The sequence below is a fragment of the Periplaneta americana genome, chromosome 1, assembly GCF_040183065.1.
Source record: "Periplaneta americana isolate PAMFEO1 chromosome 1, P.americana_PAMFEO1_priV1, whole genome shotgun sequence".
In the NCBI taxonomy this organism is placed as follows: domain Eukaryota; kingdom Metazoa; phylum Arthropoda; class Insecta; order Blattodea; family Blattidae; genus Periplaneta; species Periplaneta americana.
The window spans coordinates 18,376,811-18,520,989 of NC_091117.1; the positions used below are offsets into that span (position 1 = coordinate 18,376,811).

Consider the following 144,179-nt stretch of genomic DNA (forward strand, 5'->3'; position numbering starts at 1 on the left):
TTTCTTTCATGGTGGTAATGATCACAGCTGGAAAGAAGGCGTACAAACAATGTTATAGTGAGAGACGCACATCGAGGGGGAGGGGAACATGCTGATACACTCTTCTAGTTACTAGTTCTGCGACAAGCAACCTGAAGCTGGCTCTTCGGAAAACGAACTTCATTTACTGGAATTTGCAGTTTGTTTCTTTTGATTACGGTACACAGCATTGGGTCCTACTACCCTATATGGATAGAAACAAATTAACAAGGGAATCTCACAGCTTACAGCTGATTTAGTTTCTTGCATTCTGTAATTAAGCCTTCCTTGCTGCATTATCAATCTAAAGAATTATGGACTTCATTTGAACCAATGCATTGTGCGTGGAAGATTTAAAATAAAATCCTGATTAATATTATGCAATTAATGGTGAAGTAATTTACATCTCTTGTTCAGAATTTTAACTCATAAAAGAGTCTGCAAGTATTTTTTGCATGTTTAACACTATAGTCGCGACGCTGTTATTCCCGGCGTGACTCCTCCTCTTTGCTTACGTCTTAGGAAGTCTATAAAGTCTAGGTAGGTAGTATCGTTCGCCATTTTTGTTCTTTCGTTACCGAGCTACCAGATGAGGGATCTATTTGCCACACCGTTAAACATTATCATGTCGTACCTCCTATGATAATAAATCAAACGCACTGTAATTCAGCAAATAATTGAGCAGCAAATAACGTCCTCGTGTGCTTTCTGCGAACGCCAACGAAAGAGCCAAAATGGCGGAGGATTTTTTTTTTAAGTATTTATCCAGCCTTAGGAAATGCTTTACATCTTCATCAGCGAATCACAAGACGCACATGTTTAAATGTAGCCAACCTGCAATGTGATTGGCTGCCGGAAATTAGAGCGACGGGACTGTAGTGTTTCTAATTTTATATAATTTTGTTTTATTTAAACACAAATTAAGAAAACTATAACAGTAAGCTAAACTAAACTAATTAATGAATGGAAAGGATACTCTTGACAGAACATGCAAATCTTAATCTCAAGCATTTATAATAATGAAATCTATTTTAAGCTCCGTGAATGGTTTGACATTTGAAGGCGTATAATGTCCCACATTTCTCACTTTCTTTCCTGCTTTGTCTGCCAGTCTCTCTCAATCATAATTGAATATTGTAATTAAATTATTATCGAGGAATTCTAACGAGACGCTGTACAGATATATCTGAACTCCAGACAGAAAAAAAAAAACAAGAGAACTTTGTAAAATAGGAACAATGACCATGACCGGCCAGCACTTTTGCGCATGTGGCCCAGTTTTTTTAATTTTATAGAAATTATGAAACGCGATCTTAAAGGTAGGTGCTCACTTCACTGGAACGGATCCATACTGCATGTACATATTTTTATTCTTTGCATTATTTTAAATGGAGCATCGCTCACTTGGCCATATTGCCTCTGTTCACATGACCGGATTCCATCCAGAATTCTAGTCAGAGAATTCTAAACGGATTTCCATACGTCGCCTGAATGCAAGAACTAGGTAACTTGATTTTTTATAATTTGTGACATTGCCTATTTACTTATTTATTGCGCTAAGGAATATGTCTCGTTTTCTTTTACCTATTTGTTATATTGGAAAATAGATGTCACTGGTATCGTTCGATCAGTTACCTAGATCCTGGATTACATTTTGTGCGATTTTTGGTATGCTATAAAAGAGGTACAGTAACTAAAAAACGCAAATTTCGAGTTACCTAGTTCTTGCATTCAGGCGAAGATATGGTCCAAGATCGAAATATCATGGCTATATCGATTTCAAGGCCTCCAATCGCAGTAATATTGAAGGTATAATGAAATGGATGACACGAAGCTTATTTTATCAAGTCCAACAGTATGAAGAGCTTTATAATTTATGAAATTAGAATTATAGCAATGTAAATTGGAAAAAGAACTTACCGGATGAGATTAGGAAAATACTAAATTAACCAAGTATGTATGTCCTTCATAGTTTATTTAGGTTACAGGGTTATTCATCTTATTTCCAGGCTCAGTTCAAACCACTATAATGAAATAATACACTCTAGCGGTAAATTACAACATTATTTGATGAACAATTTGGAAATGCGGACGAGTGATACCATGATACTATAATAAAAATCTGAACGCAACGAACGAATTTTTTCTGGAAAATGAGTGCCCACCTTAAATGTATTTCCAATGAAATTGTGTTGATTTTTATTGCCTCTCAAAAAAACTCGTTACCCTCATGAATAAGAGCATGAAACAAATAAAGAAACAGAAGAATAATAAAAAATAATTGCACTTTTATATAAAAAATTAATACTAAACAAATGATAGAGCACAGACCAAACAGCAGACTATCAAAATTACTTGGATATTAACATCAATAAGCAAAGAAAAACAAGGAAGACCAATCAAGAAACTTTGGTACTGGACCTTTGACTTGAAATCTGAACGGGTTAACAAAATGTGATGATGACGACAGTGAGGATAATGATAAATGAATAGCGAATATCCATATTTTGTAACTGACTAGCTTCTGCAACAAACAATTGCTTTCGTACCATTTTCTCTGTATAAAAGGTTCATTATGTTTTAAAAAATAAAGATATACAAGTTGACGAAAAGTGTTATTTTTCTCAATAAATTTGTGCTCCATGTGATCCTGGTCAGGTTGCTTATCACTTCACCAGTTTCATAGACTAAACTTAATTTTACTTTATTGTGACACTAATCTTGTTCTATTATCTGATTCCTTTGATATAGGTTTTTAATTAAAATTAATAATAAAGCTTGCAAGATTTGACGGAATATCCTGAGAAAAACCCATTAGAGACACCGGCAATTGAAACTGGTTAGCAGGCAGTTTCTATATTATTGAGTTTAATAAGCTGAAATTTATATTTTCAGTGCTATATACTCAGTAGTTGCTTCCTGAATAGTATGAAAGGGAACAATATATTTTTCAAATTCGCAGAACATTGTAAGATTTGTAACAATACCTGAATTCTATGCTGCAATTCTTACAATCTTTCAGATGGATGAAATGTAGCTAATTTCAAGTTTAATCCGAATATACATTGCTGCACATTAAAAAAAAAAAATTATCTGAGCTAAACGAATGCAGAGAAACTAGAAATCGATACAATTTGTGGACGAAATATTCTTCTCAGTAGCACATATTCTAATGCCTCAACGAGCATTTTATTAGGTGAGGAGTTAAATAGTCTTATAAAAATATTACATGTCTATAGGCCTACCAGCTTCAAGTTGGAGATAATCCTATAGAAGTTACATTATAGTCTTGTTTCATGTATACATTATACTACAGTACATGTATTTATTATGTTTGTTATGTGTTCTAAACTCTTACCCATTGAAAGTTTAATGGGAAAGTTAGAGTGATGTTACAAACGAAAGTACTACACGACTCATATTGTTTCCAATAAAAGCTCAATAATAATAAAAAAAATATGGCTCACAGACTGGTATGAAGTCCAGGAATTTCCAGCCTATTATTAATTCACTAGTGAAATCTGTATATTACATAAACATTTCATATCCCCATGTATTCCACAACTGCAGGTTAAGTTCAGATAAAATTCATTTAAAAAGTGGACCATAGGAAATGTATTCAAAATTATAGAGGCACACATTACTAACATTTTAGGCTGTTTTTATGTGTACTAGCAGTAATCGAACCTTTGAGTCAAATTTCTAAGATTATAAAACAGAATTCATTCATAAGGAAAAATTTACAGTACGGTACAGTACCGGTATCTAATATTCTAAATTGACATGAATAAATTATGTCTCTTTTTAATGAGTTATTAATTGCAACAACTTAATAAAGTTCCTTTTGATTATGATATATTGCATGAACAATATATTTTTCGACATTATATTCCCATACTCTTATTAATAAAGTTTTTCTCGTCACAATGGAGGAGCATTATCACCTCTTTCATTGTAATTACATTACCTAAAATTCCATCAATTTTCTGTATAAAACTTTGATGTTCGAAACAATTTGTATAACAGACAGTTTTATTAGATATGTAGCTAGAGTTTCGATTGCTTCTTGTTCGCTATCTCCGAATGCAGGCTAATGTTTAATTTCTTAACATCATTAAGTCAATCCTGGATTATATACCTAAGTTCTATACCTAGATGACAAATTATGCTTTTTATGAAAAGCTAAACCTTTGTGTACACTTTCGTTTCAGGGATTCTTCATAGTAACAACCAATTACCGGTATTGTATTATTAAAAATGCTTTAAGATTGACTTTTTATATGATACATAATGATACAGAGTTGTCAAGAGGCAAAACTCGGCCTACGATGTACTGTGTAAGTTACAGGCCGAGGAGAACATCAGATTTATCAGCTATTTATGAGAACACCACCAGGAAACCATTAGAAGATGGTGAGAATAACTTGTGTGATAAAAGTGTGTCCTCCCTAACCACGGTCATAGCGATAACTTGTGTGGTAGCTTCCAAGACGTTAAGTCCATTGAAACCATGTTCATATGACTTATGTCCTCTAATATTTTTGTCCACTTTCATTTATGTCGACATTTCATATGCGTCCATTTTTTTGGACCCATGCCACTTTCATGTCAATTCCTTTTGTACCACTGGAAGATGTTCAGGCTGTTTTTGATAGCCTTATAGATAATATTGAGCCTGACGTAATGGATTTAGCATTATACATGGAAAGAACTTACATCCGAGGAATGTCTGCTCGAGGAAGAAGAAGAGCAATGCCACCTAGATTCGCACCTGACATATGGAACACTGATAATCAGGTTCTGGCAGGACAACATCGAACAACTAACATAGTCGAGGGCTGGAACAACTGCTTTCAAAAACATATCGTCACACATCACACGTCGGTCTGGAAATTCATGAAATTTATCAAGAAAAACCAAAGGAATAATGAAATTATAATGATCCAATTGCTTGGCGGGCATTTGAATGTGCGACACCCTAGTAAAAGGTCGTACCTACAAAATTTAAGTCGAGTAGAAGAAATTATTCAGAATTACAACCACTATAATAGTATTAAGTTTTTTGACTTGTTCCATATTCTAGCTGTAAGCATGTATGAATACCATGGAATGTTAATAAATATAATACAATACAATACAATACTACAACGAAGAAGGACACATCAGAACTTAACTCAAAGCTATTAGTTATCATCTGAAGCTGTATGAAGATGAACAGGCAGAAGAGATTGAGTAGGGAATTGAAGTAAATTTGCAGATGGACGTAATGTATTGTACAATCATGTAGTGGACATAAAATTTGTGCAATTGGACTAAAATAAAGTGGACATATACTTCATCGGACATATATTTATGGACGTAGTGTAATGGATTTTAATGTAATGGACATAATAAAGTGGACATTAAATTTGTGGACATTATAAAAAGGACCTAACGTCTGTGTTTCGTGTGGTAGTCTTGACAATGGAAGCACGTTTCCTTCCTTCACAAGCATAATCAATCCTGAAGTACTTTTAATAATACAATAGACAAAACTTACAGTGTACTATACTATTTACCAGGCATGACAATTCAATCTCCGTAGTGTATCCAGCCATTTGCTGACAACACGTGTTCCACTATGTTCCACTATGCATTTCCTCTTCTTACAAATGATGGGTAATGAGACTAAGAGGTAGATATAACCTCAAACGCATTGAAATATGGTGCAAGGACAGAGAAGAAGCAAGCTCCATCTTTCATAAAATACAAGAGCAAGCTAAATTGAATAAATTTCATATATCTGTGGGTAATACATATAAGGATCGAGCAATAAAAAGAAATTTTAGTAAAGATGATAATAATAATTCAAAGGGACAAGAAGGCATGACAATTAAAACATAATAAATTCAATTATAAAATAAAATATTATCTCTTCTTATGTATTCATGTAGTGTTTAACTATCGAATTATTATCGGTAAATGGACAAGATCTAATTTCATCCTGTCTATGGTACAGAAACTTTTCTCCTACCAAAGTCAATTTACAAATACTATAAATAGGACAGATTTTCTGTTAAATATGAGTCTTTCTCTCTGTTTTATCAAACATACTTTGACCAATTATATTTTAGTTGATGCTTATTACATTTTATAATGCATATTAAGTTAAGTGCATATTTCGAAAATATTTATTTCTTACTTTTAACAGAAAATAGACATTTTTAATGCTATACATATGCCCACTTCGAACCTCAAATTTATTAAGAAAGCAATATATTACTTTGCAGTAATTTTTATTAGAAATAAAGCCATAATCAAATTGTCTTCTTGCTTGAATAAATATGGAAACACTATTACTTATGATGTACATAACATTCTTCAGTAACTAGCATAGAAGTTTCTTAAAGGAAAATCTCATAGTGGCTTCGATTAGATACTGCAGCAGTAAGGAATATGGTACAGGTATATTTTAATATGCCTATGCTAATGTAATTGCATTCAATTATAATTGCATATTTATGTTGTGTATTTTAGTAATTTCTTGTCCACAATTAAATATTTATTTTTATATTTATATTAGGGCTCTTTTTCATATTTTCCCATTGTTCTTAATCTGAAATGAAATATAACATAATCTTCTTGATTAACTTACTGTTGTCCCTTTCCCACCCCGCCCAATTTTTCTAATTTCATTGTGTAGATTTTGGTATTTTTATACTGGTAATCAATTCATATTTGTTCGTAACAACGTACTATTTTCCGTTTGGTTCTCCTTTAGTGTCCATTAATTCAATTCCTCAAAATATTAGTCATAATATAATGTGAACTATATTTAAATTAAGCAGACAATAAATGGGCAATCTTTGCATATTAAGAGGAGTCTGTACTTCCATATCTTACAATGTTAAATTCCTCAATTTTGGGTACACTTTTCTCAGAAGTTATGGAAGATACAAATGTAGAAAAGAAATAGGACATATGTAACATATCTTCATGTGTACAACTGGTTAAATAAATTTGAAATTCCACTGAGCGGTTGGCAAAAAAAATGCATTACTGTAGAACATTTTTTGTATTAAGAATGACTGCAAATTACTTTTTATTATTGCTGAAGATAGAAATAAATTTAATTTTTAACCTACTGTGTAAAATACCATCACATTGATATTGTTTATTAATTTCAGCCTTCTGGGTACAACACTTTCTGAGAAAAGTGTACTAATGTCACAAAAAATAAGAAAGTGCAGAAAAATGTTCTCAAAGTTTCCATATATTACAATGTTAAATTCATCAATTTTGAGTACACTTTTCTCATAAGGTATAAAAGATACAAATATAGAAAAAAATAGGGCATATGTAACATACTTTTATGCATACAACCGGCTAAATAAATTTAAAATTCCACTGAGCGGTTCGCAAAAACAATTTTTTTATTGATAACATTTTTTGCATTAAGAATTACTACAATATTTTTGCTGAAGATAGGGCTAAAAGCTGACAATTATAAGAAATAAAATTATAGTATAATTTTACACATAACTACCGAAAAATGATAAAAACCAAAATTTCATTTTTTTTTTGTCAAAATTCGGTGTACAGACTCCCCTTAATGTTGGTAATTAATATACCGTCATTAATCTCGTATTTTTTTGTACTTACCAACATCTATAGGCCAAAATACATATAATTATTTCTTTTATGTGTTAATATCTTAAGAAGAGTTCTATGACTAAAACTGAAAATGTATTACCAGTGTAAAGAATTGTGTACCAGACAAACAGGGTGGAAGTGAAATAGTCCTGCAGATTGAAAGGGATATGGCATACATAAATTAATAGAAAAACTATATTAAGTTTTGTGATTAAATGTACCGATATGGTTAATTAGAAAATTGAGTTGGAAATTTCAGCAGTTTGGCAACATTGCTGCCTCTTTCTTCTCATAATACAGATATAAGAGGTCAACGAACTCAGGACTGTCTACCTTAGTGAACTACCTCTCATCTCTCTTTCTGGCTACAATGTTGCAAGCTGGTCGCATCTGTCAATGGCTTCAAATTAGTGGTTTTTAAATTAAATTTACACGAAAACCGTTCATGCTATTGAAATACCGTACTCCAAATGGATACAATGTTCTTTATTAGATTTTCTATCGATATGGACAAAAATCACGATCCTACTCGCAATAGGTAATGAATAAGATGGTGTTAAAAATTGGGGGGGGGGGGGATTTCCACCAATATAGTATTACACATTTTTTGTTCCATACAATATGAGCTATTTGCTCTGAAATCTGCAGGGTTATTTCACTTCCACCCTGTATATATTTAATTCAATACACGCACATAACAGTAGGCCTACATGTTAATAATAACAATAATAATAATAATAATAATAATAATAATAATAATAATAATAATACAATATTTTTTACATAAAATTTCCTAAGTATAAATGCATGAACAACAAATGAATTTACAATATATCGGTAAGACTAACCTTCAAACAAGGATGTTCTATTTATAATATTGAAAAAGAATTTGTGACCCTTTTGGCAAATTGGTGCTGTCCTCAACTCAGCTTGAATTCTTTCTTAGCCGACATAAGACATATGAAGGTAAGATGAAAGCCAACAATGCTAATTTATCGGTTACAGATAAAGATATATCTGCACTAGCCAATTACAATATGACTAACAGGGCTCATTCATTTGGAGCGTTCAGAGCTGAGTCTCGGATAACAGAAGCGAAATACAAGAGCCTTGAAATTAATTACAGCTTTCGCCTATGATTTTATCTTAATTCATAGGTTAACTTATATTACATGTTTAAGATTTAAATTGTTATGCTTACTACTCATATTATGGTCCACATTACATTAAGCTCTTCTGTAGTCTGAAATTACATCATTCTTTAAAAAATAATATTGCATTAAATCTCATTATCTCTGTAATTTTTCCCTCAAACAATTTCTTAACTTACAAGTTCTAAAAACAAATATGAAAATACAATTTATTTAGAAAAGTCATACTCTAGTCATTCATTATTTATTGTGGCAATTCTTAGCTTTCTAATTACACTACCATGACCCTGATATGACAGATTTATGATAAAAGAGATCCATCAAGAAATTTATGAAAGGTATTATTTGAATTATGTAGCAGTACAATTTCTGTACTTCAGCTACATTTTGTGCAAAGATATTAATGATATCACTGTGATTTCATTGTTCATTTTAGTTGTGTCTAACATAATTAATCAAAAAATACATATAGTAATGAAATCTGTCTTCAATTGTTTCAGGCTATGTATACATATATTCAGTGGCGGATTTACAGTTCTGCAGGCCGTAGGCATCCAAAAAATTTGTCACCTCCTTTTCTCTACCATAATTTTTACTTCCTCTTTTTTTGATACGATTTAAAAATTATTTTTATTAGATATTAATGTTGGGTTAAAAATTGAAGAATTTATAAAACTGGTTCTGTTGATTAATAATGATGGAGGGTACTACTCTTTGTTTTAATTGAATTTGAAACTTATAACATACCGGTATTCGTTTTTAAACATTTTTCATTTTTTTAAATTTAGAAGTCATGTTGAAGGTAAAGTTCAGATATGTTGAATAATATATGAGGAGGAAAATTATATTACAATTTCAGTCAACTTATCAGATTGGTACAAAAACAAGTTTTGTTACAATAATCACATTATAATTCTTGGTGGTATCCACGAATATTTTCAATTTTACAAGAAATCATCAGGTGGAAAAGCAATAAATTAGACAAATTGAACGCAAGTGAAATATAAAATGTAAAATGCATACATTATGAATAAAACAGTATAGGAACATTATCATATGTCAAAATATTAAAACAACTTATAAAATTAAATGATAACGTGCATTCTTGTGCAAGCCATGAAATGTGTCGATGAGTTGACTTCAGCATCTGACTCCGCTTCATCTTCAATATCATGTCTTAATCACCTCATCGACCCAGTGACAAAATATTCCATAGAACTTCTGTTTTCAACTACCGTCAAAATATGGCATCATTAAATTTTAATTTTCAACATACACATATCTTACATTTATATTCTTGTCATCATTAACAATCCAAAAGATAGATATATATATATATATATATATATGCATATGCATCATCTCTTGAATGCACGTTATATGATTATTGTGCAAGTGTAATAATGACACAAGCATTTTTATGATACAAAATTAAACAGAAGTTAAAAAATTGGATGGCTGTAAAAAATTATTTTTCAAAGATTTTATAAGGATATTCATGAATTTGTTCTATTAGAACATAGTATAATATTAATAAATTAATATACCGTAACATAATAATAATAATAATAATAATAATAATAATAATAATAATAATAATAATAATAATAATAATAATAATAATAATAATCAGTGAGGGAAGTGGGGAAAAAACCAGAGGAGATATGCTACCCCAAAATTTTCTCTGGCATACCTCGATTTATAAAAGGCATACCCCCTCCCTTATAATATAATAAATTGTTTCGTGCAGTCAATAACGCGAATCTTTTAAGCTTACGCAATACTTTAAATTTCTTAATAAAATAATTTCAAGTTACTTCAGTTATTTTCCAATGTCCATTGAGACATAATTTAATATAATGTTAAAGATTCAAAGTGCCTTACTTAATAATAAATAAAAAGTGCAACAACAACAAAAATGACAGTCACTAAATTGGCAACAATGGCCACCACAAGCTACAGACCACAGCCTTCTATACTTGAAATACTACGGTTGTAAGCATTCCAGGGGTTGACTTGGGCCTATCAAATAAACGTGTCTAAATACATATTGAATACAATTCCTGAAGGCTGTGGTTTAGATTTACGTAGCAAACAGATAGTACTTTTTGTTGTGAAGAAATGTATAAACAAATTTTTACAGATCACATTTTTTCATGACGGTATGTCATTTTTCACTAACGTTATGTCTTCTGGTCATAGAAACCAGTGGTGGTATTCCATACCAGCGTATACAGTCTCACTTCCCTCACTGATAATAATAATAATAATAATAATAATAATAATAATAATAATAATAATAATAATACAAAAAATTTAAAATACCGATAATGTAAATTGTAAACAGTTTTAATAATAACCCCCCCCCCCTCCCTCTTGACAGGAGCATACGCCACTGGGGTGTACAATGGGCCAAAGCGTGCTTAAATGTCCGGATCTGTCCCTCATAGCTGAGTCGAATTTTGATTTTGTAAGAAATAACCAGTAAATTTTGCCTGGTGGCTTCTGATAGAGTTTTCTTATACATCATGTCCATTTGAAATGAAATAATAGTAACAGTAGGTTTTTTTAACTTGGTCAGTTTGTCGGACTTGAACCCATGAACCTCTGATCTAATGGAAAGGATGTTACTGTCTAGAGTAGCGTTTCTTTCAACATGTGGTACACTAAAGGTGTAATTTAAAATATCACAGCACATTCCTGTAATCTAAACCAGTGGTTCACAATCAGAATTTTGAGAGTTTTAGGAGGGAATGTGTTTACTGAATATTGACTTGGGCCGCGTTTTCTGAATGTTAATAGTTTTGGGCTCACTTTTTTACTACTCTTTCCACTTTTATTTTTCCAATTTTTGCTACAACCTTCACTATTTCCAGTTCCTCGTGGCACACCAACAGATCATTCGTGGCACACCAGTTGAAAATGGCTGCTGTAGAGCATTGAAAGTTTTATTGTATCTACTGCAGTCCTGTAATGCTTCAGCTACTGTGTGGTGTATCATCAAGTGGTCAGTCAGAGTTGGAAATGGGTTTTAGGTGGTGTTTTGGAACTAATCGAGAATTGCGTAGTTACATTGAATGTACCTTATCACATTTTGCACAAGTATACCAATTAAACTGACAATCATGGAATTCCTACAGCCAGTGCCACCGTTTCTGGCATGTGAAATAAGTAATGGGAACGTTGAGATCGAGTATCTTATCTTTGCCACAAAATTTGGGCGAGAAAGCTGACAACTATGATTGGCAGATTGCTGACTTCACATCTGTTTAGGAAGTGGTACCACTCTCAGCAGGTGGCAACAGATGCCACTGACTGGACAGTGTACTCAAGGACACGCGCCAAAAACGCTGGCACTGGCTATACCTTATCACCTCATTCCCAGCACTGAGCTTTGGGAATCAAATATTAGCTGTTGTTTACAATAAAACTAATACAACATCATCACTTGGAAATAATATTACATAAAATACAATTCAGAGCATTCTACTAGATCCACAGTAATTTTTAGTACCTTAATATTGTAATTTACATCGTGTTTTCAGCCTTTGTATTTCTAAACCAAATTTATCTGTTGTAATATTTTTGTAATGAAATTTAAGTTTGGGTTTCTGATGCTTCATGTGCTTGAGTGATGACTATATGGACGGCTGGGCAGAAGTTGTTGCGTCAAATAACGGTTCCTGCAGAAGTATCAGAAGTTCCCCCTCCCCTTCCACATTGTTCCTTGCATTTCAATGTTTGCACAGTAATAAACAGCATGCACTGGCCTATTGTCTTCCAGCAGAAGAAAAAGCCAAGAAACACATCACCAAAAATTCAAGAAAATACGTACATTTAACCTTGAATTTGTCAGCTAGGTATGTTGCATCATATTCATGGCAGTGTTAGAAAAAGGATTTAGATTTTTTTTTGTTTTGTTCGCTTCATATAAGTAATGTGTTGAAAATTAACACTATTGTGATTTGATTATAGTGAATAAATAATTGTTTTATCAATGAATGGAGCTTCGTATTTTTTTCTGAACCCTTTTGTTTTGGAATAACTTCTCCTAAATGAGATGAAATTATCCCGCAAGGAAATATGATTTATAAAAAATCATCTCCAATTAATGAAAGTCTTGTACAGAATAAAAAAACGTTTTTTTTGCAGGTTATTCAGTTTCTGTTCCCGTCTGTCACTGTTAAAGATATATAAAACTCTAACCCATTTCTCACATTACCATCTCATTTCTAAATTCCGTAATTATTCTGATATAAAAATAAAGATCCTGCCACTTTTCACAATATAGTATTTTATTCATGTTGTTACTAACAATAATTGTGCGTAATATTTTGATCGGCCCATGTTTTTTCTTATGAAGGCAGTTGGAGTCGTGTGATTTAGATGCAGTGTGCGAGTTCATATAAAGACGAACGAAAAATTTATGGATTATGTATAAAGAATTCGAAGATTACAAAAATAATAATTCTACAATTCTTTGGAAAATTGAACGATTTGAGTATATACAAAAAAATTGATTTGAAGTGAAAGATATAAACGAGAAATATCATTGTTGGATTAACTGGTATATTGGAAATAACTGACAACATTTCAAGGGAAAGAAATAATGCATCCTTCTTCATCAATTACATGATCATCATCTATTAGAGATTAGATCTGTTCCTGCTCCAAATTATAGTTTAACTGGAGCTTTTTAGTAAATATTTTTTACGTGAGTAGGGTACCAACCTACTGCACAACCCCCAGCCTGGAGGACCATTCAATTCCATATGGTTTATATTAACAGTTACACGTTCGTAGTTATGATATTTTTGTGCGAGAAGAAAGGCCTCATCTTTCGTTTTTTTGTTAGATCCAAAATGAATAATAAATGCTGTAACGAAAACTATACAAATTGTATATACGATTTTATTTTCGAGTAAATTATTTTGTATGACCTTGATTAATTTTGTTATGAATTTGATGTAGTACCTTCATGGACGCCCGCAGGAGGGAGTGAGGGGAGGACCAATGGGGATTATTTGGCATCCTCTGCAATTTTTTATAAACTTAACAAATAGAGAGAATTTATAATTTAAGAAATATGAAAGAGCTGATAATGGAGTAACTGCTTTCACTGAAAAACAATTTTTAATTTTAAACACTGCTTACATTGTTTAATTAATATTTCCATTACTTCATCTCTATCCCAAAGATACGCGAGAACTCAATTAAGATATATATATATATATATATATATATATAGGCATATGGACTTAATCTTGATTAAACCGAAACTTGGTTTCAAATGTGGAAAAATAAACAATACTGCTACCAGAGGAAGAAATAACGAATCTTTTTTTTTTCTCTTGGACGGAAGAGGGACCCGAAGGCTTGCACTGCAGCCTGAGGCTTATTGTGCTTACCACTCCTATTCTGTGAATCATTGGGTAGCTGAACGGCCGCACTCTTGTACAAGTACAGCACACTGCACTGTGAACTGAACCGGAGCTATTGTATGGATGATGCCGAAATGAGTCCGAGGTCCAACGCCGAAAGTTACCCAGCAATTCTGCTTCAATTGGTTGAGGGAAAACCCCAGAAAAACTCCAACCAGGTAACTTGTTCCAACCAGGATTTGAACCCGGGCCCGCTCTTTTCATGGCCAGATGTACTGATCATTACTCCACAGCAGTGGACATAACGAGTGTTACTGATGTTGACGTGCTTGAAGCTTTTATTTGAACTCTGATAAACTATTGTTATATGTCAGAAATTTAGAAATCTCACTATTCGTGAGCTGCCACAAGGGACAAAGAGTACTTAACCATATAAATGTTTACAAGTTCAGTGAACCATTAATTTAGTTTTGACAGTAAAACTCCTACAAGTACATAGCTGCAAATACATTTTGTGATTGGTGGAAATATGATCGCAGATGCACTTCGATCCAAAAATCTAGACGTTCACGAGGAAGTTCATTGTATTGCTGATGGTGGAAGCAATCGTAGGATCGATATCATAGCTATAAATAAAAATAAACAGACAGCGGAAATGATTGATCCTACAATCAGATTTGAAATCGCAGCCACTCAACCATCTGAAGTGAACGAAGAGGAAAAGAAAATCTACAAGCCCACGATTCAGTACCTATCGGCGAAATACAACATTGAAAAAATCACAGTTACCGGTCTCTTCTTTGGAGCGAGAGGCACCATTCCGAAAGCCTTTGTAAAGTGGAGAGAAAAATACAAGCTGACGAGAGATCTTCAAGATGCCATCGTCACCACCATAATAAAATTTTCTGTAGCGATATTTCGTCAGCATCTTTATGGTGTACATTCAATTTAAATTCTATTTGGTTCTATTTTTTTTCTTATGTCTTAATCAATTTTGTCTGAAACCTGTTTATATAATTTTTGATTTTAAATTTCATTGTGAGCTATTCTGTGTCGCAGGGCAAACCCAAAATATTGGGTCAGACCAATAAATTAAATAGAGAGGGAAGTGTTACAAAAAAGTAAAGAATGCTAATGAACTTGGTTTCATTTCGAATATAGGTGATGCTTCAGGAGAGCAATTGATCCTTTCAATGCAGCTAAAGTAACAATACAGTTACAGTAGTTTGTTGCATAAGTGAATAATATGTTCGGTTGACTTCTAACGAATATCATGATTTTACCAATCGAAATATCTCTCTTTTTATATAAATTAATAAAAAGGGACTTTCGAGCAGTCAGTGGACGCAAGCCATTAAGATGAACTGTAATATAATACCTGTACGTACTCTCCCTGGTAGAACTCTTGACTCAACCCGTTGCAGAAGATGCGACGAGCAAGAAACGCTTCCTCACGTCTTGGGTTTCTGCTGTCATGGAGAATTGCTCCGAATCAACAGACATAATACGGTTCGTTCTCTCATCGCAGCTTCAATCCGTCAGAATGCTTCCTATGAGGTTTATGAGGAGGTTGGTTGCGTCTCTTCTGATGGCTCTACTAGACGGGCTGATATCATCATAATTGATCGGCAGAAGGATAAGGGTGTCATTCTTGATCCCACAATCCGTTTTGAGATGCATGAGCAACAGCCACAAGAGGTGTGTCGTGAAAAACAAGTCATATATGAGCCTTGTTGTCAGCATCTTGGAGCACAATACCACTTCACACATTGGACAGTTTTTGGGCTCATGTTCGGTGCCCGTGGCACGATCCCACGTGAAACTTTAAATCAACTTAAACAATATAAAATTTCTGATGCAACGATTGATGCCATAGGATCTCACGTGTTAAAATCATCCTTAGCTATAATTAGTAATCATTTGTACCCAACAAAATTTTTATTGTAAATGATTTCCTACGTTTTCTTAACTTAATGTTTTTTCTTTTTCTTTCCAAGTGTCACAAAATTGTTTTGTTTACTTATTATTCTTTATGAATTGATTAGTAGGCCGATCTATCGAACCCTTATTTAGGGCGGCTTTTGTTTCTACAAATTATCTTCAGTAAATTCATTGTTACTGTTACAGTCTCTAATGTTGCAATAATTGTTATTCCTTGTTGCAAAATAAAGCGATCCTCTTATATCACAGGTCACAAATGTATAATTCATCTATTGAATTGTGGTTTGACTCCTCCTTCCACCCCCTGGGAAAGTCCTGCGGGTGTCCGTAACTTCAGATATATAGAGCCTGTATGTTTTCTACTGTATATTAGCAGGGATGAGTGTCACTGCAGTAACACAAAATCTAGTCATCCTTTTAGATACTCTGTGAGATTTAGTAAATTTAGTACGTTATTTTGTATTCATTTAATTGTAAACTTATTAATATAGTAAGAATCTATGTTTTTGAGTTAATATTCTTACAATTAGGCACCGTGTGTCTCAGTATTTTTTAAACTAAAAAATTAAAAACATCATTCAGCATTGTGCTCCTGGATAATTATTTCATGCTTTTCCATTTATCCCCCTTTTTACCACGGAGATCCAGGATGGGACGGACAGATGGACAGATGAACTTCAGTCTATTTTATGTAAAAATAATATATACTTTTAAAATTTCTGTATTAGTAGACTAATGATCTTTCTAAGGGTTACTATTTAGAAATTGAATAATCTAGTTTTAGTTTTTATAGAAAAATTAGGAAGCCAAAATTCTTTTGTTTCTATAAGTCATACTATTGTCAGTTTTTTTTATTAATGTCATCTCATTTTCTTCTCAACTATAGTCTTCTGCTGATATAACATTGCAATTATCAAAATACATTTTATCTTTAATATTTTACAGTACATAAATATATTCTCCTGCCAGTGACAGGTAATGTATCTCTTCTATTTTAAAGCTCAGTCAAAGTAAAATAAAAATCGAGAGTCTACATTTCAAAAATATGCTACTGCGTGGCCTATATGTTACAGTGATTTAGATCTTTTCTATCACTGTAGAAAAATTGAAGCCTTAAGACTGATTTCCTACTTTATATGTTATCTTTAATTGTATGATTGGTTAGTGTATTATTCAATTTTTGGATGAACCACATCTATATTGTGTTAAAATAAAATAAAATAAAATAAAATGAGCTCTACTTTCTACAACATTGGGTCCCTGGTTTTGTCTCTGCAGAATGGTCATGATTCATATACAGCATGTTCAAAGAAATTACGTACATCTTAGAGCAGTGGCGTGTTCGAGGGGAGAAAGAGAAGGTGTAAAGAGGGCACATATCCATCCCCATAACAAAAAAGTCGACATTTAAGATAATACGGAAAGCATTTTGCTTCTCCTATATTATCCCTAAAAGGATCAGTCCATGATAGGGTTGCCAGATTTTAAGTTTTTCCCGTATTTTTACTTTAAAATACGTCTTCCGTAATTTGAGGGCTATCTACGTTCCCCAAAGAATGTTGGTCACTTAGAGCGTATTCCGAATCTCAGCACTGAGCAATCTGATGGCATCACGGTGTTCCGAATTTAAACGATGACGTCACTGATGCTCCACCGGTGTCGCACCGGTTCCATTAGCTTGCAGAGGTGGTGGCATTCTCCATCAGTGAATCTGATTGAGTCTTGTATAGGGCGGGAATTAGGAGACAAATGACATCGTGCACTGTTGTGTCATGGCGGTGTGTTCTGCTGTATTGTTTGTAATGAGCACAACGTAAAAAAATATGTTAATGGCTTGTGAGCGAACATGTCAACGGACAAGTTATTACTGCCAGTTCAAGAAATAAATTGTTTATGCTCTCTTTTCTTTGAACGAGATGACAGTATGGAAATTTCGCAAAATCTTGCTAGCATAGCACAGACAACAACTTGTACAGCCGCCATGACAGCCATTGAACCTTCCAGCAGTTTTGTTCCTATTTTGCTGCAGTGTGACGTCATTGTTGTCCACCGGTCCGGTGAGATTCGGAATACGCTGTTAGCGATTTACCCTGGTAAATCACAATAGTTACATCTCAATTTGTCAGAACTCATCAGTCATATTTAGATGTAACCAGGCAATCCTAGATGTGCCCACATTTCGGAATTTTCCCGAAACATGGTATTGATAACCAAATGGATTTTGTCTAACTTGATAAAAATAATTTGACAAGGATATTACAAATCAAAATACGATTTTGTATAACTTGATAAAAATAATTTGACAAGGGTATTACATATCAAAGTGTCTTGGTTGGTAAACCATCGTACACTTGGTTACATCTCAATTTGTTAGAACTCATCAGTCATATTTAGATGTAACCAGGCAATCCTAGATGTTTCCACATTTAAGAATTTTTCCATAACATGGTGTTGATAACCAAATGGATTTTGTCTAACTTGATAAAAATAAATTTATAAGGGCATTACAAATCAAAGTGTTTTGGACTGGTAAACCACTGTACACTCGGTTACGTCTCAATTTGTCAGAACTCATCAGTCATATTTTGATGTAACCAGGCAATCCTGAATGTGCCCATATTTCGTATTTTTCCTGTAATATGATATTGATAACCAAATGGATTTCGTCTAACTTGATAAAAATAATTTGGTAAGGGCATTACAAATCAAAGCATCTTGGACTGGTAAACCACTGTACACTCGGTTACATCTCAATTCGTCAGAACTCATCAATCATATTTAGATGTAACCAGGCAATCCTGAATGTGCCCACATTTCGTATTTTTCTTGTAATATGACATTGATAACCAAAATGGATTTTGTTTAAGTTGATAAAAAATAATTTGACAAGGGTATTACATATCAAAGTGTCTTGGCTGGTAAACCATCGTATACTCGGTTACATCTCAATTTGTCAGAACTGATCAGTTATATTTAGATGTAACCAGACAATCCTAGATGTGCCCACATTTAAGAATTTTTCGATAACATGGTATTGTTAACTAAATGGATTTTGTCTAACTTGATAAAAATAGTTTTACAAGGGCATTACAAATCAAAGCATCTTGGACTGGTAAACCACTGTACACTCGGTTACATCTCAATTCGTCAGAACTCATCAATCATATTTAGATGTAACCAGGAAATCCTGAATGTGCCCACATTTCGTATTTTTCCTATAATATGATATTGATAACCAAAATGGATTTTGTCTAACTTATAAAAATAATTTGGTAAGGGCATTACAAATCAAAGTGTCTTGGGCTCTGAGTATTGCATAAAGCACTAAGACTCGACAGCAATGGATGCACAGACCTAGCTGACACGTTCGCGTGTTCAGACTCACAACTCATACACGTCGCGGCCGTTCGGACGGCTGGTGCTGGGGCGGCAGGATCCCGCCGAACGCTTGAGGGTGGCCGTCTTGCACACCTCGCGCGCTCGCTGGGGGCTCGTGTACGAGTACATGTTGTATCCCGGGATGATGTGCACGCGCACGTCCCCGGTGGGGCGCGTCCCGGGGCCCGACGCCTCGGGGCAGCCCCTGGTGCGCCGCGAGAAGGACACCGTCGTCTTGCAGCAGCAGTAGTGGAACAGGTTGACGTAGGCGTTGCGGAAGTGGCGGTTGGTGATGCAGTACAGGAAGTTGTTGAGGCAGGACTTGCTGAGGGCCAGCCACTCCAGGTTGTAGAGCAGGTGCGACGGCACGAGGCGCGCGTACACGGAGCGCACGCCCAGGGCCACGCCGAAGGGCAGCCAGAACACCACGAACAGCACGAAGCTGTACATGTTGGTCTGCATGAGCGCGTAGTCCCAGCCGAAGGACATGGGCGGCTTGAAGCTGGGGCGCGCCTTGGCCCCGCGCACGCGCAGCACGATGCACACGTAGCACGCGCAGGTGAGCGAGGTGGGGAGGAGCGCGCACAGCGCCCCCGCGAGCGCGTAGTAAGGCGGCACGTCGTGGTCCGGGGGTCGCTGCCGGCGGCAGTAGCTGGTCCCCACGTTGTGCACGAACTGCAGCGTGACGGCCAGGCCGCTCAGCAGCCAGATGCCGAGCACGGCCGCCGTGATGCGCGCCGACGTCAGCGCGGCGTAGCAGTCCGCGGAAAGGCACAGGCGCGCGTAGTTCTCGACCGCCGTGGCCGCCAGCGTGAGCGTGGTCACCAGGCAGCACAGGATGGCGAGGAACCAGTGGAAGCTGCACACGCCGGGCGCGTCCTTGAGGCCGGCCAGCAGCACCACGGTGGACGCGGGGAACACCAGCCCCGTGATCAGGAGGTCGGCGAGCGCCACGTTCACGATGAAGGCGTTCCCTGCAACAATGCACGTAGCAGTACACTATGTCCACATCGAAAAATCGAAAGAGAATTGGAAGGACAAATTTAAATGGTACGCAAAACGCGTCCTTGCAAGGGGTTGGGGGCTGTACAAAACTAAATATGTGAGCTCCAAGCCTGTTGGCCACTAGTCTCACTCCGGGTTACGCTGCTCCACTGAAGGAGCTCTAGAAGATTTTGAAGGGCAAGCCGAAATTGGACGTAACCTCTTAGGTACCACATACGCGAGGGGGACTGAGATTTGATCAAGTGATCACGGAACGGGGCGAGGAGGAGATGGCTGGTGTTTGCCGTTAGGATGGCAAGACGCTGTCATCTGTTGTTCGATGACAAGACATGTTAAGGCCGTCGGAAGAAGCGAAACATTCCGTGATTATATAGTCCGGGTCAGCTTACTTCATACCGTAAGGGTGAAACCTAACTACTTTTCCACCATTACTACATATGCTAGTGTATTGTGGTGATTTTCTAGTTTGCAGGTTGAATTTTCTTTTGCCAACTTCGTTTCGAATTTCGATACTGACAAATACTACAAATGGTAGTGATTTAGTAACTGGTATGTTGGCAGCTGAGACAAATATCGACAATATTTATCGGTACTGGAGTTCCTTGAAATTAAAATTGTACTAGAATTCTGAGGCGGTTACTGGAAGCTAATGAAATATGAACATACTAATAATTAATTAATATCAGTATTAATATTAATACATAATAGCTATTTTATGTGTTGCATTGTGGTTATAATTCAAGACTATAGTCAGGTAAGTTTTCGGAGTTAGTAATAATAATTTCATGTGGTCAAAATACATTTTTAGGTTAGGTTTCTTGAGTCATTGTTTAGTCAAACCAATGAATTTCGTATTTGCCAGACAAAATACTTGACAAGTTGATCCCTTTCTCATATAGTTTGTCTACGAAAATATGTTATAAATTATTGAATTATTTAGAATAACCTTCCAACAAAGTACGGTAAGTAAATAAGTCATTTAGTACGTAGGATCGTGTGATATCTGGTAACAATTGGTAACACTGACAAGACGGCAATATTTGCTGTTTAGGAACTGTTCCTATGTGACCCTCACTATAAACTGCTGTAATTTTGTAACTATGCGTGTTACGAAATTCATACCGGTGCCATTAGAGAAGAACGGCTCAAAGAATTTCAGGGGATCTGTAATTATAATTGTTGGCGGAAGACAATAGGTGGCACCATAAGAGAAAAGAAAGAAAAGCCGCTGTTCCCGCTCTTTCGCTTGTCATTGTGGCATTGTTGGAAAGAAGTAAATTGTGTTAAATGGTGTGAATGCTTACATTTCAACTCAGTGTGAATTCTGCAGCATTTAGACAGTTATGGCGAACACACAGGAATGTAGTTGGTGTGTATTGCACCACCCATAGTGCGAATTAACAGGGGAGGATGGGGGGGCTCCCCCACCGTTGGAAAGTTATCCCCCTCTCATAAATTCATATTAACATCCCTGCCAGGGATAACTTCTATCCCCCTTCACAAAATATAATTGTTTTAGTACGAGTATATGTACTTTATAAAGTAAGCAAAGAAAATAATATTGCTGTATTATCACAGTCTATATACAGTCACGAAGCTCAATACGTAGTAAATATGCATCCATAGATAGTTGCTAACCACTAGGATCGCTACTATCGCCTCATTACAGACAATGCGAAATAGTACCTGCACAGTCTATTGTTCCTAGTACCCTCATAAACTCGAGCTTCGTGACTGTATATACTCTGTAACATAGTTCTAGTATGCTTATATTAAATTAATTTTCATCATTTTGCTAGCTATCTCAAATCTCAAATTAATTATAATTGATTGAATTAAATTAGCTCATAAATTAAGTTACTACTTTACCTTATAGGTTTATCTAAATTTAAATAAATATGTAGTCTACTAGTCGTTAAAACTTAACTGAAGAATATTGCTGGAGAACCTTTTAAGTGTAGTGTAAATATTCGTAATTTAAATATGTATTGTATTGATTAAGGCTGGTTGAGTGGAAGAGAAGATCTTATGGCCTTAACTCTGCCAGCGAAAATAAATTATTATTATTATTATTATTATTATTATTATTATTATTATTATTATTATTATTATTATTATTATTATATACTAGACGGTGATATTATCATCACCAGCAAGCTGACAACAATCAATAACTTAGGAATTACACATCTTATCTTAAGCCTGCTCATGGATATAATTATTATTATGACCAAGATGCAAGACAAGCAACTCAGTGCGACCAAGCGTTGAGCCGTATCGAATGAGGATAATAATAATTTTATGTATGGTATTCTCTATCCAGGATTCTATCCCCCCCCCCCTCTCATCAGAAATCTTAATTCGCATCCTGTACATATCTATATTAAATAGGCCTACATTTGCTACGTTATTTGATAATATATTAAGTTATTTTATGATATAATTTATTATATATAATAAATAAAAACTATTATTACAGCTAGTTTATCACTGAGGAATAAGGAAAACCTGTTAACTTGTATTTACTAGAATCAAAGCAGTTGTAAGTGCTTACTGGATTATGTAACAAGGTAGGTGATGTTTGGATCCTGCGTATCAACTCTTATATTCCATTATTATCGAGGAACTCTATGCTATACGCACCGACAGCGCCAAGGTAACGACGAAAGCAGTCTCATTGTCGACTTACAAGAGATAGTGTCAAATGCCAAATTGCAAAACCTTATTTTTTACATGGAGAAGCTTTACATCAGAAACATTACCGTCTAAAATAGGCTACTTTTTAAAATCTGGCATTAGTGTGGTAAATTTTATCAACAGTAATCTCACTAGACGTTTTGATTTTATCCATAAATCAAAACTCGAGTGGGATTTAATTGACTATTACACGATTAGAAGAAAGTATATAAAGATTAGAAGTAACGAAGTACTCCAATACAATAAACTATTAATTGACTTACGAAAATACAACTGTCTTCAAATGTATTATTGTACCATCTCAACATTACAAATATTACGCTAGATGCATGCTAGATGGCAGTAGTGTCTTTATACAGACACTGTAATGATTACTATTCAATAAATCTTAATATTAAACAATCTCTGATACGTGACTATCCATAATATCATACAGCAGAAGTTCTTTTTATCCTCTCAGAGCAGAAGCTATAACATAACCTAACTAATATACACAAGTGTTAGAAAAGTTTGAATTAACGACGATGACATAAAATAAACATGAATAATTTTAAAAGGAATAATTATTGAATGTACAATTTTCAAATTTGAATGTGGTTGGTGGTTCAATTGATGTTATATTGGACGTGTGCGTAATAGAAGTGGAACCCGTTGATTTAGGCCTACATGGTGTATTCAATTTATTCAGAATTTCCGAATGAATAATTTTAAAAGGAATAATTATTGAATGTACAATTTTCAAATTTGAATGTGGTTGGTGGTTCAATTGATGTTATATTGGACGTGTGCGTAATAGAAGTGGAACTCGTTGATTTAGGCCTACATGGTGTATTCAACTTATTCAGGATTTCCGAATGGTGCTCTTCATTTATTTGTAAATCGGATTTCAGAAGATGCATAGGTATGATCAGTGATTTTTATTAATTCTTGTTCTTGAATGCCAATGCGAGTCATATTTGAAACTGCTGTGCATCGACTGGAGTGGTTTGTAATTATATATTTTTGATGTCCAGACCAGCGCAGTTTCAAATGTTGGCAAACAAAGAAACAAAATAAAATAAATAAATAAAAAAAAATTAAATATTAAAATTAAACAAATGCTAGGGAGGCGATAAAATTGTGCGATAAGCAGCCATGATTGGTTGAAATACGTCCTTTCGTACCGTTTTATTGGTCAAAAGTAGTATGACGTAGTAAGAGTGTAATAGTCAAAGGAAAATCGTTGCAAACTCTTAGATCCTATATTCAGCAAAATCTGCTAAGTCATGAGTTCATTATGTGAAAATATTCTTTATGCTCGAACATGCCGAAATGTAGTAATTATACACCTGGTAGTAGCCTTTTAATGCACCTCATTAAAGTACACCTATTCATTAAAGTTCAGATGTTCCACCAATCACGGAATACCATTGTAGCAATATGAAAGCGCAAGTATCGATTATTCTCGGATATGCAATCGAAAGACAACAATAAATCAATAAATCACCTATATTTGAAATAAAGTCAGTTCTGTTGCTATAATAATTAGCGTTAATTGTAAATAATATTCAAATAAATTCAATTTGTCATCTCGTTTTTCAATGTCAAGGTCAATGTCGACATCTATTTCTCGGAAAAAATCAATACTTTCGCGTCTGCGAACATCTCACAATTTACGAGGTATTGCACAGGGTCAGTTCCACTCCTCAGTCAGATAAGAATAACATGAATACTTATGAATAATTTCAATTTAAAAATTTGGTCGAGCATAAAAAGTCATATGAAATTTGACTATAATGGTAATTAAGACGCTCGTATGAAAATTATGAAACTCGCTTGAGCTCGTTTCATAAACATACTCGCGTCTTAATTACTACCATTATAGGCTCGTTGCATAATGTACTATTATCACACGGAAGTAAGATAGCTTTCGTAGGGTAATGTGGTGAAAAGAGTTTTCCAATTAAAGACAGAATTTTTAATATAGTGGTAATTTCAAGACGAGAAATTAGAATATGCAAATGTATTTCCCAATTCTACATAAAAAATAAATATATTTTAATAAGTTTTTTTTTTGTTTATTTTATTAATCATATCGTGACTATCCTGAAGGGGTCGCGACCTACACTTTGGGAACCAGTGATGTAAAGGAAATGATTTTTAAATTTTCGGGATATTTCGATAAGTTAGTTTTGAGCCATCGCTTTCTGCAGAGAATTTCATCACATTCTCTTTTCCCCTTTCACACCCCCCATACACACACGCCCACACTTACAACAGCATTTAGAAAACCTAATAGCACACCTACCGGTACTGTATTTAAGTACACTCATGCCACCCACTCGGATAAACTCACTCCCACGTGCATCCACATTCTCAGCTGCCCACACACATAAATGACTGTCATAAAGGCCGTTTTTTGGAAACGAGTCTGAAACTAATGAAAATGAGAGAATGTGTGCCGTCCTTCACTTCATAAAACCGTTGTAACACAACTAGTAGGGGTTATTGAAATGTAACAGAACAGATAAAATATACAAAAGAAATGTATAGACACAACAAATCTGTAGTGTAAAATAGGAAGGTGAAGTTTCTGTTACCAATACAGCACATTTCCTTATTACAAATTGTACGCGCTTCTCAACAATTAACTTCTTTTATGCTCGACCATGCCGAAATGTAGTAATTATACACCTGGTAGCAGCCCTTTAATGGACCGCATTAAAGTACATCTATTCATTAAAGTTCAGGTGTTCCACCAATCACAAAATACCATTGTAGCAATATGAAAGCGCAAGTATCGATTATTCTCGGATGTGCAATCGAAAGACAACAATAAATCACCTATATTTGAAATAAAGTCAGTTCTGCTACTATAATAATTAGCGTTAATTGTAAATAATATTCAAATAAATTCAATTTGTCATCTCGTTTTTCAATGTCTAATTCAATTTCAAGGTTATATCAAGATTAATGTTTATTTTACTATCTAGATTATATCAAGGTCAATGTCGACATTTGTTTCTCGGAAAAAATCAATACTTTCGCGTCTGCGCACATCTCACAATTTACGAGGTATTGCACAAGGTCAGTTCCGCTCCCCAGTCAGATAAGGATAACATGAATACTTATGAATAATTTCAAGTTAGAAATATGGTCGAGCATAAAAAGTCGTATGAAACTTGACTATAATGGTAATTAAGACGCTCGTATGAAAATTATGAAACTCGCTTGCGCTCGTTTCATAAACATATTTGCGTCTTAATTACTACCATTATAGGCTCGTTGCATAATGTACTATTACCGTATTGCTAATGATATCGTTTATACAGAGTGTCCCATAAGTCTAGAATCATAGGCGAATTACAGAAAATATTTTTTTTTTTTTTTGTCCACAGGACAACTGATGTCTTTAAGCAAAGAAGAACGTATTCAACTGATCCTGCTTGTTGGCGACCGCAGTCACAGGGAGGTTGCCCATGAATTTAATGCTTTGCGCCCAGAACGAGCCCCAATTACACACAGTTGTGTGGGAAAAATCATGAAAAAATTCATTGAGACGGATCCATCGCAGACAAACCGAGTAGTGGACCACAGACGGATCCCGTTCCAATGAATTTTTTAATTATTCCCTCCCCCACAAATATGTGTAATTGGCGCTCGTCCTGGGTGCAGGATCAGTTGAATACCTTCCTCTTTACTTAAAGACATCACTAAAAAGAATATTTTCAGTAATTCGCCTATGATTTCAGACTTATGGGTCACCCTGTAGTTTATGTCTAAATGATGCTCAAACAAACAGACAAACAGATTTGTGACTGTAAGGTGCTACCCACAACTCTTTGTATATTGTAGGTTACAGGTGCATTGAAATAATTTTTTACTTGGTTATTTAACGACGCTGTATCAACTACTAGGCTATTTAGCGTCGATGGGATTGGTGATAGCGAAATGAGGCCGAGTATTCATTCTTGATAGTAGTACTATACCACATATAATATTGAATGGGATTATTGTTAAATACAGTGAAACAGTTAAAAATCTTGGCATTTTTATGGATGGCGATCTAAATTGGAACACTCAAGTAACACACATTTGCAAAAAAATATTTTCTCAACTTCACTCCTTGTTCCATATGAAAGAATTTCTACCACTTACGTAGTCTAAAAAAGAATCTTATTCAGACGCTTGTAATGCTCCATTTTGATTATTGCGATTCTTTGCTAACTAATGTAAGTTCACTCTTAGCTGAGAGACTACAACTTGTTCATAATGTGTGCATACGATTCATCTGCAATACTCGTAAATTTGATCATATAACACCTTCCCTCCAGTTACTTTCATGAGTGCGTCTGAAGGAACGAAGAACAGTACATGCACTGTCTCTTCTATTTAGAATCATGCATATTTCTACTCCGAATTATCTGCTATCGCGCTTTCAATTTCTTACAACTCTTCGAAACCGACATCAAGCACTTTTTTCTATCCCTCATCATAGAACGTCTTTATACTTATCTTCCTATACTGCAGAAATACCTCGCCTCTGGAATTCGTTACGTAATGACGTCAGGGACTGCCGGACTTTATCACAATTCAAAATTAAATTGGAAAATTTTGTCTTGGTTAAAGTTTTTAGGTATTGCTAAACGTATTGATTTGTGTTTTTTTTTTCTTTTTCCTTTTTAATCTAGATTAAAATTGCAAGTTTCTTGTTTATGTTAGTTAGGACACAATTAATTATGATACTTAATGATACTTGGATCGGTGTCGGTTAGAGTTCCCTAGTAGCTCAGTGGTAGAGCGTTGGTACGTTAAACCAAAGGTCCCGGGTTCGATACCCGGCTCCGGAACAATTTTTCCTTCGAAATTATTCAAATCAACTTTACAGGGAGTTATACCTGAAATCTTGATTTGCATAATACACGTCACTGTTCGTTAACAGAAAACCACAATTTAAGTCACACGGAGTTAGTGTGCACTCGTAGTTGGTTGCTTCACGGTTGTCAGCCCACTTTGAGGTCTGTGGATATAGAGGGAAAAATTGGATCGGTGTCGGTTAGAGTTCCCGAGTAGCTCAGTGGTAGAGCGTTGGTACGTTAAACCAAAGGTCCCGGGTTCGATACCCGGCTCCGGAACAATTTTTCCCTCGAAATTATTCATGATACTTAATCACTCATTTAAAGTTTGTGTGACTGCAACCTGTGTATATTTTTATGTGGCTTTACTTTGTTTATAGTGTTTTTTTCTCTTTCTTTATTTCTTTTGTAGCTTTACTTTGTATATAGTGTATTTTTTGTCTGTTTATTTCTATTGTTGTATTTGTATTCCTGGTGTTGTGGAAGAGAAGGCCTGATGGCCTTACCTACACCAGAATAAATAAATAAATAAATAAATAAATAAATAAATAAATAAATAAATAAATAAATAAATAAATAAATAAATAGTTTACCTGTCATTTGACTACGGTTGATGAACATCTCGGAAAAACCCTAACCAGGTAATCAACCCAAGCGGGAATCGAACCTACGCCTGAGCGCAACTCCGGATCGACAGGCAAGCGTCTCGGCCGACTGAGCTACGCCTGTGGCTCGAAATATTAATTTATTACGGTAATAAATACGTAAGAAACTAAGTGAATGAAAGAATAAATAAACACAAAATAACAACACTTAAGAATAATGCCACCAATTAGATCTCAAATGCATTGGAATAGATGCAGAATGCATGAAGATTGTAAAGTTGACTGAGAATGGAGTAAATGCTAGTGGGCGTAACTGGATTTGATCAGCAGATATGCCAATAGTTGGGACACACAACGCATGCGTTTAAGATCTCGAACAGCTTCAAGACTGTATTATGAGTCACGCAATGTATCGACAGCTCAGAATCACTACAAAGCACTTCCATAAAGCAAAGTGCGACATTTCGGAAACAATTAGATCCTTGCCAATATTTCGAATTCTACACATTGTGAACTTCTGTACTAATGGAAATAATCCATTCGTATTAGCATGGACTAGGCGGTATTGGAAGTTTCTCAGTATAACATGGAAGAAGTTACTGATCTCAAACAAATTGTTATTTATTCAACATAATCGCCTTTTTATGTTACACACTTAGCGCAACGGTCAAAAAGCAATTCTTTTTAAAAATTGGCTGGTATGCAAAACGTTGTAGTAAACGTTATTCCTAAGATTTTGGTATTATATAATTGCTACAACTTTTTTTATGTATAAAATCCGTCGCATCGAGCGAGTTGGCTCAGACGATAACCTTCGGAAGGTCACGGGTTCAAACCTCGTGGCTGACCAATTTGACTGGGGTATTTCATAGTTTTGCTCAGTCACAAAGGCAAATGTCGGATTGAAAATTTACAAACCATCATTCATAACCGCCTCAATCACCAATATCATAAAGATTAATAAAAAATCTAAAATCAATTACATAAACAAAAGCAATCTATGACACAAAATAGAAACTGGAACCACATACAGTCACGAAGGTTGAGGTGAATTTTTCCATTTCTCGCGATACAATGCTCCAAGCGGTTAGCAACAGAGCGTTGCGATCGGAAAAACAACTGAATGTCACATAGCGTGATAGGCCTGTTGCTATGGTAACGGTTGAGTTGCCAAACTTACAGTTCGCACGTGGCGAGTGCTTAATAGCTCTCTTGGCGACATTTATTGTGCACACAATGTTGGCATTGGTACGTTTCGTCTTTGATTCTCTGTCGATTTTTGTATTGTTTTCTTACCCTCGCGTCAATTGTCAATGAATGTTTTAACGTCAGCCATCTTAACGACAATTGCTAGCTTCCATCAGCTGGCAGCGTGGTAGTCCATATTGGCAACATGGCACTGTAGTTCAAAGTTCGGCCGCTTTATAGGAACAATATAGATTGTGCGGTAGTAGCGATCCTAGTGGCTAGCAATTAAAGTTCAACTGCCATTGGATGCATATTCCCTACGTATAGAGCTTCGTGACTGTATGGACTAGGGTGAAAGAGTAATGGAAAGGAGAAAAATTCTGTCCGGTGCCGGGATTTGAACCCGGGTTTTCAGCTCTACGTGCTGATGCTTTATCCACTAAGCCACACCGGATTTCCACCCCGGCGCCGAACAGAATCGTCTCAGTTTAAGTTCCAACTCTTGGGTTTCCTCTAGTGGCCGCCCTCTGCACTACGTCATAGATGTCTATGAACGTAGGACTGAAGTCCACACATGTGCTGAGGTGCACTCGTTATGAGTGACTAGTTGGCCGGGAGAGAATTTTTCTCCGTTCCATTACTCTTTCATCGTATGATGACGCAGAATATCTGCATGGAAATATCATATGTACTTCGGTACATTAAAATAATATAAAATAATATGTATGTACTAGACTGTGCTGGAATTCAACAATAGTAAAAACGGCCTACTGATATACCCATAGATCCTAAACAGGTGATATGATCACAGATGTTAAAGCGTGTATAAATAAACTTAACAAAGAAAAATAAACATCGCAAATTCTTTCCTGGTAGTAGAAAGATGAACTGGAAGGCCATATCTAGTTTATGCTACAATTGGTAGTATAAATTACCGTATTATTTATATATATGAAGCAGTAATGGACTGAAGATAAGTGTAAACAAGATGAAGATCATGGTTATCGGAAGAAAAATAAAGAAGGTAAACGTAAGAATTCTAAATGAGACAGTAGAGCAAGTGGACAGCTTCAAATACTTGGGGTGTACTACAAGCAGTAACATGAGCTGCAGCCAGGAAGTCAAAAGAAGAATAGCAAGGGCAAAAGAAGCTTTTAATAGAAGAAAGGAGCATTTTCTGCGGACTTCTAGAAAAAGAACTAAGGAAGAGACTAGTGAAGTGCTTTGTGTGGAGTGTGGTATTGTGTGGGGGCAAAAACCTGGAGTGAAGAGATGCGAATAGAAACATTTGAAATGTGGACATGGAGAAGAATGGAGCGTGTGAAATAGACAGACAGAATAAGAAATGAAGCTGTGTTGGAAAGAGTGGGTGAAGAGAGAATGATGCTGCTGCTGATCAGGAAGGGGAAAAGGAATAATTGTTTGCGTCACTGGCTGAAAAGAAACTGCCTACTGAAGGATGCATTGGAAGGAATGGTGAATGGTAGAAGAGTTCGAGGCAGAAGAAGATATTTTATTTTAGTAGGTTATTTTACGACGCTTTATCAACATCTTAGATTATTTAGCGTCTGAATGAGATGAAGGTGATAATGTCGATGAAATGAGTCCGGGGTCCAGCACCGAAAGTTACCCAGCATTTGCTCATAGTAGGGTGAGGAAAACCCCGGAAAAAACCTCAACCAGGTTTCGCTGCCAGACGCACTAACCGTTACTCCACAGGTGTGGATAGAAGAAGATTTCAGATGATAGACGACATATGGATCATAAGCAGAAACAAAGAGGAAGGAGGAAAATAGGAAAGATTGGAGAATGTTGGGTTTGCAGTGAAATAACTGTTCTTGGGCAGAAAACTATGAATGAATGACTGAATCTATCATATATATTATATAATGTACCGAAGTACATATGATATTTCCATGCAGATATTCTGCGTCATCATACGATGAAAGAGTAATGGAACGGAGAAAAATTCTCTCCGGCGCCGGGATTTGAACCCGGGTTTTCAGCTCTACGTGCTGACGCTTTATCCACTAAGCCACACCGGATTCCACCCGGCGTCGGAAGAATCCAAGAGTTGGAACTTAAAACTGAGACGATTCTTCCGACGCTGGGGTGGAATCCGGTGTGGCTTAGTAGATAAAGCGTCAGCACGTAGAGCTGTAAACCCGGGTTCAAATCCCGGCGCCGGAGAGAATTTTTCTCCGTTCCATTACTCTTTCATCGTATGAATCTATCATATTTTTTGAAACACATTGCAATTACTCTCATCTAAATTTAATTATATGAGAGAAAAAAATAAATGTTTGAATAACTACAAAATTCAAATATGTCCCAAGACCGTGATGTTTCTGTTCAGAGTGCCTACTACTTCTACATAAGTTTATGTGATTAAAATTTCTTTCAAATCTGAAATGTAATTAAAGAGAAAATGGTATCAGTACATGTATTATTATTTTTTAAAGAAGTAAAGCAATGCATTAGAACTTCTAGCAGTCTATACATAGACCTGTTTAAAGAGCGGGACGAGGATATAATAAAGAATAATTTTACATATGTGAATTTTACAACGTGATGAGCAATGACAAAACAAAATGTAATTATATTCTCACAACTTTCGCATGATATAGCAACCAACTCCTATCAATTCATAAACACTCTGACATCACCAAAGTCCACGCTGTGGAGTAACGGTTAGCATGGCTGGCCGTGAAACGAGCGGGCCCGGGTTCAAATCCTGGTTGGGACAAGTTGCCTTGTTGAGGTTTTTCCGGAGTTTTCCCTCAACCCATTAAGAGCAAATGCTGGGTAACTTTCGGCGCTGGACCCTGGACTCATTTCGGTAGCATTATCACCATCTCATTCAGACGCTAGATAAGCACAACAGTTGATAAAGCGTCGTAAAGTAACCAATTAAAAAACATCGCCAGCAATGAATTGAAACGATTCATAGCGGCAATGTATTGTTGCATATGTTTGTTAGCGATATAACTCTAAGAATCATTTCAGTGTCTTATTAAAACATTACTTGTTCATTTGAATGAATGAATGAATGAATGAATGAATGAATGAATGAATGAATGAATCAATGAATGAATAAATAGATAAACAAACAAACAAATAAACAAATAAATAAATAAATAAATAGACAGACAGACAGACAGACAGACAGACAGACAGACAGACAGACAGACAGACAGACAGACAGACAGACAGACAGACAGACAGATAGATAGATAGATAGATAAATAAATAAATAAACGAACAAACAAACAAACAAACAAATAAATAAATAATAGGTAAATAAACAAACAAACAAACACATAAACAAACAAATAAATAAATAAACAAATAAATAAATAGATAAACAAACAAACAAATAAATAAATAAATACATAAATAAACAAATATATAAATAAATAAACAAATAGATAAATAAATAAACAAACAGATAAACAAACAAACAAATAAATAAAGAAATAAATTAATAAATAAATAAACAAATAAATAGATAAATAAATAGATAAATAAACAAATAAATAAATAAATAGATAAATAAATAAACAAATAAATAAATAAATAAATAAATAAATAAATAAATAAACAAACAAATAAATAAACAAACAAATAAATAAATACATAAATAAATAAACAAATAGATAAATAAATAAACAAATAGATAAATAAATAAACAAATAGATAAATAAATAAACAAATAGATAAATAAATAAACAAATAGATAAATAAATAAACAAATAGATAAATAAATAAATACATAAATAAATAAATACATAAATAAATAAATAGATAAATAAACAAATAAATAAATAAATGGGTATAATATTATACCCGCGGACCACCTGACGTGTAGTCCGCAGACCACTATTTAAGAAACGCTGTTATACAAACATTGAACATTTGCTTTAGAAGTACAAACTCTAATAAATATGTAAAGATCGATAAACAGTTTTGAAGTTAAATTTGGAGAATACATTTTCCAATACGCCCATTAGCCTTCAGAGTTCATAAAAAACATTCACGCGCTATTTCTTTCGAAGATACTTGGCAATGAAAATGCAGATTGAAGATCCAGTCTATGGAAAGTGTGAAATGTCTCGTTGATATTCATTCATGCGCAAGCAGCTACCTGCATGCTACTGCTGTTTTTTTTTTTTCAATAATTTTTGGTAATGTTCTAAGATAGCGCTTCTCAGCATTTTCAAAGTCACGGACCCCTTAAGACTCATTCTTAATTTCCGCGGACCCCTAAAATATTTTGTATAATTTAGGCTCATGACATGTTATATTCATTAAATATTTGTATAATGTAGTGAACTAAAACTCCTTATATTGATGGCGGTATAAAATTTTAGTTCTAGTTTTGAATATAAACCTGTATTTTCAGCAAAAGCCGTCAATAAACTCAGATGTTTACCTAGACATGTTAGAACACTTTGCAGTTCCACAGGTTGGAAACCTTTAACCTGACATCATGCTTCTGCAGGATGGTGCTCCTCCTAACTGAACCTTGACCGTAGGGAGACTTTGGACCACACATTTCCTGGTCGCTGGATTGGCAGAGGAGGGTCTATCCCTTGGCCCCCAGGATCTCCAGACATCCTGGATTTTTTCCTATGGGGTTTGTGAAAGATGTGAGCTGTAGGACCGCAATGAGGAATCTGCAGGATCCTCGTGCTCGCATAACCGCTGCGAGGTTAATGTGGAAATGCTGGACCGGACCTGGGCGGAAGTGGAGTACCGCCTTGATATCCTGCGTGTTACGAATGAAGCACATTGCAGCAGCTTGAAGTTTTGTAAGTGGCTACCAAAACGTCAAGTGTGTCTGAACATAGTGCAAAAAACCCGCACCTTTCTATCTCTTTCCATTTCTAAGTTATTAGCCATCATTTTGAGACACCCTATACATAAGTACAAAGTTATTTTGCGTTATAGCATGTCTTTTTTCTGAAAAATGAAACCAGCCTTTTAGACTTACTATATGTCAATGGGATGGTTGATGTTACCTTGCAGCTCACAGTTTTGCAAAGTCTGGTTCAATTGTAGATATTCTAGTCGCAAGTCTAACTCCACATTAAGTTTATATTTGTTCTACAAGAAAATGAAAGCAGGAAATGTACTCTCACACAAGTATGTTGATGCAAATGACATTGCCTGCGTAACTCAGACGGTAGCGCGTTTGCCTGCTGATCCGGAGTTGCGCTCGGGCGTGCATTCGATTCCCGGTTGGGGCTTTTTCCCGAGGTTTTCTCCAACCATAAGGCGAATCCTCGGCTATATCTCGCCAAATACAATTTCGCTATCACCAATTCCATCGACGCTAAATAACCTAGTAGATGATACAGCGTCGTTAAATAACCAAGTAATAAAAGCGTTTTATTGCAATTCAAAAAACATCCCGACACCCTACCCAATTAGATAATGCAGCAAGAGGGACCATGTGGAAAACCTCGAAATGAATCGCAATGAAATGAAGAGAAGTGGTAGGAGAATCAATTAAATCGTACTGTCAGAGAATTTTGGGCCGCAAGGAAGAATCTATGTGAGCTCCAAGCCGTTTGGCCACTTGTCTCACTCCGATTCCACCTTTCCGTTTGTTGTCATTGTCAATGGGGAAATGGGATGAGAAAAATTTAAAAGCTACGCGAAAACACGCCCTTGCGAGGGAAATTTGAGCTGAGAAAAAGTTTCTGTACGAGTTCAACTATTGGCCACTTATCCCTTTCCGAGTTTCGCCGTTCCACTGAAGGAAATTTAGAGAATTTGGAGGGGAAAGATGAAAGTGGACGTAACCTAATAGCTAACAGATGAAGGGGGGGAGAAAGATGACAGAACAGCAACAGTTCAGGAACGCAGAAGATGTTAACAGTCTGCTATTAAGAAAAAAGCATTTGTTTTATTGGCCTTGCCTAGTACATTGTAGAAGCTATGTGGTAGGTAGGCGTTTCTATGGTAACTGGTCATTTGATGGAATAGCCCCATATGCTGAATGCTTTTTTCTTTTGATGTGAAATCCTCTATAATTACAATCATAGAGAATTTAGCTAGACGGACCGCGCTGAAAACCAAGAGGCACATGGTTAATCTTACGCTTTTCGTTCCCTAATTCCAATACTTCATCCGGATTTCTCTAAAGATCCTTACGTAAGAGAAACTACAAACGATAATATTCGCAAAATTATAAAGAAACTGAATTTTTTTAACTCATCAAAAGCGTAATGATAAATTATGTGTCACCTGTGCGCTTCTCATTTTTTTGACTGGCGCTAATACCACTCCACCTACCATTCTCTCTCTTTGTCCCTCTCGATTTGCAGGTTAAACAACATCGTCTGTTGCATGTAACACACCGATTATTTTGATGGCATAATCCCGTTTATTTCTCACACGCATTTCGAAGCGTTCTGTTACACCCTAGGATTTATGAATTAATGGCCTATTAATGGTTATGCAAATTAATCAATTAATTGGTTGAGCTGCCACTTGTTATTTCCCTCCTACAGAGGGGTAAACATGATGGGGTGCGGTGTTCATAGCAGTCTATTTATACTGGGGTGGCAAACCGACGAAAATCAATAGCTAACCCCTCTTCAACACGGCAGTTCAACCCGCTATCCCCTTACAGCTGCACCCCAACCTGCAATAACATATGTTTTAAGGGCTGAACTTTTTTAGCAGAATCCGTCAAACATAGCCACGTCTTTCTAATCGAGACTGACACCAAGTACTGGCTATTCTGTGGAGTAACAGCCTTTAAAATTTGTTTTTATATTCATTTTAGTGAATACAAGTAGTGTTTTATAACTTAAAATATAGAGGACCCGGGTTCGATTACTGGCAGAGTAAGAAAGATTATCTTAAATTGTATTTATTTATTTATTCTGGTGTAGTTAAGGCCATCAGGCCTTCTCTTCCACAGCACCAGGAATACAAATACAATAATAGAAATAAACAGAAAAAAATGCACTATATACAAAGTAAAGCTACACAAGAAATAAAGAGAGAGAGAGAGAGAGAGAGAGAGAGAGAGAGAGAGAGAGAACACTATAAACAAAGTAAAGCCACACAAAAATATACACAGGTTGCAGTCACACAAACTTTAAATGATTAATTAATTGTATCCTAACTAATTAACTAAGATAAGAAACTTGCAATTTTAATCTAGATTAAAAAAGAAATAGAAAAAAAACACAAATCAATATTTCTAGCAATAGTACCTAAAAACATTAACTAAGACAAAATTTTCCAATTTAATTTTGAATTGTGATAAAGTCCGGCAGTCCCTGACATCATTAGGTAACGAATTCCAGAGGCGAGGTATTTCTACAGTATAGGAAGATGAGTATAAAGACGTTCTATGATGAGGGATAGAAAGAAGTGCTTGATGTCTGTTTCGAAGAGTTGTAAGAAATTGAAAGCGCGATAACAGATAATTCGGAGTAGAAGTATGCATGATTCTAAACAGAAGAGACAGTGAATGTATTGTTCTTCGTTCCTTCAGACGCATCCATGAAAGTAACTGGAGGGAAGGTGTTACATGGTCAAATGTACGAGTATTGCAGATGAATCGTATGCACACATTATGAACAAGTTGTAGTCTCTCAGCTAAGAGTGAACTTGCATTAGTTAGCAAGGAATCGCAATAATCAAAATGGGGATTTTAGGATATGAAAAAGATTTTGGAGGTTTATAACTACCTTAATATTTAATTCCTTGAACTTTTATAATTACTTAATACATAGTCTTTAAAATACAGACTGTAGCTCCCGCAGAAATGACACTGCACTGTCGCGTTCCGCGTTTTTCCCTATTCTAGTCCCTTTAAGTTTTTCTCCATTTCTTCAATTCAGTATTTCTTTTTATCCTTCACATTCCTTTCCTCTCTCCATTTCTTAATTTCTCTATCTCTTCGTCTTCTGTCCACACCTGTGAAGTAACGGTCAGCGCGTCTGGCCGCAAAACCAGGTGGCCCGGGTTCGAATCCCGGTCGGGGCAAGTCACCTGGTTGAGGTTTTTTCCGGAGTTTTCGCTCAAATGAGCAAATACTAGGCAACTTTCGGTGTTGGACTCCGGACTCATTTCACCGGCATTATCATCTTCATCTCATTCAGACGCTAAATAACCTGAGATGTTGATACAGGATCGTAAAATAACCCAATAAAATAAAAAAATCTATCTCTTCTTCTCTTTTTTTGGTGTTTCCTTTCTTTCTCCATTTATCCATTTCCTTCTTTTTACTTTCTTTTTGAATTTCTCCTTTCTTTGCTCCAATTCTTTATTTCTATACGTCTTCCTTTGTTTTTATCATGTTTCCTTTGTTCCTACATTTATTGCTTCAATACAGTCCATTTCATTTGAACTAGAAATTATGTACTTTTATACTTTTCTAAATGTCATGGACGGTTTAATTTTTACATACAGTCGTATTTTACAGACCTAAATACCATTAAATACAAGATCAGTATGTCTTGAAAGAAAGTACTTAAGTACTTTTATTCATTACTCAAGTTTCCCTGATCTGCTAAGACTACAACAAGAGAATGTTTTGTTTAAACAATTAGTATTATCAGTTCACTTTAATCAATTGTGTTTTAATGAGAAATTATGCATTTATGTATATCTAAATGTATTTCTTTTACATACAAACCCATCGCATTCGTTTACATAACATTATACAGGGTGTATAAAAAAGGATGGCGCAAACTTATATGGTTGAAAGTACACGACAATAGAAGCAACAAAGTCCGCAAACGAGCCGTTTGCGAGAAAATTACTAATGTATGGTTACAAGCCGCCACTGATGTCATTGTAATATCGTATGGTTTACTCCTTGCACACTGGAAGTGGTCTTATGATTTTTGTTTACAAAACTGAACATTGCCGAGAGGTGGAGTTGTAACCAAACCATACAACCAAAACGTGACTGATACCTTTTGAGACTGTGTACCGTATCCGTTCTGTACGTACTGTGTGTATGGTTTTACTACAACTCCACCTCTCGGCAGTGTTCAGTTTTGTAAACAAAAAGCATAGGACCGCTAATGCGCAAGGATTAAACCATACGATATTACATATAATGACGACAGTGGCGGCTTGTAACCATACATTCGTAATTTTCTCGCAAACAGCTCGTTTGGGGACCCATGTTTACTGGGACCTTTTTGGTTCTTGTGGACCCATGTTTACTGGGACTTTTTTTGCTCCTTGCGGACCCATGTTTACTGCTACTTTTTTGGTTCTTGCGGACCCATGTTTACTGAGACTTTTTCGGTTCTTGTGGACCCATGTTTACTGGGACTTTTTTGCTTCTTACAGACCCGTTTTATTATTGGGCTATTTTACGACGCTGTATCAACATCTAGGTTATTTAGCGTCTGAATGATATGAAGGTGATAATGCCGGTGAAATGAGTCCGGGGTCCAGCACCGAAAGTTACCCAGCAGGACCCATGTTTACTGGGACTTTTTTGGTTCTTGTGGACCCATGTTTACTTGGACTTTTTTTGCTTCTTGCGGACCAATGTTTACTGGGACTTTTTTGCTTCTTGCGGACCCATGTTTACTGGGACTTTTTTTGCGTCTTGCGGACGAATGTTTACTGGGAATTTTTTGCTTCTTACGGACCCATGTTTACTTGGACTTTTTTTGCTTCTTGCGGACCAATGTTTACTGGGACTTTTTTGCTTCTTACGGACCCATGTTTACTGGGACTTTTTTGCTTCTTGCGGACCCATGCTAACTTGGACTTTTTTTGCTTCTTGCGGACCAATGTTTACTGGGACTTTTTTGGTTCTTGCGGACCCATGTTTACTGGAACTTTTTTTCTTCTTACGGACCCATGTTTACTGGAACTTTTTTGCTTCTTGCGGACCCATGTTTACTGGGGCTTTTTTGCTTCTTACGGACCCATGTTTACTGGGGCTTTTTTGCTTCTTACGGACCCATGTTTACTGGGACTTTTTTGCTTCTTGCGGACCCATGTTTACTGGGACCTTTTTGGTTCTTGCGGACCCATGTTTACTGGGACCTTTTTGGTTCTTGCGGACCCATGTTTTGTGTGACTTTTTTGCTTCTTCTGGACCCATGTTTACTGGGACTTTTTTGCTTCTTGCGGACCCATGTCTACTGGGACCTTTTTGGTTCTTGCAGACCCATGTTTAGTGGGACTTTTTTGGTTCTTGCGGACCCATGTTTACTGGGATTTTTTTGCTTCTTGCGGACCTATGTTTACTGGGACTTTTTTGCTTCTTGCGTACCCATGTTTACTGGGACTTTTTTGCTTCTTGTGGACCCATGTTTACTGGGACTTTTTTGCTTCTTACGGACCCATGTTTACTGGAACTTTTTTGCTTCTTGCGGACCCATGTTTACTGGGACTTTTTTGCTTCTTGCGGACCCATGTTTACTGGGACTTTTTTTGCTTCTTGCGGACCCATGTTTACTTGGACTTTTTGGTCCTTGCGGACCCATGTTTACTGGGACTTTTTTGCTTCTTGCGGACCCATGTTTACTTGGACTTTTTGGTTCTTGCGGACTCATGTTTACTGGGACTTTTTTGCTTCTTGCGGACCCATGTTTATTTGGACTTTTTGGTTCTTGCGGACCCATGTTTACTGGGACTTTTTTGCTTCTTGCGGACCCATGTTTACTGGGACTTGTTTGCTTCTTACGGACCCATGTTTACTGGGACTTTTTTGCTTCTTGCGGACCCATATTTACTGGGACTTTTTGTTTCTTGCGGACCCATGTTTACTGGGACTTTTTGTTTCTTGCGGACCCATGTTTACTGGAACTTTTTTGCTTCTTACGAACCTATGTTTACTGGGGCTTTTTTGCTTCTTACGGACCCATGTTTACTGGAACCCTTTTTTGCTTCTATTACCGCATACTTTCAATCGTGTAAGTTTGGCCCATCTTTTTTGATACACTCTGTGTATGTGTAGAATTTAATCCGAATTCATTGGTTAAGTTTAGTGTTATAATTATTGCGGTCGGAAATACTTTCGTCATTTTGTTCATGAGTATCAAGCAATGTCGTGGACGGATCAAGGAGACTTCATTCAACGCCCGTGGACTAAGGAAGGGGAACCAATGCTTCCTCTCTCTCTCTCTCTGAGAGTCCGCATCTATGCCTTGGGCCTATCAGTTTTTCTAATGATAAGAATAAAAATCGAAATCGTACGGATTGTATTTGTCGAATGAAATAGTGTTAACATTTAGGGGAAAATTATTTTTTTTTCTGAGAGAATTATTAATTTGGAAGTAATATAGTATTAAGAATTTTTGTTATACTCTATCCAAGAAATGAGCAGTGGCGTAGCATGAAATTTTGAGCAGGGGAAGCTAACTCAAGTTGTCTTTCATGCAATATGAGAAAACGTATTACAAAAATACAGTCTTAAAATAAATAGTAGTCAATTTCAAGTCAGCAGTCGAATATTGGTTGGAACATCGTAAGTAACACCAATAAGGCATGACCTCAAATGATACGTAATAAAATATGATTTCACGGTTTACACATATCTCTAACAAATAGACACGTATACGTATAACATTAGTTCACTCCCTGTCATACTTAGAGAAATCACAATATTAGTATCATTACGTAAGTATGCTCTGTCTTTTGGTTGTGTCCTTCATTGACAGCAAGGGAGTCGGTCATTTGTTTTTTAAATCACACTTTTGTTCGTAAGTCAGTTTTGATAATACAATTGTCCTAAAAAATGCAAGTAAATTAGCGTCAGGAACTGTTATTTCACTCATTATTTATTATATCAGCCACAATGCACACTAACACTTCAACTGAACATAACTGACGAAAAGGGATAACTCGGAAACTACTTATTTTAAATGTTAAAGCTAGCTTCTTTGCGAGCCTTGCGACTAGGGTAGCTTAGTTAGAAAGGGATGGAAAATCTGCGGGGTGGATTACACAGAAGAAACCGGTCCGCTTGGAAGCTGGTGTGTGCAGGCTTCTTGTTTACTGCTGCATCACAAATCATCCTGAGCTGCCGCATCACAATATTTAACGCGTAAATATAGATTCTATTAAAATTAATAAATAATTTTCTCCATAAACTGCAGGTTTATTATGAAATTATTATCAACTGGGGAAGCTAAGCTTTTTAGCTTACATTGACGCTACGCCACTGGAAATGAGCTGTTAAAATCTGCACAGCTATATTACTACCACTCTGTATATTTCTCATTTTGGGAAGTAAGTAATATCAATTTGACTCATTCTTCTGTAGGACGAGTAAGATTTGTTTACTGACGGAAGGAATACGATGTCTGCTATTGTCCTACTCCCACGTAATGCATGCACACTGCAACATGCAAGCAACTGTCAATATGCTAACAGCTTCTGTCAGAATGTGGATCTTCAATTGTGCCCGCCCACCTAACCTGCCAGACATGGGCGTACTCTACGATTATTTGCTCAGTCGCGTGATTCACACTTGTGTGCTCGATGCACTAAAGCGGTTGTAGAGTTCTTGAATATCTGCTGCAAACGCCGCTTGCTGCCGGATAACACACTTTCCCAGATATAAACACTCCATTCATGACGGACTGAATATTTTTATGCTTTGCGAAGTAAATATATATTTTTTTAATTTTATTTTTGTGCAACTTGCAATAAAAATGGAAAAAAAAAACAGACTGAAACGTTCTCTATTGAAAGCACTCACTTGTGATATAAAGGAATGCAGCTTTGACAGGAGTTAAAAATGTACAGGGACATCATTTTATTTTTACTTAAATTTTTATTGTACCTGAGTTTTTTAATGTACTTCACTCCCACCCCTTCTACTAATGAAGTTCAACCGTCCTGCACACAGATCCAAGACCGCATATACAGTCATAGTAGCCTTACGGTCACAGTAAACAGTACGTTCCAAAAATATGTTCGCGTTTTCCAATGACGAAAGAGCTTTCAATATTGAATCATTTTCGCACAGATACTGTCTTCCATTTGCCTACGTCGTATCCCGGTTTCCCCCACCTGCTTCTATTCGCCAGCTAGTGGCTCGGCTGTGGTCTTAGCTCTTTTGTGAGAACATTAATTTCTACGTCTACGTAATATTATACAACTGTTTAAAACAACTTAAATAAAAGGGCCTCGTTAAGTAATTAACAGTCACGTGATTTCCTCCCTTTCTACGACCCTACGACATAACCACTTGGAAGAACAGTAGATAGCATGTCTGAGTAATTTTATCTTTTCGGATCGAGCAGAAGTGAAGATTGAATTTACTGTACGTAAGGTACTCTTTTATAGAGTAGGTACAGAATTATTTCAACATGAGTTACTAGTTACAAGGACGACACTGGTAATTGGGATTAGGTCCAATAGTCTATAGTGCGATAATATGCACATTAGAACTGAAGCCTGTATCGAAATGAACGGCTACCATTTTAAAAATGTGTTTAAATATCCATATTATGGTTATTTTTCAATTTAACTTCATTCTCTATATTGTACGCTAATGTGCTGTAGACAGTATAATATACACTGCATAATGAATACGTCCACATGGACAGCTCAGTTCATGAGTAAAAACACTCATTGTTAATACTGTACTGTATTTTGATTAAACAAAAACCTAATGAAAATTATCAAACTCAAAAGCTCGATATTTCCTAGTTTACGTAAATGGATGAACTACTTTTCTTCCCTCCTATACCTTGTAAAGTGATTTGTTTGTATTTTACGCCAGTATCATCGAACTCCGGTCGTGGAAGGGAGTAGCAAACGGTGTTGATCCAAAGGTATAGCCAGGTTAATATTAAAAATGTTAGTAAAAATAAAATGATGTCCCTGTATTATTTCGATTGTGTTTGAGTAAAACGAGATGTCATAAAAATGAGTTTTGAGATATATGAAAATCAAACTTACGACCCTTATTGCAAATAATTGTCTACACAAAAAAAAAACACATCAAATACTAGTATTATTTTGTTTTTTGCTCACCCACTTGTAGAATTTAACTTGTGTTTGGGTTATTGCCCTAAAGGAGAACTACTGAGGAACAATCGCCACCATAAAGTGAGAAGATCCATCGCAACCACTCTTCGGAAGGCAAAGTGGGAAGTTTACAAGAGCTAAAGGATAAGTATCAAAACAGAAAAAGTATTAACCATTTCTATACTTGTTTTCCACGAGAAAGGTTTCCTAAACAGTACAATCTTGCTGCAAGAACGTTGTAAATGTTCGGGACAACCTACATATGCGAAACATTGTTTTGTTTAATGAAGTTTACAAAGTCACGTCACAGAAACAACTAAGTGATGAACAATTGAAAGCATGTTTGTGATTGGCTGGTACTAAAACAATAGCTCCGAGAATTAAATAGCTGCTTACTAACAGAAAACTGCAAAAATCGCAGCGGATCTCTGATGTTTAAGAAAAAGTACTATTATTAGAGAATTGTATTTGAATAACAACGTTTGTACTGTTGTTTTATTCTGTTAATTGAATTGTATAGCAATGAGAAGAAGACAAACAGTATATTAATCCGTATAAAAGTATATAGTTTGTTTTGTTTCATTATTGTGCAAACATGCAAAAATTTGTTTCGTATATAGTTAACTGTACAAAATTGTATAGAGTACTGTTTTTCAGTATAGTGCAATTAACAGTGAAAGCGTGCTTCAATTAAAAGCTGAAATTAATTTACATTCTTATCACAAATTTGGTTCACATACAAGTTCTTAGCTCCGCCACTGTGGAAGCAGCTACCCTTGCCCGCATCCGTACGTCAGGGCTTGAGGGTTTGTACGTACGCACGAGAGTGTAGTCACTTGACGGTCCCTGGCCTAAACTATGCCGTGACTTTCCGGCTTTGTAGCGTTAGGCCAAAAACGCTAGGCGATTAGCTATTTGTACAATAATGTTAGTCCCACAGTATTGACTCGCCGCGACCGGTCGGCAACTTCTCGGACTTTGTTGTGTAGCGCGTAGTCTAGACAAATTATTGCAGGTGTTTCACTCATATAGACCTCAGATGTTTAGGCTCGTTTAGCGGAGACTGAAACATGGTTGCAACTACCACCAGCCCCAACCACCAAACTAAAACACACAAACAAAACCGCAAACACGTGTTGGAAATTTGAATACTGTCTGAGAGGACACACGACAGCAACAGAGAGGCAGATCAATAAAACAACACCACACCATGAAAGTCTCCATAACCATTCAGACGCTTCTGCCACCGGAAGGGGAAACTAAAAAAAAAATGTATGTATGTACAGTGTTCTGCCCAAGAGCAGGTCTTTAACTGCAAACCCAGCATCTCCTATTCTTCCCAATTTCTTGCTTTCCTATTAATCTCCCTATATAATATCTTAATGCTGTCTATCAACTGATATCTTTTACCCCGAACTCTTGTCCAGTTCACCATTCCTTAAGCATCGCAGATTAACAAATTAGGCATATACCAAAATAATTGAAAAAAGAAAATAAAAAAATTAAATAAAACAATCACCGCACTCACACACCTACTGGCACTTATGTCAGAAATAGTGTCATATACAGTATGTCAATATATATTTATTATTATTTATGTACAATGGCTGGAGAGGGCATCCTGCTTGTATAAGACCCTAAAACGGCCTCTGGCTCAAAGCCAGTAAAGTCAATAAACATTACATCAGAACTCTAATGCACGAAATTTCAGGCAATATCATAGCTGGAGAGTTTCTCGTGTTGCATACATTTAGGGATTTTTACATAACATTATTGCAACCTATCCTATTCTAGCCAAAAATCCGAGATCTACTTATAATACTTAGCAATGGTTTAACTTGGCCTTAGGAGGCTCGAACCCGGAACGGATCCTTGCACTTAGGCTTTCATTGGCCAATTGTTAGCCCTGAATATGCGATGATTATTCAAGTCCGACAGGTGGCCTGGTTGGCATTCGTGAATCGATACTGACAGGTGTGCCATCATGCCTGAGCCCGATAGATCCAGGTCCCCTTCCCAGAAGAGTACTTGATAAGCCCTTAGAATCTATATCAACATCGATAACACAAAAATCCCCCCACTCTATTTTTAACTATTCCAGATGACTAGAGAGTTGAGGGAGAGGTGGAAAGTATTCGTGGAATGAGTGGGAAACTGGTCGGGGATCGAATCCGGACCGCCTGAATGAAAGATCAGAGCGCTAGCGTTCGAGCCACAGACGCGGCTTTTTATGGGGTCTGGTCAAAAATAAACGGAAACGGAAACGAGAACGGAAAAAGTTAAAGTAGTACATATATTTATAGTCCCGTCGCTCTAATTTCCGGCAGCCAATTGCGTTGCAGGTCGGCTACATTTAAACGTGTGCGTCTTGTGATTCGCTGAGGAAGACTTTATTTATTTCTTAAGGCTCGATAAATACTTAATGAAATCGCCCGCCATTTTGGCTCTTTCGTTGGCGTTCGCAGAAAGCACACGAAGACGTTATTTGCCGCTCAATTATTTGCTGAATTACAGTGCGTTTGATTTATTATCATAGGAGCTACGACATGATAATGTTTAACGGTGTGGCAAATAGATTCCTCGTATGGTAGCTCGGCAACGAAAGAACAAAAATGGTGAACGATACTATCTGCCCAGACTTTAAAGAGCCTTCACTTCCTAAGACGTAAACAAAGAGGAGGAGTCACGCCGGGAATAACAACGTCGCGACTATAAATGTGACCATTCACAATTAACGAGAAGTGTTCACGTATAAACCTAAAGGCACATTCACAATAAAAATTAAACATAACCGTAACATAAACACAGAAGTTTGCGGCCAGGTTATCAAATGGGATCATTCACAATGATTCACATAAACATTGCCGTTAGACGTTAACATGAAAGTTTGCGAACTCCAAACTTTTATGCTTATGATTACGTGATTTGCAAACAGTTCACAATCGTTGAGCGCTGAAGTATACGACAGAATATGAGGAAATGACGTCGTTATGTTTCCATGGTTACCAAGTATTTGCGGTTATGTTTATGTTCCCATCGTGAATGTTCTTGATTTTACCACAGTCTAGTATATACAATCACGAAGCTTGAGTTTTGAGAGTACTAGGAACAATAGACTGTGCAGGTACTATTTCGCATTGTCTGTAATGAGGCGATAGTAGCGATCCTAGTGGTTAGCAACTATCTATGGGAGCATATTTACTACGTATTGACCTTCGTGACTGTATATACTAGACTGTGATTTTACCGTAACGTTTACATTCTTAAGTTAACGCTTACGTTATGTTTAATTTTCATTGTGAATGGGCCCTAAGCTCTTACGGAATCAACCGAAGTCTTCCAAAGGAAACTTAGCCTATGGCAGCCGGCCATTTTATTGTCTAAGTCTTCACACCTCTTATCAGGCAGTACATCTCACTTGACGATATGTGTCAGAGGAAGAACAATTGTTTGTATGTATCTGAAGTCTGATTAGTGTAATATGTAGCTAGTCGGCGATGTATGCAATGGAGGGGGGAAAGGACTACCCTAATCTACCTACCCTATTTTCTTCTGACTTAGTTGCCTCATGAGCAATGCCTTATTGGTTTCACTTATGAGTAAGGAGCTGATTCCTGTGTAATTAAATGTTATTTTTGCGTGTGATAAAACACGCTTAACAAAGTTAAAAATTCCTAACATGAAGTTTCAAGTTTAAAACCCGAATTTTATTTCAAATAAAAACACATATTTTCACAAAAAAATATGTAAATACATATTTTCAGGAAATATATTATAAACACATAAATCTTGGAGGTTTTTTACTGAAATAATCTGTTACAAGAACTATTAAACATTTTAAAACTAAATCAATTATTTCACTCAGAAGTACGTTATATTTTTAAGAATATTCTTGGTTGCTTCGTGTTTCTAAGCGCTGTGTGGTGTATCCGTGATCCATTTTTGTAATAGTATCGCCTCAAGTTCTGAGAACTGCTAGGCAGCATATCAGTGTTATTATTAGAGAATAAATTGACATGGACAAGGAGGAGAGATCTTGCAACACATAATTAGGAATGTTTATTGTTGCTGAAGATGATTTCATTCCACGCTTTGTTTGTGAAACACAACAGATAAGAGCTCGGGTATGAACATTATTTAATTTAAACAAAACTTTCGCCTCTCTCTCATGTCCATCAAGTAAGGCAATACGTCTTGTTGTGATTCCCTGTTATCGGGCTTCGTCAATCGATATCCTTCAAAATATACTGAAAGATGGTTGTTTAAAAAAACGATTTGGCTTTCCTATTAGCAAATCTAAGCTTTTTGTGTGACACCATAAAAAAAATCGAAACATCCAAAAACCTGTTGTCTGAAACAGGGAGGTGCGTGCCGTGAAAATTAAACTAGACCCGATACCAGGTTCAGAAGTACAAGTACTAAGGGACAAATTCCAGAATGTGTTTGGGAAAAACAGTGGATATAAAAAAATGTGTAAAGTTGCTCAATTATTGGAGGGTGTGTGCCTGTAGGTGAAATTGACGGTGTATGTGTTTGTGACATTCCTCTCTTTAAATATGCTCGTCTGACGTCCTGTGATGTGGAAAGATCGTTTTCACAGTATGTCGTTGTTCAGAGATAATCGGCATGCATTTATGATGGAGAATTTGGAGATGATCTTTGTTGTTCACTGCAATTCTCGGCCAACCACTAGCAACTGATACTTAAGTGTGGTTGGTGAGTACCTAGTAACATTTTTTTTCAAGCTAAGTAAGGTATTTTTGACATATTTAAAAAAAACTATTTTTTTAATTTTTAGCAAATATTTTGGTACTTTTTGGCACATAAAAAAATTAATATATTTAAATTTTTAGCACATAAAAATCCACTCCCTACTTACGAGGTTGAGAGCTGTCTTCGGACAGTTGACTAAACAACAATTCTCTTTGAAATGTTATATTTTAAAAGTATTTGTGCTGAAATGCCGCCATAACAAAAATCAGCAACGTATGTATTCTCAAACAGAATATGTTTATACATAATATTCTCATCCTTAGTGATTAGTAACACATACTGTGATTAGTCCTAGGAATGAGACTTTTCGAACACTCTGTAGAATAATGTACAGGTGCGGGTGTTTATATTCTATTGAAAAAAGGTGACGTCAAGTTTTCATGAAATATGCAAATCAAAAACATCCCTCTTTCACTTGAAACCCGCTGAGACATGAAGTGCTTTCGAAATGTGTGGGCGTCAGGTGTTCACACAGAACAGAAACGTCTCGAGCTTCCCCAACGCACGGACTGAATTCACATCTTCATGTTTTTACAGCTGAGTGCGCTTTCAAGATTCTTGAGTTTTGAGTGGCTCGCACATATGCTAAACAACCAGCGGAGGAGATGTACTCGTAGAGGCTGAGATCTGATTGCCTGTTCCCGTTATAGAAAACTGCGAACATAGTAATAGCGTAAAACACAGGCCTTAACATAATATTGATTGTTACCAAGGTGACACACACTTTCTCATTTTACGCTTCACAAGTTTTGTCACAATTGAGTTTCTTTATCATGTCGTGAAAGATATTGTTATTTTATTGTCTTGAAACTTTATCTAAAAGGCACACAAATAAAGTAACTTCCGTTTTCATATAGCGTGCGTAAAAACACAGACAGTGGCGCCGGTGGAGTGTACCTTGAAGCAGTACGCGTCGAGCAGCGGTAGAGTCAAGGTCGTGTCTTTGTCCCTCTCTGAGCCACGTGCTGTCAAAGTGTGTGCTGCAATCGCAAGTCCCGCCAGGTGTGAGGTACGTTCTGTAATAAGATTTCTTGTGGCCAAACACTGTAAAGCTAGTGGAATCCATCGCCAACTTTGTGAAGTTTATTGGCCAGACGTAATGAATGAAGGTGGTGTATTAGTAATCAGCTGTAGAGTTTACTACAAGTATGATAAGGTTAGAATTCTTCCTTGAAAAACCGAAAAAAGGTCGAAATTCAGTGAGTGTGGGCGTGAAGTCGCAGATTATTGGGCTGTGGAAGAATGACTTGAGATAATATCTGTGGCCGGGAGGAAAAAGGTCTTAAGTCAATTTTTTGTGAAAATGAAATTTTTATATATTCTGAAAGCAGAAACAATTCTCGACAACCTGGTAAAACGGCTAAAGTCAAATAAGACTCCTGACTGGATTTATAGAGCGTTACCAAATGTCTAAGTACTTTTTGAATCGAGCACACATAGAATAAAGGGCTTAAGAATATTTAATACTTTATTCCTTACAAACCATCACATGTTTACTTTTCATGCTTCCCTATTAAAAAGGTTTAACTTGTATTTTAGCCATTTTATCACATAGCCTACTAATGCCCTTTCCTTTCAAAACTTTAAGGACCAGGATAAACAGTCCTATAATTGCTTAAGACCTATTTTGAATTCCTAATAATTTACATTTATCATTTATTTTGACATGAAAAAGGTCTTATGTTTAATAATCCGTTCTACTCAGTTTGGCTTCTAGTTTTAAAAGGGCTTAAGTGAGGCTATTTTTGGAAATAATAAAGAAAATTGTTAAATGAGCAACATTACCTATTTTAGAAGAAATATAAACAAATAATATCCAGGAAAAACCTCTTAATTAAAAAACTCTATAATTGGCACCAATTTCAATCTTTCTACTGCTCTCCTGAAAAGTATAAAATTTTTAATTAAGACCTTTTTCCTCCCGGCCACAGATATCTAACTCTACCCCAAAATTCATTGATCTAAGTACGCGTATTTTGGAGTAATTAATTTTTTCCTGCACAAAATGTGTTTTTGGTAAGTTTTCGTAATAGAAAAATCGTTATTATACTCGTAATCCATAGTTTTAAAGATAGAGAGATTGAGTTTGTAGTAAAAACTTCATTTTTCGCAGGAATTTGGTCTGTGTATAAACATCAGGGGTTTTGACATAAGTATAAAGACAAAAGTGAAACGTTTCTTTTGAAGGGTCCTGTGTATGGACGGTAGAAAAAGCAGTCGGCATTTAGGCCAATTTTAATATGCTATGCAGGAGAGACAAATTGTGAGCACAGTAATATTCAAGACTTATTACTAAATTCACAAAACAGAAGGAAATATTGGAAAAAAGATTGAATGGAGAAATAGAGGAAAATCGGATTGCGAGAAGTCCTAAAGAAGATCGAATCTCATATGAGAAAAGAGGAAGACTACCTAAACGAAGGGAGGAGAGTGAATGCACATCAGATGAAGAAGCTCGAACTGGAGAACAAACAGGATGCACAGCAGAAGAACAAGAAGGTGGTACAGAATAGCTTGACTGCGCTCTGAAGAGGAAATTGCAATTACGTACGTAGCCCCTTACTCGTAGAGCAACAAGCAACACTTCAGCGTCAGAGAAGTAGTCGCAACAACAAGGCGTATTACAATTTTGAACCTAACTTAACCTCGTCTATGCAAAACTGTAGACTACTCTTACTGAAAAGGCTCTCGTCGACCAACAGAATTTCGTTGCACGATTCTGCGATGGATTTATATATATATATATATATATATATATATATATATATATATATAATTTATTAACTGCGAATTGGCTCATGCCAGGTGGCAGTATTACATAATTTAATACAAAAGACATCCTACACAGTTTAAGTTGCTAGAAATTGGAACTCGCTTCCGAGTGGTTTAAGGAGTTGTTGGACATTAACTTCATTTAGGTCAAAATTACATAAATTCTTACATAACAGTTTAATTACTGATTAATATTTGTTACTTATAATGAAACTAACATCTGTCCATTCTTATTATTACCATTAATTTCTCTAAATAGAATACAAAACCTCTAATGGCAAAATCTCATTACATTAATATTCTCATTATATAATAGTATATTATGCAACGAGTCTATAATGGTAGTAATTAAGACGCGAGTATGTTTATGAAACGAGGGTAAGCGAGTTTCATAATTTTCATACGAGCGTCTTAATTACCATTATAGGCAAGTTTCATACGACTTTTTATGCTCGACCATATTTCTAACTTGAAATTATTCATAAGTATTCATGTTATGGTTATCTAAGTGAAGAGCGGAACTGACTTTCTAAATTGTGAGATGTGCGCAGACGCGAAAGTATTTATTTTTTCCGAGGGACGAATATCATTGACCTTGATATAATCTAGAGAATAACATGAACATTAATATTGATATAACCTGGAAATTGATTTAGAATTGAAAAAGGAGATGACAAATTGAATTTATTTGAATATTATTTACAATTAACGCCAGCCTCCGTGACGTTTCGGTAATTGTCTTTCGATTGCATATCCGAGAGTAATCGATACTTGCGGTTTTATAATGGTACAATGGTGATTTCTCATTGGCTGAACAACTGAGCTATAATGAATAGATGTACTTTAATGAGGTGCATTAAAGTGCTACTACCAGGTGTATAATTACTACATTTCGGCATGGTCGAGCATAAATATATTTTAGATTTATATTTTTTCTACTTATATTAAATTAATTCCCATCATTTTACTAGCTATTTGAACTTAATTATAATTCTTTACATATTGCATATACACTGGACTGAATTAAATTATCTCATAAATTAAGCTATTACTTTATCTTATAGGTTTATCTAAATTTAAATAAACATGTATTAGTCATTAAAACTTAACTGAAGAATATTGCTGGAGAATCTTTTAAGTGTATTGTAAATATTCACAATTTAAATATGTATTGTATTGATTAAGGCTAGTTGAGTGGAAGAGAAGGCCTTATGGCCTTAACTCTGCCAGCGAAAATAAAACATTCCATTCTATTCTATTTACATAAATTTTACAACAGCAACAATAATATCTAGCTCTGATTGAGGTTCTGGCTGATATGTACATCTATTATCAGGCAGTAATCTCACTTGATATATGTCAGAGAAAGAACAATTGTTTGTATGCATCTGAAGTCTGATTAGTGGAATATATAGCTAGTCAGTGATATATGAGAAAGGAACTGGTCGCCATATCCCATTTTCTCCTGGTTTAGTTGCATCATGAACGATGCTTTATTGGTGTCACTCATGATGTTCAAACCTGTCTTCAGACAGTTTACTAAACAACAATAATATCAGCTATGAAAATAATACAGCAATAAGAATATTAGCAATAATATATATAAGCCTAAAGGAAGATACTGTTTAAAGTAAATCTAAGCATTTAAATAAACTTGTTTCTGAGCCTAATTAAGTATATGTCAACTTAATTATTTACATTTGAACTTAATAATTGTAAATATTAGCTTAATCATTTACACAACAACTTAATTACACTTTATTTTAAATAATTACACATCGATTTAATTAATTTCACATCAACTTAATTACACACGAACTTAGTTATGAATGCATTTAAGTAATTACACAATAACTTAATTACGTATGAACTTAATTAATTACACAATAACTTAAATACATGTGAAGTTAATTACGTATGAACTTAATTACACAGCCACTTAATTACACGTGAACTTAATTACGCATTAACTCTGAAAACGATACGTAGATACCATCTGTTAAAGTGTATACTTTTTTTAGCGGACTCTGTATTTTGTTTTTTCGTGTAATTATTTATTGTAAAACCACTGTTAATGTTTGTTTAGTCAACTGTTCGAAGATAGAGCTGAACTCCACAAGTGATACTAACATGGCACCACTTATGAGGCAACTAGGCTAGGAGATAATGGGTAGGGTGACCTGTTCCTTTCCCCCTCTATTGCATACATCGCCGATTAGCTACATATTCCACTAATCAGACTTCAGATTTATACAAACATTTGTTCTTCCTTTGACACATGCTATGTCAGTAGATCTTTTATTTTATTTCTTGAAAAAAAAAAACTTTGATGTGATACTCAGTTTCTTTTGTTATTCCTCTTGAATGAATAAAGATGGAATAATTATTTTATTTTCCTTTTACTCAGAATAGTTCCTGTTATTTTTCTCTAAGGAAAAGCTGTGAATGTTGACAGTCTAGCAATAATTGAAGGGTTCAGAACCATAGTGGGCCAAGCGCCGTTTGCTAAAACCGTTGAAAACAAGAATTAAAATGAAGTTATTACCATAATTCAATGGAAACATATAGCGAGTAATATAAAGCATACACATTAAAACTGAATGATATATCAATCTTCATTAAAGTATGGTATTCACTTAACTTTAACCCTTGCTTTCTCCGTTTTTAATAAATGGCGCTTGGCCTACTATAGCTCTGAACCCTTCAATTATTGTGTTAATGAGAAACCCCATCATGGTACACATTTTAGGGCAATTATGATATGAGCAGTTCAGAGCAGAAGTGGTGTAAGTCAAAATGGGTAATGAGTTTAAAGTAAACATTCTGTAAAATACAGCGCAAAGTAGCAATTAATATTCAATTTATTTAAACTATTAGTAGTCAGTGGATAGCAAGAAGGACATATTAATTGCTACTTTGCGCTGTATTTTACAGAATTTTTACTGTAAACCTCATTACCCAATTTTGACTTACACCACTTTTGCTCTGAACGGCTCATATTATGTTTACGATGAAAGAAACTGAGCACGTTGATCAAACTTTTGATTTTTTTAGTAGGTTATTTTACGACGCTTTATCAACATCTTCGGTTATTTATCGTCTGAATGAGATGACGGTGATGATACAGCTGAAATGAGCATTTGCTCATATTGGGTTGAGGGAAAACCCCGGAAAAAACCTCAACCAGGTAACTTGTCCCGACCGGGAATCGAACCCGGACCACCTGTTTTCGCGGTCAGACGATCTAACAGTTACTCCACAGGTGTGGACTGAAATTATTAATATAAGGATGCTATTAATAATTATGTTATTTAAATATTTCTATTTCAGTTTTAATGTCCACACACTGTACTGCATAATGGAAAATAAATTGCTATTACTGTTACCCAATCCTTCTTTCTCGACATTACGTTATTCAATAGCATTGAACTTTATACACCCGGCGCGTTCATATTTCGGGCGTCGTTCGTCTATTGTTGCCGATGAAGGGGGATGTTAATTTTCTCTAAATATTGTACAGGAACATCATTTTATTTTTACTTAAATTTTTATTGTACCTGAGTTTTCTAATGTACTTCACTCCCACCCCTTCTACTAATGAAGTTCAACCGTCCTCCACACAGATCCAAGACCGCATATACAGTCATAGTAACCTCACGGTCATAGTAAACAGTACGTTCCAAAAATATGTTCGGGTTTTCCAGTGACGAAAGAGTATCCAAAATTGAATCATTTTCGCACAGGTACTGTCGTCCATTTGCCTACGTCGTATCCCGGTTCCCCCACCTGCTTTTATTCGCCAGCTAGTGGCTGGGCTGTCTTAGCTCTTTTCTGAGAACATTAATTGGACGTTTACGTAATACTATACAACTGTTTAAAACAACTTAAATAAAAGGGCCTCGTTAAGTAATTAACTGTCACGTGATTTCCCACCTTTCTACGACCCTACGACATAACCACTTGGACGTACAGTAGATAGCATGTCTGAGAAATTTTATCTTTTCGGATCGGGCGGAAGTGAAGATTGGATTTACAGTGCGTAAGGTACTCTTTTATAGAGTAGATACAGAATTATTTCAACATGAGTTTCTAGTACGAAGGACGAAACTGGTAATTGGGATTAGGTACAATAGTATATAGTGCGATAATATGCACATTAGAACTGAAGCCTGTATCGAAATGAACGGCCACCATTTTCAAAATTGTGTTTAAATATCCACATTATTATTATTTTTCAATTTAACTTCATTCTCTATATTGTACGCTAATGTGCAGTAGACAGTATAATATACACTGCATAATGAATAGTCCGCATGGACAGCTCAGTTCGTGAGTAAAAACACTCATTGTTAATACTGTACTTATTTTGATTAAACAAAAACCTAAAGAAAATTATCAAACTCAAAAGCGTGATATTTCCTAGTTTACGTAAATGGATGAACGACTTTTCTTCCCTCCTATACCTAGTAAAGTGATTTGTTTGTACATTACGCCAGTATCATCGAACTCCAATCGTGGAAGGGGGTAGCAAATGGCGTTGATCCAGAGGTATAGCCAGGTTAATATTAAAAATGTTAGTAAAAATAAAATGATGTCCCTGTAGATGTAACTGTAGCTGCATCATCTTATTGTCGTCGCAGTGTGTACTTCGCTTTCTTCTTTGGAATGCTCGCTACTTGCTTTCATTATAAACATTTACAATCTCGAGGAAAATATTTTTCTGGCGTGGGAGCAATATCGTGTTGTTCGTGGGCGGTACTTATATGAGGATAAAACTAAAATAGACAGTAGTTCGAAGGTTTATGAGCTAACAGTCGCTCTAAGATGTTTGTGTTAAGGAGCCCGAAATGAATTGCACTTAATTTATATTTCTTTATTTAAAATTCTTTGTCTGTAATTGAGAGAGAGAGCTCATAAATCTTGCACGTAAACAGAATCCATGTACTGGGTGTTCAGTTCAAAGTATGTCATGGCTCGCTGTATGCCGTCATGTGGTTAGTCGATAAGCGTAGATAATTCAATCTTCCTACACTTCCGCAGAGGTGTATTACTTATGTGCCAGAGAAGTTGCCTAGCAAGTACGGCGTTCATTCAGAAGAGTACTTACCGATACGTACGGTAACGCCGGTAGTGGCAGGAATGTGAACTGTTTCGAAACATGTACTGAGGTGAGTTTTTTTTCTTACTGTCGGGATATGTGGAGAGGGTTAAGACGATTACTTACGTATTTGTTGACATTGATTTCGACGGTCAATATGGACACGGAGCATTTGATTTGTGTTGTGGAATGTTGCCGTACAGTTCGAAAGAGGTTATGGTAGCACACAGACCGTACAGACCACCATCTGTTGCTACGACGTTCAAGTTATACCGTACACGTTCTCAAGTTCAGATTGAACGCCTTGATTAATAGGCAACTTCTCTGATACAAAAGTTGAAAATCGCTTCAAATCGCTGACTCATCAACAGTGACGTCATGACACATTTTGAAATGAATACCCAGTAATAGGTTAAGAGAAAAAGCTATGTGATAACAGACGTACGTAAACAAGACAATATACAGTGTGTGTGGAAAAAATACGTACACAAATTTAAGAGGGCAGAAAACTAAGTATTTTAAGAATGGGGGGGAAAACGGTCTCAGACGCTTCAGCATGGAGAGGCATGTATCGATATGTGTCAACGTTGTAACTAAGCTACAGTTCTTGTGAACAAAACTCATTAACGTAGGCGCTGTCATAAGTAGGGCCGTGATATCGGTATATCTCTGAGGTGAACATACGACGCCGGACAGAATGTAGTCGACGTGTTTCAAATACAGGCAGCGGAAGCGAATTTGCCTTATGGTTGGGGAAAACCTCAGAAAAACCCAACCAGATAATCAGATAAAAGGGGTGAAATGAAATGAGGCCGAGGACTCGCCATAGACCATCCGGCTTCAGTCCCACGGCTGTGGAAAACCTCGGAAGAAACCAATCAATGAGACCAAACGGGGGATCCAACCCAAGCCCGAGCGCAGCTCCGGATCAGCAGGCCAGCGAGTCTGCTGCCTGAGCTACATCGATGGCTCTACTAAAAATATACAGTGCATAGCCAATCAGATTATTAACTTTATAAAAGCAAACGATTATACATGTTCTGTTTACAATCAGTTCTACGGAGTCTGCGTTCACATCAGTTGTGATTCAGTCATTGAGAGTACATGACGAGACAGACGATATCGGGAGAATACCGTCTCGTCAAAGACTGGCTCAAATACTGTACAGCCTGAGACAGACATGGACAGACAGACCACAGTATAGAGAACATACAGTAAAGACACCTAAGCCATTTCGTGGGAACAAATTCTGAGTGCGCATGTCACGAAACCGGGTGTATTATCTGGAACCTCCACCAGATGGATCTCCATCTACGACAGGCTGGCGTAATTTAATATTAACTGAAAACATTCATCACTCATTTTTTAACAATTTTAAAGACATGAGGCAAAGGAATGGCAATATAACCATAATAATAATTACTTCCGTATGCAATCATCATGGAAATATTCACTAATTGACGCTAACGTTCAAGTCACTGTTTGAGGCTTATGTTGGTAAAACTGATCCAAGTACAACATAATACCACAGTCTACTATATACAGTCACGAAGCTTGAGGTGATTTTTTGCAAATCTCGTGATAAAGCGCTCCAAGCGGTTAGCAACTAGAAACAATAGACTGTCCACGGTCGACTTTGGACTGTGTCGTATTTCCATCGAGTGCTAGCTCGTTGCGTATTTCACATTGATGCTTGTGAAATGTTCGTTATTGGTTGTAATGAAAATGTTAATGGCTAAAATACAATAATTGGCATAATAATATTTTACTAGAGACGTAGAAAAATTAAGTTTGTTTTAGTGAAATTTATTGATCACGTTTCATTTTCAATTCTGGTGGGATTATTATTGCTTAGGCCTATTTTTTTCAAAGGATATGTTTTTAATTATAGCTGTTAATTTTGTTGTTATTTTTATTTGTTACTTTACTAGAGACGTACAAAAAGTCTGTTACAATAAAATTTATTAATCACGTTTTATTTCCAATTCTGGTGTGATTATTATTGCTTAACCTCATCCCACTTTGTTAACTACGTAAGCCTACACTACAAGTACCGATACACATAAGTTACTCCATTAATTCATATTTCCATTATTATTGTTGTAAAGGGTAATGCAAATTAATATTTATTGGTTTCATAGTTAATTATCGCCATAATCTTGAATGAGTGAAGCGATTATAGTAAATTTCAGTTCGTTTTGCACAAACAAAAATAATATTAACCTATTTCTTGCAGGTATCTTCGAGTTTATGATGGAATTTAATATACTTCATTAAAATAATAAATTAACTTTATGCATTTAATATTTCAATAATGGAAGGAAGGTGTTAATTTTTCCAAAAGAACACAACGAAAGTGTAACATATTTTGTCGTCTACTAGGAGAGAGATCTGCGATGATGAGGCGATAGTAGCGATGCTAGTGGTGGGCAACTACCCATGTTTGCATTTTTACTACATATTGAGCTTCGCGACTGTATATAGTAGACTGTGGTAATACCTCATGGCGTCCGTTGCGGTGAAGTGCGAACATGAACGTCAACAATGGATATAAGTATTTTGACTTCCTAGCGACATAATATTAATGATAGATAATATACTTACAAGATTATTCGTTTTACTGACCAATAAAATAAATAAATAAATAAATAAATAAATAAATAAATAAATAAATAAATAAATAAATAAATATTTTACTAATATTTTGATAGTGGTTTGATAGTAGCGACATAGTTGGATTCATTGAGAACTAGACCTTACTGAGCTTGAATTTAGTACCAACAACATCAAAGGTGCTGACAAGAGTTGTCCCTACTGATTCTTCTTATACTGTGGACAGACCGATATAGACTCAGGTGTATAAAGGAAGCAAAACACGTGTATTTTAATGAAAAATAATACAGAAATAGGCATTCTGGAACACAACAACAGCTCCTCTGCAACTTGCAAAATGAGAGTGTAAACTATTGAACGTCACTTGAGACCCCGGGCACTGGAGTGGCGAGTGGGGTCAAACCAGCCTCCCGGCTCACCTTGGATGCTCAGATACACATTTTTAATTACATCGCTGCCTGCGTATTGTAGTTATGACGTATGAAGGGAATTTAATTCTGTGTACTAACCAGGCGCCGGGCCGGCCTGGGGACTTCCCCGCGAGATTATCTGTAATTGCAAGTGGGATCTGCTACATCGAGCGACCCCAATCCGACGGAGTGGGATGAAAACAATTCGCGGCAATCTCCATCCAAGTTCATATGTTGTACAGGGACATCATTTTATTTTTACTTCAATTTTTATTGTACCTGAGTTTTTGAATGTACTTCAATCCCACCCCTTCTACGAATGAAGTTCAACCGTCTTCCACACAGATCCAAGTCATAGTAGCCTTACCGTCACAGTACGTTCCAAAAATATGTTCGCATTTCCAATGACGAAAGAGCTTTCAATATTGCATCATTTTCGCAAAGGTACTGTCGTCCATTTGCCTACGTCGCATTCCGGTTTTCCCCACCAGCTTCTATTCGCCTCTTGGTAAAGGCTAGTGGCTAGCTCTTTTCTGAGAACATTAATTTCTGTTAGGAATTGGTCATATACGTAATATTATACCCATACAACTGTTTAAAATAACTTAAATAACAGGCCTCGTTAAGTAATTAACTGTCACGTGATTTCCCTCATTTCTACGATCCTGCGATATAATCACTTGGACGGACAGTAGATAGAATGTCTGAGTAATTTTTTCTTTTCGGGTCGAGCAGAAGTGAAGATTGAATTTACAGTACGTAAGGTACTCTTTTATAGAGTAGGTACAGAATTATTTCAACATGAGTTAGGCCTATTAGTACGAAGGACGAAACTGGTAATTGGAATTACATACATTAATCGAAATGAACCGCCACCATTTTCAAAAATGAGTTTAAATATCCATATTATGATTATTTTTTAATTTAACTTCATTCTCTATATTGTATGCTAATGTGCTGTAGATAGTATCATATACACTGCATAATGAATACGTCCACATGGATAGCTCAGTTCGTGAGTAAAAACACTCATTGTTAATACTGTACTGTATTTTTATTAAACAAAAACCTAATGAAAATTATCAAACTCAAAAGCTTGATATTTCCTAGTTTACGTAAATGGATGAATTACTTTTCTTCCCTCCTATACCTAGTAAAGTGAATTGTTTGTATATTACGCCATCGAACTCCAGTCATGGAAGGGGATAGCAACCGTTGATTCAAAGGTATAGGCAGGTTAATATCAGAAATGTTAGTAAAAATAAAATGATGTCCCTGTACAAGACCTTCAAGCATTTTACAGAGACCGTTGTCAATCACTTGTATCTTACGAACTAGTGTGTATGTAGGCCTAGTGTGTATGTGAGTATATAGTATGTAGTAGTAGTAATAGCTTTATTTTGCCTGGCAGAGTTAAGGCCATAAATTCCTTCTCTTCCACTCAACTATGTATCTGTGTGTGTATTGCATGTATGACGTACAGTATGTGCAGGAACATCATTTTATTTTTACTAACATTTTTAATATTAACTTGGCTATACCTCTGGATCAACGCCGTTTGCTACCCCCTTCCACGACTGGAGTTCGATGATACTGGCGTAGAATACAAACAAATCACTTTACAAGGTATAGGAGGGAAGAAAAGTAGTTCATCCATTTACGTAAACTAGGAAATATCGCGCTTTTGAGTTTGATAATTTTCATTAGATTTTTGTTTAATAAAAATACAGTACAGTATTAACAATGAGTGTTTTTACTCACGAACTGAGCTATCCATGTGGACGTATTCATTATGCAGTGTATATGATACTATCTACAGCACATTAGCATACAATATAGAGAATGAAGTTAAATTAAAAAATAATCATAATATGGATATTTAAACTCATTTTTGAAAATGGTGGCCGTTCATTTCGATACAGGCTTCAGTTCTAATGTGCATATTATTGCACTATAGACTATTGTACCTAATCCCAATTACCAGTTTCGTCCTTCGTACTAGAAACTCATGTTGAAATAATTCTGTACCTACTCTATAAAAGAGTACCTTAAGTACTGTAAATTCAATCTTCATTTCTGCCCGATCCGAAAAGATAAAATTACTCAGACATAGGCTACTATCTACTGTCCGTCCAAGTGGTTATGTCGTAGGGTCGTAGAAAGGGAGGAAATCACGTGACAGTTAATTACTTATCGAGCCATTTTATTTAAGCTATTTTAAACAGTTGTATAATATTACGTAGACGTCCAATTCCTAACAGAAATTAATGTTCTCAGAAAAGAGCTAAGACAGCCCAGCCACTAGCTGGCGAATAAAAGCTGGTGAGGGGAAACCGGGATACGACGTAGGCAAATGGACGACAGTATCTCTGCGAAAATGATTCAATATTGAAAGCTCTTTCGTCACTGGAAAATGCGAACATATTTTTGGAACGTACTGTTTACTATGACCGTAAGGCTACTATGACTGCATATGCGGTCTTGGATCTGTGTCCAGGACGGTTGAACTTCATTAGTAGAAGGGGTACAATAAAAATTTAAGTAAAAATAAAATGATGTCCCTGTATGTATGTATGTATGTATGTATGTATGTATGTTAGATCATATTTATTTACAAATGGCTTTTAAGGAACCCGCAGGTTCATTGCCGCCCTCATATAAGCCAGCTATCAGTCCCTATCCTGTGCAAGATTAATTCAGTCTCCATCATCATATCCCACCTCCCTAGAATCCATTTTAATATTATCCTCCCATCTACGTCTCGGCCTCCCCAAAGGTCTTTTTCCCTCTGGTCTCCTAACACTCTATATGCATTTCTGGATTGCCCCCCTTGTTGCCAAACTTCCAAACGGCCCCGAGGTTCACTCAGCCTCCTATAAAAACAATTGAGTCCGGGTCTTTCCCGGGGGTAAAAGGCGGTCAGAGCGTGGTGCCGACCACACCACCTCGTTCTAGTGCCGAGGTCATGGAAAACATGGAGCTCTACCTCCATGTCCCCCAAGTGCCTTCATGACATGTGACGGGGATACCTTTACTTTTTACCTTTACCATACGTGCTACATACCCTGCCCATCTCAAACGTCTGGATTTAATGTTTATAATTATGTCAGGTGAAGAATACAATGCGTGCAGCTCTGTGTTGTGTAACTTTCTCCACTCTCCTGTAACTTCATCCCTCTTAGCCCCAAATATTTTCCTATGAACCTTATTCTCAAACACCAATCTCTGTTCCTCTCTCAAAGTGAGAGTCCAAGTTTGTTATTAGATCATACTAATCCTAATCACCAACATAATATGCGAGAAGTCCAGGAGGAAAATATACTATGTACTTCATAAATTATTGAATCATTTAGGAAAACCTCGCAACATAAAGATGAGATGTGGCATTGTGATTTTACCAAAGAGTTAGGTGATAGCTGGTATTAGTTGGCAACACTGAAGAGACGGCCAAATTAGACTTAAAAGGGCCGTATTCATAAACATTTTTAGCGCGGGCTTTCGGTGGATGATCAGCGTTTTTCGTATTCATAAACCAGTGTTAGCGATAGGATATGATTTGAATTCTGTACTAGTAACCAGTGGATAGCCGGGGCTAGCTTAGTACGCTCGTAGCGCGTGCTGCGAAATGTCTATGAATGGCACCCTAAGGAATTACACTTACTTGATCCTCACTATACATCTCAATAACTGCTATTTTTTCATTTCCTGAAAATGTATCATAAACACTTCTCAATTATGAAAGACATGTAATTTTACTTGTCCCGCGCCGTGGCGTCGCGGTCTAAGGCATCCTGCCTAGGACTCGCGTTAGGGAATGCGCGCTGGTTCGAGTCCTCATGGGGGAAGACATTTTCTCATGAAATTTCGGCCAGTGTATGGGACCGGTGCCCACCCAGCATCGTGATGCACTTGGGGAGCTACGATAGGTAGCGAAATCCGGTTGCGAATACCAGCTATAACGGCTGGGGGGATCATCGTGCTAACCACACGATACCTCCATTCTGGTTGGATGATCGTCCACCTCTGCTTGGGCATGTGGGCATGAGGCCAGCAGCCGGCTGGTCGGTCTAGGCCCTTCACGGTCTGTAGAGCCACGGGTTATTATTATTATTATTATTATTATTATTATTATTATTATTATTATTATTATGTAATTTTACTTAATTACCTTAAAATGACTATTTTTGGCACTTAGTCCATTTAGGATTTCCATTGTAAAATTGATGACCGTCACATGCTCAAAATAAGCAATAATAATCATAGCATCCTGTAAATTGCATTGTCCAGATAAAGAAAATAATTTTAATCTTACAAAACACCAAATTAAAAAAAAAATACCGACAGCCACCGGTATAGCTTAGTCGACTGGGGAGCTTGTCTGCCGATCCGGAGTTACGTCCGGGCGAGGGTTCAATTCCCGCTTGTGCTGATTATCTGGTTCTTTTTTTCCGAGGTTTTCTCCAATCGTAAGGCGAATGCCAGGTAATCTTAGACGAATTCTCGGCCTTATCTCGCCAAATATCATCTCGCTATCACCAATCTCATCGACGCTAAATAACCGAGTAATTGATATAGCGTCGTTAAATAACCAATTAAAAACAAACCGATATTACTTATGAGACGACGTAATATTTAGTACCCATTAAAGTAGTAGGCTACTAGTTGAGATACATACTGAATAAAACTAAAGAACTTAATAAACAGAGATATAAAGGAAAGCAGAAAGTGAAGGGCAGGCGAATAATGCTCTGTAAACAGTTTGTACAGTTTTATGGGCCGGAACTAGAAGTGAGTTTCCGCGCATCGCAATAAGACAAACAGTGGGGTCGGGCTGGGCGGCAGCGGAATTTAATGATGTCTGCCTGATCGATAGAGAGGCTTTTAAGACGTCCACGTGGTCTGCGCGACGTGCTCTCCGCTTGCTCCTCATCTAAGCCGCCAAGGCGCTGTCCACTCGATGTTGACCACCTAGCTGCATTGAATTATTTGTAGGCTATGTGTAGAGGAATCACGGCATCGAGATTTTGACGGAAATACACCTTATTTGCAGTCTTGACTCCGCTTGCCTTTTCGAGGGCTGAACCCGGGACGGATCCATACACTTAGGCTTGTTTTTGCCCATTATTAGTATTAATATTTATTTATTTAACCTGGTAGAGATAAGGCCGTTTACAATTAGTATTAAATTTACAATTACAATTACAATAAAAATCAAAGTACGAAAAGATTACCTCACTAATTAAAGCTAGATAATTTATCTGTAGTAATGTCACGAGAGGTCTGAGATCTGCCGATAAATCCACTCGCTTCGCTCGTGGATTTATCTGGGAAATCTCAGACCTCGAGTGACATTTATTAGGACTATTTCGTGAATAAAATAAAAATTTAAATAATATATCCCTAAAATTCGATCACAAAATGTTAATAATTGTATATTAACGAATACTTAACCTATTCAGTCATTGTGAAGTTGAAATACTCGTAGATGAATATCGATTATTGCAATAAAGAAATTCGATGTTATTATTCAGTAATGCCAATTGCGAAAAGCGAAATACAGGTTTAACATTGTTAATGACATGTACTGCAATTTTCTCTTATCATTATAACAAATACATTTTCATTATCTGCTGAAATCATAATTTAATTTAACAATAACAGTGGGGACAGCTATATATCAATGCTTATGTATTCACAGTGAGACATGTTGCTACACAGTGAAGCCATCTCTGTATAGATAGGCCTAAATAAACACGAATTTTTTTACGCCATACGAAAGGCAGTTTGATCAAAGACATTATTACTATGCAAGGTCTTTGAGTTTGATATGCGATGATGTTACATAAATTTGAACGTCTATTAATAATTGTTTAATTTCAATACAAATGTTATAGGCTACAATTTTATAGGTTACGTTAGGCCTACCTGTGGAAGCAGGACCAATGTCAGCTGTGCCTTGTTTCGACCGTTACTTACAATGAGTGCTACACGAAAGCATTTTTTATAACTCGACAAACGCATTCTCGCTGTAGTGTGTAACGGAACTAAATCTGCATCTACACAGTTCAATATTCCAATCGCGTATGCGTGCAATCTGGGAAGAATAGAATCAAGTTTAAAAGGTACGTTCAATTAAGATGCATAAATATTTTGTGTGTACATGGTGCGCCGTTTTGAACGTGGTATTCACTGCGTAAATATATTAATTAATATTAAATATCAATCTTGCATTCATTGCTTTAAAGTTGAAAGAAAAGTTAACCGTGTAGTTGCATCTTAATGTATTCATGTTCATCAATTTACGGGGAAACAATTGGCGACAACGACTAAACAAAAGAACGACCATGCGATAAATTGATAGCGATAAATCTAGCTGCAGAAATTATCGCAAAGTCTGACTGTGATTGGTTGGAATTCAAAATTTCATTACACTTCATTGGTCGAAAATGGAATGACGTCATATAAACGAAATAGTCAACAGTAATCTCACTAGACGTTTTGATTTATCTAGAGAAAATGAAAACTCGAGTGGGATTTAATTGACTATTACACGATTAGAAGAAAGTATATAAAGATTAGAAGTAACGAAGTACTCCAATACAATAAAATATTAATTGACTTACGAAAATACAACTGTCTTCAAATGTATTATTGTACCATCTCAACATTACAAATATTACACTAGATGCATGCTAGATGGCAGTAGTGAGCAATGCCTTCTCGTCGAGAAGTTCTCGATCTATTATACACGATGGCAATGTTACTAGTCAAGAAGGCTTTGTTGATTCAGTTTCATTTTTATTAAAATGCAACATTCCACTTCAGTTATCCGAGTCCCAGTAATAAACGTCACTTGACAGATGATTTTCAATAAATCTTAATATTAAACAATATCTGATACGTGACTATCCATAATATCATATAGAAGAAGCAATAACATAACCTAACTAATATACACAAGTGTTAGAACAGTTGTAATTAACGACGATGACATAAAAAATAAACATGAATAATTTTAAAGGGAATAATTATTGAATGTACAATTTTCAAATTTGAATATGGTTGGTGGTTCAATTGTTGTTATATTGGACGTGTGCGTAATAGAAATGGAACTCGTTGATTTAGGCCTACATGGTTTTTCAACTTATTCAGGATTTCCGAATGGTGCTCTTCATTTATTTTTAAATCGGATTTCAGAAGATGCATAGGTATGATAAGTGATTTTTATAAATTCTTGTTCTTGAATGCCAATGCGAGTCATATCTGAAACTGCTGTGCATCGACTGGAGTGGTTTGTAATTTTATATATATTTTTTTTGACGTCCAGACCAGCGCAGTTTCAAATGTTGGCAAACAGAGAAACAAATGCTAGGGACGCGATAAAATTAAACAAATGCTAGGGACATGATAAAATTGTGCGATAAGCAGCCATGATTGGTTGAAATACGTCCTTTCGTACCGTTTTATTGGTCAAAAGTAGTATGACGTAGTAAGAGTGTAATAGTCATAGAAAAACAAAGAATATTTTATATTTACTAAATTACAAATTAAACCTAGAATAACAAAATTGTATAGTGATGAAATTACTGGATATTGAAATATTTTGTGATAGATTAAGGAAACTATTTACAAGAAATCAATTACTGACCAAGTGCCTGGTAAGTTTGCGTTTGAATTCAATTTTATTTCGACAGTCTCTGATGCTAGCAGGTAACGAATTCCAGGAGTCTTGACAAGGCTATTGTGAAAGAAGATGAGTATGAGGAGGTGCGATGGGATGGTATTGTTAGTATTGTTTCATGGCGAGAGCGTGTGTTCAGATTATGGTGGGAAGAAAGGTAAGTGAAGCGAGACGACAGGTACGAAGGAATAGAAGAGTTCAAGATTTCGAAGAGAAAGAGGAGTGAATGTAAATTTCTTTTCTTATCTAGTTTAAGCCAACCTATTGCTTGCAGGGATGGGGTAATATGATCATATTTACGAACATTGCTTACAAATTATGAGCACGGTGAAGTTTCGTTTTGTTGTCGCTGGAGAGGTCAGTCAGTAAAATGTCAGCATAGTCAAAATAGGGAAATACAAGTGTCTGCACAAGGGATATTTTTAAGCAAGAGGGGAGATGAACATTTATCCTTTTTAGCACATGGATAATAGAATATACTTTTCTGCAGGTTTCTGTGATTTGCATGTCCCAGTTTTGATTATTATCCATGTGAATGCCAAGGTTTTTTACTGAAGAACTGAAAGGGATATGCACTGTACTTACTTTAACGGGGGAAATGTCGAGGTGTTTTACAGCGTCGGTTTGCCGTTTGTGTCCTAATATAATAATAATAATAATAATAATAATAATAATATATATATATATATATATATATATATATATATATATATATATATTATTCGCCCTAAACAGAGTTTTCGTAACAATGTGCAACATTTTAAGGCCATATTCCTTGTTTAATTATACATCATTTAACCTAATATCCCTTAGTTGTTTACCAACTGTCTGAAAACAGGTTCGAACCTCATAAGTGACACCAATAAGGCATCGCTCAAGAGACAACTAACAAGCAAACGTTCTGATGGGGGCAGATAAAGTTATTTTTTTCTTCCACGGTGTTAATAATGTCAAAACAAGTGCTTGTACAACTTTGGCCACTTGAACGCAATTATCAGTATCGGAATCCCGCGCTGTCTTCAAGATTTAACCCAGACTATTTTTATTATTACGATGGTAGAAGAATTTAAAGGGAAGTGGAGAGTATTGTTGGATTGATATAGAAAAGCGAGTAGCCCGAGAAAATGTCCACATAAAAAATAACATGATTTAGCCAGGGATCGAACCCAGGTCACGTGGGTGGAAAATCAGCGCGTTGCCTCTTGTACCACAAACGTGGCTATGATTTCTGTTTTATTGACGATACTGAAAAGTTTACACATACTGGTGATATATTTAATATACACTATATTAATGCAAATTTGGTTAATTATGAAGCTACCTCTCTCTCTCTCTCTCTCGCTCTCTCATTATATTGAATATATTCAGATTATTCAGTTTACTCGTTATGTTATAATACTCTGCTGCAAATATAAATTTATTTTACATTATTAACTATTTTTCTTCTTTTTCTTGTAAAATAAAAAATGTTAAGAAGGAGCTTTTATGGGCAGTAATGCCTGTGTACTTTCAAATAAATAGACAGACAGACAGACAGATTAGATAGGTAGCTAGATAGATAGATAGATAGATAGATAGATAGATAGATAGATAGATAGGTAGCTAGGTAGATAGATAGATAGATAGATAGATAGATAGATAGATAGATAGATAGATAGATAGATAGATAGATAGATAGATAGATAGATAGATAGATAGATAGATAGATAGATAGATAGATAGATAGATAGATAGATAGATAGATATATAGATATATAGATATATAGATAGATAGATAGATAGATAGATAGATAGATAGATAGATAGATAGATAGATAGATAGATAGATAGATAGATAGATAGATAGATAGATAGATAGATAGATAGATAGATAGATAGATAGATAGATAGATAGATAGATAGATAGATAGATAGATAGATAGATAGATAGATAGATAGATAGATAGATAGATAGATAGATAGATAGATAGATAGATAGGTAGATAGATAGACAGATAGATAGATAGAGATAGATATAGATAAAGTAAATAAATAAAAATTGTAGAAGTACGAGTAATACAGCGCTTTCAACTTAAGACGCAACCCAGGCACCATTAGGTGGGCAGTACTCAAGCGGTAGACCCATCGACATTGTGCGGTAATTAAACTAAGTGACCCGGCATGCATTCTTTCTACCCGTAGTTAGTGTTAGTTTATCTTCCGTGAAGGGCCTAGACCGACCAGCCGGCTGCTGGCCTCACCCCCACACGCCGAAGCAGAGGTGGACGATCATCCAACCAGAATGGAGGTATCGTTTGGTTGGCACGATGATCCCCCCAGCCGTTATAGCTGGTATTCGCAACCGGATTTCGCTATCGTAGCTCCCCAAGTGCATCGCGATGCTGGGTGGGTACCGGTCCCATACACTGCACTGGCCGAAATTTCATGAGAAAATTTCTTCCCCCATGAGGACTCGAACCAGCGCGCATTCTGTAACGCGAGTCCTAGGCGGGATGCCTTAGATCGCGACGCCACGGCGCGGGATTTGACAACAATTGGTATACACATTATGGTCGTTGAAAAAGTTAAGATTTCTAGAACCTTGAGACCATGGGTCAGCATGTGAATGTTGAAGAAAGTGGTTTTTAAGATTATAAGACCCGAGTCGCCCTTATACTGTGGTTATTGAAGGCTGGAACAATACCGTCTGTTAAATCCAAATCCGTATGTTGAAGCATGCAGCACTCTCATACCTCTTTTCTTGAGGTGGTCCTCGATCATGACGGAGCTGATCATGAAGATGTTGCCCACGCTGCCGATCACCGCGAGGCTGGCAATCAGCAGCAGGCGCGCCACTCTGCTCCAGTCGGCGCTCAGCGTCACCGGGGAGACCGACTCCTCCAGGTTCGCGTCCTCGCCGCTTAGGGCGCTCGCGTTCCCGTACATGGCCTCCTGCAACAACAGTACGTCTCGTCTCTCTAAATTGTAGATTTTAATGAAGATACTGATTATTAGACTTCGTGGAATTGTCACGAGAATCGCAAGGTTTACTGCGCACGCGGTATAGACTGTATGAGAAGGGGGCGTGCAACGGATGGAGTATGCGTCTAATGTAAACACTGAGCAGTATACTGCTATTACAATAAAACCTGTATCTGCATTCAAGAAATATAATGAATGATCTTTGAAGTAGGAAATGTCCGAATATGTAAGTACACAATTATTTTATAGTGAGATATATTCACTCTTAAAATTTAATGTAAGATACTCACATCATCCTTGAATATGTGCATTGCAGTGAAGAGTTACATACATTTTGAGCGACTGCAAAGTAACCTCCTCCGATGGTCACTCAAACAGTTTTTATTTTGGGAAAATGTACTTTCAATATCACGTACATATTTGAAGAACGGAAATCATTACTTTTTAGTACACCAACTTCAAATGCCTTGCCGTGACCTGATGGTACATCATTTATAATACGAAGTTATGAATAGGCAGAATTTTTAGCAATAATGTTTCTCAACTTACATTTTACTTTTTCTGAAATTAGTGAATTGTTATTTTGGATAACGGTTTGTGACACTTTATCCAATATATTAAGAGCTTATGAGAGTTGTAGTTTAGACGATTTTAACAGGATGATGCTTTTGGACACGATTTTAAAATTAGAATCAATGAACAGAATATCTTCCAATAGCTGTTCAGAAGGCAATGATTTTATAGCTGCAACAGCGGAACTGTCTGTGCTATCCAATACATCAATTACCTCCATTATTTTGCCTTAATGTTCTGCATAATAATTAACAGCATCCAACCACGTTCCCCAACGGGTCAAGACTGGCTGCGGGGGTAAGGGTATTCCAGGGGCAATTATTTGGAACAGCAACACTCTCATTGTAGTATGTTTGATTGAATTCTTGTCTGCACTGAACAAATGTTAAGCTTTGACTATTCCAACCACAGTAATGCAAAAACAAGTGCTTACATAGGTATACATTAGGTGTAGCTGCTCCGTCTATTTGGACCGGTCACAACTCTTAACATGAACTGCTGCTACTACGAGACCGGGCGGTCGCTCACCTGCTCTATACTACAGTACATCGGCAACCTGATTGCATGCTGCGTGTGGCAATTCAACGAAGTCTACTGATTATTTTTCTCGGAAAAGTGGATAAAATGTCTGCTAATTCAAGTTCAATTTTATTTACTGATTCGTTGGGAGGGGGGATGAGATTGTTTGGTTGCCAACGTCTCCAGATACGAGCACTTACAACTTTTGTGGCAGACTGGGACATTGTTTGGCTGTGAATGGTTCTCATTTTGAGCATTTGTTTTAAAGTTTGGTTAATGACAGTGTTTTGTTTAGTTTTATTATTGTTATATCACTGACATGTTTAAAACATCTCGAACCAGGAATACTGCAAATGATGAGTTTCCATTCTCTCTAGCCACTGTGTCAAATACAAAAATAAATAATACTACAATTACATATATTAAGACAACAAAAAATTTAAGAGTATATTTAGATTCAAATTTAAATTTTCAAAGTCAAGTGACTTACATATGAAGAGTCCACTGCAAGAATGATGGATGTCATTTGGAATACATTTTGCAGGAGAAGCAATTGAAAGTTTGAAATGCTTAGCGCTCAAAGCTTAACTGCGATTTTCCGATCATTACTGGACAATGACTATCAGTGTTAATGCCATATAACTCTCTATGTACATTCTATATTCTGTACGGCGAATAGACCGAGATTTTCTTTTACATCCACTTCATACAGTCTTCCAATACATTGAACGTCATAAAGAACAAGCCTAGTCTTCAGTTTTATATATAATCATTTTAAATGTTTTTAATTTCATAATTCAGGCACACAGCATTCCTCTCAATATATTGTATTATAATTGTGTTCATTGGAAGGCTTTCTATCTGTATGTCAATTTAATTTTAAGACTATGTACGCCATTGAACTATTTCATGTAAAGTATGCATGGTTAGACTATTTACTAGTGCTTTATAAATGTGTTTAAATAATATTTTCACCTAGTTCAAATGTTTGTTTGTTAGAAAACTTTCACCTGAAGATGACTTGAAAATAAGTAGAAAATATTCCTGACGTATATTAACATTGTACCTTGATGTAACAGAATTCATTTCTGCCATCATAACATGATAAGTGTTTGACTGAAAAATAAATATGATATTATATGTCTTAAGCTAATGCATTGAGAGTCTTGGTTCATTTTCGACAAGAAAGTGACATCCATCATTCTTGCAGTGGACTCTTCATGTGTAAGAAAACGTTTTCCATAATTCATTCCCTCAGACACTTAACCAAAGTTTTAGCTCTCAGCTTTAAAAAGAACCTGATCCAAACTTTAGTGATGCCCCACTTCGATTATTGCGGTTCTCTATTCATGAATCTAAATACTGATCTTGCCCATAGACTACAGCGTGTTCACAATATCTTCCTTCGTTTCGTTTGTAACATTAGAAAATTCGATCATGTAACACCGTCAGTAGAATTGTTGTCTTGGAATCCACTTAAAGAAATAAGATTCAACTCTCTCTTATTACTATTTAAAATCGTCCACATCTCCACACCTTCTTACCTAGCATTTCGTTTTGTTTACCTTTCACTACCTCGAACCCGGAACATGTACCTTCTCTCTATTCCTCTGCACAGAACATCCTTCTACTCATCATTTTTCAGCATATCGATTCCACGCCTCTGGAATTCTCTCCCTGACCATGTCAGAGACTGTCTGACAATATCAAAATTCAAATTTAAATTAAAGAATCACATTCTAGTTCATGGAATTTTTTTTGAACTTCTCTCAGGTTGAGCAACTTCGGCTTAACCCATGACATTGTAACTATGTTGACAATTAATATGTAATGTATTTATTATTATTATTATCATTATTATTATTATTATCATTATCATTATTATTATCATTATCATTATCATCATTATCATTATTATTATCATTATTATCATTATCATTATTATCATTATCATTATTATTATCATTATTATTATTATCATTATCATTATCAATATCATTATCATTATTATTATCATTATCATTATCATTATCATTATCATTATTATTATTATCATCATTATTATCATCATCATTATTATTATCATCATCATCATTATTATCATTATTATTATCATTATCATTATCATTATCATTATCATTATTATTATTATCATTATCCCCATTATCATTATTATCATTATCATTATTATTATTATTATTGTATCGTGCTAAACTGTAATTGGCCTTGTGCTGTTGTTTTTGCACGTTAATATTCTAAATAAATAAATAAAAATTATCATTATCATTATCATTATCATTATCATTATCATCATCATTATTATTATTATTATTATTATTATTATTATTATTATTATTAGTTATCACCAAGCTTCGGCCTAGGACACAGAGTAACCAGTATGAGGTTTAGAGTACACGAAGTATAAATGACGTCATGACCCGGGTGGAGGGGTGACCGCAACAGCACAGGTGGGTCCGTAATGTGCATTACCGTTGTGTGTATTGCTGCTTGGCTGCGGTACGTGTAACAGGCTTCGGCGTAGGGACACCTGATTGAAGGTTACAACTCACATTAATACTTTAATGGTAGACATTTATTGACTACACTAGGAATGTACTGTATATACTGCATCTGTACAGGGTGAAATATATTTTGTGCCGTACTGTGACGGACTGTTTACATGTTGAGACACGAAGTAATGGCGCGCTCCATCTCCCACTCCACTCGACCAACACAACACTATCGGCCGTGCGTTCTGAACTTCATGCGTTTCTGTGCCCAGGACCGAAGCGCCTGGTTATCACTATCATCATTGCTATAATGTTTTTCTTTCTTTTTTTTTCTTTCTTGTATTAGCTCAATGAGAGCTCTATAGTGTTCTTTTGACCCTGTTGACCCTCTATAGGGCTTTAATTTAATTTGTATTATTTTTATCAGTGTTTGTATTTCTATTTTGTATTTATATGTGCTATCTGGTGGAAGAGAATGCCTTATGGCCTTAATCCTGTCAGATTAACTAAATAAATAAGTAAATAAATAAATAATTAAATAAATAAATAAATAAAATATATCGGTGAAAGTCCTAAGATAACAGAAAATAGAACACAATAGAGGCCAATTCAGTATTATCTCATATTTGTACGTTGTTAGTCTGCCCATCACAATTAGTTATTAGTTATCACTATCATCACTGCTATCTCTGTTTTTCTTTCTTTTTTTTTATATTAGCTCGATGAGAGCTCTATAGTGTTCTTTTGATCCTGTTGACCCTCTATAGGGCTTTAATTTAATTTGTATTATTTTCATCAGTATTTGTATTTCTTTTTTGTATTTATATGTGCTATCTGGTAGGATAGAAGAGAATGTCTTATTTCCTTAAACCTGTCAGGTTAAATAAATAAATAAATAAATAAATAAATTAATAAATAAATACATGGATGGATGGACAGACAGAAAGACATAGATAGATAGATAGATAGATAGATAGATAGATAGATAGATAGATAGATAGATAGATAGATAGATAGATAGATAGATAGATAGATAGATAGATAGATAGATAGATAGATAGATAGATAGATAGATAGATAGATAGATAGATAGATAGATAGATAGATATAGATATATAGATGGATAGATATAGATGGGCAGATATAGATATAGATATAGATGGATAAATATAGATGGATAGATATTTCAATTATTTCTTATACTCCCACTGGCAGCACCGATAGGCTCGAGGCAACACGTCAGCCACGGCATCCTCTAGGTTGCATCTGCGGACTCGCCGGTCCAAACAAGTAGTACAATAAGTTCAATAATTGAAGGAAATTTAAGAATTTGTTAGTTAATTTTGATAACTCTTAAATTCTTAAATTTCCTTTACTTATTGAACTTATTGTACAAATTTAAAAAAAAAATTAAAAAATTTGTCGAAATTCCAAAAATTCTGAAAATTTTCTAACTTATTCTAAATTCCTCAAAAATTTCAATTATTTCTTATGCTCCCCCTGGCAGCACCGATTGGCTCGAGGCTACACATCTGTCAACCATGGCATCCTCTGAGTTGCATCTGCAGGCTCGACGCTCCAAACTAGCAGTACAATAAGAATTTCCTTGGCTGACGGGTAGCCTCGAGCCTATCGGTGCTGCCAGAGGGAGTATAGGAAATAAATGAAATTTTTGAGGAATTTAGAAAAAGTTGGGACATTTTCAGAATTTTTGGAATTTCGACAAATTTTTTAATTTTTTTGAAAATTTGGAAGAATTTTTAACGTTATAGATAGATAGATAGATAGATAGATAGATAGATAGATAGATAGATAGATAGATAGATAGATAGATAGATAGATAGATAGATAGATAGATAGATAGATAGATAGATAGATAGATAGATAGATAGATAGATAGATAGATAGATAGATAGATAGATAGATAGATAGATAGATAGATAGATAGATAAAATGGGCCGGTGAAAGTCTTAAGATAACAGAAAAATACAACACAATAGAGACAAATTCAGTACCTACTAAACAAGTATTATTATCTTATATCTTCACTTTCTTCGTCTGTTCATCACAATTAGTTAAACTGAATACTTCGGATCTCCTGCGTGAAGAATTAAGGCACTATAATTGATGAACGGTGTCGCCGAAATAGTAATACACGTTACAAGAGCGGTATGTTGACGTTTTCATGTTCGAGGAAAAGATTGAAAAAGCGAAACGTAGTTGAGTTATTTTGTGCGAAGATCGTTTATTACATACCTGAAAGACGAATTTCTAATTAGTTGCAATGAAATCTCCATGTTGGTTTCTGTTTAATGACGGCAACTTCGGAACACCAAAATAGGCCTATCTTTCTTCAACATTGTTGCTATAAAATGTTTTCTGTGTTTACTATACTGCAGCAGGCCGTGATATACGTCTTCCCCCCCCCCCCCAGTCTATAAATGCGAACTTAAAACAAACGGTAAGGTTATATAATGATTTATTTTTCATTTTAATATTTTAACAATATTATTTATATAACATACTGCAGTAATAACATCCGAATCTGGAATCTTGTTGATTTTTTCACGGCTTCCTTAATGTTACTTGTATCAGGAATGCAATAAGTTTCGTGGAGTAGTAGACTTTACTTAATTTTTGCAAATATTTAAAAACAATAATTAACATTGCAATTTAGGTGAAATTGCAGTGGTAAGTTTCCAATTTATAATTATTACTATGTTAAACGTCTCTAAAAGTAATATGTTAAAAGCCTAAAGCAGTAAAATGAATGTCGCGCTTAAGCGGTAAGAAGAGGGAAATTGTTGTGTGTGTTACGTTGGGAATACTGAATGTGGTATTTCACACTTACCGCGTATTGGTTCTGTGCGGAAAACAAGCAAATACGCACGATCTCGCACAAAATATTTTGTCCTAGTCGAGAAGCGAGCTGAAATCTGAAGAGCATTAGCCAGAGCTGGGTAGCAACTGATGTATTCATCGTGTTTTCTCCGCCCAATACCGCACAGCCCTGTCCTCACGCAGCAATCCTGCTCGCCACACGCGCGAGTGTGACAGTCTCGTGCTGCGGATCGCCGATTTTATCGGCAGGTCGATGAACCGGTCGGTCTACAATCGCGTTATGCGAAGAAAATGACCGTCCTCGGATATGAGTTCTCCAGCTGAAAGGGGATCGATTGCTTCTGAGTGGGATCGGCTGTGGGGAGTCCAGGGGGTAAAATACACGACTAGAAGCAGAGCTCCATTATGCGGCCGAGCTTAAGCGGCGAAATTGGCTGAACTTATAGGGAAATACAGGGTGTCTCCATCAAAGTTACCGAATTTTATCGCTAAAACTATGAACATTTCCTTGGAACTCGAGTACTATAGGAAATAAAGTTTTAGTAAACGTAAGTCAATAGAATTAAAATGTCTCTCACAAGGAGAGGACACGCTCTGTATATAACCGAATTAAATCAGATTTTGTGACAGGAAAGTACAAGACACACTGTTTAAAGTCATAGCTGGTATGGGTGGCCAATGACCCCTCGTTTTGGAAATGTTGGCTATTGTTTGTGACATACTTCCGTTAGGTGCCTAATAGGGAAGCATTACAGTGTGTAACGGAGTAGCTCATGTGGTTGGATGCTGAATTGACATCCAAACAACCCGAGTTCGAATCCTAATGGCTTCTAATTTTTTAACGCTTGATATTATTATTATTATTATTATTATTATTATTATTATTATTATTATTATTATTATTTTAATTCAATGTAAATGACACTCGGGAGGAAATTAAACGCAGAATAAATATGGCAAATGCGTGTTATTATTCGGTTGAGAAGGTCTTATCATCCAGTCTGCTGTCCAAAAATCTGAAAGTTAGAATTTATAAAACAGTTATATTACCGGTTCTTCTATATGGCTGTGAAACTTGGACTCTCACTCTGAGAGAGGAACATAGGTTAAGGGTGTTTGAGAATAAGGTGGTTAGGAAAATATTTGGGGCTAAGAGGGATGAAGTTACAGGAGAATGGAGAAAGTTACACAACACAGAACTGCACGCATTGTATTCTTCACCTGACATAATTAGGAACTTGAAATCCAGACGTTTGAGATGGGCAGGGCATGTAGCACGTATGGGCGAATCCAGAAATGCATATAGAGTGTTAGTTGGGAGACCGGAGGGAAAAAGACCTTTAGGGAGGCCGAGACGTAGATGGGAGGATAATATTAAAATGGATTTGAGGGAGGTGGGGTATGATGATAGAGACTGGCTTAATCTTGCACAGGATAGGGACCGATGGCGGGCTTATGTGAGGGCGGCAATGAACCTTCGGGTTCCTTAAAAGCCATTTGTAAGTAAGTAAGTAAGTAAGTAAGTCAATAGAGTTAAAATGTATCTCGGTGAAACGTACAGCAGAGTCCGTATAGGTCAGTTTCTGTCAGATGCGTTTCCAATTCACTGTGGGCTAAAGCAAAGAGATGCACTATCACCTTTACTTTTTAACTTTGGTCTAGAGTATACCATTAGGAAAGTCCAGGATAACAGAGAAGGTTTGGAATTGAACGGGTTACATCAGCTGCTTGTCTATGCGGATGACGTGAATATGTTATAAGAAAATCCACAAACGATTAGGGAAAATACGGGAATTTTACTTGAAGCAAGTAAAGGGATAAGTTGGAAGTAAATCCCGATAAGACAAAGTAGCCTATATGATTATGTCTTGTGACGAGAATATTGTACGAAATGGAAATATAAAAATTGGAAATTTATCTTTTGAAGACGTGGAAAAATTCAAATACCTGGGATCAACAGTAAAAAATATAAATGATACTCGGGAGGAAATTAAACACAGAATAAATATGGGAAATGCCTGTTATTATTCGGTTGAGAAGCTTTTGTCATCCAGTCTGCTGTCAAAAAATCTGAAAGTTAGAATTTATAAAACAGTTATATTATATTATGGTTGTGAAACTTGGACTCTCACTTTGAGAGAGGAACATAGGTTAAGGGTGTTTGAGAATAAGGTACTTAGGAAAATTTTTGGGGCTAAGAGGGATGAAGTTACAGGAGAATGGAGAACACGCAGAACTGCACGCATTGTATTTTTCACCTGACATAATTAGGAACATTAAATCCAGACGTTTGAGATGGGCAGGGCATGTAGCACGTATGGGCAAATCCAGAAATGCATGTAGAGTATTAATTGGGAGGCCGGAGGGAAAAAGACCTTTAGGGAGGCCGAGACGTAGATGGGAAGATAATATTAAAATGGATTTGAGGGAGGTGGGATATGATGGTAGAGACTGGATTAATCTTGCTCAGGATAGGGACCGATGGCGGGCTTATGTGAGGGCGGCAATGAACCTCCGGGTTCCTTAAAAGCCAGTAAATAAGTAAGTGAGTGAGTGAGTGAGTGAGTGAGTGAGTGAGTAGAGTTCCACTTGTAGACTTACACTTTTGGTGATAGAAGCAGCCAATCTGGTTTGAACACTCACAATATTTGGCTACAACTCATCAAAGACGAAATTATTAAACTGAGAAAATAACATGTTGTGAATGACCCCCATCTTTAATCAGTTATAAATTTACAATTAATTTTGGTTTTAAGGTAAGCCGATTAATATGTATACTTATATAAAGTTTCTATAACACTGAACAACAAGAATTTTGCTCCGACTTAAAACAATGTGTCCCTTATGGTTTGGTGTGCGCTGAACCCGAAAATGCATCTTCGTATCACGTAAGGTTTTTAAGCTATATTATGATTTCACTTTTCGATAAGCGCTCCCCCAAGAAACAACTGGCGCGGGTTGGGGGTTGTAAACCAAAACAAAAGCTAATGCATTTTATGAGTTTATGACTTATTTCCAGTTTATTATGGTTGTTGGCATGTTATTTTGTACTTGTAATAAATAAACAGATATTGGTCCATTCTATTAAGTAAATTTCATAACAATTCAAAGTGAGGTCTATGCAATGAGCAAACAAGTGTGTGGTTTTCAGTATTTAAAGAAAAATTGTGCCAGTTTGAGTGAAGGCAAATTAAAAAAGGGCATTTTCATAAGTCCACAAATTCACAAAGTTATGGCTGAACCTTTGTTTGAGGAAAAACTTTCCGTTACAGAAAGAATGGCATGGCGCACTTTCATTTGCTCAAATTTCCTTGGAAATTCTAGGGCAGAGAACTACATAGAACTTGTTGTGCAAACCATGTCAAGTGCAGATGACAAAATGGAGTGTAATATGTCTCTCAAAATACACTTTTTACATTCTTATTTGGATTTCTTTCCTCCTAACTTTGGAGCGGTAAGCGACGAGCATGGGCAAAGATCTCATCAAGAAATATCTGAAATGTAAAAACGATATAAAGGAAGATCATCATCCAGCATGCTTGCAGACTATTGTTGATTCCTTGTAAAATACAGTCCCGGGTCTAGTTACAAACAGAAGTCAACCAGAAAATTATTTTAAATATAAGTTCAAATTCTGAGAGTTTTCTCATTATATGCATGAAATATTTTTTTATGGTTGTTGTGTTTTAAACTATGTAACATCATTTTTGTATCTAGTACATATTTTTAAAGTATTATGAGGAATTTTGAATCCCTAGTATGTTGTAATTTTACCAGTAGCAGTGAAAAATTAAAAACAAATAAGTTTTGTCATAAAAAATTAAATTCATTTTCCCCGGAAAATGATACGTGGTTGGGCAATTTGGATTTTAAATTAAGATTTAGGGCACACAGTAATATTCACCTATTTTTATTTCGGAGCAAGACAAAAAATAAAAAATTGTTGTTCAGTGTAATTTATCAATCTTAATGCCTTAACAATTAAAATATACAAAAAAAAAACAAGTTACATGCTATAACTGTTTTAAATATATTTATATAACTTTTGTAACGGAGTTTCAGCAGAATGACGCATCATAATATTATTGACGAAAAGAAGTTCGTAAATAACATTCGACTGCAACTGGTAAGATGTGGTGGTCAATTACATGAGGTCCAAATTTTCCAGACCTGACACTATCCATTTCTTTATTTGGGGTTTTGTGAAGAATGATGTCTAAGCAAACATTGCCTCGGTTTTTGTAAAAAAAAAACTACTCTTGTAAAAAAACTACTCTGTTACCGTACATCACACATTACAGAAATAAACCTCACGGTATGAATTGTGTTATGCACAAAATGATGGCCACGGTGAGGTATAATGTAGGAAAACTCCCAGCCTTCTAAAATATATTTACAAATTACTTAAAGATAATGTTCTCATGTTAAAGGGATTTTATTTAAGTCTTCCCAAACGAATCTCCCTGTATTTCATCTTCTATACGTAACTGTCATGAAATAACGGACAATTTGTAACAACACATGTTATTATAGGAAACGTACTTATTCATGGCTGGCACTAAAAGCTTTCGAATTATAATAATCGATACACAAGGCAGAACTGGATTTTCGTGTAACTATTTATGCAGCACAAATTAGGACAACCCTAGGCTGCAGATATGGCCAACTTAGACTTATATTATAGGAACGTAAAAAATTATATATTACAGTTATATGAACACTAATAAATAGGCCTATAATATAATTATTAAAAAATTAGTAAAAGTCAGACATGTTTCGGAGATGCTTCTCCATCCTCAGTGACTTTATCACGACGGCTGGTTCAGGTGATCGAACCGCGTTGTTGCTTGGCTTAAAGGAGACCGGGCCTCCTTTAAGCAGGTTTTATTAAACCAAATTTTTTTATTTAAAAGTTCTATTTTAAGACGCACGTCGTAGTAAAAGTTGACCAATTTTTCTTCACTAGCTTTTTTAATATTCAAAGATAAACCACACATGTTGGGTCAATTATACAGTGTTCATAGATTTGATAGGAACGTAAAAAATTATATATTACAGTTATATGAACACTAATAAACATAATATAATTATTAAAAAATTAGTAAAAGTCAGACATGTTTCGGAGATGCTTCTCCATCCTCAGTGACTTTATCACGACGGCTGGTTCAGGTGATCGAACCGCGTTGTTGCTTAGCTTAAAGGAGACTGGGCCTCCTTTAAGCAGGTTTTATTGAACCAAATTTTTTTATTTAAAAGTTCTATTTTAAGACGCACGTCGTAGTAAAAGCTGACCAATTTTTCTTCACTAGCTTTTTTAATATTCAAAGATAAACCACACATGTTGGGTCAATTATACAGTGTTCATAGATTTGATAGGAACGTAAAAAATTATATATTACAGTTATATGAACACTAATAAACATAATATAATTATTAAAAAATTAGTAAAAGTCAGACATGTTTCGGAGATGCTTCTCCATCCTCAGTGACTTTATCACGACGGCTGGTTCAGGTGATCGAACCGCGTTGTTGCTTAGCTTAAAGGAGACTGGGCCTCCTTTAAGCAGGTTTTATTGAACCAAATTTTTTTATTTAAAAGTTCTATTTTAAGACGCACGTCGTAGTAAAAGCTGACCAATTTTTCTTCACTAGCTTTTTTAATATTCAAAGATAAACCACACATGTTGGGTCAATTATACAGTGTTCATAGATTTGATAGGAACGTAAAAAATTATATATTACAGTTATATGAACACTAATAAACATAATATAATTATTAAAAAATTAGTAAAAGTCAGACATGTTTCGGAGATGCTTCTCCATCCTCAGTGACTTTATCACGACGGCTGGTTCAGGTGATCGAACCGCGTTGTTGCTTAGCTTAAAGGAGACTGGGCCTCCTTTAAGCAGGTTTTATTGAACCAAATTTTTTTATTTAAAAGTTCTATTTTAAGACGCACGTCGTAGTAAAAGCTGACCAATTTTTCTTCACTAGCTTTTTTAATATTCAAAGATAAACCACACATGTTGGGTCAATTATACAGTGTTCATAGATTTGATAGGAACGTAAAAAATTATATATTACAGTTATATGAACACTAATAAACATAATATAATTATTAAAAAATTAGTAAAAGTCAGACATGTTTCGGAGATGCTTCTCCATCCTCAGTGACTTTAACACGACGGCTGGTTCAGGTGATCGAACCGCGTTGTTGCTTAGCTTAAAGGAGACTGGGCCTCCTTTAAGCAGGTTTTATTGAACCAAATTTTTTTATTTAAAAGTTCTATTTTAAGACGCACGTCGTAGTAAAAGCTGACCAATTTTTCTTCACTAGCTTTTTTAATATTCAAAGATAAACCACACATGTTGGGTCAATTATACAGTGTTCATAGATTTGATAGGAACGTAAAAAATTATATATTACAGTTATATGAACACTAATAAACATAATATAATTATTAAAAAATTAGTAAAAGTCAGACATGTTTCGGAGATGCTTCTCCATCCTCAGTGACTTTATCACGACGGCTGGTTCAGGTGATCGAACCGCGTTGTTGCTTAGCTTAAAGGAGACTGGGCCTCCTTTAAGCAGGTTTTATTGAACCAAATTTTTTTATTTAAAAGTTCTATTTTAAGACGCACGTCGTAGTAAAAGCTGACCAATTTTTCTTCACTAGCTTTTTTAATATTCAAAGATAAACCACACATGTTGGGTCAATTATACAGTGTTCATAGATTTGATAGGAACGTAAAAAATTATATATTACAGTTATATGAACACTAATAAACATAATATAATTATTAAAAAATTAGTAAAAGTCAGACATGTTTCGGAGATGCTTCTCCATCCTCAGTGACTTTATCACGACGGCTGGTTCAGGTGATCGAACCGCGTTGTTGCTTAGCTTAAAGGAGACTGGGCCTCCTTTAAGCAGGTTTTATTGAACCAAATTTTTTTATTTAAAAGTTCTATTTTAAGACGCACGTCGTAGTAAAAGCTGACCAATTTTTCTTCACTAGCTTTTTTAATATTCAAAGATAAACCACACATGTTGGGTCAATTATACAGTGTTCATAGATTTGATAGGAACGTAAAAAATTATATATTACAGTTATATGAACACTAATAAACATAATATAATTATTAAAAAATTAGTAAAAGTCAGACATGTTTCGGAGATGCTTCTCCATCCTCAGTGACTTTATCACGACGGCTGGTTCAGGTGATCGAACCGCGTTGTTGCTTAGCTTAAAGGAGACTGGGCCTCCTTTAAGCAGGTTTTATTGAACCAAATTTTTTTATTTAAAAGTTCTATTTTAAGACGCACGTCGTAGTAAAAGCTGACCAATTTTTCTTCACTAGCTTTTTTAATATTCAAAGATAAACCACACATGTTGGGTCAATTATACAGTGTTCATAGATTTGATAGGAACGTAAAAAATTATATATTACAGTTATATGAACACTATCAGTAAGGTTAGCGCACTCCAGAAGGAATGCTGAAAATAACGGAACAAGACGCACAGGTGCTAGAAAAAAGGCGAGTGGGGATAAAAAGAGAAACCAAGAGTCAGGAAGTGATAGGGAAGAAAGTAGTGAAAAGATTAAGGGTGCGAGTGTAAGTGGAAATCTAGGATGTGGAAGTAAAAGCGTGGGGGGGATAAAAGAGGAATAGAAGAAGAAGAAGGAAAAAGAAAGAAAGACAGAGATAGAAATAAAGCAGAGACAAGCAGTAAAGAAAGGTCAGAACCTGCGACAGCTGAGGATATAGCAATGTTATTAGATATGATTAAAAAATGTGGGGATATGATCAAAAAGTGCTAGTAAAGGGTAATTGTAATTGAAATGACAGAAGTATAAGGGAGCGAGAAAGTGTATAAGCTGATGTGTAGAGAGAAATATAAGTATTTATAGGAAGTGAGAGTATTGTGAAAGGATTAGGTGTAAGTGGAATAGAGAGAAAGTTGAAAGTGAGCGCAAATATGAATGAGTGAAAAGTGAAAAAGGGTTAAGAGAATTGAACAAGTGACAGCATAAAATTAGTACTGACATTTGAACGTTGGAACAGTAAATGAATATAAGAGACAGATAGGAGAAAAGGTCAAAGAACAAGTAAGGCAAATAATTCAATATGATAATTTGTAGAGAATAAGTGAAATTGAAATCCTAGTGAACAGTAGTTAGAGGAAAAAGGGGGTTTGAAAGGCATATATAAATTTAGATATATTACGATTAATGATCAAATAGAGAATAGCAAACGAAATGTAGGAGAAATACTGAAAGGGAGATTGGTAGAAGTTGTGTAGACATGTACTGCAAATATGTGTTACTGTAAGTGTTAATGGTGGCACCGGATACAGAAATGTGAGGTACACCATTACATGTAAAGAAGTGCTGTGACCAAATATATCAAATATCAAAATATCAAATATGAACACTAATAAACATAATATAATTATTAAAAAATTAGTAAACGTCAGACATGTTTCGGAGATGCTTCTCCATCCTCAGTGACTTTATCACGACGGCTGGTTCAGGTGATCGAACCGCGTTGTTGCTTAGCTTAAAGGAGACTGGGCCTCCTTTAAGCAGGTTTTATTAAACCAAATTTTTTTATTTAAAGGTTCTATTTTAAGACGCACGTCGTAGTAAAAGTTGACCAATTTTTCTTCACTAGCTTTTTTAATATTCAAAGTTAAACCACACATGTTGGGTCAATTATACAGTGTTCATAGATTTGATAGGAACGTAAAAAATTATATATTACAGTTATATGAACACTAATAAACATAATATAATTATTAAAAAATTAGTAAAAGTCAGACATGTTTCGGAGATGCTTCTCCATCCTCAGTGACTTTATCACGACGGCTGATTCAGGTGATCGAACCGCGTTGTTGCTTAGCTTAAAGGAGACTGTGCCTCCTTTAAGCAGGTTTTATTAAACCAATTTTTTTTATTTAAAAGTTCTATTTTAAGACGCACGTCGTAGTAAAAGTTGACCAATTTTTCTTCACTAGCTTTTTTAATATTCAAAGATAAACCACACATGTTGGGTCAATTATACAGTGTTCATAGATTTGATAGGAACGTAAAAAATTATATATTACAGTTATATGAACACTAATAAATATAATATAATTATTAAAAAATTAGTAAAAGTCAGACATGTTTCGGAGATGCTTCTCCATCCTCAGTGCCTTTACCACGACTACTGGTTCAGGTCTCCTTTAAGCCAAGCAACAACGCGGTTCGATCACCTGAACCAGCCGTAGTGGTAAAGTCACTGAGGATGGAGAAACATCTCCGAAACATGCCTGACTTTTACTAATTTTTTAATAATTATATTATATTTATTAGTGTTCATATAACTGTATAATTTTTTACGTTTCTTATCAAATCTATGAACACTGTATAATTGGCCCTACATGTGTGGTTTATCTTTGAATATAGACTTATATTAGTCTTGAAAGTCTTGGGGTGGGGTATTTGTCAGACACACTTTATACCGCCATGTTGTCGGTGTTAACTGCTCCTTTTTTCTTTTCAGAGTCGATTTCCATAGGCGATTCAAAATCAGGGCCGGGGGGGGGGGTTTAAACATAGATTAATTCATGTATCACTGCTTCTTTTGAAGCAAAGATAGTATATAATGTTGAGATATGGGGAAATTACTTACCAGAAGTAAATATAGACAGAATGAAATCTAAATTTTGTAAGAAATATTTGGGGATCCCATGGAATGCCTCAAATATAGCAGCCAGATTGGAAATGGGAATGGATGGTAGTAGGGGAACAATATTAGTTAGAAAAATTAAATTTTTGTGTTATGTTGTAGAGAAGAAGAAAATGGTATCTTGAAAAGATTCCTACAAATGATGAAAATTATGTTTAATTGGATAAAATAATTAGAAAATAATGTAAGCAGTTTAGGAATAAATTGATTATGGCAAGAAATTGATGAAATTAATATAAATTTGATATGTAAAATTATAATGGAAAGGAGTAACGACATAGTGAGACAGAAAATGTTTAGTAATTTAAATGGTTTAAAATCATTAATAGATTACAAAGAAATGAAAATTATGTTGGAACACAAAGAATATAGATTACAAAAGCTAACAACAGGAAAGAAACGTTGGGACTGGCGTGGTAGATTTTGGAAATTTGGAGGTTAAAAATAGAAGAGGAGATATAGGGAAAGATAACTTATTTGTCCTTAATCTAACCAAAAAAAAAAGACGCGTTACAGGTTCTATCATCTTGTCCAGAAAATGAAATAACGTGACATATTTATTCAGGAGCCATTACTAAAACTAAATGTAGAAATAGCGTAATGAAAATTATAATAGAACGTAAACGTAAAAAACTGAGGGAACTCGGAAAATTTTTGTACTCCCTCTGTTCCAAAATATGGTATAGAAAGATGTCATTAATTCTGTTCCAAAATATGGTATAGAAAGATGTCATTAATTCTGTTCCAAAATATGGTATAGAAAGATGTCATTAATTCTGTTCCAAAATGTGGTATAGAAAGATGTCATTAATTCTGTTCCAAAATATGGTATAGAAAGATGTAATTAATTCTGTTCCAAAATGTGGTATAGAAAGATGTCATTAATTCTATTCCAAAATATGGTATAGAAAGATGTCATTAATTCTGTTCCAAAATATGGTGTAGAAAGATGTCATTAATTCTGTTCCAAAATATGGTATAGAAAGATGTCATTAATTCTGTTCCAAAATGTGGTATATAAAGATGTCATTAATTCTGTTCCAAAATATGGTATAGAAAGATGTCATTAATTCTGTTCCAAAATATGGTAGGGGAGACTGTTGAACCTTTAGCATAGTGTACCTTTGAACATTATTTGTTTTTTATTTTTTGCTACTATTTAGAGGACTCAAACTGAAGTATATTGTAGGGAAAGCCGCTAAGTAGCTCTGGTCGTAGTTTTGGTTTGATTTATTGCAAAATATGAGTTCTGTGAACGAAAGAATGTTTTTAGTACCAAAAGTAAACATTTCGTTCATTGATATATGTTATCTAACACAAAACCAGATTGTATTTGTTACCATCCATTAAGTACAATGTGTCCTCTATCATCTCGTGAGTAATAACATATTATAATTTTCATGATGTATTCGGATCTCTAGTTTTGGGAGTCATATTTGTTTAAACGTGCACCCTCCTGTACCTTTGAACACAGAACATCTTGTACCATGGAACATGTTCCAAGGTACACAGTACTATTGGGCTTGTCTTTCTTTTATTTTAAGATCATGTCACGAAATAAGTCTGGAGTTAAGAGGTCCCAAATTGATCCGGATGCCTTGAAGAAAGCTGTTGAAGCAATTCTTGTTCCTCCAGGAAATAAAATCTAAATCAGAGAAGCCTGCTGTGGTTTATGATTGCAAATACATTTTAAATATGATTGTCAGTTCTTACAACTATATTCCCACCTATATTCCACGCGTTCTAACTTTCAAGAGGGTATGTTCTAAGGTACATGAACCTGTTGTACCTTTGAACATATTACATTTTATTTTTTCCATCCTTAATAGATGTGTAGAACAGGAAAATATATACACGAAGTTGTAAAGGAATTTTCAATAATTATCTAAATTATTTTTTAATTTAAAAAATTTAATTTCCCAAAATTAAAAAAATAAATAAAATGTTGTTGTTGTTGTTTTCTAATGCCAGGCGTTTGACAATAAAGTCATTTGACCTCTTGCACTCCAATATTTTTCAAAGATATTATCATGACTAGCCACTGAAGCACAGATTTTGAGGTGTTCCGAATCCATTGGCTGCAAAAGGGTATCTGTCGGATACAGGGGGGAGAGCCATTAATCCTTCCCATTGAAGGCTTTAAGGAACCAACCTGGACAAATACCCAATGTCCCATCCCTACCTTCCCGTGGTGCAGCTGTTAGTAAGCATAATTTTACAAGGTGAACCAAAGGGGGGGCTACTCATCCATTAGCACTGGTCAGCTTGATGAGTTAATGACTGAATTTGGTATAATTTTCCTCTTACCAATATCTAATTCCCTCTTTACCCTTTCCTATCCAGTCCTCTGACTGAGCTCTTACTTTCTTCGACCCCGATGGCATTAGAGCATTCGAGGCCTAGGGGTTCATTTCCCTTTCCTTCCTCCTCTTTCTACTTTTCTGTTCCTAGTGCTGACCTGCTATGGCACTAAAATCGTCCTCCAGTGGCTTAAGGAGGGAAAGCTGGTGATCAAAAAGATCTCCCAGCTAGGTCCAATGGACCCGTCGACCAACAGCAGGTGTGGTCCTCCAGACATTCTGGGGGTTGTGTGTGAATGAAGTAGCCACCAAAACGTTAAAATATGGTGTTCACTTAAATGGCTACAACTTTCCATTTAACTCCAATATGAAAGAATAAAATGTGAAAAGTGTTTAAAGGTACAACAGTCTCCCCTATATCTACATTTATTAAAGTTCCGCCAAAATGAAGTATGAGCTTCAGGGATCAGTGACCCTCAATAGGGTTGGAATCACTGTATTAGGATACGAACTATGGCTCCTGTGGAGGGGCCACATGACTGGAAATGGAGCCAGTGGGTCCAAGGTGATGTCGCACTGAATTCTCAGCATAAACGTCACATATCGCCGTGCATAATTCAAATGCACTTCCGAAAATAACCCGCGATTGATCGGGTCTCGAGGGCGCCCTCCACAAGGCCCGCCCTGGGCGCCCATCTAATTATTTTGTGTCGCTGCCCGCAACAGGTTGCCATGCCAGCGGCGGCTCATCGATTTGTATTATTGCTGCCTCGACCGAGGAATTATTTATGAGGTGGTTGTCGCACCGCTTTATCAGACATCCGACTGAAGACCACGACTGTCCCAATTTCAGTAGGGAAGGAAGCCGTAACTGCCTCACAGCGTGGAGTGTCCATATAGAGGCCGCCGTCTCATAAAGGGGGACCGAGATAGGGTTCTTATGTTTTCCGGACCCCTGGAATGGATGGAGGAAATGTGGTCATCAGACTCTCCTGCCCGCTAATACTGTCAGTATTTAATTTTATAGCAGACTAACTGAATCCCCGAGTAGACCTAATTCAAAGCATTGCATACACCTTCGAGGGTAAAAAGTCGATTTTTCATTTTCATATTGTATTAATTTAATATGAACTTTTAGCTTTATATCTATGAAAGAAATTTTAAGTTATCTACAAAATTTAATAAGTTATGCATTGAAATTTCCTGCCATACAAACACAATACCAGCCAGCAATCTGTATGTTCATCGCTCATTTTCTTAAACATACACCTTAGAGGGTAAAAAAAAACATTTTTCACTTTTCTTGTAGTAATTTAAAGATAGCTATAAAATTTACCAAGTTATGCATTAAATCTCCTAAATTGAGCTCTGTTATGCATTAAGATCCGTATCTGTTCTTGGTGATATAATAGTACATTGTGCAACGAGCCTATAATGAAGATAATTAAGAAGTGAGTATGGATATTTATGAAACTCGCTTGCGCTCGTTTCATAATTTTCATACGAGCTTCTTAATTACCATTATAGGCGAGTTTCATACGACTTTTTATGCTCGACCATATTTCTAACTTGATATTATTAATTTTATTTGTATCTGAACTTGAGCAATGTTCCGTATGTTGTGAGATGTGCGCAGACGCGAAAGTATTGATTTTTTCCGAGGAACAGATGTCCACATTGACCTTGCTAGGCCATAAGAACCTACAGAGATAACATTGAAATAAAATTAGACATTGAAAAACGAGATGACAAATTGAATTTATTTGAATATTATTTACAATTAACGCTAATTATTATAGTAACAGAACATAATCTTCTGCGACAGTATTGGATTTCCAGCCTCCTTGACTTTTCGCTAATTCTCTTTCGATTGCATATCCGAGAATAATCGATACTTGCGGTTTTATAACGGTAGAAAGCTGACCTGTCATTGGCTGAACAGTTATAACCTGAGTCGTCATTGGCTGAAAGACCTGACCTTTAATGAGTAGGTGTACTTTAATGACATGCATTAAAGGTCTGCTACCAGGTGTATAATTACTACATTTCGGTATGGTCGAGCATAATAGTACATTATGCAACGAGCCTATAATGGTAGTAATTAAGACGCGAGTATGTTTATGAAACTCGCTTGCGCTCGTTTCATAAATTTCATACGAGCGTCTTAATTACCATTATAGTCAAGTTTCATACGACTGTTTATGCTCGATCATATTTCTAACTTGAAATTATTCATAAGTATTCATGTTATTCTTATTTGACTGAGGAGCGAAACTGACCTTGTTGTGCAATACCTCGTAAATTGTGAGATGTGCGCAGACGCGAAAGTATTGATTTTTTCCGAGAAACAAATGTCGAAATTCATCTTGATATAATCTAGAGAGTAAAATAAACATTAATCTTGATATAACCTTGAAATTGAATTAGACATTGAAAAACGAGATGACAAATTGAATTTATTTGAATATTATTTACAATTAACGCTAATTATTATAGTAACAGAATTGACTTTATTTCAAATATAGGTGATTTATTGTGCAATTGGTGAAATGAATTTGCGGGAATGTGCTTTGTGAAAGGCTGGAAGATGATGGCGAATTGATGTTAATTTGTGTGTTGTTTTTTTCGACTGAGTTTAATATTGTATTTGAGATTTCAATTTTATTTTGGATCGATTCTTCAACATAACCTTCTGCGATAGTGTTGGATTTCCAACATCCGTGACGTTTCAATGAATAGAATAGAATAGAATAGAATAGAATAGAATAGAATAGAATAGAATAGAATAGAATAGAATAGAATAATCGATACTTGCGCTTTCATATTGCTACAATGGTATTTTCTGATTGGTGGAACACCTGAACTTTAATGAATAGGTGTACTTTAATGAGGTCCATTAAAGGCTGCTACCAGGTGTATAATTACTACATTTCGGCATGGTCGAGCATAAACATACTTAAAATTTCATAGGCCTACTTTGCATATTTTCACTCTGTAATGAAATATGGATTTATATCCTGGGAAAACTCGTCTGAAGCTAAACACATTTTTGTTTTACAAAAGAAAGCTATAAGAATAATGGCTGATGTGCATAAAAGGACATCCTGTAAAAATATTTTCCAAAATTTAGAAATCTTGACCTTAACTTGTGAGTACATTCTATCCCTAACGATGTTGTATATTAAAAACCAAGATACATTTAGTACTAATCAAGACATTCATAATTTAATACAAGCCATAAATCAGAGCTCCATCTACCCTCTGTTAGTCTAAGCTGTTATAAAAAAGGAGTTCATTATTCATGTATTTCAATCTCCAAATGCACTGCCTAATTATCTTATAGCTTTGAAGAACCATGAGAAAAAATTTAGAAAATAATTAACCAAATTTCTACATACTCATACCTTCTACACAACTGATGAATTGTTTTATGCTTGTGAATTAAATTATTTTACTTGATATGAAATGTACAATTTTGTAACCTCATCTAAAATAAGTTTGTAAATTGAATTAATCTGTTTACTATGTAGCCTATTGTATGTTTTGTATAACTTGGCTGATGAATTGTTTATGCTTGTAATTTGAAGTAATTTGCATGATATATTATCAATTTTTGTCTATCTCAACTGATTGAGTCGTTCTGAGTGGCGCAGTTGGTATAGCGCTGGCCTTCTGTGCCCGAGGTTACGGTTTCGATCCCGGCTCAGGTCCATGGCATTTAAGTGTGCTTAAATGCGACAGGCTCATGTCACTAGATTTAGTTGCATGTAAAAGAACTCCTGCGGGACAAAATTCTGGCACACCGGCGACGCTGATACAACCTGGGCAGTTGCGAGCGTCGTTAAATAAACCATAATTTTTTTTCAACTAATTGAATTGCGTATGTTTTTTAAATTTGTGTGTTATATTTTATGGCTAATCTGATGAATAATTGTTGTGTTGTAAATATAATAATCTGATTGCTGTATGGTATATATATTTTTGTAGGGCCACCAACGTAGCTCAGTCGGCAGACTCGCTGGCCTGTTGATCCGGAGCTGCGCTCGGGCTTGGGTTGAACCCCCGTTTGGTCTGATTGGTTGGTTTCTTTCCGAAATTTTTCTCGCCCGTGGGGCGGATACCGGGTGATCTATGGCGAATCCTCGTCCTCACCTCACTTCATCTCGCCAAAAAATTGCGATGTAAAATTTTGACTTATTCTACCTCTTAAAGCTTCATTGCTAATGTAAGATCTATGGAATGCGATAAATGAAATGAAAATGAAATATGCGCTAACTGGAGAATTCCCACGGTATCTTTGAACCGTGCCGTTACGTTTAGCACCATATTTAAGTAAATACACAATCTTGCCAACATAAGAACACGACTTTGGTATGTGGCGTCGGTGGAGGGAGAAATTTGTTTCTTTTCTCTCTCTACTTCCTTCGTTCTGAACATTACTGAGAGATAGCACCACTGTTAGCTACAAGATATATTTGCGCAAATATATTGAAGTAGATTACGTGATCTATTACGCGACTTAGACGAGAGTCTCGAGACAAAACAGTTTTGCTATATTTCTTTTTTTATTAAATGTTAAGCACAGGAACGCCATTTCGTAATTTTATTTAAGAAACAAGCCAAACAAATTATCTTTGCATCAAAAATGGATGCTCCCTGGACCAAATTATCGTATTTTATAATTGTTTGAATACAACAAAAGCCAGAAGTCTTGCACTTGACTAATGCAGTGAATTATTTAAGAATATGGTTGCGAATTTTACTACCACCATTTCGATTGTGTTTCGTTTGGCAAGGCTCGGTACGGCCCGGTGACTAGTGACCAGCGAGTAACGTCGACTATCGACATTGCTCTGCCGTGGGTATTATCCAGTTGTTCCGAAATATGTCTCATACTTTAAGAAATAGGCTTATTCCTAACTGATTCATTACAATGTTGTAAATTTACCTCATATTATTGCTGCAAGTTTTCGCCTTTCTGCAGTTAAAATAATTGCAAATCTGTGATAATTTTTCTACGCGTTTACGTAGCCTACAAGGTCCTCAACATAGAAAGTTAATTGCACGTCGAGTAATAACTGCCAACACATCAGGATGCATGCACACTACTTTGTAGAGAAGGGATTTACTTACCTCTGAATAGTCGATGCCCCAGCTAAGATTCGAACTGGGTATCTCCAAAATATATGTCAGGCTCATTGCCGCGAGGCCGACCTGTCCAACAAACAAAATAAATATTTCAACTAAACGTTCAATAAATCATGTTTTGTCACATAGCATCTAACAGCATGTTTATACTTTGTCTCCCATCTGTTCTCTCTCTATTACCCCTGGTCTCTCTCTAATCCCTTTGTTCTCCCTCTATTCCCTCTGCTCTCCATATATTCCCCTGTCCTCCCTCTATTCTCCCCTGACCTCCCTCTATTCCCCCTGACCTCTCTCTATTACCCTTGTCCTGCTCTTTCCCCCTGTCCTCTCTTTATTCCCCCTGTCCTCCCTCTATTCTCCCCTGACCTCTCTCTATTCCCCACGTCCTCCCTCTATTACCCTTGTCCTGCTCTTTCCCCCTGTCCTCTCTCTATTCTGTATGTCCTCCCTCTATTAACCTTGCCCTGCTCTTTCCCCCTGTCCCCTATTCTCCCTATCCACCCTCTATTCCCTTGTCCTCTCTCTATTCCCCTGTTCTACCTCTATTACCCTTGTCCTGCCCTTTCCCCATGTCCTCTATTCCCCCTGACCTCTCTCTATTCCCTCTATTCCTCTGTCCTCCATCACCCCTGTCCTTCCTCTATTACACCTGTCTTCCCTCTATTACCCTTGTCCTCCCTCTATTACACCTGTCACTCCTCTATTACCCCTGTACTCCCTCTATTACCCCTGTCCTCCCTCTATTACCCCTGTCCTCCCTCTATTACCCCTGTCCTTCCTCTATTACCCCTGTTCTTCCTCTATTACCCCTGTCCTACCTCTATTACCCCTGTCCTCCCTCTATTCCTCCTGTCCTCCCTCTATTACCCCGTCGTCCCTCTATTCCTCCTGTCCTCCCTCTATTCCTCCTGTCCACCTTTTATTACCCCTGTCTTCCCTCTATTCCTCCTGTCCTCACTCTATTCCTCCTGTCCTCACTATTCCTCCTGTCCTCCCTCTATTACCCCTATCCTACCTCTATTATCCCTGTCCTCCCTCTATTCCTCCTGTCCTCCCTCTATTACCCCCGTCGTCCCTCTATTCCTCCTGTCCTCTATTCCTCCTGTCCACCTTCTATTACCCCTGTCCTCCCTCTATTCCTCCTGTCCTCACTCTATTCCTCCTGTCCTCACTCTATTCCTCCTGTCCTCACTCTATTCCTCCTGTCCTCCCTCTATTCCTCCTGTCCTCCCTCTATTCCTCCTGTCCTCACTCTATTACCTCTGTCCTCCCTCTATTACCTCTGTCCTCCCTCTATTACCTCTGTCCTCCCTCTATTACCCCTGTCCCCCTCTACTCCTCCTGTCCTCCATCTATTGCCCATGTCCTCCCTCCATTACCCCTGTCCTCCCTCCATTACCCCTGTCCTCCCTCCATTACCCCTGTCGTCCCACTATTACCACTGTCCTCCCTCTATTACCCCTGTCCTCCCTCTACTGTCCATGTCCTCCCTCTACTATCCCTGTCCTTCCTCTATTACCCTTGTCCTCCCTCTATAACCCCTGTCCTACCTGTGTTACCCCTGTCCTTCCTCCATTACCCCTGTATTCCCTCTATTATCCCTGTCCTTCCTCTATTACCCTTGTCCTTCCTCTATTACCCTTGTCCTTCCTCTATTACCCTTGTCCTTCCTCTATTATCCCTGTCTTCCTTCTATTACCCTTGTCCTTCCTCTATTACCTCTGTCCTCCCTCTATTATCCCTGTCCTCCCTCTATTCCTCCTGTCCTCCCTCTATTACTCTGTCCTCTTTCTATTCCTCCTGTCCACCTTCTATTACCCTTGTCCTTCCCCTATTACCCCTGTCCTCCCTCTATTACCCCTGTCCTCCCTATATTATCCCTGTCCTCCCTCTATTACCTCCGTCGTCCCTCTATTCTTCCTGTCCTCCCTCTATTACCCCTGTCCTACCTCTATTACCCCTGTCCTACCTCTATTACTCCTGTCCTCCCTCTATTACCCCTGTCCTCCCTCTATTACCCCTGTCCTCCCTCTATTATCCCTGTCCTACCTCTATTACCCCTGTCCTACCTCTATTATCCCTGTCATCCCTCTATTACCCCTTTCCTACCTCTATTACCCCTGTCCTCCCTCTATTACCCCTGTCATCCCTCTATTACCCCTGTCTTCCCTCTATTACCCCTGTCCTTCCTCTATTACCCCTGTCTTTCCTCTATTACCCTTGTCCTCCCTCTATTAACCCTGTCTTCCCTCTATTACCCTTGTCCTCCCTCTATTACCCCTGCGTTTCCTCTATTACCACTGTCCTCCCTCTATTCCTCCTGTCCTCACTCTATTCCTCCTGTCCTCACTCTATTCCTCCTGTCCTCCCTCTATTACCCCTCTCCTCCGTCTATTGCCCCTGTCCTCCCTCCATTACCCCTGTCCTCCCTCTATTACTCCTGTCCTCCCTCCATTACCCCTATCCTCCCTCTATTATCCCTGTCCTCTCTCTATTATCCCTGTCCTCCCCCTATTACCCCTGTCCTACCTCTATTACCGCTTTCCTCCCTCTATTACCCCTGTCCTACCTCTATTACCCCTGTCCTACCTCTATTACCCCTGTCCTCCCTCTATTACCCCTGTCCTCCCTCTATTACCCCTGTCCTACCTCTATTACCCCTGTCCTCCCTCTATTACCCCTGTCCTCCCTCTATTACCCCTGTCTTCCCTCTATTCCTCCTGTCCTCCCTCTATTCCTCCTGTCCTCCCTCTATTCTTCCCTGCCCTCCCTCTATTCTCCCTATTCTCCTTCTTTTCCCCTTGTTCTTATTCTGCTTGTTCTCTATGCATTCCCCTTTTTCTTATGCTATTCCTCTTACACTCCCTGTATTACCCTTGTTCACTTTGATCCACGTGCAGATCGCCAACCCATCCACGTAAAGATATTCAGTACATTAGGTTTGTTTCTGCAGCAGTTCCCAACCGTCATGAGCATGCGCACATCGACTTCACTGTTTGTGCAGCGATAACTTCGATACCTCTGACTACTTGTTGATTAAAGGCAGACGATCTAAGATCAAACAGTCACCAAACCATTTCCTGACGATCAGAAAAATTTGCGGATCAAGTGCAAACCAATCTGAAATTACACTGACGCGGTACTTTGCTTTACCTTTATGTACTGGCCTGCCTACGTGAGCGTTCGTGCAGGGATTGATTGAAAATTTTCAAAACTGTCATCGCTGATCAAGGCAATAGTTGAGGTTGGAACAGTTGTGAAACCATCACAAACTCGCAGCAGAAACAAATTCAGTTAAAGGCTAGTTCACAATAAACCGGGAACGAGAAGCAGAGGACGTGAATATGAAAATTTTTGATTCACAATAAACCGAGAACGTAGACGACTATGGATATCGATATGCATGTCAATAACGATATGTAAAGTCGATATTACGCATTCTGATGTTATTTGTGTATAATTGACCAATGGCGTTCTCTCATGAGTACAAGGCAGCCAACATAAACACAGGTTAACCAACTTCGAAATTTCAACTGAAACATTTCATTAGATACGGTACTATAAATATGCCCATGCATCTTTATTATCACAACCTATTTTAAGTCTACCATAACGTAAAATAATTAGAGAAGAAACATTTGTAATAGAACAAAAATGAACACAACAGTAGTTATTGAATTCAAGCATGAATATGTAGTGTGTAATACAACCAATACAGTAATAAAATATAATTCACTTACGATCGGTGTTCAAAGATGCAGCTATTGAAAGCCACGTATATTCTCCTTCATTTTCTCATCTTTATACGAGGCGCGCCGCTTATCGTAAACGTGAGGATTTTCCTCAACACTCAATATTAGAATCTCATCAAATAAAACTTGCTCCATGATGCACAGCACAGAACAAAATAATGCATAGGTTATGTCACGGTCTTCTTGCTACAAAATATATGAAGACAAAATGGCTTTTAGATGGCAATAGAATGAATCTAGTGGGCTGTGATCGGAAACGTGAACGCCAAAGTTGAAACTTGGCCAACTCTCCGTTCCCGATCCTGGGCTCCGGCAAGCTTTTCGTTAATTGTGAATGCTCACATTTAAATGTACACATTTTAACAATTTTTACCGTTTTCGTTTTCGTTCGGATTCTCGTTTCCGGTTTATTGTGAACCAGCCTTAAGCCTTTTTTACATTCGTGTCGAAATCACTTGTTAGTGAAATTCTGAAACAGTCAAGAGGGCAGTAGCGTATAGAGAGTGTGCGCCGAATGATCTGCGCCTGTATTTATGTACGAAGTTCTGCATCTACTGCACGCAGCAGGAAGTAGAACCTACGTCTTCTCCATCCTTGACATGCTGTTGCTGTCCGTGCCGGAAGCCGTTTGTACTTGGGAACTAAAATTAGAACTGAAACTTGAAGCTGTCGCTGCTAACTGCATTGTTTTCCAAATAATGAAGACGAGAGGCAGTTTGATGGTATCCGTCAAGTGCTTTCCTGCTAAGGATAGGCTATAAAGGTATAAGCAGTGAGGATAAGTTGTTAGCCTCGCTGTCATTATCACCATATCATCACCATCATTATTAATTCATGAATTAGAAAATTTTCTTGTTTCAGCAACAGTAGAGCTATGTTATGTCTAGGGCTAGGATTTATATGCATAAACAAAGTTATTCGTAGAACCCCTCTAATTGCGTAGAATACTTATGTGCTTAGTGGTTGTGTGATTTCAAATAATCGTAGTTTTCCTCGCTTGATGGAAATCACTTCAACGCAGTCATAAGATAAAGAACTTCAACTTTCAATGAATTTCGTAATCAGTGCAAGAACTTAAAAATGTAGCATTCGCTTTCAGGCCACTAGTAATCTTTTCAATACAATACATACCGTGGTACGGGACGCAGGGGTTTAACCAGCGAATAGGGATTATAAAGAATGGACACTGAACGAATTTTCCTGTGTTTTGTTTCTCTGTGCGCCAGCGTCTAGTTCCACTTTCAAGCGCTAGAGGTTAGTGTAATCGATCATATGCTAAGATAATAATTGAGTATAGAGTTGAGACACAGGATCCAAACATCGCCTATCTTATTGCATAATCCAGTAACGCTTTGCTTCAAATAAATTCAAGTTAACAGCTTTTCCTTATTTCTCAGTGACAAACTAGTTGTAATAATAATTTTTTATATTTCAGATATAATAAAGTATATTATAAAATAATATAATATATTATAAAATTATGTATCAAATTCGTTTAATATTTATATATAATATAATATAGGTATATGGTTTTACTTCTCATAAGAGTTTTGTTTTTCCATTTTAACTGCTATAAAATCATTACATATTTTAATTGTTGTTGGGGTCAATGTCTCAACTCTCATTATAAAGGAACTCTAGAGTCTAGACATTGTAGTTAATGACGGATTTGTTATTTTATGGATCCAATTTATTTTATTTGAGTACATAATGTACCTAGATGTATTAATTATGTGTTATATTTCTGCTGTGTCGACTGCTAGCTGGTGTGATGTCAGCGCCCACTCTAGGGAGAAAGCAGAATCTCACGCTTTAGCTGGCTTGAAGGTCATTGAAATCAGTCCGGCTACATCAAAGGTACCGACGCAAAGTGTGCATTCTTTATAATCCCTTTTCGCTGGTTTAACATTGCCACAAGAAAACTATGTATAAAAACACTGAAGAAATAACTTTCTCAGCGGGCCAAGTTTAGAAATTAGCAGGCTTTGTCAATTTGTAAGACAAGAGAACATCAGGCTTTGATTTAGTAACAATAAATTAATGATGTTCCCTTGTTTTATAATTTGTCAAAGCCTGCTAATTTCTAAACTTGGTCTACTAATTAAGTTATTTCTTCATTGTTTTTATACATAGTTTTCTTAGTAGGTTATTCCCCACATAGACTATCCTTGTCTGGACAAAAATGGATTACCAAAATTAATTTCAAAATATAAACCAACAAACGGAAGATGAACAAGAGGACGTCCCAATGCAAGATCGGAAGATCAAGAATTCCTTGAAATCGAAGAGACCAACCAGATCCAACCCTGAAAGATAAAGATAAAGATGATGATGATGGTGATGACGATTCCGAAGATTCGCTATGGAATTATCTGGCATCCATTTAAAGTTGGGGAAAATCTCGGAAAAAAATAACACAAGAGAGTTGTGTTAGTGTAGGTTTCTGGAATGGTGAGGCGTTCTATTGGTCAGATGCAGACAGGTGTGTCGCACGGCTTAAGGATAGACACTGTCAATCACACCTGCCTGCTCCTTCATTGTCATTGGACAATACCTCCTTCCACTCTACACAGAAAAGCGCCAATCTGAGTGGAAAGCCCTGCATTCGCTCTCCTACGAAGGCAGGGAATGAAAACTGGCATAAAAACAAGGAAACAAAGAGCCAATAATGTTACTGCTGAGCGCTGATTGGAGACTCAACTCTTAGTTTTTATGATACAAATATTATTCCTACACCTGCTACTACGGAATATCACTACTAGGGCCGCCCATAGGGGAGGAGGAAACCACTCTAGTGGGAGGGCCAACCCGATTTTTAGATATTTTTAAGAAGAGGAAGACACAACATACTGTATTTACAAAACTTTTTTTTTTTTTTTTTTTTTTTTGCATGAAAGAAGACTTCTGTTCAATTACAGTCAAATTAGGTTCTGACTAAAGTCTAATACTTCTCAATAACTTCTATGGACATTATCAAAGCTCGGAACTTGGGGACTTGTGTGCCGTGCGCTTGAGTAAGGTTACAGGTACAGCGTACACAAAGCTCAAGCTGCAAGTGCTCAGGGACAGTCGTATGCACTAAGAAAGTGGTCACATCGAATGGCAAGAAGACGAACGAAGAAACTGTGTCGTGTCGAAGCCAATGACATTAAGAGAATTACAGGTAAATGGTCTGTCTGAGGAATGAGAAAATACGTGTTGTTCGAATGGGTGTTATGGGAGTTTGAAAATACATTTCTTAAATTTTAGGTACAGAATTTCGTGGAGAAATTCTGAGGAGATACATTATTTTCTTCTAATGCGGAGTTTATATTTTGTAAGTTGTGCCACACATAAACTAGAGCTGCAAACGGGCATTCATTGAAAGACATTGCAGTCCTTTAAATTAATGGAAAATTTGTCCATAGCCATGGATCAAGTCGTAGAGGGACCTTCCCTAGTAGTGATACACTAATTGAAAACTATTTGCGAGAAAAATTTAGGATATACTTATCTTTCTCAGATACGAGATCTGCTGAAAATCGAACAGGAAACAGTGACAGTGAAAATATTCAGTATTTTATTTAGGCCCAAGACTTTATAATAAAATTTCAAACCATTTTCCAAATTTGAAATTTTTTAAAATTGAAACTTTTAAAAACGAAATTTGTAAAATTATCCATGATATATAATAGTAACAAATGTACTTTTTTTTACCTTTTATTTCTATCGACTATATTCATGTTTTTATTGAATATCACTGGCTTCTGTCGGATTGTCAATTTATATTAATATGTATTTTTCTCTCGTTTTCTCTTTCTTCTTTATTCTTGCTCTTCTGTTGTATTTATTGGTTTGAATTAAGTTACTTACTGTATTTAGTAAACTGTCCTTGTAAATTTTATGTTATATTATCCACTAAGACCACACCGTACACGAGCCTGACTCTTACGGTAGTGGCTAGAAACATTTTTATTTTATAAATGCAATTTGTACTCACAAGGTAGCTAGTTAAAATAAATAAAATAAAAAAATTAAAGTTTGCTCCCGTCACTTCATGTGACGTGGAAATAAGTTTCCTTCGTTTCAAATCATGTTTAACTAACAGACGAAGAATTTATGGGTTCGAAAATCTTCGAATGCATGCAGTCATACACTATAATAAAATGTACAGAGCAGAACTGTAAATTTGATGTATTTTGCATGTTTATATATATATATATATATATGCTATAAAATTACGTGTTTCAACCTATCATAATATTATCATTATGTTGTTCCAGCCAGGAACCACTTTTATAGCAGACCTGACAGTACCTCTGTGCTAGAAGCGGGAGTTTGTTGACATTGAAGTCCGGTCGCTTAGCCACGTTCAAAGACACAAGTCCCCAAGTTCCGAGCTTTGGACATTATGTCTCAGTTAGGATACTAGCGTACAATTAATTAGGCTACACTGCACTGACTTTATATCTGAGTATTGATTACTCATTTTATAAACATCTTCACAACAAAGTACTCATTTTCAACAAATCAGCCACCGGCGCGGCTCAGTCGGTTAAGGCGCTTGCCTGCCGTTCTGAAGTTGCGTTCGGGCGCGGGTTCGATCCCCGCTTCGGCTGATTACCTGGTTGGGTTTTTTCCGAGGTTTTCCCCAACCGTAATGTGAATGCCAGGTAATCTATGGCGAATCCTTGGTCTCATCTCGCCAAATATCATCTCGCTATCACCAATCTCATCGGCGCTAAATAACCTAGCAGTTGATACAGCATCGTTAAATAACCAACTAAAATAAAATAAATCCAACAAATCTTTTGCATTATGTTTCTTTCACGAATATTTTAACACTTTCATCTGCAGTAATCTCACTAGAGATTTTGATTTATTTAAAGAAAATCAAAACTCGAGTGGGATTTACAGTAGTTGACTATTACACGATTAGAAGAAAGTATACAAAGATTAGAAGAAATAAAGTTACTATAATACAATAAAATATTAATTGATTATTAAAATGCTAAACTATCTTGAAAATGTATTATTGTACCACAAGTCTAGTACATACAGTCACGAAGCTTGAGTTGATGAGTAGGGAGCGCATTTTTATGTGCTAAAAATTTAAATATATTTATGTGCTAAAAAGTACGAAAATATTTGCTAAAAACAAAAAAATATTTGTTTTAAATATGACAAAAATACCTTACTTAGCTTGGAAAAAAAAATGTTACTGGTACTCACCAATCACACTTGAGTGCTAGTAGTTGGCCGAGAATTGCAGTGAACAACAAAGGTCATCTCCAAATCCTCCATCACAAATGCATGCCGATTATCTCTGAACAACGACTTATACTGTGAAAACGATCTTTCCACATCACAGGACGTCAGACGTGCATATTTAAAGAGAGGAATGTCACAAACACCTACACCGTCAATTTCACCTACAGGCACACCCTCCAATACTTGAGCAACTTTACACATTTTTTTATATCCACTGGAATTTGTCCCTTAGTACTTGTACTTCTGAACCTGGTAGCCAGTCTAGTTTAATTTCCATGGCACGCACCTCCCTGTTTCAGACAACAGGTTTTTGGATGTTTCGATTTTTTTATGGTGTCACACAAAAAGCTTAGATTTGCTAATAGTAAAGCCAAATCGTTTTTTAAACAACCATCTTTTAGTATATCTTGAAGGATATCGATTGATCAAGCCCGATAATAGGGAATCACAACAAGACGTATTGCCTTACTTGATGGACATGAGCGAGAGGCGAGAGATTTGTTTAAATTAAATAATGTTCATACCCGAGCTCTTATCTGCTGTGTTTCACAAACAAAATGTAGAATGAAATCATCTTCAGCAACAATAAACATTCCTAATTATGTGTTGCAAGATCTCTCCTCCTTGTCCACGTTAATTTATTCTCTAATAATAACACTGATATGCTGCCTAGCAGTTCTCAGAACTTGAGGCGATACTATTACAAAAATGGATCACGGATACACCACACAGCGCTTAGAAACACGAAGCAACCAAGAATTCTTAAAAAGATAACGTATTTCTGAGTGACATAATTGATTTAGTTTTAAAATGTTTAAAAGTTCTTGTAAAAAAATTATTTAAGTAAAAAAACTCCAAGATTTATGTGTTTATAACAGATTTCCTGAAAATATGTATTTACATAATTTTTTTGTGAAAATATGTGTTTTTATGTGAAATAAAATTCGGGTTTAAAACTTGAAACTTCATGTTCGGAATTTTTAACTTTGTTAATTGTGTTTTATCACACGCAAAAATAATATTTAATTACATAGGAATCCGCTCCTTATTGATGAGAGTACTAGGAACAATAGACTGTGTCGGTACTATTTCGCATTGTCTATGATGAGGCGATAGTAGCGATCCTAGTGGTTAGCAACTATCTATGGATGCATAATTATTTCCCACGTATTGAGCTTCGTGACTGTATGTACTAGACTGTGATTGTGCTATTTCAACATTAGAAATATTCCGCTAGATGGCAGTAGTGTGTTATGATGGGCTGTTCTCTTGTCACCAGTTGTGTTCCCTCGAAATTATTCAAATCAACTTTACAGGGAGTTATATCTGAAAGCTTGATTTTTATAATACACGTCACTGTTCGTTAACAGAAAACCACGACTTAAGTCACACAGAGTTAGTGTGCACTCAATGTTGGTTGCTTGACGGTTGTCAGCTCACTTTGAGGTCTGCGGATATAGAGGGAAAAAACTGGATCGGTGTCTGGTAGAGTTCCCGGGTATATCAGTTGGTAGAGCGTTGGTACGTTTAACCAAAGGTCCCGAGTTCGATACCCGGCCCCGGAACAATTTTTCCCTCGAAATTATTCATCTATCATCTTCAGTAGTTTCAGATCGACCGGAAGATTCCAGTAGACCTGGTGCAGTGATTCGCCTACAGATGTCATCTGTCTGGGGAGCTGCATAGATCCCAGGGAGCAGAAAGGACTTTCACAGAGAACTACGGCAGACTAGGGATTTAGTAGGCATGTAGCACCCTCGGAAAAAATGGCATCGTGGAAGGTCGCCGCATCTGCGGTGTTGCGATCTTCAGGTCAGCATAGAATGCAGCAGGACGTAGTGCGTGATTTGCGAACAATTTAAATTCAATTCAACTTAGGCCTATTGGACATACAGCAATAGACTTCGTCACAGATACATTGAAAAAAATATTAATTCATTTTCATTTCTTTTGGTGTTCTGCCCAAGGGCAGGTCTTTCACTACAACATAGTACAGCAGCGGCGACCAAATCTCGAACGGCAATGATTACACGCGAGGAACAGTCTAAGAAGTAAGGAGACGGGGGAGAGGTACTTGGCATGAAAACTACAACCAGTGGTGGTTCGTGCACTAACATTGAGTTCTTCATCAACCCGCTAATAAAAATCGCAAGCTTTGCTGTATCAGTAATGTCACTACTGTCCTCAAGAGCCAATAAAAATAGGTAGGCCTATATATACAAATTTTCTTGCTTTTTTTTTTTTTTTATATTCCTCAATGAATACAATCAGAAATTTCCTGAATTCTCTTCTGGATATTTAGTCGAGAAATGCGCAGTTTTTCAAAATTAATTAACAACTTTCATTGGACAAATTATTTCAGCCATCTTGATCATTACGCTTTTATAAAACTCTCCTCCGTTGTAAGCCTTAAGAAAACGAGCTGTTTCGTTCGCCACTAGATAGCTAGCTTCCTTACATTTATTTATGTCATCTCTCTCTTCATGACGATGATTTATTGCTGATTTCAGTTCTTGGGGTTTAATAGCTCACTTCATTACTACACTAGCACATAATATTCAGTCAGGATCTCTATATTATTATTATTATTATTATTATTATTATTATTATTATTATTATTATTATTATTATTATTATTATTATTATTATTATTATATTATTATTATATTATTATTATTATATTATTATTATTATTATTATTATTATTATTATTATTACTAGCCGTACCCGTGCGCTCCGCTGCACCCGTTAGAAATAAATATAAAGTAATTCCATAATTAAAATAGGACGTTTTATCCAAGGAACATTCGTGTTTGATAGAAGGATAAATCGTTTATTATATTTCTTAATTTAAATTGTATTAAAAAAATTAAATGCGATCATTTTGATCCAGTCATTTATTTTAGAAAATACAGGAAACGAATGCCTATCAAGTTTTCTGTGTATAAGAAGCTATTTTAATCTTACCTGTCCTCGATTCACTCAGAAGTTACTGTGATAACATTATAGCATTATGTCCATACAGAGAAACTACACTTTCCAATGGTGAAATAATAATTAATTATACAAATCGGTTAATTTAGCTTCCGATATTACTTCATACAAACACAGAAACATTCTCTGTAGGCTACCGTATGTTTCATAGCTTTCGATTATTGTTGTCCAAGGCCCCTTATAGACGAAGTCATTTGTTTTTTATTCCATTACACCGCCTTAGATGGCGTTGTTATTGTAATTTTGAATCTCATTTATCTCATTAAATATCAGTCCTATCAAAATTTTGCATGGAATAAAACTTATCGGAAATTATTTTTAAATAAACATTTGTTATGTAATATTTTTCACCAAAATTAATAATAAGGGAGATATTTCGATTTATATAATTCAAGCCCCCTTATAACCCCCCTTTTAAATAAAATATTTTGAATGCCATATAGCTTAAATTCTAAGTTACGACGAACTTAATTTATATTCCAATTTTCATATAGGCTAAATCGGTTTAGCCATTATCGACTGAAAAGGTAACAAACATCCAGACTGACAGACAGACAGACATAGAAACAAAAATTTCAAAAAAGCGATTTTCGGATTCAGGGCGGTTAATTATATATGTTACTTACTTACAAATGGCTTTTAAGGAACCTGAAGGTTCATTGCCGCCCTCACATAAGCCCGCCATCGGTCCCTATCCTGTGCAAGACTAATCCAGTCTCTATCATCATATCCCACCTCCCTCAAATCCATTTTAATATTATCCTCCCATCTACGTCTCGGCCTCCCCAAAGGTCTTTTTCCCTCCGGTCTCCCAACTAACACTCTATATGCATTTCTGGATTCGCCCATACGTGCTACATGCCCTGCCCATCTCAAACGTCTGGATTTAATGTTCCTAATTATGTCAGGTGAAGAACACAATGCGTGCAGTTCTGCGTTGTGTAACTTTCTCCATTCTTCTGTAACTTCATCCCGATTAGCCCCAAATATTTTCCTAAGCACCTTATTGACAATTACATTAATATTCTCATTATAGAAATAGAAATATATATATATTCTCCCTGTAACATAGTCCTAGTAAGCTTATATTAAATTAATTTTCATCATTTTACTAGCTATCTCAAATATTAAATTAATTATAATTCATTGAATTAAATTAGCTCACAAATTAAGTTACTACTTTACCTTATAGATTTATCTAAATTTAAATAAATGTGTAGTGAAGATTATTGCTGGAGAACCTTTTAAGTGTAGTGAAAATATTTGTAATTTAAATTTATGTATTGTATTGATTAAGGCTGGTTGCGTGGAAGAGAAGGCCTTATGGCCTTAACTCTGCCAGCGAAAATAAAACATTATTATTATTATTATTATTATTATTATTATTATTATTATTATTATTCTCAAACACCTTTAACCTATGTTCCTCTCTCAGAGTGAGAGTCCAAGTTTCACAACCATATAGAACAACCGGTAATATAACTGTTTTATAAATTCTAACTTTCAGATTTTTTGACAGCAGACTAGAATTATATGTGTTAGGACCAATTATTTTTGGAAAATCGAAAATTACCAGAAAAATTTCGGCTACAGATTTATTATTAGTATAGATTCTTTATTAGTATAGATTATTATTATTATTATCATTATCATTGACATTATCATTATTATTAATATTATTATTATTATTATTATTATTATTATTAAATTAGTAACTAGTAAATAACTGATAATAGTCATCAAAAGATTAAAAAAGGAATTAAAATGGAGATATAGCATAGTAATTATTTTATCATTCAAGGGAAGATGTAGGCCTATACATTCAGGCACTTATATAAGAATAATTATGGTAAGACTTGCTGATACTCGTATTACATTTTCTCCCACAGAACAGCGAATAAATTCCTCTCCCCATTCTGTACGAAACCTTCTGTTCCTGCTCGTATAGACAGAAGGTTTATAGAGCGACATGGTACCGACACTGCTTACCTTCAGTACGTGAGCGATACAGAGAGCAATGTACAGGAAACTCCCCTTACCAGTATGAATGTCTTTGATTACACGATGTAATCACGATACCCAGTTTGGTCACCGCTGCTGTACAGTCGGAACTACTCCGATGTCTAAATAAATCAATTGGATACAATTCAATACATATAGATGCTTGCGCGTCCTCTTAGGTTTCATTTGAAAAGATAAATAGTAATGTAAAAAGAACACACTGTAGAACATTTACAGAATTGTGTTTTATGAGTTTGTGCTGAATGTGGACCAGAAGACACTTTGGGATGACGTTGCACGAGGCCATTGTAGATAAAACAGCATAACGCGGCGCAGATAAGGCCTGTACAGTATCAGCACGATCACCGGACGGGATGTAAAGGAGGCGTCTGATTGGGATTCACACGACGGGGCTTAAAAACTTGCACGGGCCTTTGTGTGCATCCCCGCCGGCAGAGATACAGTAGCCTGTATCAGCCATTGTAACCTGGCGTTCCAATGCTGCGTGTAACCAATCAATGAATCCTAAATCAATGCTCAAAGTGCAAGTGAAGAGAGCTGTATTGGCCACAACTGTCCTATAGTCCATATTTGATTAAAACATATAGGCCTAAATGCAAGGATGATTTGAAAGGATGTTGCAGCAGTGTATTGGAGAGATGTTATTTGGACTTGTCACTATGCTTACAGTTTGGATTTATAGATGAACAATAAAATCAGGCAAGCATAAAGGCGCTAAAATTGAAGTCAGTAAATGCTACTTTTTGAGTTTTCCGTCTTATTATTGTATTGTATTGTATTTATTAACATTCCATGGTATTCACACATTGCTTCACAGGTGGAATATGGAACAAGTCAAAAAAACTTAATACTACCACAGTTTAGTATACAGGGTGTTTAAAAAATACGGGGCATAATTTCAGGTATGTATTTCCCACATGTAGACAATCAAAGTAGTTCATTGCAACATGTGTCCGGAAATGCTTTATTTCCGAGTTATGGCCTTCACAACATTGAAATTCACCGGAACGTTTTTCTTTCCGCAGGTCGTTGCCGTCAAAGGAGACATTAAGAGGGCACTCTGACAGTTCATTCCGAGGCGAAGGTTACATTCAGTGTTGTGTAGGCGATAGACTGTGCGACATGTATTCAAATCAAGAGCTGGCAGAGATACACTTCATGTACGGTAAGGCGGACGGCAATGCTGCGCTGGCTCGTTTTTTTACCAGGAGAGGTACCCACAGTGACAATGCCCAGATCGGAAGATATTTGTACGTCTCCATTACCGTCTGTGCGAGTATGGAAAATTTAACTCTCCTGGTTTGGGAAGGGGACGACCAAGATCTACAACTCCAGAAGTACAGGAGGAGATTCTGGAGGCTGTGAACATGACTCCTTCTATCAGCACACGAAGGGTAGCGTTGCAAGTCAATGTTCCTCATACGACTGTCTGGAGACTGTTGGAAATACATACCTGAAATTATGCCCCGTATTTTTAAACACCCTGTATACAGTTGTGAAGGTCAATACTTACTAAATATGCAAACATAGACAGTTGAAATATGCATCCATAGATAGTTGCTAGCCACCAGGATCGCTACTATCGCCTCATCACAGACTCTTTCCCTAGCAGACGATAAAATGTATTGTACCTTTGATATCGTGTTCTTTTGAAAAATTAACACCTTCCTTCCACTATTGAAATACGAAATACATAAGGTTTATATATTATTTTCATAAAGTATATATTATATTTTATAAACTCACCTTCCTAGATCTCTCGAAGAAGGATAACTCTGACCTCTTTTTCTTACAATTTATAGTGCAACAAACGTCTCCTTGTCCCATATTATTACTCCAATTATTGTATTTTAGCCATTTACAATTATTACAACCGATAACGAACATTTCACAGTTTACACAAGTTTTCACAACAATGCGAAATACGGCATAGTCAATGCCTTTTCCATCTAGACCAGGCCGTAATATATGTTCGGGTTTTCTATTTCAGTGTATGGAGCTCAGTGAATTATTATATTATAACTTTATTGCGTATCATAGCTAAGTTTTATTTAGTGTAATGTGTCCATAAGTTCCCTTTACTTCTTGTTGCATAATATGTTGCAGAAATAATTACAAAACTGTGTTATTTTAATGTGAGGGGAATTTTACATGTTAACATAATCTGTTCGCGTCAACATTTCAAGTTTAGAATGGAAGCTGTCTTGAGGTTTAATAAAAAAGAATTTATATTGTGATTTCAATTTAGTACATCTACCTTCCTTAATTTTAGACAAAACATTTACCATACCACTCTTAAACATAACCTATAATATTTTCATATGAATGGCAGGGCATTGGAGACCACTAAAATTAGACAGAAAGGGGCAACTGGGACAGTAAACATAACCTATAATTTCAACATATCTAAATATCCGTGCGGTGCAACTGAAAAATTATTGAATCATGTATAAATGAATGTACAAGAATTTCGCAATATTTAATCGAAATAAAGGCAGGTATTACATATAAGGTCCCGCATCGTGGCGTCGCGGTCTAAGGCATCCCGCCTAGGACTCGCGTTACGGAATGCGCGCTGGTTCGAGTCCTCATGGGGGAAGAAATTTTCTCATGAAATTTCGGCCAGTGTATGGGACCGGTGCCCATCCAGCATCGTGATGCACTTGGGGAGCTACGATAGGTAGCGAAATCCGGTTGCGAATACCAGCTATAACGGCTGGGGGGATCACCGTGCTAACCACATGATACCTCTATTCTGGTTGGATGATCGTCTACCTCTGCTTCGGCATGTGGGCGTGAGGCCAGCAGCCGGGTGGTCGGTCTAGGCCCTTCACGGGCTGTAGCGCCACGGATTATTATTATTATTATTATTATTATTATTATTATTATTATTATTATTATTATTATTATTATTATTATTACATATAAGAACAACGTAATTTTCACACCAAAAATAATATTACACCTTAACTCGCAAGGAATTATGTCTGAAGTGACGCCTAATCATTCTTTTAAATGTTATTAATGCAATTACACTACATTTTAGAGCAATATATGTTACTTCTTATGCATTCCAATTAATTTATATGGTTGAAACGCCGCCCTTCGTGATCGGGTTAAGCGAGTCACATGGTCAGCCTTACGGCCTGTATTAGATCACGATGCCAGTGACACAGTCTATTGTTCCTAGAACTCCTCCAAGCGGCTAGCAACTATCGCGAGAAATGCAAAAAATCACCCAAATGCGACTGTATATAGTAGACTGTGATACTACTATAAAGTCTAAGGGTGCTATTCATAGACATTTCGCTAGCCCGCGCTACGAGCGTGCTAAACTAGCCCCGGCTATCGACTGGTTATTTGTACGTGATTCATATCATATCATATCATATTGCTAACACTGGTTTATGAATACGAAAAAACTTTAGTTCGCTGATCATCCACCGGAAGCCCGGGCTAAGAATGTCTATGAATACGGCCCTTAATTTATAGTCACAGTCTAGTTGAAATAAACGAGGCACGTCCATAAAGTAACTTTCCCACTCGTCCCACAGTTAGCAAACCATATGTTGCGCGAAGCGACTGCGTGTACGTGATAGAGTAATGTACTAGCATGGCGCATGCGCCAGCGGAACTTCCCGAGTGCTCTCAGTAGCTTCGTTGCATTAGTTGAAGATGGACTATTCCAGCTCCCGCCGCGTGTGAAGTGCAATTAGTAATAAAGTTTTGAATGCACGGGGCATAGCGCCGATTGAAATTTATCGTCAGCTGTGCCAGGTCTATGAGCCTAACGTCATGAGCAAGCAGATGGTGCTTTGCTGCTGTAGACAATTTTCAGCAGGACGACAAAATTTGCCTGACGAGGAGCGCAGTGGGAGGCCAACCATCATCACAGACGACCTTGTGGAGCGAATTCCATGACACGAAACTCCTCTTGCTTGCTTCGAAGTCGTTATCTTGTGTAGCACAACACTACGTCTCTGGTGGTGATGACATGAACTAGCAAATAAACACACAATAACTTGAGATTTGTCGCTTTCACCATTCTCAATAATTGATATTTTGTCATTGTTGTCACTCTCGCTAGAGATCTTTAATTTTGCACCATTCTTTTTTAATCACTCTGTATATGCCAACCCAGTAATAAAATATATTTTACCAAATATCAGAGCTCTAATAATTACAAATATACCTGATATTAGCCTTGGAGTTAGGAAGAACCTCGAAAAAAATCCGAACCAGATAACCAGTCCAATCGGGATTCGAACACACTCCCGAAGTAAAAAAAAATGAAATTATGAAATGAAGTCACCCTCGGATCGGTAGGGAAATGGAACATCGCCTAAGTTCCGCTGGCGCTCACCTTACATTCGCTTTACAGTTAGGGAAAACCTCAGGCAATCATTCCAAGCCAAATTCGAACCCATGTCCGGTCGTAGACCCGGAATAAGAACCCCGCCAGATCATGCCAGTAACTGGCAGACTGTAGTCTTCACGTGCAGATAGCGTGCCTCATGTCATGACAGAACCCCTTCACCAGATCATCCTGATAACAGATCTAAATGTAATGAAGGGCGTCGACCACATTTCACTCTGCCCACGAACGCAACTTGAAATACACTTCGCCGATTGCGTAACTACAACTAAATTTTGTTTCCATGCATACGTGGTGGCAGATAAGGCAATATGAAACGTATTTTTTCTTACTCTTATTCGCAATGGTAAGTTTTTTTTTTTTTTTTTTTTTTTTTTTCACTTTCACAAAGTAATATCCCTCATCAAAAGGGGTTCAATATTATAGATTTTAGTAGAACTAATTCATTTTCTAATGACGTCAAATCTCTATGTTTCCTATAAACAGCTACAGTATTAAAAAAAATAGCCTATTTGTACTTTTCGTTGCGAATTCCAAAAACACGCAGACGAAGCAAGATAGTATTCGCCGTTGAAACTTCTCACTGTTGTAGGATTACATTCCCTTGGCATGTACACTTCTATATATCTATATATATATAATTTGAACTGGTAATGGAAATTACGGGAAAACGGCTGAACGGATTTTAATGAGTGACCCCTCATTTTCATGCCTGGCATCCAAAGTTTTTCGGAAAAGTAGTAGTTTTCAGTGAAATATCAATTTTCCTACATAATTTTCCTATTTTCCAAAATCCACCTGTTGTCAGTTTTGAGAACTAATGTTATTGAATCACTGCCGACTTGACTGAATTTCAGAACAAAACACATACTACAATAAACAATAGGCTATTACACGAAGGCCTTGACCTGCAGGATTGCAGACATATTTAGAGCTCAATTAAATTTGTTATTAATAACTGATTCTGCAGTGTATAATTTTCTGAGTACAGCTGTGTATTGGATATTCAAATCTACGAAACTTGAGGTGGTTTGATAATATTATTACCATTAGAAATGAAATATTATTATAGTTAATATCATTAATTGTACATAATATTGATGCTATATTGATGACATTAAAGAGAAACGTTTTGAGGTTATGTAAATAAATGTAGAAAATATCTTAATTTAGATCTTCATTTCTATAATTTACTAAGTGAATGCTATATATAACTACAAAACTTAAGTAAGATAATAATATTGTTATTAAAAATCAAAATATTTTTATACTTATGAAACCAGTGGGGTTGGGTCTTTTTCATATACTTAATGGCGGTGTAGTGTAGATATTGATATGTGTCATTGTCTTCAGTATTGGCTCGAGAGAGCGCAAAAATTACAGTTCCTAAGGAAAGATAAAAAGGTATTACTTACTGATAAAATAAGAGACCTAGAAAATGTTGTAGTCTCCAGATCATTTCAGCAAGATCTCTTAGTAGGATAAAATGATTTTACGCTCTACATGTCAAGTTCTACATGCAGCAGCTATACGAAAATGCTATTGTTCGAAAGCTTAGCTAACCTGACATTTTTTTAACTTTTGCCTACAATCCACAATGATCTGAAATAGCTACTGCTATCGTCCTGACATTGATACTTGCGTTTTCGCGTTGAAACTCAAAAACTGAAGTTGGATAGGTTCAAGAAAAAGTATTTGGCCTCAAAAAATCCATTAAGAGGGAGTATGTTTCATTATTGTGGAAGCAAATAACTATCAAAAAGACAAGTATCCTTCATTGAAAATAAATCTGAAAAATGTTTATTTGAACGTCTAACGAACTTAGTTTGCAGCAGCATTTTCTGCACAAGCCACTAGTATTATTTTAATGTACCGAAGTACATATGATATTTCCATGCAGATATTCTGCGTCATCATACGATGAAAGAGTAATGGAACGGAGAAAAATTCTCTCCGGCGCCGGGATTTGAACCCGGGTTTTCAGCTCTGTGTGCTGATGCTTTATCCACTAAGCCACACCGGATACCCACCCCGGCGTCGGACAGAATTGTCTCAGATTAAGTTCCAACTCTTGGGTTCCCTCTAGTGGCCGCCCTCTGCACTACGTCATCGTATGATGACGCAGAATATCTGCATGGAAATATCATATGTACTTCGGTACATTAAAATAATATATATGATATGCGTAAATCACTTCGTGATTTAAGACGGCCCTTATTCCGTCGGATCCCGGCCAACTAGTCACTCATAACGAGTGCACCTCAGCACATGTGTGGACTTCAGTCCTACGTTCATAGACATCTATGACGTAGTGCAGAGGGCGGCCACTAGAGGGAACCCAAGAGTTGGAACTTAATCTGAGACAATTCTGTCCGACGCCGGGGTGGGTATCCGGTGTGGCTTAGTGGATAAAGCATCAGCACGTAGAGCTGAAAACCCGGGTTCAAATCCCGGCGCTGGAGAGAATTTTTCTCCGTCCCATTACTCTTTCATCGTATGTACACTTCTGTTAAGATCGATAGAACCATGTATAAATGAATTTGCATTGGCATTGAATTGCAATGTTTTATTAACTCTTAAATTGGCAATGTGTCCTAGAGGATACAACAGGTTAATAGGCTATATGCTGTAATTTTAATAGAACAATTGAAAAAAAAATAGGTAGGAAAATTAAAATTTCACAATACTATAATATTGCACAACACATAAAATATGGACATTGCGATAGTTGTTTTCTTTACAGTCCGACACGGTTTAATAAACTAGAAGAGAAATGAAGTTTTGCCAATTTAAGGGTTAAAAATTGCCGCAATACCGGCATTAAAAATTTTTACGATATTTTTATTCAGTGGTTCCCAAAGTGGGGTTGCGACCCCCTCGTGAGTTGTGTAAAGAGGTGACGAGGTTGCGAGATGATTTACAAAGTAAAACAAAAAAAGGCTTGTTAACATATTATGCGTTTATTTTGTATTAAGAAACGTAAATAAAGTTAACATGAAAATGAAATGTTTCAGTATAGAAAAATATGCGATAAATGTGCCTCTTTTTCACAAACCAGCTTCTCAAATCTAGGTTCTGTATTCGATACATACACTACAAAATGAAATCATTTTTAAATTAAAGATGATTTTCCGTTTTTTGTTTCGGTGACAGTCGTAGACGAGAAATTTATTTCACATAAGTTAAATATGAGGTTGAATATGGTATAACATTTTTTTTCTTTTAGAAGCTCGTTTTATTCTTCCATTTTTAGTGTAAAACTGATCTATGTTCTGGCAAAAAAGTCTAATTTTAACATTCCATCAGTACATTTTTCATTCGTTTTTTTGTTTAAATTTCAGTCAATTGAACGTAACTGTTTAAGGGGACACTTCACTAAAAATGACAACTTTATTTCTAATAATTTTTTCAACCAAATTTTGAGAGTATGTTTACTATGTAAAAGACTAATAAAATTTCAAATTGTTAATTCCCAAATGTTTTAGTTTTTATTTTTTATTTCTCTATTTTTTATAGGCCTAGACTTATGCCTATTTTCAAACCCAAGTTTTTAGTAGAAGGTGTCAATTTTTAAGCTTCCTTTTTGTTGCATTCACAACACATAGAGAAACATTCCTATGCATTTATTTTATGAAATATCTCATTTATTCACTAAAAAAAAAACGAAATTTTGAATATGTTATTTTTTTATAATTCATTAAAAATATTAATAAAATAAACTAGCAGCATTTACTACAAAATAAATGCATAGAAATATGCAGCTACCTCATAAATACTTGCAGAAAAATTTTAATCCAGATTGATTAATATTTGGCATAAAAAGTTGGTGTTGAATAAGAAAAATTAACTTACGGAAAAATGGATTGAAATAAAATGAATATTTATATAACGCATACTAATTAAAATCCTCCTCCGCTACATTCATCTAGTAACTTCAGGGAGCCAACTTTTAAACAAAATGTTACCAGAATAAGTTCAAGGGAAAAAATTGTTCCGGGACCGGGTATTGACTTCGGAACCCTTCGCTTAGCGCACGAATGCTCTACAGACTGAGCTACCCAGGAACTATACAGGACACCGTCACAATTTTTCCCTTTATATCCACACAACTCAAATGGGCTGACAAGACTCCAGAAACCCAACTAAAAATGTTACTAGATTTTTAATAAACTTGTAAAAAAAATTCTTTGATGAAAAAATAATTTTGACAGCTCTTTAAATGTCACGCCCCCTTACAGCCTTAATTTTAAAACATTTTTTAAACATATTTGTAATCAGGATTGAACTAAATTCATTTGGGGTTTGAAAATATGCATTCTAAAGACGTGAAATAGCGAATATTTTTTTTTTTGGAAAATTTTCACAATTTTCAGTGGAGTCTGCTCTTAATAGAAACGTATTTAGTAACCATATATGACTGTCGTAATTGTTTTGCGTTTCTTCCAGAAAATACTCAAAAAGCTGTTGTTTAATGATATTCATAAAATATTTCGTGTAATTATTGCACAATGTACTTCTATTTCGATCGTTTATTGGATGGTATCCACTGGCTTTGAGTAAACTTATTGTTGTTTTCGATTTTGCAAGGACTTAATTCTCTGAAAGGAAGATCGCAAACAAAAGCCTAGCCCGAAAAGTGGGTTGCGCCTTCTAAAAGTTTAGGAACCGCTGTTTTAATCTTTACTGTGTTATGGAAAGTATTTTTCTTCTGCGTATGTACTCTGTCATCGAAGCTATATGGTAATATTAATTGGAGAAAAATGTGTGCTGTCTTCATTGATGAGGCAATGTGTCATCTAAATTGCATAGTTTATCTTAGTTGTTGATTACAACGATTCAATAAAACACTGTGTTTTCCCGCTTTCAGTCGGACTGTATCCGGAAGTGCGTTATCGTGGGAATATGGCCAGGATGAAGTTGTCCCCTCATCAGCTGAGCGAAAGCTGTCAGTAGGCGAGGGTATTGGCCTGGCATCGATCAGCGGACACACAGGACTGTCCCAACATAATAAGGCGTCAGAAATCCTATGAACCTGTCCGCACGACATGTCGGTTTTCCCAGGAATGCGTTTTCATTATTTACGTTAGAAAGAGAACTAGAATTAGATTCCTGTTTTGCAGCCGCCGTATGCAGAGCAGATGTAGGCCTGATAGCAACGGGCGATCCTCTCCAAAGTCTCCGATTTCAACCGACTCTCAAAAGAAAGAGGAAAGTGCAAGGGCATTTTTATCACCTTTATTAGGAAGTTCGACTCAATTTTACAAAAACAATCAGTAGTGTGCTTCTACACGTGCTCCCTCAGTAGCACGAAAAATATTCAAACCATACTCAATTTCAGTCCATGTTTTCTATAGCACTGTGTTCAGAACGTGGGAAGAGTGATAATAGGAGAAAGAATAAAGTGCATAAGATTTGAAGAGTCCACTGCAAGAATGATGGATGTCATTTCGAATACACAATAAATGCGAAGCAATGATATTTACTTTGTGTCGCCCTGCTAATCCTCCATGCATAAATCTTTCAACCAACGTGATACCGTGCAAACCAAAGGATGAAGCTGTAAAATATCTTGGAGTGCAGTTAGATCGCCCTCTATCATGGAAACATGACATCAACAACAAACTTAAATTGGCCTACTCAAGACTCACTGAATTATATCCGCTCCTCAACAAGAAATCATCTCTAAAGCTACACAATTGCATGCTACTTTACACATCTCTATTACGACCTCTAATGCTTTTTGCCTGTCCTGTCTGGGGAGGAGCTGCAATAAGTGAAATTAAACACATCCAGTCATTTCAAAATAAAGTCCTACGAATTTCACTCAATTCCCCTTGGTTTGTCCGTAACAGCCAACTACACAGAGAAACTGGTATTGACACAATCCAACAGTTTATTCAGTCACAAGCTAAGAAGTTCTATAACAACCTAGAATATGTTCCAGGCGCCATCCACTACTCTCTCGGAAAGAAGTCCACATTTCCCACCAGAATCAAGAGCCGACTTCCAATGGATCTCATATTCTAATCAAAACTTATCACACCAACCTATGTAAATAATTATTTATTAACAATTATTTTGTTCATTGAGGAGCCCAATCTAGGCTCCCCTCAATTCAGTGTCATGTATTGTATTTACATATTTAGAAATGATCTGTATAGCGCTAAATGCGCTGATCGATCAATAAATTATTAAAAAAAAATTGGAATACATTTTGCAGGAGAAGCAATTGAAAGTTTGAAATGCTTAGCGCTCAAAGCTTAACTGTGATTTTCCGATCATTACTGGACAATGACTATCAGTGTTAATGCCATGTAACTCTCTATGTACATTCTATATGTCTTAAGCTATGCATTGACAGTCTTGGTTCATTTTCGACAAGAAAGTGACATCCATCATTCTTGCAGTGGACTCTTGTTGATGATATGGCGTTGTTAGCAGAAGAGGAAATGATACTAAGGATATGCTACTGGAGCTAAACGACAGCTGTGAGCAGTGTGGGATGAAGATAAATGCAAATAAGACAAATAGCATGATCATAGGAAGAAAAATACACAAGATAAACTTGCGAATTCTAAATGAAGCAGTAGAGCAAGTGGACAGCTTCAAATACTTGGGGTGTACTATAAGCAGTAACATGAGCTCCTGCCAGGAAGTCAAAAGGAGGATAGCAACGACAAAGGAAGCTTTTAATAGGAAAAGGAGCATCTTCTGCGGATCTCTGGAAAAAGAACTAAGAGACTAGTGAAGTGCTTTGTATGGAGTGTGGCATTGTATGAGGCAGAAACATGGACATTACGACGAAGTGAAGAGAAGCGAATAGAAGCATTTGAAATGTGGATATGGAGAAGAATGAAACGTGTGAAGTGGACAGACAGAATAAGAAATGAAGCTGTGTTCGAAAGAGTGGGTGAAGAAAGAATGATGCTGAAACTGATCAGGAAGAGGAAAAGGAATTGGTTGGGTCAATGGCTGAGAAGAAACTGCCTGCTGAAGGATGCACTGGAAGAAATGGTGAACGGGAGAAGAGTTCGAGGTAGAAGAAGATATCAGATCATAGACGACATTAAGATATATGGATCATATGAGGAACAAAGAGGAAGACTGGAGAAAGCTGGGCATGCAGTCAAAGACCTGCCCTCGGGCAGAACAATGAATGAATGAATGAATGAATGAATGTTCTCTATAGCAGAGGCCTATCTAGTGTTATAGTTGCTATTGCTTTCATAATGCTATCACGTATTGTGAGGCCAGTTAACTTGGTGGAATAGCGGCCATGCTATTGTTCCAGTTTGTTGGAAGATTACAACAATGTTTAATAAATGATAATAGTACATTATGCAACGAGCCTATAATGGTAGTAATTAAGATGCGAGTATGTTTGTTTATGAAACGAGCGCAAGCGAGTTTCATAATTTTCATACGAGCGTCTTAATTCCCATTAGAGAAAAGTTTCATACGACTTTTTATGCTCGACCATATTTCTAACTTGAAATTATTCAGACGTATTCATGTTATGGTTATGTAAGTGAGGAGTGAACTGACCTGAATTGTGAGATGTGCGCAGATGCGAAAGTATGGATTTTTTTCCGAAACACGAATGTCATTGACCTTGATATAATCTAGAAAATAACATGAACATTAGGCTTGATATAACCTGGAAATTGATTTAGAATTGAAAAACGAGATGAAAAATTCAATTTATTTGAATATTATTTACAATTAACGCTAATTATTATAGTAACAGGACATAACCTTCTGCGACAGTATTGGATTTCCAGCCTCCGTGACTTTTCGCTAATTGTCTTTCGATTGCATATCCGAGAATAATCGATACTTGCGGTTTTATAATGGTACAATCAGTACAAAGGTGATTTTTCATTGGCTAAACAACTGAATTATAAAGAATAGGTGTACTTTAATGAGGTGCATTAAAGGGCTACTACCAGTTGTATAATTACTACATTTCGGCATGGTCGAGCATAAAAAATTAAATATTACAGTACTTTCCCAGTGTACAAGGACTCTGAAATTTGCCTGTGAAATAAACTTTCAACTGAAATCATTAGCTACTTTAATATAACCATTTAAATTTTGTGCCTTTTTTGGCCCACTGTGTATTTTAAAATCTATAACTATTGAAAATTTTTTGTTTTATGTTCAACTTTATGATTATGTTGCCACATACAAAACAAATGCATATCTATGTTAATAAACCGATTTTATTTATTTATTTATTTTTTGTAAACCGATCTCACTTGACGATATGTGTCAGAGAAGGAACATTGTCTGTATACATATGAAGTCTGATTAGTGTAATATGTAGCTAATCGACGATGTCTGCAATTGAGGGGGAAAGGAACTGGCCACTCTACCCCATTATCTCCTGGCCTAGTTGCCTCATAAGTGGTATCAGTTGTGAGGTTCAGATCTGTCTTCGGACAGTTGACAAAAAACAACAAGCCGGTTTTCTTTTATTTTGTAAACCGTCTCGAGATTCTACATCTCTTTACACGCCCTCTCAGAGGGTCGCGACACAAACTTTGGTAATCACTGCTTTCTACATCACCCTCACTTCATCTATCATCTGCAACAGTTAAAAATAGACTGAAATGAAGTCTCGGGGACAGTACGGGTTTCCGTTGATGATATAGGTCTTACCGCTCCTGATCCTGGGGTTTATCAGCTACTCGTCTTGAAGATGAGACCTGGCTTCGTCAGAGCTGAGGCTGGATGATCCACCTATCAGCATCGGATTCACGAAAACCACCAAGACCAGCTGTCGGACTTGAACAATCATCGTATATACTTGGGTAAGGTGCACAAAAGGTCAACGCTGGCCTAAGTACAAGGACCCTTGAAGGGTCCAAGCAAGACAGTACAGATTTTTCAAGTAAAAAAATCCAAGGCTTAACAGGAAATCGAACTGAGATCGCCTGCATGACAGGCCGAAGGTCTGAGAATTCAGCCACAGCAGGAGTCGTAACAAGATTAGAATCTGCTGTCGTGAGTCACGTTGATACGATTCGTATTTGGACCAAGGTTCGTGCGAACATCTTATCTACGCATGCACGTAATGCACGAATAAAATTATATACGATATGTCTTCTCTCTGAAGATTTAATATATCATTCTTTATTTTCTGTTTAAGAGACAAATATTTTACGAAATTATTATGAAGACTCTAAAGATGAACTATAATAAAAAACTATGCTCAGGAAAGTTCCAAAAGACACAATTCCCAAGTTTTACGAAGCAATAATTCTTTCAATGTTTATTTATAGCTACTAAATATGGCATCACAAAAAAGTCCGTTGAAACAAGGATTTTGAATGAGGAAATGACTCCAGACTAAGAATACTACACAGGGTGATCAGTAAGTAATGACATTAATTTCAGGGAGTTATGCTTTGAGATATTTCAAACAAAAATTGTATTTGTCCCGCTATGCTGTAACATATGAAGGAGTGCCAACATATTTCTAGAGCTTTTTGCGCTACCAACCTTAACTCATCTGCCTCCACTGTAACGAAAATTGTTACTTATGTCAATCTTCCTCTCGATAAAAACCTAATGCAGGTCAAGCAGAGAGTACAAGACGCGCAAAGAGTGTAAAATACTGCTGTCTTAATACAAAGATTATGTTTGTAGTAGGTAGGAACTGTTCATCTATGGAACCGCCAACATAGGAACCAATTAAGGCCGAATTCGAGCCCCGAAAATATATAATTCATCATTATAGGTATTAAAACTTGTAGAAAAAGTCCAAAAACATGTACACGCAATGCTCCACTTCCGCGAAATTACAGCCTGTAGTCTGGATTCAGTGACGACATTATATCCTGGGTTTGAGCTCCGAAAATTTATAATTCTTTATTAGAGACATAAAAAATTGCAGGAAAAATCTAAAAACTTTTACAGACAATGCACATCTTCCGTCAAATTACAGTCTCTTGTTTGGACAAAGTGACGGCAATATTTCCTGAGTTCGAATACCGAAAGCGTAGGCTATAATTGATTATTAGAGGCATAAAAATATCCAGGAAAAATCTAAAAACTTGTATACACACTGCTCGACCTCCGCCAAATTACAGTCTGTAGTTTGGACCCAGTGACGGCATTATTTCCTGGGTTTGAGCCCCGAAAACTTGTAATTTTTTATTAAAGGAATAAAATATTTCGGGTAAAACTAAAAACTTGTATACACAATGCAAATCTTCCGCTATATTACAGTCTGTAATTTTAACCCAATGACGGAATTACTTCCTGAGTTCGAGCCCTGAAAATGTAGAATTTCTTATTGCAGGAATAAAGAATTGCAGGAAAAATCTAAACTTGTATACATAATGAAACCCCTCCGTTTAATATCAGACTGTAGTTTGAACCTAGTGAGCGTGTTATCTCCTTAGTTCGAGCCTCTTAAAATTGAAATTCATTAATGTGGGTATGAAGGATTTGCTGGAAAATCTGAATCTAAAAAAACCTTACATATTGAACCCCTTCCGCTAAATTTTAGTCGTCACTGTCTTCTCAGTCATTGGACACAACTGTTAGATTTGAGATGAGCCAGACTCAACCATCCGAGGTCAACAAAGAAAAACAACAAATTTATGAGCCTACTATTCCGTATTTTCGAGAAAAATATCAGATGGAAGGCACCTGGGAAGTACATGGTTTAATGATCGGAGCGAGGGGCACCATCCCACGATCAACTGTAAACACTATCAAAACATTTGGAATCCATGACATCATTCCAAAAATAATTACTTCAACCATTAAAGGGTCTGTGGCAATTCTGAAAAATCATTTATACGGAATATCATAATCCCCCCCCCTTTTCTATTCGTTAGTGTGTGATTGATTACATATATATGTACAAATTTATTATTTCTTAAACTTAAGCTCCTAGTTCACATTTCAATTTGACTCATCTATCTTACTGTAATCATTACTATTCTTATATGTGTGTTATTCTGTGTTTTTGGCAACCCCGGATGCCTGGGCAGACTATTTCTTGAAATAAATATATATATATACACTCTTCCTTTTCCTTCATGCTTTCTTTTCGACATAAAAATGGTTTCATATGAAACATTTCACAGCGTGTTTTAGGAAAGCCATTAATTTAATTCCCAATATGCTCAGTCAGCTTAAGAGAGCAGTGTATTATGATAACAAATCATGGAAAGAATTTTAGTTTTATCCTTTAAAAGTGCAGAAATTTGTTCCAAACAAATGTAATACAGTAGACTCTCCTAAGTTCGACAAAACAGAATTGAAAGTTCAGCCCAATAAGGGTAGTGGGTGTGGCAGGTGAAATGAGTACAAATTCTTATTGGTTATCCATCAACGAATACAGTACTGTACTTGCATTTCCTGCCCGCCCCGAGACTTGTGTATGCGCTTCTAGTACCACTGTGGGTTTCGACAGTTCCGTCTGACATACGGCACAATTCTCAAATAGAAAAAGAAGAGTTCATTAATTTAAAATCAGTGATCAATATGGATGTCCTAATCAATAAAATATTCTGGTTTCCTTTAACAAAAGTATCACTACAAGACACAGAACCAATTCCCATTCAAATGACAAACCCATTTCTTAGTGCCCGTATAGGGGCGTGTCTAATTCTCCTACGTAAGCAGTTGAACTATAGGATGTCGAACTTGATTTCTGTCTAACTTTAGAGTATTTTAAATTTGTTCGAATCAAATTTCTGGTTTCTTCCGAGGTTTTCCCCAGCCGTGGGACTGAAGCCGGATGGTCTATGGCGAGTCCTCGGCATCACTTCATTTGATTTGATTACCTGGTTGGGTTTTTCCGAGGTTTTCCCTAACCAAAAGGCAAATGACGGGTAATCTTTTTAACGAATCCTCGGACCTCACCTCATCATTGTAGAAAATTACTACATTGTAAAACTGTAAAAATTGTAAAATATTGTAAAAATTTGTAAAAATGTAATTGTAATATTGTAAAATTTTGACTTGTTCCACATCTTAAAGCTTCATTGCTCATGTAAGATCTATGGAAGATAATGAATGAATGAATGAATGAATGAATGAATGAATGAATGAATGAATGAAATGCACATTTAAAGGACAAAACTACCATCCACGGTTCACCATATCGTCTGTTTAGATATCGTCCCATACTTAAAAAGGAAATGGGATGTGGAGAATGCGGCATAGATACGCAAACCTTACCGTAAGCTTATCTAGGCGCTCTGTTCACTGTCGACCCCCCCCCCCGTCCAAATGGCATTATCTCGGAAGTAAACGGTTAATTTGCGTATCTATATTTACTGGAACTCCTTCGTTTCTCTTCGTTTTCACCTCTAATCCCTCATTTTTTTACCACCACTTTTGAAAAACCCTGTATATTTAACGTGCTTTTAAACATAAAATGTCTTATTTTGACAGCATTTGAGCACATTTCGCATTTATCGTGATTGCGAAAATTCACTGTCTCTAGTAATCTATACTAATAATAAATCTGTAGCCAAAAATTTTCTGGTAATTTTCGATTTTCCAAAAATAATTGGTGTTAACATGTATAATTAACCGCCCTGAAACCGAAAATCGCTTTTTTTAATTTTTTGTTTGTATGTCTATCTGTCTGTCTGTCTATCTGTATGTTTGTTACCTTTTCACGCGATAATAGCTGAACCGATTTATATGAAAATTGGAATATAAATTAAGTTCGTTGTAACTTAGATTTTAGGCTATATGGCATTCAAAATACTTTATTTAAAAGATATGTTGTAAGGGGTCTGAATTAAATAAATCGAAATATCTCACTTATTATTGATGTTCATGAAAAATATTACATAATAAAAGTTTCTTTAAAAATAATTTCCGATAAGTGTTATTCTATACAACATTTTGATAGGACTGATATTTAATGAGATAAATGAGTTTTAAAATTACAATAACAACGCCATCTAAGGCGCTGTACTGAAATAAAAACAAACGAGTTCGTCTATAAAGGGCCTTGGACAACAATAATCGAAAGCTATTAAACATAGCCTAAGAGAATGTTTCTGTGTTTGTATGAAGTAATGTCGGAAGCTAATTAATTGTTTAATTATTATTTCACCATTGGAAAGTGTAGTTTCTCTAGATGGACATAATTCTACAATGTTATTACAGTAACTTCTGAAACATATAGCAAGTAATATAAAGTATACACATTAAAACTAAATGATATGTCAATCTTCATTAAAGTATGGTTGCATGTAATAAAAATTAAGAAACACGTCAAAGGAATTGTCATTGCACCAAATGATTGCTCTCTGGACCAAAATGACCGCATTTTAATTATTTAAATACAATTTAAATTAAGTAACATATTAAACGATTTATCCTTCTATCAAACACGAATCTTCCCTGGATCAAACGTCCTATTTTAATTATGTGATTACTTTATATTTATTTCTAACAGGTGTAGCGGAGCGCACGGGTACGGCTAGTATTAATATACTCGTAAATGCAATGAAAGTGTAATCTTAAGAATAGGAAAGTCTTTAAAAGTGCGAACATTAAGCTGTTGTCAGCATCTGGAAAACTTTTGAAGGTGGATGTCCGTTTGTCTTCATTCGTCCACGCCTACAATTCCCATCTCTTCGGTTTTCTGCTATGGTCACGCCCACGGAAGTATCTGTTTAGGTGTAGCCTTTCTGTCAGTGTACACAAGAGGAAGATTCTATTTCACAGAGAGAAGACTGTCTACGTTTTCTTAATTTCTCTTCTGTTCCACTCACAGTTAACAGAGAAACAGGTTTTGTTAAAAAGTGTGCATACCTCTTGTTCCTACGTCTTCTGTCACCAAATCCTGCCACCATCATCATCATCATCATCATCATCATCATCATCATCATCATCATCATCATCAGAATCTCTATTCTTTCATAATACAGGAAGAAAGAAACTGTATACACAATTAAAGTGTTAATGTAGTAACCGTAACAGTTTCTGTCAGATGTGTTTCCAATTCACTGCGGGCTAAAGCAAGACATCCACTATCACCTTTACTTTTTAACTTTGCTCTAGAGTATGCCATTAGGAAAGTCCAGGATAACAGAGAGGGCTTGGAATTGAACGGGTTACATTAGCTGCTTGTCTATGCGGATGACGTGAATATGTTAGGAGAAAATCCACAGACGATTAGGGAAAACACGGGAATTTTACTGGAAGCAAGTAAAGAGATAGGTTTGGAAGTAAATCCCAAAAAGACAAAGTATATGATTATGTCTCGTGACGGGAATATTGTACGAAATGGAAATATAAGAATTGGAAATTTATCTTTTGAAGAGGTGGAGAAGTTCAAATATCTTGGAGCAATAGTAACAAATATAAATGTTGCTCGGGAGGAAATTAAACGCAGAATGAATATGGGAAATGCCTGTTATTATTCGGTTGAGAAGCTTTTATCATCCAGTCTGCTATCAAAAAATCTGAAAGTTAGAATTTATAAAACAGTTATATTACCGGTTGTTCTTTGTGGTTGTGAAACTTGGACTCTCACTTTGAGAGAGGAACATAGGTTAAGGGTGTTTGAGAATAAGGTGCTTAGGAAAATATTTGGGGCTAAGAGGGATGAAGTTACAGGAGAATGGAGAAAGTTACACAACACAGAACTGCACGCATTGTATTCTTCACCTGACATAATTAGGAACATTAGATCCAGACGTTTGAGATGAGCAGGGCATGTAGCACGTATGGGCGAATCCAGAAATGCATATAGAGTGTTAGTTGGAAGGCCTGAGGGAAAAAGACCTTTAGGGAGACCGAGACGTAGTTGGGAAGATAATATTAAAATGGATTTGAGGGAGGTGGGATATGATAATAGAGACTGGATTAATCTTGCTCAGGATAGGGACCAACGGCGGACTTATGTGAGGGCGGCAATGAACCTCCGGGTTCCTTAAAAGCCAGTAAGTAAGTAAGTAAGTAAGTAAGTAAGTAAGCAAGTAAGTAATAGTAACCGTAATCACACCACTTCTACAGAATGGAAGTGAAACAACCCAACAGATTTTCAGAGCGCATAGCTCATGTTGTATGTCACAAAAAAGTGTAATACCATATCGATGAAAAGTTCATAATTTTCTCCGAAAAAAATGTAGGCTATTTTTCCCCCCAAACGTTTAATAACCTCTTAGTAACTATATCGAGTAGTATCGTGTATTTTCGGCACAACAACAGACCACTTTGTACTGTTCTGCTGTTTTCTTTGGACTCAAACGCATTCTAATAAATCGATAGAGCAGTGCATTATTTATTTCGCTTTTCTTTTTTTAACTTTTATGTGAAATATGATTTTATATAAACTAAGCCTCTCTAAATTTGCCACCTTATAAGGGTATATGTACGTGAACTACCACAAGTATCAGAAAATGCAGGCTCTAAATTTCTAAAATTTTATAAGGAAATGAACTCACAACTGGACAAAAATTACAAGTTACCATCAATATCTGATAAAACTGTAAAAAAGATTACTAGTAATATTTTTCAAACCACTTTTATCAAAGTATGAAAAAAAAAACAATTCTGTCTAAAAACAAATTTTGAGATGGAAAATCAATAGGTTTATGAAGACATATTTTAATTATTTTCTTCTGTAATAAATAAAGTGGATGGTACATTTGAATAGATACCCGAGCATATGCTCGTGCTCTGATACAGTCCAGTAGACTACGTACATTTTAGAGACATCAATAATAATGCTAATGATAGAAATAATAGTAACAATAATAATAATAATAATAATAATAATAATAATAATAATAATAATAATACAATAACAGTGACTGTGATAATACAAAGATGGTAATACAAATTAATAATAATAATAATAATAATAATAATAATAATAATAATAATAATAATAAGACTGATAAAATAAAATAAAAAACCACTTAGCGAGAGTTAACACAACTTATAAGATAAGCGAGCGTTGGGCGTCATTTTACTCCTGTGTTTATGAAAACTTGTGATAAAGCTAGCCCAGCTATGCGCTACTAGACGAAACACCACGTGTTTGTCTCCTGGCCTTGCTTGTCTCGGGCTAGCTCCCGTCTCACAGTCAGCTGGTTATTGACGCGCGTACTATTTATTTTCTTTATTTGATATTTTCAATACTTTCTTATTAACATACCATCAGTAAAAAAAATATGTGTTTATTTGTAATTTCAATGCGGAATCTAACTATATATTTTTAAATATTTTTTTCTAAGCAAAGGCGTCTTAATGAGGAAAAATCTAAATTTCTCCATTTCCATAAAAAGTAAGAAAATCTGTTTATGTGTCAATATAAACTTTAATTTCTCAGCATCAAAATAAACCATGATTTTGATCATTGGGTGAGTGTTTCGGAGCTACAACAGTTTAAAGTTGCTAATTTTTATGAAAATACGATAAATTTAAATATTTTTAATTTAAACACTATGAAGTTCTGATGCCTCAAACTTTGCACAAAGCATTGTATCACAGTTCTCTACGTACAAAAAAAAAGTTTCATTGTATTTAGAAATTGTAAGGTCAATTTTCTCTGTATTTCGGTCGATTTGAGGTGGAATAGCTCATACACTCTTCTTATAATATTTTTTTTTTTTTTGTAGATCATTTCGTCCTTGGAGAAATTCTGTTCATATAGCCGAGGTGTCGTCGTTGGATCCGAAAGCTTGTGCAGGCCCCGTGGCGTCGTTCCGAGAAGATTCCATTTCCTGGATTGGATTCTAGAATTACAGCACCTGCCGTAATGAGGGGCAGATTGAGATGCCATTAGCAGGCCGGTGTCGAGGTACGCGGCGTGTCCTTCCATACCAATATGCTCCAGCGATCAAATTGTACTTTAAACGCATTTGCGATGCCTTCCAATTTAAAGTCCTCCAGCGTACATTCAACGGCACATGAAATATGGATGTCGTATTGTTTCGTGGGCAGATACGTTTTAATGGCTCTGCTCTGACGCACCCCATCCCCCCCAAATGGTTTCAAGGAGAGAGTTCACTTTCAATCTCGAATCAATACAGTCATCCAATTGAATATCGTATATACACTAAATCCTTCTTCAAATGACAGAAACTCCAACGTCGCACCGTGTATGTAGATCTAGGAATGCACAGAATTCTACTCATTACTTTAATGTAATTTCAATTTATTTCCCTTTCATTTAATAATTCTCATTCGAATCAATTTTTCAATGTTACTTACTTAATGGCTTTTAAGGAACCCGGAGGTTCATTGCCGCCCTCACATAAGCCCGCCATCGGTCCCTATCCTGAGCAAGATCAATCCAGTCTCTATCATCATATCCCACCTCCCTCAAATCCATTTTAATATTATCTTCCCATCTACGTCTCGGCCTCCCCAAAGGTCTTTTTCCCTCCGGCCTCCCAACTAACACTCTATATGAATTTATGGATTCGCCCATACGTGCTACATGCCCTGCCCATCTCAAACGCCTGGATTTGATGTTCCAAATTATGTCAGGTGAAGAATACAATGCGTGCAGTTCTGTGTTGTGTAACTTTCTCCATTCACCTGTAGCTTCATCCCTCTTAGCCCCAAATATTTTTCTAAGCACCTTATTCTCAAATACCCCTAATCTATGTTCCTCTCTTAAAGTGAGAGTCCAAGTTTCACAACCATAAAGAACAACCGGTAATATAACACTGTTTTATACATTCTAACTTTCAGATTTTTTGACAGCAGACTGGATGATGAAAGCTTCTCAACCGAATAATAACAGGCATTTCCCATATTTATTCTGTGTTTAATTTCCTTCCGAGTATCATTTATATTTGTTACTGTTGCTCCAAGATATTTGAACTTCTCCACCTCTTCAAAGGATAAATTTCCAGTTTTTATATTTCCATTTCGTGCAATATTCTCGTCACGAGACATAATCATATACTTTGTCTTTTCGGATTTTACTTCCAAACCTATCTCTTTACTTGTTTCAAGTAAAATTCCCATATTTTCCCTAATCGTTTGTGGATTTTCCCCTAACATATTCAAGTCATTCGCAATAGACAAGCAGCTGATGTAACCCGTTCAATTCCAAACATTCTCCAATGTATTACTACAAATTTTGGGTATTGGGTATTGACTCGCTAACCCCTCAGCCACAACGGTGGACTTACTGGTTTTACTTATGAAGTTCAAACCTGTCTTCGGACAGTTGACTAATCACCGCCTTTCAATTAACATTTATTTTCAACACTTTTCAAAGTAACTTTTCATATCTGCTATTTCAATGTTTAAATTAGCTTTCAAATTAACTTTTAATTACATTTCTAGCAGCTTTTTATGAAATTTTAAAGTTCGAATTTTCGTTGCAGTTTATTTTCATTTAAAAAGTGTCAAAGAAAACAGTGATTTTATACTTTCAGCAAAAATTGAAGTAAGTTTAATTTTTTTTCAGATTATTGTTTGTTATATTTGAAACCAATCAGGATTAATTAATTTATACTCATTGGAGTAAAGAATAAGGATGACGAGTTTAATTCAGGACCCAGAACAGGAGAAGAGTCATCAAGTAACCTGGCTACAAAAGACGACATTCTGCGAATTATGGACAGTTTTTTAGAGAAAATAAATAGGTAAGGAGTATGGGAGTGGAGGCTAGCTAGGATGGCGAAGTATAATATGTAGAAAATTAGTGAGGTCGGAAAATGAAAGGTACACATGAAACGACAAAATAACGAGCATATTTCACAAGGGTGTAATAAGTTTTAGTATCAAGTATTATTAGAATCAGTGTGTGTTCGATATGGTCTAATAAAATAGGTAGGGAGTATGGGGGTGGAGGCTAGCTAGGATGGCGAAGTATAATATGTAGAAAATTAGTGAGATCGGAAAATGAAAGGTACACATGAAACAGACATAATAACGAGCATATTTCACAAGGGTGTAATAAGTTTTAGTATCAAGTATTATTAGAAGCAGTGTGTGTTCGATATAAGTTTACTGAAAATCAAAAACAAAGTCGTAAAAGTGGCAATTTAGAATGTTCTAAATCAAGTTGTTAGGTTTTCTTTTAAAGATGGAAATAATGATCAATTTAAATGTGGTCTAAAGTCAAATTATAAGATCGTCTATATAAGGTATATCTGTAATGAACGTATTGTGGCACCGGATACAAAAATTGTGAGGTCCACATTACATGGATGTAAATGTTGGCAATCAAACACAATACAATACAATTTATACTCATGTTCCAGCAGTGCACACTAACGGTCTTACTAATAAAAACTCTATATACAGACCTTTAACATATCTTATACTTATACAATGAGAAGCTCATTTATACGTCGTGTGTAAATTCCTTACTAATGATAACTACATACGTCGCGTATAACAGTACAACTGTTGCACAGCTACGTCATAGTTTCGTCATTACTTCGTTACGAAAGATAATAGAATATCTGAGGTTCTCTATTGCATCCGGTAGAGGGCTCTAGTATGGCGTGTTAAGTATCGATAGTACAACTGGCTCTAATCGATTACCATACTATATTTTGGTCAAAGAGTACAAGCTACAGCAATATTATGCTAATTATTCTGTGCTCTTTGGTTTGTTCTTCTTTGGTTACTAGGCAACCATCATCAAAAAATGACAGTCGATACGAACAGCTGTTAGAGGGGCGGCCATCTTTTCTCTATATACAACGCTTAAACAAGGGGTTTCGTGTATATAACTACTGCAAAGCAATTCCCATTGTATAGTTACAGGCTGTTTATACGTCCATCGCTTCTGCAAGGTTTATTAGTAAAGTTTTCTGTCTCAACTCTGCATAAGTCTAGTATAAAAACTATACACGGTTTATTAGTAAGACTGTAAGAGAGAGAACAAGTGTCAAAGCTCCTTTCTGAGTATGAGGATTGGTGAGTACATTTCAATGAAATTCTTCAATCTCTCTTTTTAATGCATCTCCATGTTTTACTCTTTGTATAAATACTGGAAAAAGAAAGGCTAACATAAATCGTAACCGACGATCCACATAATGGCATGCAAGTTTTGTAGGTCATTCTGTACATAAAGCATGTCGGCTCGGCGTTAAATTGAAACATGGGGTCGGTTTCACGCTCCGTCCATAATATCCCCCCTGAGGTCACTTAAAGTTCAGCCATGAAGTAGGCCAGCTGGCTCTCACCCCCGCACGCGAGCTCTGGCACGAAGGGGTGGGTGTCGAAGCAGATAAGGGGGCAGATAAACTTTCTCTACGAATTGCCTGCGCTGACCTTTGAGGATGTTTTGAAACACTTGCAACTTCTCGGCGCCGCGCCGTCTCGGCTTCAGGTCTTCGCAGAGAGGGTGGGGCTACAGGGATCCTGAGCTGCAGTTCGCGTTCTGTACTGTTTCATATTTGATTAACTGAACTTCGTCTCTCACAAGCAGAAGAAACAGAGAGCGTTGATGGGTTAATTAAAATGAAACCTAAATGTCATGAAGCATTGCACAGATCTCGGATTGTATGTGTGTATCTCTGTTGATCGGTGGCCATTAAATTTCAAGTGGCTTGTCTTACAATGTGGGCTTCAGAATATTGAAAAGCATTGCAACTTACTTTCCTCCCATCGCCTCGCCTCGCCCCGGCAAATGTGACGTTGCACAGAGACAGATGAAATACGAGATCTGTAACTGAGATCCGCTGGTTAGAGCCCAGCCGAGAGTGTTTCAATTCTTCTTCTACTTCTTTCTCTTCTATTTCTTTTTCCTTTCACTTTTCTTTTTTCTTTCTTTCTTCCTTTTCCTTTTTTCTTTTATTTCTTTCTTTTTCCTTCTTTCTCTTTTCCCTCTTTCTTTTTCTTTCTATCTCTTTATCTCTCTTTCCTTCTTTTTCTCTTTCCTCTTTTCTTTCTTACATTTTCTTTTTTCTCTTTTCTTTTTATTTCTTCTCTTTTCTTTCTTTCTTTTTTCGCTTTTCTTTCTTTTTCTTTTTCTTCTTTGCTTTCTTTTTCTTTTCTTTTTCTTTTTTTTCTCTTTTATTTCCTTTTCTATTTTCTCCTTTCATTTCTTCTCTTTACTTTCTTTCTTTCCTTTCTTTTTCTCTTTCCTTTCTTTTTCTCTTTCCTTTCTTTCTTCACTTTTATTTCTTCCTTCTCTTTATTTCTTTTTCCTCTTTTCTTTCTTTCTTTTTCTCTTTCCTTTTTCTCTTTCCTTTCTTTCTTCTCTTATTTTTTCTCTCTTTTCTTCCTTTCTTTTTTCCTCTTTTCTTATTTTTTTCTCTTTTCTTTCTTTCTTTTTTCTCTTTTCTTTCTTTCTTTTTTCTCTTTTCTTTCTTTTCTCTCTTTTCTTTCTTTTTTCTCTTTTCTTTCTTTAGTTTTTGTTTTCTTCTTTTTTCTTTTTTCTCTTTTCTTCCTTTTCATTTTTCTCTTTTCTTCTTTTCTTTTTTCTCTTTTCTTCCTTTCTTTTTTTCTTTTCTTTATTTTGTTTTAGTTTTCTTCCTTTTTCTTTTTTCTCTTTTCTTTCATTCTTTTTCTTTTTGTTTCTTTTTCTTTTCCCGTTTCTTTTTCTTTTTTCTTTCTTTTTCCTTTTCTTTCTTTTCCCTTTCTTACTTCTTTCTTTCTTTCTTTCTTTCTTTCTTTCTTTCTTTCTTTCTTTCTTTCAGGTATTAGGCTTGTAGGCCTTTCATCTTCATCCATCTAAAGCAGCCATTTTCAATCGGTATCCCGCGAGAAAATGAAAAAGTAAAGGCTGTAGCAAAAATTGGAAAAATAAAAGTGGAAAGAGTAGTAAAAAAGTGAGCCCAAAACTGTTAACATTCAGCAAACGTGGCACAAGTCAACATTCAGTAATCACATTCCCTCTAAAAATCTCAAAATTCACCCCTGGGTGGGAACCACTGGTTCAGATTATGAGAGTGACGCGGGATTTTAAATTACACCTTAGTGTGCCACACTTTGAATAGGGTTGAAAAACTCTGATCAAACATCCCCTAGGTCTTTTAACATTTCGTTTCCCACACGTTGTGCATTTAAGAACTTCTTGTAATACGTTCACCTGACATTCCGTTTCCATGATACATTAATTGAACAGTGTGATCGCAAAACTCGTTCTATCCATTTCGCCATTTATATATGATTATGACCCGCCACTGGACAGAACACTAAATGAATGAATGACATAACTAATTTATTAGTGTGTTGGGAAGATGAAAGGAATCGTAATTTTATTATATTAATAATATGCATTATGCTTTGTTTATAGCAATGATTAAAAGTGAAAGAGAAAACCGAATGGCCTTAATAATTCTACCAGTTAAAATAAAACATTATTATTATTATTATTATTATTATTATTATTATTATTATTATTATTATTATTATTATTATTACACAAACGATTAGGGGAAACACGGGAATTTTACTGGAAGCAAGTAAAGAGATAGGTTTGGAAGTAAATCCCGAAAAGACAAAGTATATGATTATGTCTCGTGACAAGAATATTGTACGAAATGGAAGTATAAGGGTTGGAAATTTATCTTTTGAAGAGGTGGAAAAGTTCAAATATCTTGGAGCAACAGTAACAAATATAAATGATACTCGGGAGGAAATTAAACACAGAATAAATATGGGAAATGCCTGTTATTATTCGGCTGAGAAGCTTTTATCATCTAGTCTGCTGTCAAAAAATCTGAAAGTTAGAATTTATAAAACATTTATATTACCGGTTGTTCTGTATGGTTGTGAAACTTGGACTCTCACTTTGAGAGAGGAACATAAGTTGAGAATGTTTGAGAATAAGGTTCTTAGGAAAATATTTGGGGCTAAGAGGTATGAAGTTACAGGAGAATGGGGAAAGTTACACAACACAGAACTGCACGCATTGTATTCTTCACCTGACATAATTAGGAACATTAAGTTAAATCCAGACGTTTGAGACGAGCAGGGCATGTAGCACGCATGGGTGAATCCAGAAATGCATATAGAGTGTTCGTTGGGAGGCCGGAGGGAAAAAGACCTTTGGGGAGGCCGAGGCGTAAATGGGAAGATAATATTAAAATGGATTTGAGGGAGGTGGGATATGATGATAGAGAATGGATTAATCTTGCTCAGGATAGGGACCAATGGCGGGCTTATGTGAGGGCGGCAATGAACCTCCGGGTTTCTTAAAAACCAGTAAGTAAATAAGTAAGTAAGTATTATTATTATTAATTTAAATGGGTTATTCTTTGAGATCTTTGAAACAAATAAGTTACAACAATTTTGCTCGGTTTTTCTTCCTTTTCGAGATAAAAATTGTTTTATATGAAACATTTCATTACGTGTTTTGGGAAAGCCACTGATTTAATTGCCAATATGCTCAGTTTAAGAGAGCAATATATTATGATAAATGATTGAATTTTAGTTTTTTCTTTTAAATGTGCAGAAATTTGATCCGAATCATAGAGCTATCCTCAAATCCCCTGTCACTTTTGTTTATTACTTCCATGATTTTGAAACCATGAGTACAAGGGCAGAAAGTCTGATGTGAGTCGCATACCACTGGTTGTAGCTGTTGTGATCGCAACAAATGACACAATTCCGTGACGAGCCAACAGGTAAATTGTGCATACAACGCAACCTGTTGCCTCATATCGATGCGCGGCAAACAACAAATTATAGGCAGCATATTCTGTAACGTAAACACAGCTTCACAGTTGTTTATATTACTGTTTGAGCTAAGCTGTGCTTTCCGGTCACGTATTGATCTTGTTCGTATCACTGAACAGTGATTGGCACTTCCGAGTACTGGTACACAACCCTGAACACTAGATAAATTTTTCTGTCTAATAACAGGAACCATGAAATGTTACATTTATCATAAAATATTATACGTAATCAGTAATCACATTGCACTTTATAGAAAATTTGCTCGCATTTTGTAGAAAAAAAATTTTTATGGAGGAAAACTCACTCGCACTTCGTAGACAAGAAACCTGACTCGCAATTCGTAGAGAAAAAACCTCACTCACAATTCGTAAAGAAAGAAACCTCATCACAATTCGTAAAGAAAAAAATCTGACTCGCAATTCGTAAAGGAAAAACCTCACTCACAATTCGTAAAGAAAAAACCTGACTCGCGCTTCGTAGAGAAAAAATCTGACTCGCTACTCCGTAGAGAAAAACCTGACTCGCCACTTCGTAGAGGAAAAAACCTGACTCGCACTTCGTAGAGAAAAAAACCTCACTCGCACTTCGTAGAGAAAAAAACCTCACTCGCACTTCGTAGAGAAAAAAACCTGACTCGCTACTCCGTAGAGAAAAACCTGACTCGCACTTCGTAGAGAAAAACCTGACTCGCCACTTCGCAGAGAAAAAACCTCACTCGCACTTCGTAGAGAAAAACCTGACTCGCCACTTTGTAGAGAAAAAACCTGACTCGCCACGTCGCAGAGAAAAAAACCTCACTCGCACTTCGTAGAGAAAAATCTGACTCGCCACTTCGTAGAGAAAAAACCTGACTCGCCACTTCGCAGAGAAAAAACCTTACTCGCATTTCGTAGAGAAAAACCTGACTCGCACTTCGTAGAGGAAAACCTCACTAACAATTCTTATAGGAAAAATTTTACTAACAATTATTAGAGAAAAAATGAAACCTCACTCACACTTCATAGAGGAAAACCTCACATTTCATAGAGAAAAAAACTCATTCACACTTCATTAATAATTCTTAGAGAAGAAACCTCATTCACACTTCGTAGAGGAAAAACCTCACTAATAATTCTTAGAGAAGAAACCTCATTCACAATTCGTAGAGGAAAAACCTCACTAATAATTCTTAGAGAAGAAACCTCATTCACACTTCGTAGAAGAAAAAACTCACTAATAGTTCTTAGACAAAAAACCTCATTCACACTTCGTAGAGGAAAAACCTCACTAATAATTCTTAGAGAAGAAACCTCATTCACAATTCGTAGAAGAAAAAACTCACTAATAGTTCTTAGACAAAAAACCTCATTCACACTTCGTAGAGGAAAAACCTCACTAATAATTCTTAGAGAAGAAACCTCATTCACTATTCGTAGAGGAAAAACCTCAGTAATAATTCTTAGAGAAAAAACCTCATTCACACTTCGTAGAAGAAAAAACTCACTAATAGTTCTTAGACAAAAAACCTCATTCACACTTCGTAGAAGAAAAACCTCACTAATAATTCTTAGAGAAAAAAACCCATTCACACTTCGTAAAAGAAAAACCTCACTAATAGTTCTTAGAGAAAAAATTTACTCGCACTCAGTAGAGGAAAAACCTCACTCGCACTCTATGGGAGAAAACCTCACCCGCAGTTCGCAGAACTCACTCGCAATCGTAGGAATATTTATTAATGCTGCGCACTTTATTTCGATAGAGTAAGGAAATTCTAGTGATGCCCCCAAGCAAGTAACATCTCTTGGCAGTCCATGGTCTACTCTTCACACGGAATTCTCTGTAGGACGCAGAAACGTCTAATCGGCATTAAAGCTCTTTCCATGCGAGTAGCATATCAGCGTGAAAAGTATAGTAATGATGCTGATTGGTAAACAATGTCCTTTATATAACGCCACATCAAGAAATGTTCAGCTGTAAAAATCCAAACAACTGAATCATTTCACCAGTCTACGTGCCTCTTCTGGTGGACTCCAATGTGGTGAAGCGCCATGTTGTTGCAGTATAGGTCTAATCTGAAGTAGTAGACACTCAGCTTGAGTTTCAATATGTCCAGGTGACTTACTTCTCGGGAGATACAATATCAGCAGTGATGTTCCACTTTCTTGAATCTCGTTCCCCGAACAATGGACTTCTTTGTGTGGAATTGCATCAAGAATTTTGTCTACCACAAATCACCATTTCAGTTACTGATTCAAGATCCTTATCTCGATGTGAATGCTACTTGATGCTGGCATTTTACTCACATCGTAGTTAAGATCTTGAATACTAAATGGGTGCTTTCCGTATGATAAGTGTAATAAAGGTAAAAACTATCAAAGTTTTCCTGCAACTCCCGCAAAGTACACATTATATTATGACTGTATATCTCTTACAATCTCGCCATCCTGAAACCTCGGGGGCATTATGTGTAGTAGACACGCATATGTTCGTGATGAAAAACACGTTTATAAACTTTCTTCTGAATTTTATGTATTAATTCACACTCACAATTCATTACCATCTGCAGGGTGTTTCCGAAACAAACTTACTTTACGAAGATACTAGAGAAACGTATTACAGTAGAAGTCCAACGGTGTGGAATAAAGGTTAGCATGCCTAACTGTGCAACGAGTGGATCCGGCTTACCTGTTTGAGGATTTATCCGTGGTTCCTCCCCAAATGAATTCGTTCCTCAACCAAATGAAGCAAAATTATTGGGTAATTTATGCGTTGGACCTGGAATTCATCTGGCCTTCAATAATTTCAACTTCATCTATCTTCTTGCAATAGTTTTAGGTCGACCGAATATGCAATAGGATGTATTTATTCGGTTTTTACGACGCTGTATCAAAATCTAAGGTTATTTAGCGTCTAAATGAAATGAAGGTGATAATGCCGGTGAAATGAGTCCCGGGTCCAGCACCGGAAGTTACCCAGCATTTGTTCGTATTGGGTTGAAGGAAAACCCCGGAAAAAACCACAACCAGGTAACTTGCCCCGACCGGGATTCGAACCCGGGCCATCTGGTTTTGCTGCCAAACGCGCTGACCGTTACTCCACAGGTGTGGACAATAGGATGTAGTACCATGACTTGCATACAGATTACATGTATCTAAAGGTGCTGCAGATGTCCCAGGGGTAAGGAGAGGCTTTCGTCGAACCTGGATGATGTGCAGCTGAAGTGATAGATGGCACCGAATAGTGAATCACGATACTTGCAGGTCAATATAGGATGTAATACCGTGAATCGCATAGAGATGGCATCAATATAGGGAACTACAGAATTCTCAGGAGAAAGGGGCGGTTTGGAAATGGATGTCGCCTAGGACTCGGTTGAACCTAGGTGTTGTGCAGCTGAATCGACAGACGACACCAAACAGTGAATCACGATACTGAAGGGAATGCGATCCTATGGACTTCAAACAATCATCCATATTTAAAAAGTCAGCACAATAAACCTTAGGCTGTGATGTAAGTATTCGGGCCTTTATAGAAGAGAGGACATTTTAATAAAAGCCACAATGTTTAAACAATTTAACACAGTAATATGCTTTTATTTAGTTAGAAACATTTTTATTCCACTCTTCAACTTTATTAGTTTCTTTTTAAACGCCACTTTTTTTTTTAATTTTGTAATGAAATGATGTGAATTACGTCCATCTCTGTATAGCACCACCATGAAATAACCTGGCCAATCAGAAGCAGAGACCAGTGCTGCTGCCATTTACAGGTGAAATTCGTTATAATTAAATGTTATTCGTATAAAAACTATGATGTAAAATATAGTCATTTATTTATTTATTTACTTATTTTTTTATGATGTTATTTGTAATAGTAAGTAAAGGTAAAGGTTTTCGTAGGCTGCTTTTAGCTTGCTTACTTGTTTTCTCGAGTCCAGTTATTTTTTCTTTAGGTTCGGCTTGATTTTCGCATTTATTTTGTAGATTATTTCCGTCATAATGGTTACCTTCATCGATTTTAACTTTAAGTTGGGTTTCATTCCTCAGACTTATTTTAATTTGTTTAGGCCTGTATGATTTTTATGTATAGTTATAAATTTTTGCTTTTCGTTAGTTTGGATTTTTCATACTAATTTTAGTTTGTTTCCATGATTTTGGGGGCACATACATTTTTGCTTTGAATCAGGTTTGATTTTTTTGGGTACATCTACTTTTTTACATTAGGTTTTGTTTCCTGGGGCTACTTTTAGTTTTACGTGATTTTTGGGTACATCTAATTGTTTACATTAGGTTTTGTTTCCTGGGGCTACTTTTAGTTTTACGTGATTTTTGGGTACATCTACTTTTTTACATTAGATTTTTTTTCTGAGGTTATTTTTTAGTTTGTTTACGTGAGTATTGGGTCTACCGATTTTATTGTTTAGGTTAGACTTGGTTTTCTCATGCAACATTTAGCATACCACTAAGTGATTTTTTTGTTCCACCGATTTTCGCCTTAGATTAGGTCTGATTTTCTTACTATACTTTAAGTTTGTTTACATTACTTTGGGGACATAGATTTTTTTCTTTAGGTTAGGTTTGGTTTTCTCAGGCTACTTTTATTTTATTTACGTGATATTTGGGTACATCGATGTTTGCTTTAGTTTACACTTTTTCAGCCTACTTTTGATTTGTTTAAGTGTCTTTTTGGGATCGCAGATTTTTCCTTTAGGCTACTTTTGGTTTCCTAAGGATGCTTTTATTTTGTTTATGTGTTTTTTGCTTGAATGGCTTAAGTCAGTTATAATATGTTTCATACTCAGTTTGTCTGTTTATAAACTCTGGATGACACACTTGTCTTGCTTTCTATTGGCTAGGTTGTTGTACGAAGCTCCTTTACCGAAACGCTTATAAATTATGGGTAACCAGAAATCGGGCCCTGTCATTGGCGGATCCCGCAAACGCGTAACCGCCATGCCAATTTACAAGTTCCTTTTCAAATGTCTGTCGAATCCTGTGGCATATAGTAGGCAGTTCACATCTGATCAGACATCTGAGTTGAAAAACAGTTTAAGAGACAGGCAGAGTTAGTTTCTAAGCCTCTCGAGAGGTAACTTGCATACACAAACTAAAAAATCCCAGGAGAATGTGTAGGCTGTGACCTCACACTGTTAAACCTGTCGTTCAAGTGGGGGGATTGCACTCTCTCTTCCACACGTGAAGCGTGAGTTCCAAGGTTTTAATTCGGAATTGAGATTGTGGTGCGTCGTACCTGTTTCTACCGCCTGCAAAGGGCTTAATAGGATTTATCCCTTCCTGGAACCAAGCTCCCATCCTTTCAATACATAGGGTGATTCTGAAGTATTGCAGGGCAAATTCGGCTAACCGTGGCACGGCTAATTTCGTGATGTTTTTATATAAATTTATCACGAAATTATACCAAGGACATATGTAATTCTGATGGTAGGCCTATAGTATAAATGACAAAAGATATATTATAGGATAGATTTTGTTCACTGAGTGACGTGAGCGAATTTTTTGGAACATATTTGAAGAGTTGTGAGAATTTCAATTTGTGAGTGAATACACCGTCTGATTTCCTTTGTTAAAAGAATAGTTTTTTTTTGCTGTGTTTTGTGGTCCAAATTGTTTTCAATGTTAAGTATTTGTATACTTCTTGGTGGAAAATATAAACTTATAAATGCTCTGATTATGTAACACAATCTTATCTTGGAAGGTTATTTTCTTAGAGTCTTACTAATAAACCGTGTATAGTTTTTATACTAGACTTATGCAGAGTTGAGACAGAAAACTTTACTAATAAATCATGCAGAAGCTATGGACGTATAAACAGGCTGTAACTCTACAATGGGAATTGCTTTGCAGTAGTTATATACACGAAACCCCTTGTTTAAGCGTTGTATATAGAGAAAAAATGGCCGCCCCTCTAACAGCTGTTCGTATCGACTGTCATTTGATGATGGTTGCCTAGTAACCAAAGAAGAACAAAACAAAGAGCACAGAATAATTAGAATAATATTACTGTAGCTTGTACTCTTTGATCAAAATATAGTATGGTAATCGATTAGAGCCAGTTGTACTATCGATACTTAACACGCCACACTAGAGCGCTCTACCGGATGCAATAGAGAACCTCAGATATTCTATTATCTTTCGTAACGAAGTAATGACGAAACTATGACGTAGCTGTGTAACAGTTGTACTGTTATTCGCGACGTATGTAGTGATTATTAGTAAGGAATGTACACACAACTTATAAACGAGCTACTCATTGTATAAGTATAAGCCAGTTAAACGTCTGTATGTAGAGTTTTTATTAGTAAGACCGTTAGCGTTTATCTCATTCTACGAGTTTTTACTAAAGATTATTATTCTTCTTTATTCTTTTTTTGGTCCTACAGAATATATCTGTTATGGTAACAATTAATATCAGAGGAGAAAAATTCGCCGGAGATCTAACCCGGGTCCTTAGTTCTACGTACCAAGCGCTCTCACCATTGAGCTATGCCGAAGTCCAATCTACAACACCGGATCGAACTCCCCTCCTTCAGTGTTTTTCTCTGAATATTAATTGATATTAATCAATCCACGAGGTCAATTTTCTCTTTAATTTTTTTTTCTACAATATAACAACATTCTCTGGTGGAATAAATATCAAATGCATGAAACATAAAATATTTGTGTGCATTAATAGCACCCCTGATATATTGTGGATATCGTGCATGTTGCAGATGGCAGATAATTGCAGGGTCAAATGTCAAAAGAAATACAATATGAGTGAAATGAAAGAGGCAATTGATTGTGTCTAAAATAAAGAGAAACTGCCACAGAGAAAGCTCGTCTTTTTCTTAGCAAGTTCGAGGACCAGAAAGAGATTAAAGCAGCAATCAAGGAGAATGACATTTCTATTTATTTTTTATTTTATTAGGTTATTTTACGACGCTGTATCAACATCTAGGTTATTTAGCGTCTGAATGAAAATGAAGGTGATAATGCCGGTGAAATGAGTCCGGGGTCCAGCACCGAAAGTTACCCAGCATTTGCTCGTATTGGGTTGAGGGAAAACCCCGGAAAAAACCTCAACCAAGTAACTTGGCTCGACCGGGATTCGAACCCGGGCCACCTGGTTTCGCGGCCAGACGCGCTGACCGTTACTCCACAGGTGTGGACTGACATTTCTAATCTCTCTAGTGAGTTAAAAGAGGTAGACAACGAAACAGCATCATCTTCAGGACCCAAACAAAGAAGATCTGTGCTTAAAGAAAAGCCGAATGATAAGCTTAATGATTTTTGTGCGAATCTTACTCAGGAAATTTCGAGGACGACAAGCATGGTGAAATTTGGATTCAGTATATCAGTTGTGATCAATGGTTTCATGATACATATCAATACCTTTCAAAATACAGAAATAACTTTGTTTTGGTTGTAATTATGAATCTGACTGAGGTATAGATTATACAATTTGACTGAATATGCCTAAATATTTTGAATTCAAGGACTATCACGAAAATATCCTCGTACCGTCACGAAATTATATCGTAACTTGGATAAGATTTGTTCAATAAATTTCTTCTGCATTGTATAGAATAACTGAAAAAAGTTTTTATTTCCACTAGTACACTTCAACATGAGCACTGTTTATAGCTCGACAGGTACCAAAACAATACTCAGCCTCTCGCCAGGTGTTCACCAACATATCAGGAGTTATAAGCTGATCTGCTTGAATGATACACTGTCCCAAATCAATCAAATTACGAACTTTTCTGCTGTACACATTTTAAATAAATCCCCACAAAAAAATTCAAAAGAGTTAAATCCGGGGATCTAGGTGGCCAGAAAGTTGGCCCACCCCTACCAATTCAATTTCTTGGGAAGGTTACATCCAAAAACGTTGTAACATTTCGATGGTAGTGTGGTGGAGCACCATCCTACTGAGATGTTAAACCTGGCGGAAATTGCGGAATAGCAAAATTCTCCAGCATATCAAGGTACGTGACTCCCGTCGCTGTAGGCTCCATAAAAAAGAATGGGCCTGTTACTCCACATTTGTGCATTCCCAACCAGACATCGACTTTTGGCGAGTCCCTTTCATGTTCAATCACTCTGTAGAATTCTGAGAACCCCATATGCGGCAATTATGACGATTAACCTTCCAGCAAATGTCAAAGGTTACTTCATTACCGAATAGCGACAAATCGACATAACTGGGATTTTCATCGATACGCCGAATCACCTCATCACAGAAATTAGCTCTCGTGTCAATCATCTGGTTTGAGTTGATGAAGGAGCTGAAGAGCAAACGGAGACTTTGCGTAGAATCTTGTGAACTGTTGAATGAGGGATCTGCAGTTCCCAACTAGCCTGCCTAATTGATTTACGTGGGCTTCTAGCAAATGATTCACGCACCTGATCCACAGTTATTTCGGCCACATGCTTTTTAGAATGTTTCCCTCTCTTTGAAA

At 36.2% G+C, this 144,179-nt stretch overlaps 1 protein-coding gene and 1 non-coding gene across 2 annotated transcripts; both read right to left on the reverse strand.

Annotated features, from left to right (window-relative positions):
* Positions 1–18,024: 18,024 nt before the first annotated feature.
* LOC138710639 (alpha-1B adrenergic receptor-like) lies at positions 18,025–70,083 on the reverse strand. The gene is made up of 2 exons (XM_069841712.1): positions 69,891–70,083; positions 18,025–20,475 (listed from the first exon to the last, which is right to left on the reverse strand). The coding sequence occupies exons 1-2, from the start codon at positions 70,081–70,083 to the stop codon at positions 19,505–19,507; spliced, it is 1,164 nt and encodes a 387-aa protein (XP_069697813.1). The 3' UTR covers positions 18,025–19,504.
* A 44,012-nt stretch (positions 70,084–114,095) lies between these two features.
* Positions 114,096–114,167, reverse strand: TRNAC-ACA (transfer RNA cysteine (anticodon ACA)). Its single transcript has one exon. It is a non-coding gene; the product is annotated as a tRNA-Cys (tRNA).
* Positions 114,168–144,179: the final 30,012 nt, after the last annotated feature.

Bases quoted from the DNA above. Each gene is read 5' to 3' on its own strand.
- LOC138710639 (XM_069841712.1), bottom strand. From the start codon at position 70,083: ATGTACGGGAACGCGAGCGCCCTAAGCGGCGAGGACGCGAACCTGGAG. The intron at 20,476-69,890 runs GTATGAGAGTGC...GCATTGTTGCAG, and splicing joins GGACCACCTCAAGAAAAGAG to GGAACGCCTTCATCGTGAAC.